We start from the raw sequence: 144,179 nt of genomic DNA on the forward strand, positions 1-144,179 counted from the left end.
TTCAGCTGGCATGGCGCCTTTTACTCGCCGGGCGAAAAATGTTCAATGTCATAGACGACAAGATCCCGAATCTTTGGAACAAATATAGCAAGGACTAATTACGGCAAATTTACAGCTCTATTTCATTGCATAATAATATACCATTCATTCCGTTGGCAATGCAGTAGTCACCTAAAGTTCAGTTACTTAGCGCGCATATCCGAGCAAAATCTTGCTAGGGAGTTGAGCACCTGTGATTGTTTGACAATTCATTTTGACAATTCATTACATGCTTTGTCAAGTTGATTATCCTTGTTAGTGTTTATTATTTATATGCTCATTCACTTATTCTGTACTTTGATTACTGCCTAACTTTAGCAATATTGTAAAAAAAAAACGAGTTTTTTGTTAGATGTAACGTACCTCTCGCGTTATTATTTGTAGATAGAGTAACTCATACTGCTATTCACGAGTCCGGACTCTTGTTACCGCTTGCTCTTTCCTTATAATGACCGTAGCTTTATAGCTAAAAGAGGACGATCCCCCTGTCAGTTTTTCCTAAACTCTGGGATCCCCTGCTGTAATTTTTTATATGGATACGTAAACCTGCCACGCCCTTTGAACTGAACTTAGTTTGAATAATTGTAAGAAACAGAGGAATACGAGGCAATTCGTACCTCTTATTTGAACCGGTCAATAGTGCACTTGGAACCGCAACACTGTAAACTCCTAGCACGCACGCACGCACGCACACGCACACACACGCGTGAAATTGTACTTTCAGGGAAACATGGAGCTTAGCTCTATCGCAATGAGAAAGTTCCAACATTAAGGACTTACGTTGTTTTCGACAGGTGCGCTTGAAACAAGGCTGACAACCACGACAGAAGCGAATGTGATAAGGAATGCCATCTTCTAACGGCAGGGAATACCTAGAAGAAAGCACGTAGCAGTTCAAGCGTGCACACTTATACCCGCCAGCTGCTTCACCTTAATTTTTCTTTAAAACAGAATACACGTGTTGAACACGTAGGCGTTCATGCCGCTGCGCGTTGCACAGAAGCTCCGTATGTCCCTCTTTTTGGAATAGACGCAGTGAAACACCGAAGACAGGCTGTGAATTGCGTATCAAGAGGCGCGTTCGAGCAATACAACGTGTGATAACGAAGCTTCTTTGTGTCGCAGACACAAGGCATGCTGTAGTCGCATGGAAACGGGTTCAACTCATAACTGCCAAGACGCCTCGCCTTATCAGTCGTTTCACAATGCATGGATGGACAGAGATATGGCACAACTTCGGATTTTATCGCCAAGACGGCTCGTTGTTGAATTACGCTATATTGAGACCATTTACGTTTTTATCGTTTCCTTTGTCAACCTATATATTATCACACGTGAGTCATCTTAGACTTGCAATGTCGTGTCAGTCTTTTTCTTTTTCACTGCATTCTTTGAAGACGTTACGTAACGATCGACAAAGTGATCGCATACGTTGGGTGAGTCTGTTACTTTTGGCGATGTACTGCCCCCCCCCCTCCCCCCCACCCCCGCTGCTGATGCGTGGTGATTCAATGTGGTGACCGACTCATTATTTACAGTGGCTGGAAGAACAGCTACCTTCAGTTGATCGGCCTGAGAGGATTCTTGCAGTTGCTGCTTTTAGGCAATGCAATGTAATCGCATGCATATAACCGGCTATAGTACACATTCCGACAACCTCTATTAAATTGTTGAAAAAAAAAAAAAGCTTCTTGATCGCTACCAGCTTTTGCCCACGCATTTTGCGTCACTTGACACAATAGACAGAGCGATGTTGACGATTATTCATGGTTAGGTTTTAGCTAAAATCATGATTTGACCGAAAGCTTAGAATGTCTTCTCAAAAGCTCTTCTCGGTGCTGTTTCTGTCGAAACATTTCCCGTGCACAGCGCGCTTGATGCAATCGCCGCCTGCGACACCCCGTCTCGACCACAGGACCAGCATCTCTGTGGGACCAACTTGATAACACGAGTATATGTATACCCTAGCAAAGTAGACGGTCCGCCGATTAATAGCACTGGCCCTTTTTTTTTTTTTTTTAGAACAGACACACCTTCATCGCGATGCTGGCGAAGATAACACGATCCGCCAGACGTATCGGTGTTGACTGTCTTCTTTCCCCTTGCATTGTCATTGTCGCGTGGTAAGCGAGTCGGTGCGCGGAATTTCAGCCGTCGCCTCAATCCACTGCAATGCCACGATCGCGCTTCTGCCACACAGAAAAAATGTGGTCGAGGAGAGCTGGTCTTGAACCTTCCGGTTTCGGTCGCCTCGCGCGTTTAGCAATATTTAGCCTACCGGTGTCGCGGTGTCAAAAATCAAGCAGTAAGAACACGAGCTATACGACGTCACCGATATTGATGTGACACTCACACCGACAAGGCAAGAGAGAGAGAAGGCAGGGAGGGCACCTTGCATGGGCGAAAGGGGATTGAAAGAAGGAAGGACAATGCAAAAGGGGGCGGGGAGAGATAGAGCTAGTTCACTCACACAGTAGCAGACACGAGGTTTCTCACAAAAGCCAAAGCTGCAAAACGCGGTAGCTGTCATGACATCCGAAAAACCTCAACGAATGTGACACGTAGACTGCACCTATACGGTATAAGTGCTGGATTTTCAGCGGTGGCTGGATTGATTCTGTTAAAGGCTGGCCTGAACGTAGCGAAAATGTTTAAATTGTCTGTCGGTGATGCTTATTTTGTATTCTTTTTGGGTTAACAAGGGCGCAGCTTTTAAAGAAATTGTGCTTTTAACTTGCACAGCTCACTCCGCCAGCTCTTGAGCTGCATGCCTGCCACCTTGGGTCTTTAAAGGGCGCCTAATGTGCATTGCACGAGAGTTCTTGCATGGCGCTAGCGGATTGTTCGTACAAATTTGAAAAGCGGCACACAAGCAGTGTCTATCTTGAATGCATACAGGTCCTCCTCAAGACAACTTGGCGCAGTGCACCAGTGAAACAAGCAAAATAAAATATCGGACATAAAAGGACTCAATAGGAGAAATGAAAAGAGAGATAAGAGTGGAAATTTAGCTACGGTGAAACCGGTAAGGATTATGATAATTTAAATATAATTGAAGGATACCCTAAATGAAATAGTGAGAGAGAGTGCATACATACATACGCGGGTCGCAGCGCGCGAACATTCGAACTCTTTCACAAGGTCCGCACGTTCTCAGGAAGCGAAGCAACGGGAAACTGCCAGTATTGGACAACTTCACCAAAAACGCGCCCTTTTTTTCGCCCTGTCGACACCTGACAAAGCTACACCCATGTTTGCCAGTTTAGCAGCGCGCTCGGCCAGCTTTACATCTAATCACATACGGTTTCCTATCTTTAGGCCTACGAAACTGCCGCCTCAAGCCATGCGTCTAAGATAACACAGACCGCGTCTTCTTAAGGCCGAGCCCACGGGTTGACAAAACGATAGAGAGTGAAATAACAACGTTTTACGCCAGAGAGGCGAGCGCCGAGAGGCCCGACTCACCTTCCACGCGTTCTCGACGAACGGCCCGGCTGATCGAGGATCCGTCAAGCAGCGCGTGTTTGTTGTGGAGGCGCTACCGTCTTGAAAGAACGCTTATTGGCGCCGGCCCAGCCGCCTCACTGCTCTTGAGCGGATGTATGCAACGCTTGCTGCTTCCTTTTACTCACGAGGAAGCGTACGCGGTCTCGCCCGGATGCCCGCTTCTACACAATAGACGTCGCGTCTCAATGCGCCGCTCGCTTGCAGATCGTTTATCGTTTACGGTTTCAGGTTGACGTCATTTCGGATCGCCTCCGTCTATCTCGTATGACAGCTCAAACGGCCAGACCATCGCTTAACGCCTCGTCAGCACGCGATGTTGTGTCTGCCTCAACCGGCTGGGTTTCTTGCGATGTTACATAAGCAAACCCAGGCTTTGGTCCGAGGCGGCTATCCCTGAGCTTGGATCTCGGTTCCTGCAGTAGCAACTCGGATGGTGCGAACGATTCAGCAGGATGCCGCAGCGAACTTCTCTACGCTGGTGAAAGGCTGGCGTGTTGTTCAAGATAAGGCTATAGTTGCCGGCGCCGGCCGCTCTCTGAGATGGCTTGTTGTTCCTCGGGGTCGATTAAGTTCAAGCGCTCTGTCTTCCAAGAGCGTACAGCGCAACTGTAGTACTTCAGTGTACACGCAACCTAAAGACATCGGTGCTAAAGTCTCAAGAGGAAATTACGAAGCAGAGGGCACAGTTTACTGCGAGCGCTTTCTGCGTGTCTGCACGGTGTTTCATCTAGTACATTTGCCACCTATTCTTTGTAGAAAGCGTCGAAGACCCGCCGCGGTGACTCTTCTTCTTTCTGGAGTTTTACTTGCCAAAACCAGTTCTGATTATGAGACACTCCATAGTGGAGGGCTCCGGATTGATTTGACCCCCTGGCGTTCTTCAACGTGGACTACAACGCAAGCACACGGGCGTTTTTTGCATTTTGCCTCCATCGAAATGCGGCCACCGCGGCCGGGATTCGATCCCGCGACCTCGTGCTTAGTAGCGCAATGCCTTAGCCACTGAGCCGCGGTGACTCGGTGCCTACGACATTGTGCTGCCGATCATGAGGTTGCGGGTTCGATATCCGGATGTAGGAGGAGCCGCATTCAAATAGGGGAGCGGAATGCAAAAACTCACGCGCGAGCTCGCAGATGCAAGCGCGCGCACACATTCCTGCCCGGCGTGCACAGACTACACAGAAGCACGGACACGGGATGCGAGTGCCTTCCTACAAAAATAGCTCGCCACCAGGCTGTTGACTTTGATAAAGCACAATAAACGGGCATGGTTCCTCGATTCCTTGATTTAAACCTTTGGCAAAATATAGATAAGAGAGGGAGAAAGAGAGATGCTCCTTCTTGGAAAGCCGATATTTTTAAGAAAGTCTTTGCCTCTGCTTGACCTCGCATAAGCACTTCTCCACCCCCCGCCGAAAAGAAGGTGGGGGGGGGGGGGGGGGGGGGGGGGACAGCATTTATGTATGACAAGTAAAATTTGTGAATAGAATTTTCAAAACAACAACAAAAAAGAAACTTTCGTTTTGTTTGTTATAAAACAGCGGAGGAGGTATATACATGTAGTTCAGTGCTCAGCGTGACGCATCGAGTGGTTCAGAGCTGGCGGCTTATAAGCTTGCTCGGCCGCAGCTTTTGAGCGTCGACTATAGGGTCGGGCGGGGCGAAGCGAGGTCGTAAATTTTGCCTTCCTTTAAGTGGGGAAGCCGGCTTAGGCCCTCGGTATCAACCTCAAGGCACAGATAACCTCGCGGCAGAAGCGCAGCCCTGCGGGATGTTAATAAATAGTCCGCTCAAACAGAAGCGGGAATAAGGTTTAGAAACTTCTTTTCGGGCTGGTTGAGAGGTTTTAAAGCGCTCAGCTTTTCCCATCGATCACAAATGAAAAAAAAAAAAAAATGAAAGTGAAGTGTTCGTTGAGCCTTACTGAAGATTTTCTGTGCGAGATGATTTTTTTTTCGAAATGAACTTAATGTGCTTCATTGCTCTTGATTAATTTTTAAACAAAAGGTTTGAGCAGTATTGCGTACTATACGCGTGTTCTCAATTCTGTTTGGGTTGTTCAAAAGGTGCACCAATGATGCGTTTTTATGGTTCCTTGTCCATAAAATTCGTTGATGTCTAAAGAAGATAGGTGATACACTAAACGAAATGTGTGCTGCGCTTCCCGGACGTCCTTCATGGAGAGTAAACAGCAGCAGTGAAGATTTTATTATGTCAGTTTTCTGTGTTATTCACCAGTGTAGATCAAGTATTACATATGAGAGGACTGGGCCGCGATTTTGTAGGCATGCCTTCTGCTCGAGTCTTTTCCCACTCCTATCACACACCGATAACAGCCCGCTGATACCATTCATAACTGAGCGTCGCTCCTATATCACTGACGGAGCGCGAGAAATGGATAGCATCGGAAAACACAATAGCAGCCCGTGCTTGGATTTGTTTCCCCACAGCCTGTAAGTAATGCATGCCACTTCGGCGGATTGAGCGCTCAACACATGCATTACCCAGTAATGGCAAACCAGTCGTTATCTCTTTGTGAGACAACAGTCGCCAAATCTTACGTATTATCACTTGACACGCTCGTACAAGGGCACGCACAACACACTCACTCACTCACTCACTCACTCACTCACTCACTCACTCACTCACTCACTCACTCACTCACTCACTCACTCACTCACTCACTCACTCACTCACTCACTCACTCACTCACTCACTCACTCACTCACTCACTCACTCACTCACTCACTCACTCACTCACTCACTCACTCACTCACTCACTCACTCACTCACTCACTTCAGGAACAGAGTTAATTCATAATGCACTCTGTGACACATTGTTAGCAACGATACATAATGTCCCTCAGCAAAGTACAGAGACCAGTCTTGATTAATTTTGTTTGCCCGATTTCCTCTCGCCAGCTAGTTTTCTGTCGACGCAGACACCGCAGGGGGGCCCCGCCCGTACGAGAACCGGGCTTACCAAAGGATCGCGAAGCAAACCGCCAACAACGTTTTCCGTAAAGCCGAGTTTCTTCGCAGAAGAAAAGTTTTGCAAGCGCCGCATTCATTTTCGTCTTAACCCCATCGTGTCGGTCGGAAAGAATGAAAGCCGGTGCCGAGTCCGTATCTTCCGAGTCGTTTCAGATGCGCGGAACCCGGTATGCAAATTAGGCGTATAGCTCACTTTCTCCGGTGCGAGAAAAAAACCCGGAGGTACCCATTGTGTGCGTCCCAGGTCTTAACCGGCTATGCGCCCACCGAATCCTGTCTCTGGAATCCCTCTAGCCGCTTTCTTACCTTTTTTTTTTTCCCCTTTCTCCCGGCTTTCCGTTAGACATCACTTTGGCGCCTTATTTTCGTTCGCCTTACAGTTCGGGCACACTCGACACCTTTTTTTTCTTTTCTTGCTTCTCGTTCTTTTTTTTTTTTGAACTATTAAATTCTCACCCAGCGTTTCTGACATTGCGTGCCCTGCTGGTGTTTCCTTTGTCACGTTCGCGACGCGGGGGCATAAAAAGGAGCGAAATCACGATTAGGATTCCTTTGGAAGAAGTCGCGGGGCCGGCTTATCGGGTGGCCCGTACAAATGGAAGCTCGCATGACCAGAGTGACGGCGAGGAATGTCAAAAACGATAAGCTTCGCGCAGCAGAGGAAAGAAAGGAGATCGGTGGGGGATACGTGGCGCGGGTGGAACAACTATCTATTATTCGCCCGGGCAGCCAAGGGAGAGTCCGATGTTCCTGGTCCCCCCACGACCAGATCTGCGATGCGATTCGCCCTTTCTTTCTTTCTTTCGCTCCCATCTTTCAGGATTTTCTCCTTTCTGAATCGCCTTCATTAAAGCGAGATTGCAAGGAACAAAAACGCAGTGCGCCGCTATCCCCCTTTATCTCTTGATGGGGACGCTGGCCGAAACACCATTCCTGCATATAGCTGCGCTTTCTTCTTGTCTTTCGTTATTTTTTTATTCTTTTGGCCACGCGACGATGAACGATGAAGAGATTGCCGTGCCGGTCGGGAAGGGGAGATGGAGAATTCTGCAGCCGTCGCTGAATATTGGATTTTTTTTTTCTTTTATCGCTTCCCTTTATCTGCTGCAGCAGTTGCCGAGCCCCGAGAGGGCGGTAACCCCACACAGTGTGGCCGCAGTCGCTGCTGCTGCTGCTGCTGCTTCCCTACGTCTAATATGACTGCTTGCTGATTCCTTTCCATTATTATGCCCGAATTTTCACTCCCGAAGTTCCGGCAGTTACACGACTGACTGAAAGATATTGAATGCGGTCCATTGCCGCAGCGAAGCGATAACGACGCCCGGCGACGGCGGCTGCAACCTCCGGCGGTTCGATGGCGTGCGGCTCAATCTCCGAAATTTATGCGGCGAACGCGCGCCTCGTCACAATTGAGAAGTGCAAATTCGCTTCGCTCGCATTTGCATCATTCGAGGCCAAGCGAGCCCAAGACGGCGCGATGTTTAGTGGGTCGAGTGCTTGACGCGATTGTATGGTAGCCGCCGCGTGACGAGCCTTCATTAAGGACACTCAGGCTGTTTTGTGAAACACTCGTATTCAATTTGCAAGCAGCTTCCGGAGATTAATTTGGAAGCATGCGAGCAAATATAGCTGCGAGAGTAGAAGTATAAGATACGCGTGCGGCCAAAAAGTATCGCACTGGATAGAGAGAGAGATGAACACTTTTTTAAAAATCAATAATGGATCTGGTGGAGGCCCTTAGTCGAAGGCCTAGCTCGCTGGGACAATCTTTCAACGCAGCGTTGACGAACTTCGCCAGCTACTCTTGTGCTGGTAAGGAGGTGGCTTGTGTCAACCACGCACACCCGATGGGGAAGAGGGCTGGAGGGACATGGAAGGAGAGGAGGGAGAAACAGGTGGGAGACAACGCCACGGAATGTGTTGGGATTTAGGGTAACCTCCACAAAAAGGGTAAATAGATGAAGGTTCATCTGCAAAAGCACGGAGAAGGTTTAGTCGGGTTGAAGAGAGCAAAGAGTTGGACTGCGCCTGTCGCAGTAGAATGCCATGAGCAAGCGGAAGTGCCGGGCGGGGATGGGGAAAAACGCGCCCGAGTAGATGACATGGTTCTTGGCTGTACGGTGTGTAGTGTGAAGTGTGCGGAGCCTGGCGTATAACTTCCCAGGCGAGCTGGTTAGCCCATTCATTCCCCAACAATATCGCATGGCCAAGAATCTACAAAACCCCCACCTGTGTGTGTAAAGAATGTGCTATGTTAGAGGTAAGTGGGGCGGGAAGCGTTGTTTGCAGACGTTTGGGACAAGCGTTCATCGAATCAGTATAAATTGATCAGAGGTTGTAAAGAATTCGGAGTTAGATGACGGAAAACTGCAGCCAGGGAATGCAGCTCTGCTATCGTAGGATCAGTATTAGGAGGCTTTGTGTAGCAGCAGGGAGTAGTGAAAGAGGTGTAGTAGAAACCATAGGGGCGGAATAGCCTAAGCGCTCAAGGATAGTGCGTCCTTGTTGGGTGAGGTCTAGGCGAAGTTCTTGATTGCGTTTATAATAGAGTGAATCTCGTGGGTCGGGTTGTGAACGCCCGTCTGCTGCAGAAGGGAGGTGCTGGTGCTGACAGGGATAGCTAAGGCTAGCTTCGTGGCCTTACGTAAGAGGGCATCTAATTTGCTTGTGTCGATGGAGCGCAAATTAGTATGAGGGAGCTGATAGCGAAGGCGAGAAAAATAAAAGGGCACCACGGAGACGAAGCATGTCAGGTTCTTTGAGGCCATCACGAGGCCTTTGAGGTCTGTGTACTCGGGGGTATCAGGTGGTGCGAGATAAGTTGAACGGAGTTCTGTATAGAGAGCGTCTAATGTCGGGTAGTTAATCAGTTTTCGTAGAGCATATGGACGCTAGTTCGAGTGAACTGAGGGTCGAGGAGAGCCCTTAGAAGTCGCCAAGCGACCACTAAGTGGAGACAGTTGTTGAGCTGATCACACACGGTGTGCCATGGGGGAAGCGTGCGACAAGACACACGTTCGTGCTCAAAGAAATGTGCCCTAATCAGATTCTTTATCGGTGTACAGAACTATCAATTCGGGTTTTTAAAAGGACCTGAAATTGGGCTAGTCGGTCACGGATTCGAACGAAATACATTTCGAGTGCAAACATGGACGAACACACACGTAAGACATACGCATGGCTGTTATGTGTTTCTCCCGCTGTTACTCGTCCAAACTTGCGCTCAACATGCTTTCCTCTCACGATACATTGGGGTTGTGTGCAATTCCAGTCAGGATTAGTCCCACGTAGCGTCGCCACGCAATACTCATCATCAGCAAAATAAGCTGAAGGCGTATCTATGTAGGTGTCTTGATAGCATTGACTTGAACCAGACAGGGTCGAGTCTCTACACCCTTCGATCCCTAATGCAACGGATTTTTTTTAAAGAGTAGAGATAGATTTCTTATGAGGGAAAAGCTGAGAGGTCGGTCTGTACTACTATGTTCTAGCCTGCTACTCAGCGTGGGGAAAGGGAAAAGGGGAATAAAAAGAAAATTAGAAAGTGAAGATGATCTTTATGATATGAAAAGAAAATGCATGAATAAAAATAGCAAATAACCAGAAACACTTATTACAATCTTATATCCAGTTCGGCGTCTCTCCATAACCCCCAATAGCTATCATGGCCTGACACAGAGTATTTTGGCCATGGGCCTAAAAGCAGGCCTTCGGGAAGTGGCCCGTTATCGATTCTTGCCAAATATTCCTCCCATGGATTGTATATCTCGCAAGTGCAGCGGACACACTCAAATCACATGTTCTATAGTCTCCGGCATGGCGCAGTTCTGACAGTCCAGCCTGTCCGCATGGCCATTAAGATGACGATAGTGTTGTGTAAAGACCACTCAGTATGTCAGTCTGTGTAGAAAGCTTGCGTGGATTCTTTGGATGTTACACGGTATCGAAGCTTGGAATCTAGTGGGTGAAGGCAGCGATGACGGTGTTCTGTCCGAGACCAGTAAGTTGTGTTCGTGATGCGCAGGATATCGGTTAACATAGCGTTGACGTCGGTCCTTGTAAATCCTCCTGAAATGTAATCTGAATTGCGAAGAGCCAACTAATTTTTAGAAAATTACAGAATCACTTATATCGTACGGGGACGTATTGCAGATTTTTAAAGTCTCTTATTCCAATAACGTATATTGATAATGCTCATTGCATACCAGCGTACAGAGTCGTCCACTCCTATAAGGTCAACACCTGACTAGTATTAAACGCCCTACCTAAATTAGAAGTAAACGCCTGCATCTCTCTGACAGATACCTATCTTTTTTTTTTTCACAAGCAGAAGAAACGTTGGAGTGACTGACTATATGCTAATGAAATACTTCCCCTTAGAATGTTTCCCGAGAAGGTAAGCAGTCACAAAACGTTCGAAGCCAGAAATAGAGGAAGATGTTTAGAAAAATGCCGTGCACTGTGCATTGCATTGACCGCCTTTCTGGTGTAGCAAAACACTATAGTGCCAGTTTCTTCTCAAATTATCTTAGCGTGACACGATGGGATCGTCGCATGGCCTCTGGGATCAGGAGTACCGTTTTTGCTGCAGCTGTGCGCACCATGAATGGTGCTGACACTCCCTATTCAGTATTGAAGTGTTACGTTGTCACACAACAAATGCGACGCGTTTTTTGAAGTAGCAGGAGCTCATCTGAACGCACGGTGCCTCTGGAAAGCTCGTAGTAGTTAGAACGTCGCTGTAGGAACTAATAGGTTCTGGGTTTCAATGCTGCCTGGAAATGACGGTGCTTGCAGGCGTTTGTCGCGCTGGCGTCCATCGCAAGGTTGTTGCTCCTTATACTTACGCTGTACTTACACAAGCAGCGCCGTGACGTTTGGGAAGCCGCACAAGTAATGTGTGTGTGTACGGCTTATACCCTTTGACAAATGCTCGCAATTAGTTATAGTGTAAACGTTGTCAGGTGCCTTCATCGCGCTTTTGTGGACAGATTCTTTTTTTTTTATTATGGGGTTTTACGTGCCAAAACCACTATCTGATGATGAGGTACGTCGTAGTATGAGGCACACTCTGGAATAATTTGGACCACCTGGGGCTCTTTAACGTGCGCCCAAATCTAAGTACACGGGTGTTTTCGTACTCGTATTTCGCTCCCATCGAAATGCGGCCGCCGTGGCCAGGATTTGAACCCGCGACCTCGTGCTTAGCAGCCCAACACCATATTATTAAGCGACCACGGTGGGTGGACAGATTTTTTTGAGTGTCTCCTTCTAATATCGTCTTTTCTATCCTTTCCCTTTACTCCGGGGCAGTGTAGCCAACACCGAATAGCCAGTCTGGTTGCCCCTCTGCCTTTCATTTATTTCTCTGTCTAGTTATATAGCGTTATCATCAATACGTGATTAAACTATATAGCGGTATGCACGACTTTTGGCAAAAGGAGGAATACCATACCGTAAGCCCGATAAACAAACAAGAAATTTTCGAATAAGTGAAGAAAAAGAAAGGTTTGTAGCCGAGACCCGCTGTCAGTAGACACAATATCCCGACGTTCGCGCCGGGTTATACCTCACTTGTATTGCGCGGCTGCTATATTGCGCTTTGCTTCTGTTTCGCTACTGCTTTCGAGGAACACTGTTTATAGCGAACGATGACTCTAACATCCCGCTGTTCACTTTAGCTACAAAAATGCACAAATGAATCCGTCTTCGATCGAACGCTGCTCTAGAAGCTATTTATTTTTCCTCCCGAAGTTAATTCTCGAAGTGAGAACAGCTTTACGGCGTCGTAAACTGCGCTTCACGACGCTGTCCGTGTTTTTGGAACAGGGAAGCAATGAACAAGAAACGAAACAGATGTCCCCTTCTCCCCATCTCTCCCTTCTCCTCCCATGCCCTCTATTGCGATTCCAGGAGCACTTGTCCAGTGAATCGATATCAGATTGCGTTTGTCCGTCTGGTGCAGCCGTTGAATCATCGTTGAATCACCGTTGAATCATCTAAAAAAAAACCTGTCGATTATAAAGCGCTTTTTGTCAGCTCATGTGTTGGCTTCAGATGAACCAGGTTGCGTTGGCATGGAAAATACCATCGCCTTTTTGCTAGGCTCCGTGCGAAAGAGCGACGGACAGGCTCCTTTCCGTAAAATCAAGAAATCATTTCTTCAAAGCGCTTTAGTCTTCTCTTTGCCTCATGGAAGATGCATGCAGTCCCGTGACTGCATATCTTCGGCGTATTATTTGCAGTAAGGCATGTTGTTGGGCTAGTCGGTTAATAGATTCAGCAAAATATTATTCGCATGGAAGCCGAAATTTAATACACACGAAATACAGTTGATTTTCGCGTGAGGAGTACGAAAAAAAAACGATTACGATTTCGCTCATAATACGAAGTCATAGTCGCTTGCGTTCACATTTACCAGCGCCACACTCGCGCTCGATAATACTCGCATCCACCCCCACTCATGGGCGCTCACTCACATACATACTCCCGTCCGCACACATTTGCCGATCGCAGTATGGACATTTATAGGAATACAGCGCAGGGTGTACTGGCGTGGTAAAGATTCAAATGTGGATATGTGTTTATTTGGAGTTTCCGCCATATACGTCAACTAAAGCTCCCCGGCCCTCACTCCCGTTCATACTCACGCCCACTCAGAGTCTTCGTCCCTGTTTTTAGTTCGTACTCATGTTAAAGGGTACTCACTCCTGTTCATATACCTGTTAACTAAAGGTCATCGTCACTCACTCCCGTTCATACTCACGCGCACTCAGTCATCTTCACTGACTTTCGTTCGTACTTGTGTTAAAGGGCACACACTCCTGTTCAAACACCCGTCATCTCAAGTTCACCTGGCACTCACTTCCGTTCATACTCACGCCCACTCAGAGCATGGTCATTGACTTTTGTTCGTACTCGCGTTAAAAGGGCACTCACCCCTGTTCAGACTCCCATCAACTCAAGTTCACCGGCACTCACTCCCGTTCACATATGAACGCTGTGGCATGTTTCTACAAAGTCAAGCGCGTGCTGTCTTATGATTTAACGCGTTTTAATGCTGAATCAAAGTACCGGTTACTCTGCAAGGGCCTCCATGGTTGCTGAGGGGCACGTTCGTCTATGAAATCTGCAGCGCGTCTCTTGTCGTAATGCAGAAGCTATCGCTTACAAAGACGTCAACCCAAGGTTGGTACTGCCGTTATTTTTTGGTTGTGTAGAAGGGAAAGTTCATGTACTAATACAGCTCGAACTGTTTTCTCTCTAATGAACCCGACTGGGGTTTGTTATAAATAGTTTTTTTTGCTCTCTCTCTCTCTTCCTTTGAGGAAGTAGAGATGGGGTTAATTTTTAAGTCAGCGCAACAAAACGAACATTAAGTTATATAGGATCCCGGTGGAACGAACCAGAAACGTTCATTTGCGCTCAACGCTAACTGCACAAACTGTGGCGCATGTAATTGTGTTGCCAGTTTATGCCATGCTATGAAGAATCCATAATATGCGCACGTCTAGGTGTTTACTTGAGCGACTCCTATACTCGCTTGAAATAACGCTATCTTCGTAATCTGGACTAACAATTCAGACGAACGATGGGGCTGAAATTCACCTTCTACCGTTCCGCATTAGATTTCCTGCACGAAAGAAATCTTTTTGTGCACTCGTGAACGTCTCTTTGTACTATGCCTTAAGACAGGCCTCCGATAGATGAAAGCCGCTCTTACGTCGCATCTATTCGTCGAGATAAAAACAGAACGTCCTGGCACCTGTAATGAACAAAACGTTAAAGTGGCTGTGGGTGATAAAGATTATTTGACTCTTACTTACCTAAAGTCTCTGGTATGGTAATAGCTGCACTGAAGCATATGTTTTCACGTTTTTTGTTTTTTTTCGAAGATAACGAGATAACATTTAACGATGGGCATATATTACAAGCAGTGGGCGCGCTTCCATGAATTTTCATCGGTGCAGAGATGCGCTGAATGCTTCCTTGTTTGACTTTTTCAGCATATTGGTCATATACAATGACGCATTGCGTTAAAAGAAAAAATAAAGAAAGGGAAGCAAAGACGAACAATGCATCTTCAGAAAAACAATATAGACGCCGTTTGGAACTAGAGCCAATTTATTAATGAAAAGTCAGTTCTTACTCACTCTCGGCTGCACTGTGGTTTTCTACTATTGTATGGAGTGTTACCTCCGCGAATTAAAAAAAGAAGAGAACAGTAGCGACTCCCCACACACCTATTCATCCAGTGTTAGGCTGAAAGGTGTCACCAACTGTTGTGGAGGCGTCTAGCAGTGAATAAGTTAACAACAACTTGGGCGAGGTATGTTCTGTTTTTAAAGTAAAACAAATATAGAAAAAAACAAAAACAAATGAGACTAAAAGAAAGGTAAAAAAATGGCCGTCACAAGGGTAAAAATGTTGGCTTTTCTCAATGAGATTACAGTGCAAAACCAGCACAGCTGCATGATGAAACAGTTGAACACCAAGGTTGAACGCTGCAGGTGGTTATGAACGCCTGAAGCACAGGTGAGTCTGTAGGCAAGTCTCTGTATTGCACTGAATTGAGGTTACCAGTGATGGGTACAGGGTAGGGTTTCGGCTCTTTTCGCTGCATTTCACGCAGTCCCACAAAAGTTTCGTGCGTAGTCTGGATAACGGTCGGGTACGGTGGGCGTTGAGCTAACGTTCACGGGGGTGGGACATCCGAGGTCTCTGAGCGCCGCTTCAAGTTCGGCGTTGAATGGCGTAGCACGTGTCACGAAAACGATAAATTCGAATCCTGATGGGCGCGACTCGAGGAACGCTAGCCAGAGAACGCTGTAAAGTATAAAGCAACCGCACTTGCTTCTTTTCAAACAGATCTTAACTATACCATTAACGTGGCCACATCTATTGCGTGGACGTAAATGGATATGTGTGTCAGTGACGGTTCGGCATGTGCACTCAGTAATTCGAATTAGGCTTCAAATGAAACCTAAATGTTGCATTTATAAAAAAAATATTAAAAAGAAATGCGTGCACATGTCCCAACAAAGTGTTACGTTTCTGATATTACAGGGTTCCAGTTGGACAATATGTGCATGTGTCACGCACGTTTGCATAATGTAGTAAATCTATATTCGGTGACAGCCTAGGAATCTGTCCAGCTTAGAGAAATTGTGTAGATGCGCCAGCCAATTACGTTCGCTCATTTCAATGACGTCACAGCGGGGAGGTGAACTTCATTCGGTATTAGGATCTCTCTCGAGAACTAGGCTTCGACATCATGACTCTGGTGCTCTTTGAAATTTGTGAATGTGGCCTTTGAGCCAATAAAATCCATCAATCAAGTTAACTATGGCTTCGAAGCGCGTGTGCACACGGGTCAGGTGCCCTGCGGTTCTGTGGGCAAAGCTTGAGCACCAAATTTTTTAGACTGTCACTGAGTATTGATACCACGCTTGTTCGGAGCTGACGTCGCACTGGTAGTCTGATTGACAGCTCGGAGGAAATAGTTCGTAAACACAGCGGTATAGCGTCGGAAGCCACGTGAGCAACTCATATTTTCGCCTCTGTCTCCGGGCGCGGTGACACGACATCGCGTTCTTGATACAATACGTCGATGATACACTGTAAACAGCACACTGATGTCAAAGGGGAGGCGTCGAGTCACTTCCCATGTACTCTGTGCACTTCACTCACTAAGTCTTCCAGTTATACACTTTGCCGCACAGCGCACACTATTCGTCGAGGGGCCGAGGAATCGAAAACGATACGACGGGAGCGTAAGCCTTCTGGTCGTCTTGCAGATGACCTCAGTGAAAAGCTTGGGCTTTGCATTCATCGCGTGCGTTCACTGGATCCCGTGGAACGATCCTTTCTTCAACTGGAGAGCACACCAAAAACAAAAACCTCTAAACATTGTATTGGAGCCACGTAGTGTCCTGAGTGAAGAACTGCTTCCTTTGACTAACGAAGGCCTTCGATGCGGCTCATCATCCCCGGTGATGGCTTCACGCTGTACCTGTAATCAAGCAATGCGCCAAGATTAATTATCCCAGCCTTCACTGTGTGTGTGTGTAACAAATTGTAAAGGAAAGAACGAGAGACAGGGGAGTAGACACCACACGCTTGTTTATATAGCGTAGCAATTGTAACAACGCACTGCCTAGGTTTTGTGTTCTCCCGGAATTGTTGTATGAGAAGAGGTACCTAGGATTGACTTATATGTCAGGATCCTTAATAACGTGCATTCATATATCTTCTTGCTTAAAGCGAAAAAAAAAAGCGAGAACCAAGACGCAGGACCAGAAGGAACGCGCAAGCACGCGCGCACGCACGCGCGCACGCACGCGCGCACGCACGCACGCACGCACGCACGCACACACGCACGCACACACGCACGCACACGTACGCGCACAGGCACACGCACACGCACAGTCACCGGACTTACAATTCACAAACTTACAAACTCGTCATATCTTCTTGCGTGCGCTTCGTTCGTTCTCAATTTTTTTACATTGCGGTCCCTTCGAGGTGAGCTGTAGGGAATAGGTTAAGTATGAAAGGGAGGCTAAAAGTGATGAAAGGCAGGAATATGTCGGGCAAGTTGGTTAAACTTCAATGAGAAAAAAAGAAAACTGTGCAAAAAAAAAGACAGTTTCTCACTAGTAGCGCGAAGACTGGGCAAACAGCGAAGCTGGCGGCCCCACCTAGCTTCGTCGGGAAACGCTTCTCGTAGGATCCGCACCGCAGTCTCTCGCTTTTCGCAGTCGCGCACAGAGCTAACCGTAAACAAGTTCGTGTGTCGAACCACAGTCTATCGCACACTCAGCAACTGTGTCCAAACTCACTGTTCAGAAACTCGCGGGCAAACCGTCTGACGACGCCTCCCGTGGTTCTCCGCACTTGCCGCTGGGAATTATCCAGGACTCGCAGGCCCGGGTCGTTTTGGCGACGCTTCTGGTTGCTCAAACGGGTTTGCTTCCCATTGCGGGCCCGAAACTCTGGATCTTCTGCCATTCGCTGTCGTTTAGTCGCCGCTTCGCCGGCGCGATACTCTGGATCGGTCCGAAGTCGTCTCATCCGCTCTCGAGTAGCGGCGCGCCCTCTTTCGCGCCGCGCTTCCTCTTCCTCGGGTGTGACGATCTTCTTCAGTGACCCCATTTCCCCCCGCAGCGATGTCGACGCGGCGGCGACGCGGAGCTATGTATACCCCGCGGGACCTTGACGTCACGGCAGCGACCAATCCGCACCGCGTGGTGATGTCATGACTAGGCAGAGCTAAGGCGAAGCGATGCGGCGTGCGCGATGACGTCATGGCTTGGCTCCCGCAGCTGGTGCGAGGCTCGGTGCAGCTGGTGCGAGGCGTTGCTAGGCGACGCATGTGGCGCAATCACTCGGCGAGGTTTTTCGGCATACGCCTAACGGCGCAACCACCGGCTTAAACAGCTTCGATGTTAAAAGACGAAAACAGAGAGCTAGCAAAGCACACAGTACAGGCGTTGAACTTTCTTTGGATACCTTGACATCATTATCAACCGCTGATCTTGTTCCATGTTCGTGTGGTACAAATGTTCGGTGCTGTGTGAGTGAATGTTCTGTTTGTTGCGCTGGCTAAAATAAGTTGCAGAAAATTGGTAAAATGCGAGTAAATTGCGCGGACACGCCGTATTGTACCCTACCTTAATTTAGTTCTTATGCGTATGGGTAAGCGGACTAAAGCTTTAGCGGCGCCCAACGACCCAACGCCAACATTTACGCTTCATTTTGGGAATTCCGTGAACAGGCAAGTTTACGCGTACTTCTGGAACAATCGTATTCCATCTCGCCTACTACATGCAGTGGAGCGAAGTCTAGAGCTCGTGAGCTATGGAAAATAGTTTAACGATAAAGGGATTACTGAGAAGCACTTTAATGGTAATAAAGAAAAGGACCCTGATGCAATGAATAATGCGTACTGCATCGTTAGAACTTCAGAGGTCTCAATGAAGAGTGTCATCGAATAAATTCTTACATTGGATCAGCGGATTACTGTTTAAAGCACGCGGGTAATACTTGAAATAAACGCGTGCCAGTAGTGAGATGCGCTGTTCTCAGGATCCCTTTAACGGAAGGCGAAGGACCCTAGTGCAGCGTCTTTAGTCTGTTGTCCACTGGTTCATTCACTCTTGCCCTGTTCTAGAAAGTGCTGTTATTGTTATTATTATTATTATTATTATTATTATTATTATTATTATTATTATTATTATTATTGTTGTTGTTGTTGTTGTTGTTGTTGTTGTTGTTGTTGTTGTTGTTGTTGTTGTTGTTGTTGTTGTTGTTGTTGTTGTTGTTGTTGTCGTTTGTTTGTTTGTTTGTTTTGAAAACCTATACACACTTGAGAGAAAGGGAGAGTGGAGGAGCAAGTTGGCAACGGCCAAAGGAAGGGGCACAACGCCTGCCTACTCTTCAGAAAGGAGACAGAAACTTAGAAATGGAAGAAGGGAAGGAAATGGGAACGTCGTTAGCACGAATAAAGAGCTTTTAGTAGGTACTAGTTGGCCCAAGTTAGCACTCTATCGGCAATGCGCAGGCACGCACGCGCCCATTCAAATAAACATAGCAACGCGAGCATAAATGCGCAAAAGGAGCCTTACCCCGTGAAATAAACTGGTTCGTTGTTCATGAGAACGTTCGCGGATCATGCACTTCCTACGTCTTCGTCGGGGTTTTCTTTGGAACAACAGGCATCTTATCCGCTCCAATACATCGCGCTGGCACTGTACCTAAAAAAATAAAAAAAGGAGTAATACAGAGTTGTCACCATCTAATTTTTGGTGCTCAAACATGTCGGAAGGTATGAGCTATTGGACAGCAAGAGATAACGATTTTCTAAATGTTTGAAATTTCCGTACAGTGTTACCAACGCGTTTCACGTTAAAGCTGCTGCTCGAGCTTATCTCGAACCGGGAGCGTGTCGTTTATCACTGCTTACCTTGCTCATGTTGCGCAGTGTACTTGATTTTCACGCATCATGCCACGGAAAAAAAATGAAAGGTGGTTGAAAGAAGTTGGATGCTTGCGTCTGAATGCACGGGTGCGGATTTCCAGCTTGAGTATATTTCCAGGGACATCGTAAACTTTCGTGGTCTTATTTTGTGGCTCGTTGTTTCAAAGGTGGCCACATAATTAGTGTTTCTTACGCCTTTTGGCCAAAAAAGATGTGCACAGTATATCTTGCATAAAAAAAAAAGAAAAAAAAAAGCATACACGGAATGCCCAACTAGGATGAAGAAACTACTTCTTCGTTTTATAAATTTTCTTGATAATGCCAGTGGTGTGCACCAGACAGACATAGTATATCAATGAAGGTCCACGACACTGACCTTCATATCTAACCTAATCTGCGATGAATACCTTAACGATAACTCGTTCATTACCTGTAGGATATAGGCCGTGCTGTACGTCGTTGGCACTATATACTGGCTTGCGAAATTTCACCTCGCGGAGAAGTAGCTAGTGTTGCCAGCTCGTAAAATGTTAATGACTTGGATTTCAAAGCAACATGAGATCTACACAGGGTGCGTTGAATATGAATTACGACGTGCGAAGCATTGGTCAGCGACGCTCACATTATATATACAACTTGGAGTCCTGAAGGTCGAGGTCCTTGTCTGTACTCCAGGCGCGCCGAAAGTGACCGGAAGGCATCTCCAGGTCTGCAGAAACAAGGACAGCATATGGAAACTCTCGCGATGCAAAAAAAAAAGAACAAAACGAAAAAAAAGAGCTGAGCATTGAAATTGAATGCCGAGCTCATATAGCGACAGCAACGCGCTTGTCAGCGAAGCGTAACTCGTGGCTGTAGCTGCCATTTAGCAAGAGAAACACAGAACACCAAATAACTGGAAGTCCTATAAGGATCGTCATTTCTTCTTAACCAACGCGAAGTGGGGATTTCGCGAGCATCTAATGGTTTGTAAAGAGAAGCTGATATCCTCTGGTAGGCTCTCCGTCGTGATTATCACAGCACTGCTTATTTGTATTCCCCCGGACGCATATAGAGACTTGTACAACTTCTCTACGGTATCAGAAAGTGAAATTCTTGATAAATAAGTGGTGATTAATTGAACTTTGCTGATGGCGCAACAAAACTAAGAGGAAAGAAGAAGGGACAGAAAGAGCGCCAGTACCACATTTCAAGCACCAACCAACTAGCCCAATATCGCATTCTGCTGGTGATTAATTGTTTATCTGTTCTCTAGTTATTACTCTCCCAATCACTCGACAAAAGCTTTGCGTGTCTTTCAAGCCCGGGTGCTCATTTTTGTTTGTTTGCGAATGTTGCGTGAGGCGCGTCCGCTATTTCACGGCTGCCAGTTTTCGCACTCTGTCACTGGTCTATCGCACAAAACACTATGGCGGCCACGCTGTCCAAAGCAATCGCGCACGTGCCCGAAATAGGCACCACGTTTTGTTCGCCGCCGTTGGCTCACTCGCGTGGCTGTGTCCTTGCGGAAGACGAAAAAATGCTACAGGAATTATGAGAATTGTCTACTAATTCGTACGCATTCTTTGGCTCGGTTGCTACTGCGCTTTTGCTTAGTTATTTAGCTAGATTATGCATGCCTACCCATCAAATCAAATCAAACAATCAAACAAACATTCATTTATTTATTTATTTTTCAAAGTACGATTACAACAAGAAGTATATGTTACCAATCATCTACTATTACACCATTATAACGATTACATCTGTTAACTTGACCAATTATGCATTTATTTTGCAGATGTAAGGCGTCACGGGACGGACATATTTTTCTGGGTACCCACCAAAGATTGCTAACGCATTAAAAAAACTATACACGGAAGTGTGCATTCTATAGGGTCGATGGCACAAGACTGCGTTGTGGACATTCTATGGGCATTGCAGAAGAACGTATATGAACGAGCTGCAAACTTTGGGGGTAAAAGGTACAAGTATGTTAATCTATGCTTCATACATCATATAAAAACGCCTATATAATAGTTATTTTTGTGACGGTAGACCCATGGAGTGCACGAACTGTAAATCTGCGCCGCGGTGTTCGCCGCCGCCGATGTGCTCGCATAGGTCGCCTCGATGGAAGACAGGAGGACCGGGAAAAAGAAATTTACTGACAGCCAGAGTGCCCAATTATATAGTGGATTTTCGTATAACCGGTATCGAAAAGCGTATGAAGACTTTATATAGACTTCATACATAGCCATAGGGCAAGTCTGTTATACAGCTGTTCTGTAGACTTCGACACAAGGAGCACGGAAACCTTAAACGTATTTGCATGCACGTCGCACTGCTTTGTGCATACACCTCCTCTCACCATTCTTCCCTGGACGAGCATCAAATGTCACCTTCGTCACTCAGGCATCGCCTGCGTTGACGTCTCTCGAGTCCATCCGCCTAAATTAGCGTTTGCGTTTCGGCCTAGATTGTGAACGTTGCAGTGCATAAGTTAAATAATGCGCGCAGTCTAAGGTTTACGGCTTGTGTGGTGCATAAACATTAACATTGCATGAAGATACGCCTTGCATAAGAAACAATCGCAATTGTACGCATTGCTTTTAATTATACAGCAGTTAAGCGTTTCGCTAAAGCTACGCTTCGCGTAGATTCCAGTATGTGCGTTAAATCTGCGTTTTTCTGTGTGTTTTTTTGTGTGTATGAATGCTTGCTCCTCAGTGCACGTACCGTAGATCTGTGCAGTGCAGTTTGCGGCTGCGAGCGTGCTCGCGTAGGCCGCCTCGGTGGAAGACGGGAAGGCCAGGGACGGCGTGGGCGAGTAGGTGTTCGCGGCGGGCCGGCCGAAGCAGCCGGCCTCGTACTGCTGCTGCTGCTGCTGCTGTTGTTGTTGCTGGCGGACGGCCTTCGCTGCGCGAGCATGCCGTGCTGTGCTCCCAGAGGCCACTCCTCCGTTTAGGCTCTGCGAGACGGTCGCGTACTTTGCGCTCTTTGCACTGGATGGGTCCTCGTAGTCGTCCTCCAGCCGGTACTCTGCGCGTGGATGAGAAAGAGAACGAGGAAAAGTCTAAACTCGGGAGGAGAGACAGAAAGCGATTGAAAGGCAGAGAGAGAGAGGGAGAAGGAGAGGAAAGACAGGGGGGTCAAGCAGACGAGCGTCCGGTTGCTACCCTACACGGGGGGTAAGGGAAAGGGGAAATAGAAAGAGGAAAAGAGGGAGACTGTGAGCACTGAGTGCACGCGGGTTGATGCACAAGGACACTATTAGCGCTCTCTTAAATCGGTGCACTTCAAGTAGTGCACTAGTGCACGATTTGCTTTTTGTGCCATTGACGGGTGTAGCCACGGTCCGAGTATCTTTGACTCGGAGAACGGTCTCGAGTCCAGTCGGTTTGAAGTTGTCCCGAGAGAGATGCGAAAGACAGAAATAAACGGAAACGCAGGGAGGTTAATCGGGAGGGGTAGCCGCTTTCCTGCTTTGTGTTGAGGAGGTGAAAAGGTGGACGATGAAAGGCAGAATTTGTTGGGGTAATGAAGGTAAGAAAATACAGAAGAAACGATGCCTGTACCTACGAAGTAAAAAAAAAAAATGTGATGTGATGGCCAAGTAGTGCGTTTGCTGCGCCAAGTCCGCCCCATCGTCAAAAACTAGCGTATGAGCCACAGTGCTTATATATGAATACTGTAGCCGCGGCACACAGAAGAAAAGTGGAATTCTACGCTGGAATGATGAGCGGTGACGCAGCCAGCTGTGGAAGAAGCCGACGACGACGAACGCGGGAGCAGTGGAACGAGCGCGTGCCAAGCACAAGCACGAGCGCAACCCGAGGGGCGCCAATTGACGAGCTAGCTGCGGAAAAAGACGACACACGAGCCAATTCTGATGTTGATAGTTTTCTGTACTCGGGAGATTTCGCCTAGACATATACGTCAATAAACTTTATATAAACTTTCTATTCTATTCTATTCTATATAAAGCTTCGCTTTAAAAACAAATTCGAAGGCCTTCCACTACTGTGAAGATGGAAGCCAGCGAAGCTGTGACCATGGTGGGTCTGCTGTGGTGAATATTGCTGTAGTGAATTTATATATTATCATTATTGATTATATTGAGCGCTTTCGGTATGTTCGTCAAAGAGCAAGGACACCGGCGTCTTGCTTTCGCCTGGTGTGATGGCCAAGTAGTGCGTTTGCTGTGCCAAGTCCTCCCCATCGTCAAAGACTAGCGCATGAGCCACAGTGTTCATAGCCGCGGCACACTGCACGGCAGCGTCAGGATACTGCGATATCTCTCCCACTCCTGCTCTCGGAGGCTCATACCCACATATCCAACGCGGGTATGAGCCACACGTGATTTCTTTCTTACCTTCCTTGTTTTCCTCTTTCTTTATTCCTTCCGCCACACGTGATTTTATTATGTTAATTGTTACGTAACTGACGAGCATGCGATGTTATTGATGTCATGACCTATAAGTCATGTTAGTCATCCGTTTTGACACCTGTGCTAAGGCACAACTGGCGGGAAACCGCCCAGCACATGGAGCCGAAGTGCTGATGATGATAGTTTTTTTCTACACGCGGACACGATTCTGGGGGAACTAGCTCTTAACAGCTTCGCTGTAAAAGAATGTGCAAACATGTAGCCTGCGTAATAGCTTTAATTGAAAAAATATATATATATTTACTTGTGTAAACTGCGAACAAAGACGAAAACTAAAGAGCAAGAGCTTTGTAAAGTAACACAAGGATGGAAAGCACAGACTTATCTTCACTTGGCCACATCGTAACTTTTGAATTGCAACTTGGAGTTATGCGATTGTTATTCAGGACGAACATGAAATATTGAGGAGATGGGAAGACGACCTAGACGAAATGAGAAGAAAAGTTTGTGCCGAGACCGGCACGCGGTTGTCTATAGCGAAAACCCGCGTGAAGCCTCTTAAAGGAGCTCCGCAACACTTTGTGAACAAACTAGATTTACCCGCCCAGGCGCTGTATGATTCCGTCATGTACCTTTGCGGCAAACCTTGCTCGTATGCTTATAGCCTACCGGAACGCTCTTCGTCCAACTGAAATCGCTATAATGCTGACAAAGCCGCCATTGCCTTAGCTCGAGTCTTACGCCAGAGTGCCGTTTTGCTTCAAGCACTTCTGAATTTGATGAGCGCTCTTTATTAGCATTCATTGCATTGCATTCATTAGCATATTTTGAGAGGTACGATGAAAAGAAACCGTGACAGTCCGAGACAAACTTCCGCTCGCTTTTATGAAATATATATATATATATATATATATATATATATATATATATATATATATATATTGTTAGTCATACTGCGTTAAGGCTAACCTAGACAAATGGTTCACAGGAAACGGAGACTTGAAGGGATGAACAATGACCGAACGAGGAAGGTCTCTACCATTTGCCAGTGCTTGATTGTCTTCTTCAGGGGAGTGACGAAGATAATTCCCATTATCGGAGCGTTGGATAATGGTTGAAGCTTCCATTCTTCACCGATTGTTAACCACTGTTAACCACCGTTAACGCGTTGTTGATCACTTCGTCACCATCTTACCGTGATCCCTTTGTCTAGCAGGTTACGTTTTACCATGTACCGTTCGCCACATGGAACAGTAGATCATGAACGCTGTCATGTTTCAATATAAAATCAGAAATCCATGTTCAGTAGTAGCAGAAATTCATGTGCAGTAGTAGACCGTGTGACCTACTATCACAGATCTGCAGGCCAGCGCCTGTCCAGCCAATCTTGGCTTTTCAGCCAGTTACGTTTCGTGGGAAGACAATTATACATGTTTACTAAAAAGACCTGAATGAAATTTTTATTTCGGTGAAATTTGCTGCTCGCTGAAGGCTAGACATACGAATGCTCCGTGACATCGGACGGCTTCAGGAGGCTATTATAACGCAATCGTGAAATTTACAGCGCGGAGCAACACACAGGCCAAGAAGAGACGATGTGACCGCAGCTTATGGCGTAAAATTTACTAACGCTAAGCATCAATGAGACCATTACCATAAATGACTTTTTACAGACCCAGAAACATTGGCCTGGTTTTATCAATGCTAAAAAAAACGGCCACTAGAGCGAGGCAGCCGTCCTTAATAACGAGAAAAAATAATGAAAAGTCAATCAAGCACCGTCAATGCACATAAGAGCAAAACTGTTCATTTATGCCATTGGTATACGCGGCATTAAAACTAAAGGGCATTTCTTGCTTCTAAACAAATACTAAACCTCACATCAACATTTCACAAGACATACAGGGTTAGGACTTTTCACTGTACGTCTGATATTTTTTGAAACACAAAACGCTAAAAAAAATTGTCGCTCACTCTCGTATACCTGAACGACTAACTAAACGCGATACCAAAGTTCCCCGTATAACATACACGCATTATTCGCTAACGTAAATGCGAGTCGCAGGTCAGCATTCAGCGTGCGTTACGGAGGCAAGCGGAACGAACACGTATTGCGAGTTTCCCCGTAACCTGATCCTACGCAACGGAAAGACTCCGCGAAGCTCGGGAACGTGGCCACGAACAGTTTCATCTCGGTTGCGAACACCGAGTAAGCTTTCGCTGGCTTGCATCGGTGGTACTGCGCGTAGGCCGTGAAGAAAACTTGACCGCGGGTCAAGCTCCAGGAGCCGTCTATGGGTTCGACCAAGCCGGGGCCTCGCGCTATCCGGACGCAGGTGTCGATGGCGAGCCAGAGACTGGTGCCGAACAGCGGCACCAGTCTGTTGCTGCCGTACTTGACGCAGGAACGATAGGCTTTAATGGAAACCTTGATGGCGTTGTCCCACTCGCCGTCCAGCACCATGTCCCAGACAGCTTGCGCCAAGGCGATGCCTACCGTCGACATGGTCACCAAGGGGTCCGCCGCGCTCTCCAGCGGCGCCATTGTGTAGACAGCCACCGGAACCGTCAGTGTCTTCTCGTCGAACGAGACGTTGTGTCTCTCGACGCGCTCGATGATCTCCGGACTGAGGTCGAACTTGTTGGCGAGGTGTCGGCGGAGACGGGACGCATACTCGCTTGCGCTGAGGTAGTCTTGCGCGAAGTCACCGTTGCCGAGCGCGGGTAGCCCGACATCATTAGGGACGACGTCGGAAGGCAACAGCAGGTGGACGCCACTTAGCGTTCGGTTAATTTTCTCGACGTCCGAGCTATCCATGTCGTTCTGTAGCCTCTGGATGACGGCGCCCACGATGCTGGCGTACGCGGCGCGTATGGCAGTGTCTTGCGGCTGCGTCGGATAGTACTCGATTTTGTCCAAAATCCACAGAGGTCGCATTGCCCTAGCCCGTGCTTCGCAAAACGCGGCCGATTTATGGCCGCTGCTTCCTACGGGACTGATCTTCTGGGCCAAGGACGTCGAAGCAGCGACGAGTATCAGTGCCATACTGCGTTGGCGGTTCTCCGGCTTCAGCAAGTCGGCAGTGAGTCTCTCCAGAAAGCTGAGCGGGGCGCTGACCACCCTCGATATCCGGTCATATATGGTATAGTTGCTCAGAAACTTTTTCCACTCAGAGGCATTGACTCTACCTTCCGTAATCTTTGTCAGGGAGTCGATGGTGGTGTTCTCGGTGCCCAGGTTTTGTCGGGACTCCTCTAAGCGACCGAAGTAGTCGCTCACCTCTCCGACCGAGATGTTGACTCTGAGCGTCTTCCTGATAACTTCGAGGGCGTCGCCTCTCAGCTTCGAGAACTGCCCCTCCGTGTCCGACCCGCTCAGTCTCTTGAACGACGGCACCGCGATGTTCAAGACGGTAAACGGGCTGGCGCCGTCATCCTGCAGCACGTTAAACTCGAGCACCGAGGAAAGATTGTACCGCAGGGAGAGCTCGAGCATCAAGCGGATGATATTGGTCGCTCCCGCTGAATCTGAGTCCAAGTTGAGCTGGTACACAATGGCCTGGGTAGAGTTCGTTCCGTGTAGCGTCGAGTGAGAAACCCATTGCAGGCAGCGCTTGTGGAAATGGGATACGGCTCTGCCGGCCTCCGTGATGGGATAGCCGTACATGGGGTGCGTGCCTACGTTGGCGACCCAGGCGTAGGTGTTGCCGTGGTCGCCCAGGTAGCTGTAGCAGGCGTACTCGAAGAAGCGTTCGCACGCGTCCATCGTCAAGTTGCCGAGGCTGGCGAGGCGACCGAGGAACTGCGGGCAGCAGAAGAGGCGCTTGCTCGACGAACGATGCACCCCGCTCACGAAGTAGAGAAGCACGGCCACGGCGGCCACACCGGCAACCACAACGCCGGCGACGCAACCCACGACGGACGACGACCGCGAATGCAAGGTTCGGAAGGTTGACCGGCTCCTTGCATCCGGTTCCTCGGCCATGAGATGACGCGGCCGATATTCTGTCGGTTGCTTTCTTGCTGCAGTTGCGATGCTTGCTTGCTTGCTCTGTGCTCTTCTTCTTCTGCTTCTTCGTAGCGCCGAATTCGCGTGCCCGCGCGGTAAGCGTGAGCGCGCATGTCTGAAAACATCTTCATTTTAAGCCTACTGCAGGACGAACACCTCCCCCAGCGACCTCTAGTATCTCTGTTTTCAATCAGTAGGCGTACAGATTTCATAATCTCATCATCCCATACATTACCTTGTCTGCCTCATCTGCGCTTGTTTTTCGCTGGTACCCATTCTTTTTCTCAAACAGACCACCAGTTATCATTTACCACACACTATACTCGATAGTTTTTGTGCTGAGCGTTACCAGGAACGTTACCAGGATATGTTCACTGTGGCGGGCGATCAGAATTCAGAGCTTCTTAACACAGAACAGGTAAATCACCCGCATAATGTGACTGAAATACAACTTACTTCGAGATCAGGAAGAAAGTAGTTATGGAGTTGTAGGCTAGTACGGTCATGATATATTTCACCCGCTAAGCTGAATATGCGCTCCGTTCTGCAAAACTTATCATTATTCTGAAAGGAACATTTGAAAGCTTGCTTCCAGACCGTTTCGCCTAAACCTTGACTTGCTCTATACGCTTGGCATCCATTTGGATGTCGCCCATAAAAGAACTGCAGTAAAGCTTAGTGCTGGCGTTCTTTTCTTTCTTTCTTTTTTTGAATACGAGAAAATTTGAGCCGCATCGTATGTGATAGATAGCGCCATTTTGTCATTTCAGACTGAATATTCGTTGGCCAGAAATTAATGGCGAGAGACAGTACTAATGCTGAATTTCATAATTTGTAAAGCTGCCCGAATCATTTCTTGAATTAGCGATTTACGGCACGTGTTCAAAAAGCGCAAGTGATGCCAGCCAGTGCTCAAGGCAGATTAATTTACCACGAATCCCACATCTACGAAGCCAAAAGCGAGTCAGTCAAGGAAGTCCGCGGTGATCACTTAAGAGACGCGCAGTTGACGAGTGTCGTCAACTGCGCGTCTCTGAATCAGACGCCGGGAGTGGCAGTTCTGGTGACCTATGTGACACTGCTATCTCCACATTGTCTGAGCTCAACTAAATAAGAAAAAAAAGAGAAAAAACGTGTATTAGAACAAGTAAGCAGCAACAAGAACCGAGGTTGATACTGAACATGAATGTCGACTTCGACTGTCTGCGATTCTACTTGACTTCAGCATCCCAGTTTCTGGCAAGCACTACCAATTTTATCACTCACCCTAAATTGCGGGCACCAAATAGAGCGTACCGGCCGTTAATGCAGCGTAATTTATTGGTTGTTTAGCCGTATAAATTAGGGTCGCTTATGTATGCCTAATTTTGCGCTGAAAACAAAATTACACTCAAGAATATACACCATAATGACCTGCAACGACCAACAACGACCTACAATGACCTGTTAAAACGTGTAAGTTTGTCGAAGGGGATCATCGACGGTTAGACGCCTGGGAACCACATGACTTCACGTATTTACCTTTGTCGGCGTCTTCGACGCTTCGCCTTCCCACATCCCGGCTTGATCTCTTCGTGTCGAAGATATACTCGTAGATGAGACCGGCCAACAGGCCTCCGGCCACGGGCCCGAACCAGTACACCTGCGAACAGGTACGAAACGCGAGCGGCATGTTAATGAATTTAATTTCTATGTCAAATCAATTTAGCGCTAGTCATTCATGCTGTGCACCACAGTGACGTAAGATATCGCCAGTGACTGCGACGAAAAACACTTCCGAAAGAAGTATTGGTCCATCGTGTGTCAAAAATGCATAAAGGCCAAAAGAGCACTGTTGCGGTTCTCGAACACAACCGACAGAAATGAGGGTCCGTGATTGAATGACGAGCAGTGGAGTGTGTGTCTTCACGCATTCACTACTTGTAATTTTTTTATTGATTTTCTTACACAAATTAAGCTTATATTTCATTTGCATTGTAGTTAGACGGACTTATTTGTGGCTGGCCAGTCCGCGTTTTTTTATTTTGTCATGATTGATTAATTCAGAGCCCGACGTTTCTACCAAGAAAACCTACTTTTATGCATGTAAAACCAGGAAAGAACAAAATAAGCCAATGAAATGAAACTTTGCTGTCTAGAAAAAGCAAAAAAAAAAAAAAAAATGCAACCTGATCGGCAATCGGGAACTGCCATCCCACCAGCAGAGTTGCATAATGTCAATGAAATCTACTTTCGTAGGAGCCAAAGTAAAACAAAACTCGAGAGCATCGAAATCAATATTACACCTGCACACAGGTCCACCAAAAGAAAGGGCATCGGAGAGGAAAGCATTTCAATTAATTCCGCCGAAGTGAATCTACGAAGGGAGCATGTACGAGGGCAATAAGAAAGTCATCGAAAATGAACGAGGAACGCAAAAGGTGTCTGATCTCATTTATCCTTCAGTCACTCGTGCGCGTCTCTGCGTGTTAGGCGGCGCGAACAGCGTGTAAGCCCGTGTGTGCGTGCGCGCGCTGTAGGCGGGGAGATCCTAGGGTTAGCTAGAACTATAACGGCAGCAGAGGCAGCATACCCACTCTGGTGGCACCGGGAATACATGACAGGAGGCTGCCACAGGACGAGAAAGCGAGAGAGCCTTCTCATGTTGCCCAGGCTTTGTCCAGGAAGAAAAGGAAGCTAAAAGGGGCTGCCTAGAAGAAAGGGGGAACTGGTAAGAGACGAAAGTAAATGAGGACCGGCGGCCCCAAGTTAGAAGACGATGGTATACGAGGACGAGATTAGGCTCACGGGCCGGGAGGAGTGTTGTTCCGGGCAGAACCAGCCGTGGTATCCGCGACTCCTGCGCGTAACCTCGTCCTTTTATTATTTTTTTTCGCCCTACTCTCTCTGTTTCTTTCTCGCGCGTGCTTTTCTTTCTCCTGATGACGTTCTTTGCCATCGGGGCCCCGCCGCATCGGCCGTAACGGCAGCCGTGGCACGTTGCTTCCTGTCTCGAAGCGACACCAGGCAGCTCCGCGGACGATGAAATATCGCACCCCGGAGGACCTTCTTCTCCCCAACGCGTGCGTGTGGTGCGGAGAAGAAACAGCGCGCGACAGCCGACGCCGCTGCTGCCGAGGAATCGATCTTGGTTCGCGCACCGGGTCGGCCTCTTTTGCCCGGCAGTTAATGCAGAGCAAAAGCGCCTTCCGCTGCTGCTGCTGTTGCTGCTTCTGCTGCTGCCAAGGACGCGGCGGTGTGTGTGTGTGTCGCTTGCCGCTGTGTACATTTGGTATGTGTCTCTTCCGTGCGCCTCTGCGTTTGAGCACGCCTTGTTTGTGTAAGATGAGAGAGTGCAGGAAAAAAAGAGATGCAGTGTGTGTGCGTGTGCGTTTGTGTACGTGTATGTCCATGTTTGTTTATGAGAGGAAGGGTGCGCGTTGTATATATGCTATAGACCATTTCTAGTGCGAGTGTGTGCTTGCGTGCATGAAAGTTAGTGCGTGTGCACACGCGTTTGCGTGTATGTGTGTGTGTGTGTGTGTGTCAAAAGGAGTACAGAGCCCTCAGGTGACAGAATCGGGCCGAGAGGAAAGAATTGGCTGCCACTAAGAGATGCCTGCGTCGCACATTTGCCGGGAAGCGCGACGTCCGGACCCAGGATCTCGGTATAGGTGCGCTCGACGGCGCACTCTCGCTAATGCAACTCCGTATGGTTCGACTGCTATGATCGTAAAAACCGTTTCTTCTTTTTTTTTTCTATCGCACGCAAGGTATCCACGGACGCTTTCTGACAGCAGCATTGATACTTGCACGTGGGTGAAAAAGACGGTCGTTGCGGCAATGTCGGTCTTCTTGAAAAGCTGTGATTGCCCTTGCTCCGTCAGGTGTAGTCTGTCTAGATGCTACAATGGTTGCATCGATCTTACCCGCTATATGGTTGTTATTTTCTTTTCTTTTTCTGTCAAAATTCTTGGCTATCACATAACATAGTTCTGAAACGTGTTTATCTATTTATCGTAAATCGGTGCTGTTGTATAATACATATTTTTTACTTAATATCAAATTATGCTTAGTGTTTGCGCTGGTTCATGCTTAACTTCTTGTCTGAAGTATCTTGTGTGTCACATGTGCCTCCAAGACCAACGCTTAGCTGGTGTTTTACTCGCGATAACAAGTTATCCTTATTGTTTGCGGTGGTTTGTATTATTTTGTCTTCTTTTTCTTGTGTGTCATATGTATGATTAAATAAAAACGAAATAGAAAGATGGAAAAAAAGATGCAAAGCTGTGCATTAAACTCTCGGAGTCAACAGCAGGGAAGAATATCTGTGCGTGTTTCCTTTCACTAAGATTTCACGAATGTGCCGAAGCTTATATTAAGGGTGCTTATCGCACTCGGCCCAATCGCCCGCGTGATAAATCAACACTACTCCCTAGTGTCACTGCTTTAGCTTAGAGTTTCACCTGTGCTGTACTTTCTTTACCAGTGTGCGCAGGTTGTGGTGTGGGGTTTGAAGTGAAGCGGTTTTGTGGCAAAGAGCATTTCTCGTGCCTGTCTAACTTCCACTTGAGGAAAACAAGCTAGGTATGTCGGTCGTGTACGTATAAAGTTACAGGTAATATTCCCGATGTATCTTTTAAGAACTTCTAGAGATAAATCCGACTTATCTTCAGACAAGTAATTGGAAAAAGGAGACTGTGGTTCACGTTATGCCAGGAAAATGGCCAAGTTTCCTTGTGGTATGGGTCATGTGGTTTCTGTTTCTCTGCAAGCCAGTTAGTTGTGAAGGAGCTGGTGACATGAGTTTTCAGCATTTACTAAATAAATAAATAAATAAATAAATAAATAAATAAATAAATAAATAAATAAATAAATAAATAAATAAATAAATAAATAAATAAATAAATAAATAAATAAATAAATAAATAAATAAATAAAAATTAATGAATGAAAATGAATGAATGAATCCATCGCAAGTGAAAGCGGCAATGCGACAACTGTATAAGCACCTGAATTTAAGGTTGCTTTCTCCGCATTTGAGATTATAAGGAGCTATTTTACGATAAGAAAATGTGTACGTCGTGGCCATCAAATGAACAGTCCTCGTGAAAAAAAAAAGTTGTCCAAATATACGACGGAAGTCTCCACTAATTTTTACAAATGAATACGTCAGACAGATCTCCTAAGTTTTGTTCGCTGTATGTCGTGCCTATCCGGCTGGTTTACCATATGATATGTGGGGCGCATGTATAGAAATTCTTCCGTAAAGACGAGCCTGCGAAATTGTGCACGCTTATGCGAGTGATATGCATCAGTCCGCTTAATGTTGTCCCAACGGCACTCAATAACAAGCGACGCAGTCATAGGTGGAATTCCGGCCACTGAGTTCTGCGCTAGCGAAAGTTACTATATAATTAACACACACACACACACGCACACGCACACCAGTAGACACAAGTCGTTCTACATTTAAAATAGTGTAGCAAAGAAACAATAGAGAATAACGCTGTTAAATTTGTATGCTGCGGAGCAAAATAAGTTGAGGCCAATCTAGATCATACTACTTCGGGGGCACAGTTCAAGGAAGGGCTGCATTTATTTTTGACGCTATGTTTTGTGTAACGAAGAACATCCTCAGTGATGAATTATTCGTAGTTGTTCGACCACACTAAGATGTTTCTTTCCGTTGGTTAGTTGACAAAGATATCCGATTCACTAATTCCAAATAATTGACGATTCAAGTTTGTCTTTTCTTTTTTAGTTACCTTTGTAACCAAGAGAAAAAAATTCGAGCAGAATTTAGATGCCGCTAATTGTCAAAGTATGCGATAGCATGCTCAAAGTTTTAGAGCCATATATCTTTATATAGGCACAGTGACGTCAGATCCAACACAGATGCTGGAATCTAAGTGAAGCGATGATTTCGTGATGCGGTTATTTAAAAGTTCTAAAACTGTTCATCTTCTGCACCACATTTTGCTTCATGGCAGTTACTGGGCCAAGCTTAGCGTGACAGTGGCCCCGTTTACTAGCTCCAGGATCGGCCCACTTCTTCTGACGTCTGGACAGCTGCGTGCGTCTTTGCCCAGGTACATTAGTCGAAGTGACGTTTCTATACCTCCTATGAACTTGCGATTTCTTGCACACTGCGACGCGCTCGCGTACGCTCAACACACTTAGTTACCTGTGTGTGTCACCTGCCAGTTTTTCGCAATCTTCCCTCGTGACAGCTAACGCTTCGAGACGCCGTGTTAGACGGCACTACCTTCGGGATCGGCTCACATTTTTCGCCAGACGGATACCTACAATGTCTGTGAGGTCGGCCTATAATGCTATCGCATTAAAAGGGCACGCTATTTCTGCAGGTACGTCTGCGAGTAACGTGTAGTAGAATTGTTGCGATACGCTTCATAGCCTTTCATAAAATGCTACAGTAGCTTTGTCTTTGAATACGGAAAGCAGGAATCGAAAACATTCGCTACGGTGCTTCTATAAGACGCTCGAGACAATCGGAACGAAAAGAAGGACGTAGAACGATCAGGCACGCCCTTTTTTTCACCTTTGTCAATCAAGCAGACATTAGCAACACAGGTTTCGTTCTTTAATAAGTATAATAAGCGTTAAAAAAAACACATACACCACCAAGATCGAAGAAGAAAAATAGAAGCAAGGGACCTTTTTTTTTTGCGCTTCCAAAGAAGTAAAAAAGAAAAAAAAAAAGAAAACGATGACTGCGTGACGAAACGCTGTCTATCTGGGTGTACGTATAAAGACGCGCTTTGTTAACGGCGCAAAGAGAAAAACGGAGCCAGAACAAGAAGCTGGATTTTCGTAATAATAGAATCGGTGGTCGGGCTGAAGGGCCCTGCAATTATGGGCCGAGTCTCCTTTGTACTCGTTGTCGAGGCTTGCTCATCAGTAATCGAATTGTTTCGCTCCATTGTCACGAAAAGGAGCCACTGGAACCCCTGGCTTTCAGTTATTTATATCAGACATCCTCGAAACGAGCAGCAGCTCCTTTGTTGGGTGCTCCTCTTTTCCCGTCTGCAAGGTCACGACACGTTCATAAATGTTCATAGGCATGGCACTGGTCAATGAAGCTTTATATAAACGTTCCCTGTAATCGTCTTTCTGAAAAAAAAACAAAAAACTTTAATACTTCCCTTAAAGTGCAAAAAAAAAAAAAAAGCCCGAGGACACAAGAAGGAAGACCAGACGGGACGAGCTATACTTCAAACCAAAGTTTATTCTCGGCAAAACACGCCTATTTATCAGTCAACACAGATCAAAAGAAAAGTACACCATTACGCAAGCGCACTCCGATGATGTACTTTGCTTTTAATATGTGTCGACTGATAAATAGGCGTGTTTTGCCAAGAATAAACTTTGGTTTGAAGTAGCGCTCGTCCTATCTGGTCTTCCTTCTTGTGTCCTCGCGCTTTATTATTATTTTTTTTTTGCACTTTAAGGGAAGCATGTACAATCTCGCCCAAAGTTCAGTTCTTGTAAACAAACTTTGTACTTAGGCAGTCGGGTTGAGGATGACTTTTTATTTTTGTTGTATTTGATGCTCTTTCCATCTCTGATGCTCATCTCCTTCTCGTATAGTTACTACTACGATCACGCATTAAAATAACGTGGCGTTCTAAGTTATGTGCGCATTTGTCCCGGCGGTGCAGTAGTAGTCCTTTCGCGTCACGTATACCATTTTGGAGGATTGGCGAAGAATGAAGTGGTACGAGGTAAATAGGAAATTAGAGCGCGCTCTATTGTGAAGGAATTGAAACAGATGTTACCTGCAGGTTGGTCTGAGTATCAGGTATGCCTGTCTCTATTCAGCGCTAAAGAAAACGATGAGCAGCCGCGTCCTCTTTACTTTGCTAGGCGATAACACGCGTACACTGTGCGGACTTTAAGGATGCGTACGGTCATTTAGGAGGCCGCTTGTGAAACATATTTTGTGCCAAGACGTTAACGCTTCGTCTTCTCGGGTTTTCTGCGATCGCCGGTGCGAGCGCGTCTGTTAGATTGGGCGTCTGTATGTATAGGTTGATTACGATGCTAAGGGGCATAAAATTCTAAATCGTTCGACGCCCCACAGTCTAACAAAAGAAATCAGGAATTATCGCTATTATTATTGTTATTATTATTATTGTTATTGTTATTATTATTTTAAGGCTAGTATACCTTATTCTAATAAGAGCGACCAGTTTCGTACGCGTTTCAACTCCTGTTCTCTGACTTGGATTGTGTTTTCATGTGAGAATTGTTTCTAGCAGCTGTACACTTGGCTGGCTTCGTTATTACTTCAACTTATTGGCAGACTTCAAGCAAACGTACTTTCGTTACTATTTTTACTCTCTGCTATGATAACGCTAAAGCAAATAAATACCCAAGCACACCTGGATACATTAACTGTGCTCTCAGGGGCTGGTCATTGTCGACTGTATGCTAGCAAGGAGCGCTCACCAGTCATTATCGAGAATCGAGACAACCTAGCGACGCACGCGAAAAAATAACACAACACGCTTTTTTTTCTTTTTTTTTTACTCTCTTCTCTCGTGCGACTCGAACGCGACAGCAATTGTTGTCGACAAGGGTTAACGACTTGCAGCGGTGACGCGGAATCGACGGTCATCAACGCAGGGTCAGTATGGGCAGGAAGAACACGACTCGATACTCTGTTGTTTTGCCGCCGCTGTGGTTATCGCGAACGCCTTCGATTCGGTTGCCACATTTGCGGATCCATGCAATTCTCCCTTCGTGAAGTAGACCGCAGTGATCGTCCTCCATTGTGGAGCACCGGGCACAATCTTAGCGTGCTGCTGTTTTTCCATGTTGTGATTTGTTCCAACTGCGCTGAGAACGAACGCCGAATAAGCGCAGCACAATCGCAGAAAACGGAGCAACATTAGTGTGTCAAGTTAAATGTCATTGTCGTTTCAGCGTACGCGTATACAGTAAAGGGCCGGCGACACAATGTCGTTTTCGGGTCAGTCATCACGCCTCCGACTGAGCTGTTATGAAATCGATAAGGCGCTTCGTGGAATGTATTGATTGAAATAACAATGTCATCGTATAAGGAAACGAGTCCATATTCCTGGGTAATTGTGCATACTTTGGCACTAAAATGCAACATCGTTCAAAAGTGCCTTATCTTTCTACGGCAAGCCCACCAAGATTGCGTGACCTCGCTGTTGAACGTATAACGTGCTCGAATGTATTGCTGCAATTTCTTGGACAATAATCGTGGCGACAATATCAATTGAGCAGTCGAGACGTGTTCAAATATGTTGTGCGAAAATGCCGCATGCAACTTTGTGTTTGTGTAGCTGCTCAAGTCTGGCCGTTTCGTTGTTAATGCGCACCCAAATTTAGGCATATTCAATCAACTAGCCCACTGTCCATTTTTGCTTAACTTCGAACGGCATTTGTTTTGTGGTTGTGAGTGTGTCGATCGTTTCATTCTGGGACAGTAAGAGCTGGTGTCTGCGTAAGTTAACCAATAAACGACGATAAAGCAAAAACGACACTATTCGAGTGCCACGTTTGCCTGGCACGGGCGACACATATAGGGCTGTCGGAAAAAAGGAGACATTAGCCAGAGACGATCCAGAACTAGCCAAAATGTGAGCTCGTGTTCCTGCGCGAACATCAGCTGATCCATCTGGCTGCCTTGCGTTCGCTTCCTGTCTCTATACAGATATATTTTGTCTGGTCTCGTTTGTTCAAGGCGCATAGTTCAGTCGTTCCTCGCCAAATGAAACGAGCGCACTGTTGCCTTACAGACTTGGAAAATTCCACGTTCACGAAGACTTGTATAAATGGTGATGTAACTTGTTTACCGAGCTTCGAATTTTCTTTTTGGCGGTCCTGCCTGTGGTCATTGCTGTTGTTATTGTCACGAGGAACGCACGTAACGTGCTAAATTTGTATATTTTTTCATCCATTAAGGCGAGACCGACTTGGGGACGCAGGAACTCAATTAAAATTCAATCATGGGGTTTAACGTGTTGAACGTCCACGGTGGGTCATAAGGCACGCCGTGGAGGGGGGGGGGGGGGGAGTAGGGGGGAACACAGATTAGTTTTGACCACCCGGGGTTCTTTTAGGTTCACCTAAATCTATGTATACGAGCGTTCTTGCGCTTCGTGCCCATTGAAATGCTGCCGCCATGGCGGGGTATCGAACCAGCCACCTCGCGCTGAGCAGCAGAACACCGTACCGTAGCCATTAAGACATCGTGGTGGGTTAGAGCGAAGTGGCAAAAACTATTTTATTGTATCGACTGTTACCCTTTATTTTTTATATTTTGCTTGCTTGTGATCGTAAACGTATGGTACAGAGATTGCTACACGTATGAAATATCGCACGAGTCGCAAGTCGTGATCGTATGATGCGAACCCCTATACTTATGTTTCGAAAAAACAAAAACAAAAAAAAAAACCAAAAAAAGAAACGATGTGCTCGAGAGGTTGGGAAGGCGGGAGAAAGAAGCGTTCGGTATTCACTGATAACAGTGCACACACTACGATGAATACTCGTAGCGCTAAAAAAGGAAATTTCAGAGATGCACGCTGAATCTGGCGTTTGAGCTCGTGTTCCTGCATGAACATGGTGTTTCTGTTGACAGCTGATCCATCTTTATGAAGCACTGGGAAAAAAGAAAGCCAAATACACAAGTAGGGTTTTGTTCTATCCTCAAAAAAAAAAAAAAAAGGGGGGGGGGGGGAGGGGCTGCACCAACCGTGTCTTCTTATTCTTTTTTTTATATTCGGGAAAGCTATCATTGATATAAAAAAAGAAAAGAAAGTAGCAACTTTTCTCTGGCTATATATACTCTGGTGGCTTAAAAGAACATAACATTGAGTGGGTTGGCGGTAAGGCGTGGGGCTAAATGACAGTACTTTTGAGCAAAAGTTTAGAGTGTGAACAATTCTCTACGCGTCGTTGTGCAAATTCTTTTTGTTCAGTGAATAAAGTAAATTAAGGAACAAAATGAAGACTAACAACAGTACAACTAGGCGTAAAAACGTGATAGACGCTCTTGCGGGCATTACCACCGGGACACTTTCAATCGGGCAGTCTATCTTTTGGAGGGCGTGCGTCAGGAAGAATCATGGAGCTGTCCATGGAGAAGCCGGCAACCCTAACGATGTCACATTTCAGGTGGGCAAAAAGTTTCACTCATGAAAGGCTCATAAAACCGCGTATCAACGGCTCGCTGTTTTACTTTGCGCTTCTTTTTGTCTGCGATTGACCGTCCGCACTGAAAGTAAAATGCTACCGCGGTTTTCTTTTTCTTTCACTTGTGATTCTGTTCTTGCGTTCACGCGATGAAAAGGCACCGCATCCCAAAACTTGTTTCAGTTTCTCGGGAGCATGCAGAATACATTTCTGTATATTTTTATGTTAGAGGCAAGAAAAGCGATCGGTGTGAACGAGCCTGGTTGGAGACAATTTGCTGTCGCGCGGAAATTTGTTGAGGTAGCTGCTGACGTCACACGCTTTAGTCATACTTTCGTAAAGCCCGGACACTCGAGCCGTTTCGCGGCCGAGCAAGTAAGGGTCTGACCACCCGCCAGATGGCGTAGCGATATCTGCTTCCCCTTCCCCTCAAAGATAGACAGCTTATCATACGTCCACTGGGTTACGTCCACGCGCCCCGTTTCCATAGAGACTTTGACGCTGCGCCAGTCATGCGCTGCTGGTTACGCCCACCACACCGCGCACTTCAACACGTCGCCTTGCTTTTGCGGTAAGGTGTTTCCTTGTGTATGCGGAAATAATTTTGCTGTTTCTTGCGTTAAGAACATTGTTAGCAAGGCGTTTGTTATGCTGGTTGGGCATATTTTGCACTGGTAGCATAGAATATGAGCCGTCGTTTCCGTTTACTGTGCAGCCACCCGTTTGTTTTTGCACCCGTCTTTTGCGAAAGAGCATGTGCATTACTTCCAATGCGCAATTTTCCAAAAGTCACTTGCAGCACATTCGGTGTAAAGCACAGAATTTGTTAAGTGTGGCTCACCCGTATCATCACACATCCGTTTTATATGGCGCGGCTCGAGCGTTTTATGAAGGCGGTTTACCTCACTGTATATGCATAATGCATGCGCCCGGCCGGTTCGCAAGAGCCAGTTTTACTTGACGCGTCGCCTGTAATGGCTAAAGCATTCTTGTTGTGGTTTGTGTTTTTGGGCTGTGTGTTTGTCTTTATCAAGTGTGTGATCCAGTATTTTTTCCGTGCAATTCCCAATGTAAACAAGAAAAAATAAACTTTTGTATGGGACCACTGCTTAATATTGTGTGCAACTGAGAAAAGCGGCTCAAGAATGGCAAAAAAATCCAATCAAAATAGCTCTGATCACATCATTTTTCCAATATGCACGAGCTAATTCAGCCTTGCTTCTTCGAGAAGCGTGGCGGTTTATCTCCGTCGAGGAAGTCAACCTTCCTTCGCCATGGCTACCGGTACAGGCTCTACCGGAACGCTCGCTGCTTCGTCGGCCGCTGCGTCTCTACAGGGCATGGCCCAGCTGCGTCCACCACCGGCGTTTGACTTTGACAACCCCAGCGTTTGTCCAGTTAAAAAAAAAATTGCGATCCGCGAGCTTATTACGTCTGTGTCTACGGTATGCTTAAAAATGAAATATTAAAGCTCTTGCGCTCCACTATAGACGACGTAGTTCATCATTTTATTAGCCAAAGGTAAACCATAATCGAAAGCATTGATATCAAACCCGAAACCAAAACAGAGCTAAAGCACGCGTCCAAAATCTCGGAAGACAAAATTAGCGGTGTGACCAGCCGCTCGGGGCGCTGGCGACAGTGCAGTATAGCTCGGCCGCAGGGCCCTACGGGAGTGTCCGCTCTTTACCTATATGTTTCTCTATGCTTTAGTAGTCCAGTCTCGTGAGCTGTCTCAAGCATGGTGTTATAGCAGTACCCTAGTATATGCAGTGTATGACATGACATTTTCAATTTCTCGCGTTTTGCTTTTTCAGCGCAGATCTTCGATCTCGAAACCCTAACCAAAAGTACTAGTTGGCAGGCCTAGGAGCGCCCTAAGTAAATTATACTAAAGTAGCTGCTATACTAAAGTAGCAACTTCGGTTTTGTTTCCCGGGAGGAGTATGTGTCACAACGTGTCACGTGGGAGCAGAGCGTGGCGGAATTTCGGCACTTGCTCCGGCTCCCATGGTCGTCTGCAATACTGCTTCTCGTTGCCCCGCCCTATGTAGCAGCATTGTGTAGCAGCAGCTATTTTATTATCTTACAATATTTTTACCGCTATTATTACGTGAAAAGCAGCGGCGTTCTATTTTTGAAAATTTTAACTATAACCGCAACAAATATAGAAGCATATTTGTTGTACACTTCTGGGATTTTGGCACATTTTATGTTATTTTAATTTATGTTATTTAATTTTATGTTATTTTAGTTATTTTAAGTGAACAGCTGACGATAAGCTGCCAAAGAACGCAGGAGACAAAGCGGCAAACCCTAAGTAAACATTTATCTGCTTCAAATGCAGCTTCGTTTTTGTTTTTGCCAGCTGTAAGCAGCTGAAGAAGTAAAAAAAAAAAAAATTAAGACGCGTAAACGCCTCCTTGAAGTTAGTTCGGGGACAAAGGCAAACCAAGAAATACTGACAGCATCGCAATGAGACAAACAAACAGAACGAGAAAAAGAAATGACAAAAAGTGCGCGAGGAAACTGTATTAAGAAACTGGTGGCGCCATCTGGTTTTTTTTGTGCTCGTTCAACTGCCCACGCAGTTACTTGTGTTCTTACGGGCGCGAAAAGAAAACACAGAAAAAAAAGAACATCACACCAATCGGAGGCAGAGTAAGAGCAAGCGTGAAGTTCTAATCTCGCTGCTACTCGTTACGGTCTTTTCCGGGAGTGTCTTCTGCTGTTGTCTCTAAAAACAAAGCAGTCCCTGTCCTTCTTATTGGTATCGATCGCCTCTCGCCGGCCGGACTTCGCGTAGCTTAGCCGGCTTGCGAAAGACCCGAGGAGGTGGCTCGCTTTCTGTGCCGCAGCAATGCTGAGTATACGACGTCGTGGGTTCGAGTCCATGTCGTGGTGGCAACAGTGCGATGCTGAAGGAAAGCTAAAACGCGGGCTTACTTGCATTGGGGGTTATGTTGAGGAACTTGAGGAGTAAAACTAAACTCGGAGCTCTCCACTACCGTATAGCTCAGTCGTTGTTGCCCCCCCACTTTTTTTTTTTAAACATGACTCTCGATTCATTGGTGACTTTTGAGGGAGTTAACTGATAACTTCAGAGTTAATTACTAACCTTAGTTCCCTGGCTGTGCTTCCGGCGTGCTCGTGTGATTTTGTTGTCGCACCTAGTTACATAATCTTTCTTTTAATGCGAATCATTCCCGTTGGGTGTACCGCTTTTTTCCTGTCGGGTATCTGACTGCTTTCGTGGGTCAATCCCGAAGGCAGTGCCGTCTAACACAGCGTCTCAAACAGTGGCCTAGAACTGCAATTGGAGCGCGCAGCTGTTATCGAACGCCCAGGCAGCGCTCGATTTGACCTTCAGACCCGGTAGAGCCCAAATGAAAGAATGGGCAATCACTAATCTCTTGACACACCCGCTCTCGGAGTCTAGGCATAGCGCACTTGGGTTGTCCAAGTGCGCATTGCCGTCAGCAATGATGCACATTGGGGTTTGCTCCGCCCTAACTGGTGAATCCACCAGTGAATCCACCAGTGAAATCACCAGTGAAATCACCAGTGAAATCACCAGTGAAATCACCAGTGATTTCACCAGTGAAGACACGGCCAAAACCACAATCAGTGAACCAATGGACGTTTGAGTGATTATGTCAAGTGATGTAAATATGTATATATGTATATATACATATGTAAATATGTATATATGTACATACACTAAAAAATGTGAAAGTTGTAAAATTGTACATTGTCATTATCTCTAACAATGTAATGCCACCTAAACAATTAATCTTCAGAACCGGCTGTGTACGTCTCGCTCCAGAAAATTACCATGATTCGTAAGTGTCCTTCTATACTACCGAACAACGATTTGCATTGCGTAGCGCCCAACTGGAATTGTGGATGCCAAATTTTTATTTACATGAATAAATTATATGTTAATTGGCGCCAAAAAATGGTGCCGGCTACTACTTTTCATACGAGAAACATGGAAATATATCACAAGTCGCACGACATGACAATGCAAGATAAATACGATATAAAATGTCATTACCAAAAGTCTTCAAAGCACGAAATATCACAACAGGGAAATACTGATTGAAATGTCACAAATGTTATAATGAAGACAATGGACATGCGGATTCAGTGTGGTTGTAACAAACAAAAACTGACTCCCCTCGGTTTTCCTTATTCTTGTTCACAAACATTATAATACACTTCAAATACCGAAAATGTCACAAGATAAATAAATGTACAGAATGTCATGCATATTTGCATTGCATACACATGAAATGTAATTTTCTCGGGCAGTAATGCACATTGACTTCTTATCCTAGTATTTATCGACAATAACAGTGATCTTTAAGAACTGTTTAAGCACAGCAAGTGGGCATGTCTGAAGAGTAGCTGTTGGCCTTTCGTCATTGGAGCTTTTCAGTTTTGTGGCTGATACACGGGCGTTAACTTAACATTAACTTAACTTAACTTTGACTTAACTTAAATTTAACAGTGGTACACAGGTAAAACGCATGCAGTCTGATGTGTTAGGTAGTTGTGTAAGGTAAGCAAAATCTACTCACCCAATGGTTTTTCCATTTGTTCATGACAAATGCAGGACCGAGAGAACGAGCAGGGTTCAGTGAAGCTCCTGAAGCCGGTAGCTAAAAGCAGCGAAGAAGAGGATCGCTCATTGATACACGTTATAAGGCATACCATACCATACCACGATACACGTTAATACAAAGACATCAATTCGTACATACTATGTTCTGAGTGCACCAACAGCAATGCAGCGGACGATTAGAGCTTAAGCCATCAGGAAGTAGCAGACTCGGGTATGGTATATACGTTAATATCGAAGAAATAAGGCGGTGGCGCTGACTACAGCAGCCGAGTTATCGATAACAAGGGACGTCTAACGTAGTAGGTGGGAATCTGAACGCGACAGAGATTCATATCGCATTGAATGTGTTTGTAGGAGATGTTGGAATCAGAGGTAATGCTAACTTCAAGTTGTAGCTTAGCCAAACAATGAATATCAGAGATAGGCTAACTCAAGCAAATAAACTCGAGAGCATAATAACATAAATTGAAACAAAGGCTAGAACGCACTTACGCATAGCTCACGGAAAGTTTAGAAGTAGCACACTGTGCAGCACAGCACATTCAGTAATTTGCATATTAAGTAATGGCAACTTGTAGAAAAAAAAAAGAAAGAGAAAAGAGAAGTGATGTACTAAAAAGAGAGCATAATCTGAAGGACGATAACAGCGCTTTCACATATGGTGTCAACGTACAGTCGGTCAGAAAAGTTTACGGGACTCGGAATGAGCCAAAAAGGTGAATTCTCGCGAAGTTTTTGCGCACGACTGAACTTGGAAAGATTCCAGACCATTTACTGCGCCACAAAAGCTAAATACGAAAAAAAAAATACTTTGAAATCCGTGATGTAAAACTGACGTGCCGGCGTTGGAATTTCGGCCCAACATTGAAAAAAAAAAAGTTTAGCTTTCACTTCTTTTGTAGTGAAGAACCTCTTTTTACCGCCAAATTAATAAATATAATGAATTATGAATTAATTAATTCGTCTAAACTTATTAGGTGTTTCCCCGTGGTGTTTCTTTAACATAACAGAAATTAACTTTGTCGTTGAACCCGTGTCCCGTAAACTTTTGTGCCGGACTGTGCTAACAGGCACTCGAGCAGCGAGTGAAAGACGTACCCCGGCCAGGGTGCAGGTGAGGTAGGCGAACCCGACGACCAGGGCGTCCGCGCCTCCCGTGGACAGGTGGCATCGGTGGGGGTCCCTTGTCGCGAACACCGTGGACGCGAGGAGGAAGCTGAGCACGAACTCGACGCCGAACGCCTGCCAGGCTCCCAGTGCCTCGTGGGGACGACTGCTTCCCAGAGAACTCCGGTGTCCCGGAAGTGTGACGCTGCGGCGGAAGAGGGGGCGGGCGCGGGAATATAAACCCAAATCTTCCGAGGAAAACGCCACGAAAACACTATGCAACCATCTCACAGTAAAGCATTTGAGGAATGAGCCAATGATCTACTGTAGTGAACGTCTCACTATAAGTGTAATGGCTTCAGAATCTTATGCTTCAGTGGAGAGAATAGCGTTATAACAGAACAAACGACCGAACGACTGTTTGAAAGAAGCTTCACATACGCCTCTACGCCATGTCCCTATGCACTGTGCAGATTTCTTTCTCCGCTATTACTTCTGTCTTTTGTTCCACTCTTGCCCTTTCCTCTGGGTAGAGTAGTAAACCAGAAGTTTCTATTCTGGCTAATCTCCAGGCCTTACCCATTTCAAATGCCACTCTCTCGCAATAAGCGGCTTCTTTAGCGCCTTGAAGGAGAAAAAAAAACAACAACAAAAAAACACGTATCGGGTATTTTTTTTTTGCATGGAAGGCGCAGGCATTGAAAGCGATAGCAATGCATAGCGTTGTACTGAAGCTTCTTAAACAGTGTTCGAAAAAAGTCGCAGTTTCGCCTGAAAGGCGAAGCATCGATTGCGATAGCAAATTAGTAGACAACTATACGAAATAAGGATAGTAGTTTTATCGGCCGTATCAAGTTGTAAATATTCGCTTACTAACTAAATAAACAAGCATGGTGTCACGCGCGCACAGATAAACATGAACACTTCTCGCTCGATGACCGCGGGAGCTATTCAAAACGCTGGAGTGATAAAGCGCGCCAGCGCCAGCCTGCAAATTGACCTTCGCGCTGGCTCTCGCTTCAACGCGAACCAAATGTCGAAAGCGCTGCGCACACGAAGTTGCCGGCACTCTGCAAATGCACTTTGGCCCATCGCAGATCGCTTTGAAGATGAGGCTCCCGCGGGCGCACACTTCGGCCGCGCCGAAGATCGCTTTCAAGATAGCTCCGTGAGCAGCAGCCTCGTAAGCAGAACGCACTCCACCCCCCCTCCCTCCCGTCTCTGTCGCCTCCTCCCCGTTCCTCGCGCGTGAACGAAGACCGTGCGCTTCCGGCCGCCTTCCTCTCTCGCGTGCGCGAGATTAAGCTGCGGTTGCCGGCTTACCCTCGCACGCTTTCACTCGCACACACAACGCACTTCGCGCGGCGGCGATTTTATCGCCGTTGGACTTTATACGGAACATCACTACGACGGCGACGCGGCGACGGCAAAATGTGCTTGGAGTGTCCATATAAAATGCACGGGCGCGACATGTGGGCGGTACAACGCACGCGATTCAATTCGTGCTGGCAACAGAAGCAGCGCCCGGAAGGTATTAGGCATCTCACAACGCTGGCGTGACGGGGAGAATCGTTTTTTGCGTTGCAGGCGTTGCACCTCAACCGTGCGCGAGATGAGACCGAAGAAAAAGAAAAAGCGGCTTCGTTTGTAGCTCCAAGTGTACATACCAACGGTGTGGCATCATCCCAGCTGCTCAGATGGAATGCTATAGTGTTTGTGCCCGCGCACATGTGCGTGGATACCCTGACAGCACGACAGCACCCATGGCACGAATGCACCTCGAGCGTCCGTAAAATTGCTAACAAATGATTACGAGCAAAATCCATTAACAGTTCAATGCATTCTGCGCTATTGGCCGCAAGATCGAGCGGAGTCGCCGCCTGGCGGACACTGGTTGAACCGCGATAGTGAGGATGGTGCGTCGCGTCGTCTGCTAGCCGCTACTTGTTTACACGTACGCGCAAGGCGCACATATCCTTTAAAGTCTGTTCCGGGGCTGTAGAGCAGACCTGAATGGCGGAATGCATTATTTTTGACAATGTAGAGGCTAATTTGGCTTTGCGCTGTAGTCTTTGCGCTGCAATAATATCAGTGAGCGCACGTGTCGAGTGCGCGATGTGCGATCGTTGCGCCCTCCGTTCATCACAATCATTAAAATTTTATGGTTGCATTGGGATTCAACTACTTAACAAAGAGCATTCGGCGTCGTTTCAAACAAATGAAGTGGTCTCTGCAGAATCTGAACGCAGCGCTTTAGCGATTCCTTGTGGCGATGTGTTGATCGTTCCCCAATATTTGTGATACCACGAAGTATCAACGAGGTGGCCTGAGATCACTCAGCAGTAGGAAAGAATATGTCAAGTGCTCGTATAATGTCGCAGGATACAATTAATCTGAGGCGTATAATTGCACGACTGTGATTGTGACTGTGGTTAGCGGTTATGCAACCATTCTTAGTTGTTTCTGAGGTGTCGTTTTATTATGTGGGTATGCCACTACGCAGAAATAATTTTGCCTCGCAAGTCAATTTTCGCGCTTTGGTACTTTTAGTATCTGCTGCAAAAGGCAAGCGGAAATAAAGCATTGCAAGAGGGTCATGTGTGACATTGCAGCCGCAAGACAGCACGTCGTGAAGGCGAGTTGCTGGCGGCTAATATAATGCGCTATTTAGCGCGGTGTTAGCAGCGGTACCAGAGGTAGCAGCCATTATCTTCACAAATGAAGAACACAACGCAATGTGGTTGGCTCCTAAAATAATTTAAAATTATTTGCACCATTCTCATACATGTAATCATGCAAATCACACTTGTGATAGAATTCTATGTTCTTGATGTTACCGCGAAAATGAAAAAAAAAAAAGACGTGTGTGAAGCCCCACGGCGATCCTGCCTCTGCGCTGTCACTCATAGTGCCGTACCTTGTTTAACTAAACTTAGTAGCTATCTTGTATTTGACAGACAATCGAAAGAAGAAGTAAAAGGTACTTATGTATGTGTTCAAGCGGTGAAGTAGAGTCACAAAAAATTACTACGGGTTCCTTATGCTACGAAGACGACTTCAAGGCAAAAGCCCGAGCGGCTCTAACACAATGACACGAGGACCACTTTTTTTTTTTTTGCTGAGTCATCATCACTCGGAAACAATATAGACATTTTTGCAAGTCATCATGTTTTTTTTTTGCAGGTCACCCTTCTTATGATTCAACAAAGTCAAACCCTGACTTAGCACTTTCTTGCTGAGTCACTCTCACTTGGACCCTCAAATCTCACATATAATTTTTGCAAGTCACTCCTCCACACCATAACTCCTTGATTCACTCTTAATTAACACTTGATTCACTCTTGATTCACCCTATCACTGCTTGATTCACCTTCATTCACTATATCATCTCGGTTTTACTTCCATCACACTTGCTTTGCTCTATTACTCCAAATTTCCAATTTTCATCACTCTTGATTCAACCTATCACCATTTGATTCACTCTCATTTACTCTTCATTATCGTAGCTCACTCTATCTCATCATTACCTTTCGTTTGACTCCTATCACCCAACTAACCACCTTTAGTTCGCCATCAATTCACTCCTCATTCCCCTCATTCACCTCTCTGAATACCCATTATCACTTCAGTTTGAAGTTTGCAGTTTATTTCATCACAGTGTTACATTGTGTACATTTTTTTACACTTATACATGAAACAAAGATACACTTGTTTAATCACTGTTCCACCCTTAATCGCAGTTTCTTGGTCATTATCGCCTCTTATCTTAAGAGGACCATTTCGTGTCGACGACGCGGTTTTGAAACGACCTTGAGACGGAGGCCTCACCATGAGACATATAAGGCTTTCGCCTTAATAATAACTAGCTGCTTTAACTTCACTGTCAGAGGAATAAACACATTTTTATAACCAGTGCAAGAAAAGAAGAAAGTTTAGTTCCACAACATCAGTGCCAACAGAATAGGCTGAACGCAAGCCAAACACCAACAAAAAGCACAATTGAATGTACCGGAACAATAACTGCGTTTTGCGCTCCATTCACGTATAGTAGGAATGTTCCGTACGTTTCGTGCAAAAATGTAGCATTGGGGGGCAGTATATCATCAGTTAATATATATCCTATCATCATATATCATATATCATCATATTGTCTTCGCCTGTGCTTGTGACATTATAACAATATTGACACGTATACATGTTTATGTTTCACCGGTGGCCGCTTGTCAAACATATGGCCATATGTTTCACATATGGGGCAGAAACTTGGAGGTTGACAAGGAAGCTCGAGAACAAGTTAAGGACCGCACAAAGAGCGGTGGAACGAAAATATTAGGCCTAATGTTAAGAGATAGGAAGATAGCGGTGTGGATCAGAGAGCAAACGGGGATAGCCGATATTCTAGTTGACATTAAAAGGGGAAAAAATGGAGCTGGGAAGGCCGTGTAATGCGTAGGATGGATAACCGGTGGACCATTAGAGTTATAGAATGGATACCAGAGAAGGGAAGCGCAGTCGAGGACGGCAGAAAACTAGGTGGGATGATGAAGTCAGGAAATTTGCAGGCGCAAGTTGGAATCAGCTAGCCCAAGACAGGGGTAATTGGAGATCGCAGAGAGAGGCCTTCGTCCTGCAGTGGACATAAATATGGCCTGATGATGATAATGCCAAAGTAGACACCATCCCATGGTGTCTATACCTTGTACACCATCCCGGCCGGCGCCGCCGCGGTAGCGTTTCACAGTTTGTGCGTATGGCACGTGCTGTGCTTGCTTTCCTATGCGAAAAAAATGCAGGTGCTGGGCTTTGGAGGTCGCGTGCTGGGCTGTGATAGTGTAAACATCACAGTCGTCCATAGCCTGAAGAGAGCGCTTGGAGCTGGCGTTCTCAACAGCGTGCTGGCCACGTATGCAGAAACAGCACGTAAACAAGCGCCAGCAAAAAAGCTTCAAAGCGTGCACTCTGTCGAGGACACCCAGCCCCGAAAGAAGCGTCGCGTGGTACAGGAGCGTCTTCGCTGCGCAGGAAAACGTGGTGCAGACCACGAATGTAGGCTGGCTCGAAGACGTGAGGCAGGGCAACGCGACGCGTGGCAGCCATGGGAGATGACGAGCGTGGTGAGCACCACGACCAGAAGCGACAAGCAGAACAAAAACTATCGTCAATCAAAGCAAACAACATAGAAAGCTTCGCTTACATCGATTGCCACAGTGAGTGGGATCCGCATATTTTGTAGGCGTGGCGTAGGCCGCATATTCATGCGGCCTACGCCACGCAGCCATTCGGACACGTGACAATCTGCCCGAAATATACACGGGTTCACTGGGCCCCCTGTTCCTAATAAGGGACGACCCTGATAATTTAACTTCATTGCAAAGACGGGTCGAGTACGTTAAAGCTCTCAAACACAAATTAATACTTTTACCTCTGTGAAGGATTGAGAACACACTTCCTGCGTAACGAAGGGTTTCCTTTAGACACATATTTCAGTAAATGAAAAAAAAAAAAATCAGGGCAGGGCGTATGGCATTTTGGAGTAGACTAACAATGCTATTTGTGTTCTGACATGAAGTTAAAAAAATATTGCTATACTGGCGGACAACTGTCTGTGGCAATCAAAGGAAAGCTATGGAGGCAAAGCACGCACAAGCATCATCGCTCCTGAAAATAACCCTGCTTGGTTCCAGTTCCGTTCGAGTTAGTTTAAGCATGAGAAGAGATAGCATAAACACCTTATTTATTACAGCAGAATAAGACGAAGTACACTACTGATCGTTGAATTTGACTTATTTTTTTGCTTTTCCCTTCTTCGTCTGGACAAATACGAAACCGTACGTAGCCAGTGTAAGCTACGCTGAGTCAGTATGTGCTTTTCTTGCAATTGCCGATTCACATTGTGACTCTTCTGCTGATTTGCCGTTGCATTGTATTCGGTGTGCCTCTTAGTTTTTATTTTTTGGTTCGATTCTCAAGCGAACCCACAGGCTGAGTACTGTAGGAAACTGTAACCATGTCTTTGTTCCTATTCTTATCTTCTGCAACCCCCCCTTGCGCCTTCTGTAATACGTCGACAGGGGTCCTTAACAGCAAATATAAACGATGATGATGAAGATGATGATGATGAAAACTGAAAGGCCTTTCAAACACTGCCAGACTACTTGGCCCAGTAAAACGCGTGCAGAAGTTCCGCTCCTGTAGCTTTCCTTTAATTGCCATAGAAAACTGTCCGCTGGTATAGAAACATATATGCGTTTTTATTTTATTTAATACTCTTTATTAATACCGACAGCATACCAACTTTTCTCGCTCCAGTATTGCAGAACTTATGATCGATAGGTTTTTGAAGTGCGTGCGTTTTTGTGGTTCATAATCGCGTATTCTATGAGAGACAAGCGCCTGCATATCTGTAGGGTAACGTCGCTGGTGATTATTAGGCTCGAGCGAAAGTAAAGGCCAATGGTGCACCTTGAATGAATCAGAAAGAAAAAAAATAAATAAGCGCAGGACATTGCTGTCCAGCTATATATGAGAGAGAAATGTGAATAATGGATGAGCTATGAAAGTAGTGGTGTGCGTGCTTATTCGGTGTAGTTTTAGCCTGAAGCTAATCTTTAGTCAGCGTTGTCCTATACACTTAGAGGTAATAGAATTATGCTTTTAGCGCGAACAAAGCGACGCTTCATCACACGAAGTCCGCTTTAGTATGAAAAGAAAGCCTAAATTATGCTGGAAGCCAACGTTGTGCATAAATTAGCCGGAGCGAGTCGGCACGTAGCTTTTGTTCGTAGTTAACCATTTTTCTTGTCGTGATTATATAGTTGTTACGTACACGTTCATTTCATTTACCCTGGTGCGCTTATATTTACACCTCCTGTTCGTTTAATCAAAGTGAAAGACCCTAATTTGGTACTGCAGAATCCTTAATCAACGTTACGAGAAAGTCCTTGTTCAATGCAACGTACAGTAGTACGTCAGCCCTCCAGTGAACTCCCTATGGCACATCACGATGGGTTAAATATAATAATGTGGGCTGAGTAGATGAAGCAGACGGTGTTTCAAGTTATTCTATCACGTGGTTGGATTTTGCTACTTTTGCGAACAAGTAGGCATGTGATTAAGGCTTTAATTGTGGACTGCTAAAATATAGCAAATATAGCTTTTTTCTTTCTTTTTTTTTTCTGGCAATGTTTCGATAACTTTACTACGCGTCTCGGACTTCTGCACTTGCCAGCTGATTTAATAAGTCATTCCAGTTTCCAATTTAGAACTAGACGTTCACTCTGAAGTTTCGTGCTCCGACAATGCCGTTGTAGCATTCGTAGTCACGTAATTTTCAATTGCTTTCAAGGCGGCGCTGCCGAGTTGCAGTACTCGTAGGAACGAAGCTTCGAACTTAGACTATGATAATTAGAATAGCAGACTATCTTGCTTTTATGTTAAAGCGCGTATGGTACGCTCTTCCTGAAGGTGAACTTTTTTTGTTGTTGTTGTTTGTAATGGTGCAATAAGTTTTGCGTATAATGAACAGAACGAAAAAATATGGTTTTAGTTTTTTTTAATAAACTCTTTTTTAGATTTTATTTTTCTTGTAGAAACGCTTTCAGAAAGGAGGCGATATAATTATAGCCAGGGAAGCGGTGCCTACACTGGCTATGCCCATCTGGACTGAACTGACACCACGTGGGCTTGATTGCGACTGTGTTAGTAGCGATTACTACTTTTTTAGAGGTGGTAGGCGGAGCTTCATTTGTGACGGTTTGTACATTGTCTGGTTAGTAACTGCAGCTAGTGTTAACGTAGTCAGTAACTGTAGCTAATGCGACCTTACAATAATGGTTACCATCAAGCTACTAAATTTGCTAAAAGCAGCTACTAAAGTTTTGCCTATCAAATACTCCGAGCTTTTCTCTAAGAGCGTACATCGATGGAAAACGAAATCTAACTTCCCGCCTCTGACGATGCGCTCATATGTTGCTGTTCCTTGCCATATAAAAACAAAGATTTATTATAGTGATCATTTTTCTTTATCATAAGACTGATGACGATGATCATCTTTATATTTATGGAAGAAAAGTGGGAAGGTGGCCCTCTTTAGGACAAGACATCTCAATATCTCAATTACCCAACTCAGGCAAGAAGAAAAACTAGGAAAGTAAGCAGAAAGTACCCACAAGCGCGCAAGTAGAGTATCACTCGGACGCTTTCACCGAAATCGCGGTCCATTACTCAGGACAGCTACTCACCAGGCAGGAGGGGGGCAATCAATCAATCAATCAATCAATCAATCAATCAATCAATCAATCAATCAATCAATCAATCAATCAATCAATCAATCAATCAATCTTTATTTTCCTTTTTCTCCTTCATCACAATCATCATCCTCTTCACCAGAACCACGGTCATTATCATGTTCAGCATCAACAGCAACACCAACGACGCTGACGGCAACAAGAAAAGCGTGAAAAGCGCGAGAAGCAAATTAAGGGCAATATTTAAAATGAATGACATAAACATCAACAAATTAACGCGGGTCTGCGGAGGAAAAAAAAAAAAACAGCATGCCGTGTTGAAAAGGACGAAAACGTGAACGATCAATTTCCACTTAATTCGTGTGGTCGCCACTGAGCGAGCTTGTAATTTCACCCCGTCTGAGTGATGCGACGTGCCGGGAATAACGCCGAAGCACCGGTGCTGCACGTTTATTCACATTACTGCAAGTGGGTGCACTATATATTTCCGACATCGATCGCCGATCGAAAAAAACAAACGAATACTTGACTGGGACCGCTCAGCACGAGCGTTTGAAACTTTCCCTCGCTGAAGAGTGCGTATACCTTTTGCGTTAACTCGCTTCAGCCTGCAAGTCGATACTGCATAGCGAGTCCTCGCGAATCAGGCGCGCCAGCCCAACAGAAGCCTGAGCTCGCGCCCTCCCCGCTGAAACGGAAACTTTCCTGAAAGCCTCGCGTTCCTTTAGAGCGGCATTGTTTTGAAGTCGGTTAAAACCTATCGAGCAAGAAGCGGTAACTGCCCCGGTGCCTGGAACGCCGTAATTAAATTAAATGAAGCGCCGGTCGACGTTCGGCAGCTTGTGGACGGTCGTTCGGCAGTTTAATCTCTCTCTCTCTATCGCGTTCTCCTTGCCGGAAAATTAACAAAGAATGCCCAACGCGGCGGGAAAGGAATGGGGCTGGAATTTCCGTAATTAGAGGCCGCTTTTCACCACCGACACACACGTCCCGGCATCTCTGAGGCTGCACGCGACTATATAGAGGCTGGAAAGAGATGAACATTCTTCGCGAGACCAAGCCGAATTTGGCTTCGATTAAGGGCTGGAACCGATATTATAGGCTCGCAGAAATATCCGGGATTCGCGATACCGCACCTGTATGTTGCCGTAGTGGAGCTGCGAGCTGCTCCTTAGCTTGTTTTCTTTCTTGAAAAAAAAAAAATAAAAAAATAAAAAACGGAACGTTGATGAGTTACGCTATAGCGCTGCGGGAATTTCACCCAGGCGTAACGTCTGGTAACGTGCAAGGCGTGCTGGGATAGTGCAGAAAATATAGGTATTTCGCCAGAAAATATGAGGCGCTGAAATTGCGGAGCTTTTCAGCACGCCTACGAGCGAGGTAGTGTTGGGTTCTTGAAAGTATATAAGAATGGCTGTACTGCATGGTGAAAAATAGTGCGTCTTCAAGGGCTATAACTTCTTACTGAACTTGAGGTTGTGCTAGAGAATCTCTGAGCAGTAGAAAAATAAAAGCTGAGTGACATCGTGCACAAAAAAAAGAAGAAAAAAGCTGCCATAAGTTGTTATTGGGCATAGACATTCAAAGAATTTTTTTTAAATGCTACTAAGTATAATTCCTAAATGACCTATTTTGGTAGATGACTGCAGCCAATTAAGCACTGCAGACTTCTTCAGCCTGATTGAATATCAATCAATAAATCAGCGTTTATTTTCCCTTTTATACAAAGGAAAGGAGCAGCCACATAAATGCTGGTGCATTGAGCAGCTTGACGGGGTAGCTGTGCCCCCTGATGTGGCAGCAACGGCAGGAAAACAACATTCGGCGCAAATTGTTTTGAGTGGTTATTTAAACAATAATACGCATGAAACCTACAAAATTACATAAAAAGGCAAAAAAACACTGTTAGTATGGAAAGAGAACACTAAACAATTAACACTAAACTGGAAACACAGAAGCTGGAAACGCAGTAGAAAAAAAATGAATAAGCATATAGCATACATATATGACTAAATATAAGCGGAGCACCACGACAATGCCGACGGCGATAATTCCCTTGGAGTGTCCATATAATTTCTACTGCAATAATGCGTTCAATGCAGAATCAAGACAGCCAGTAGAAACACACGCAGAAGGCTGGTAAACATTTGTCCTGATGGTTTTCTAGGAAACAGTCACAAGCGTCCTCATTGATAAACCTGTTCATCCTGTCAATTTTTCTGCAAAGCGTCATTTAAAACCGACTTTTACTTTTGAACCAAGCATGCCATTAACACGATCGCCGTCGCCCAAAAACTTGCTCAATTCCATGTATTCTCCGAGTTACTTAGTATAGGTTTGCCCACAAGCTTCATAGGGTTCTTTGACTGTCGTGTTTTCCTCCGGTACTTGACATCAGCAATATTTATAACAGGAGAGAAGAAATATTGTGTCCGTGTTTTTGGTGTTGATCGGCACAACAGCGGCTGTGGTCATTGTGAGCGGCAAAATGAGAAATGGTAAACTATAAGCTCTATTCGTAGGCACTATAGGCTTTTTCTAATTGCAAATAGGTTGGCCTAGTAATAAAGCTTCGTATGCCAGAAATTAAGAAAAAAATTAAACCGATACCGCCTTGAAGTTCTTGCACTTAAGGACGTCACAGGTTTTGGCAAAAACTGCAGTGACTAGTCGCGATTGTTTATCAAGAAAGAAAGAATTGCTTCTCGTTCAAAAGCTGTCGAAGGCTGATACCGGGCAAATGTTGTGAACTTTTCCTGCACAAAAGGTACTCAAACAGCTGAAAATACACTGTAAGATACGTGACGACATCATGACGTCATGGATGCCATCGTTATGGAGCAAAATCCGCAAATGAAATTTCGACCTTCAGTTTCTCTACTAACAGTTGAACTTTTTTTTTCGCCGAAGATATGCGGGTAGAGCTTTGAAAGAGTAATCCACAAACGGCAGAGTGATTGGTGAGCGTTCCATTGGCCGCACAGGAGCGCTCAGAACTCCTCCAAAAGGCCTCTCACATACACTGACGCCATATACTTGGTTCTGCGGTGAAGCTGGTGCGAGTGAGAACGAGAATATATTTAGTGTATTTTGGGAGGCTCGTATTTACCTACTGGAAAGCGCCATTAATGTTTTATTTTAGTTTATTAATGTGTTGAACTGGAAGAGTTGGAATTGCAATAAATATTAGCTAACCAGCACAGACATTCACATTCACACGATGGCAAACCGCACGCACAGTCAAATCACAAGAAGCCAGCAAACAAGGACAGCACATGGAAAATTATCTGTAGTTCTTAATTCAATAGCTCAGTGGGTAAGAGCATCGCACGCGTAATTCGAAGACGTTGGTTCGTATCCCACCTGCGGCCAGTTTATTTTAATCCATTTTTATTTCCATTTATTCATCGTTTATTTCATTCAATTAAGAACTGCAGATAATTTCCTCTATGCTGTCCTTGGTGACATTGTTTCTTGGCTGCTTGTGATATGAGTAATAACAATCGGGCCCCTCAGTTTCCTTTGTTCTTTTTCACACACACGCACACGCACACACGCACACACATACTCACATATACATATGCACACACATATGCACACACATATGCACACACATATGCAAACACATATACACACACATATATACACACATACATACATACATACATACATACATACATACATACATACATACATACATACATACATACATACATACATACATACATACATACATACATACATACATACATACATACATACACACATACATGAGTTCCAAGAAAGTGCTCTGTCTGTGTTTTTGGTCCTCATGCGAATGTGAATTTCTCGGCCGGTTAGGTAACATGGAACCATTGTAGTGTTTCGCTAAACGGGTCCGTCAATGTTTGTCGCGCCAGATAAGTTTCTATGTTCCCTAACTTTCTCGCTACTCCAAAAAGCCTCTGGTCGGCTTTGAGCCGTAGTTCCTAGATATCAATAGCCTATGCTCTGTGACTGCGACGTCATCTATGGAGGCGGACACGCTCACTGAATACCAGGCTTTAGAAAAAGGCTGCGTCCGCCGTTCGAACATATCGGCTGTCGGCCTCTCCGCATCACGTAACAACTCTAAGTGCGCAAGCCATATGTTATCTAGGAAGCGTTGGTTCGATACAGCGTATAATATATGCTCAATGCTGAAAAAGAATTCGCGAGTATTTTGGGATCCTCACAATGGGTTCCTCACCTTACTATTCCTCAAGATGGATTCTTGAACACACTGTGGCCTGTCTGTTACCAAAAAAAAAGCAAAAAATCTCGGTGCTCGAATGACCCATTGAGCAAAATGCAGCTCCACTAACGTGAAGTCTGGGGATGTGTGAAGCATGCAGTGATGCACCGCTAATGGGCTCATACTGCCTTAAACAATGGCTCATAACCCCGTAAACGCGGCCGCCCCATTACGACGACAGAATAGAAGTCAAATTATACACCGGAATGATGAGCGGCAACGCAGCCAGCTGTGGAAGACGGCGACGAACGCGGGAGCAGTGGCACGAACGCGTGCCGAGCGCGAGCATGAGCTGCTTGCTTACCGCGACTACGACGACGATTACGACAGGAGACGCCGACAGACCGGGCGCATAAGGTGCTTCGCACCTGAAAAAAAAAGCCCAGTAGCCCCTTCCCTGTCAAGGAGATGGAGTAAGCGAAGCTTGTCGTGTGTTTCTGCGGTGTTCCTCCGAACGAATTGCACTGACGAGTACCATGTTGTGCTCGAATCACAAACGGTCACACGCACTGAAGCTGGCTTCGATGTTCCGGTTGCGAAACTCGCGTTAAAACATGGCCGTCGAACCGGGGAAGTTGGCGCTAGCGTTGCCGAGGCGTGCACCACCGTTGTCGGGTTCCTGGAGGGCTAGACGACGCTGGCGTTTGGCCTCAACATCGCACTCCCGCAACTCGGGGTCCGCGGCTCTTCGCTGACGTTTCGCCTGGGCTTCGGAAGCCCTCACGCTAGAATCGGCACGTCGACGACGAGCCCTTTTCCGAGCGCGTTCATTCTGGATGGATTTGCATAAAATTTCTTCAAAATGAAATCTGTCCATTACGTAAGACAATGGATGGCTCATACCCCCGTAAAGGCGGCCTTCCCATTAGGACGACAGCTGAGAGAAGTGAAATTCTACGCTGGAATGATTAGCGACAACGCAGCCAGCTGTGGAAGAAGACGACGACGACGAACGCGGGAGCAGTGGCACGAGCTCGTGTCGAGCACCTGTGCAGCTCTGAGAGCAGCGGATTTTTTTAGCATTACATACAAGCTTCGCTTGAAAAATGCTTTTATATGCATGTTCTGCGAATATCGCGCGCGTAACGATTATATGCGTGTCAGCAGCTGAATTCCAGCCAGGCTTTAACATCCCTGTCGCACCCATATTGTTCGAAAGCTCTCGAGACGGGGGGCGGAACTTCACCTTCGACTACTTTATGGTGTCCCACACGACGCGGCCAGTACTCAGCACCGCTCATGCGCTTAGCGACTTCGTTTCGTTTGACGAATGCGGTACATTACTAGCTTCTTGGTACAAACACATGCGCACGCGAGAATGGTCTTAAACTTGCCACAACTGCGCCGAGAGTCGTGGACTTCTTTATGTCGGAGGGACGTAATAAGCAAAGCATATTACAAACAAAGAAGAACCGGAGGAGCAAGTAAGAACGTCTTTTGAAGTACGAAATATCTTTATGTGGCACTGGTTATACCCGAACTGCCCACAGCAGCGGAGGTTCGAGATGAGAAATGACCATGCGCGGCAATATCGAAGACGCCATGGGCAAGGAAGGAGGAATCCAATTTCGACGCGAAGAGGCTTTTGCTGCCGAACTCGACTGATTTCCTTGCTCTCTTGCAGTACATTGCTTTCTCCTCCTTTAGAAGGCGCACAAAAGTAATCTTCCGCGAATTGATGTTCTTTAATCTTCTTGTGAGTGAGATTACGGCAGCAGCCGTGGGGACGAACCATCTTGAGAATCGTATAGTGGGTAGAGAAAGTGCAAGCACAAAAAAAAAAGAAAACAAATTTAATGAAAAATGATGTGATTCATATTCCGAAAGGTGGAAAGCGGTGTAAAACAAAGTTTCTATCGACTCAACATAGCTAATGCCACAGATTTAGTGCGTCGACGAAATCTGAAATAAAGTTTAGTATAGGCGCAATGATTTTATTAAATACGTAAGGAAATGTTATTTTGCCGTTGAATGCACTAAAAGCAATCGGGTGACTAATTTGAAGGCTAAATAAGACATATTATTGCGGCATAACAAATGTGCGATGAGAGCTTGCTTCAAAGGGGATAGTAAAAGATCTACAAGTATAAAGATTGAGTGAATATCTCTCTTTATTTTGACATTGGCATGACCTTTTGACATTAGCCACAAAGGGAAACTCACAGGTCTCAACCATCTCACACATTTTGTGACGCAGGGAATTAACCAGAGTACTGGCTGCGCAAACAGACACCCGTGGCATATTTCCATTCTGTAGTAGGAATTCTGCTTTTAGTTCATTTAGTTTGACACATGAGTGCGCTCTAAAGCAGGGATGCTCCCACCGTTCAGATGAAGGGGCAAATTGTGCAAGTTGGCACGCATATAGTCTCGCACACAAGCGGCGCTTTGTGCAAATCGTGGTTTTTCATATTGAATCAAATGCGAATCGAATAGTGCCAGAATCGAATGGAATCAAATACCGAATAGTCCTCGAATACTTTTCGAATAATGAATAGCCGTTTTCAAAATTAATATAAAAAGATTCTCACGTACTAGTATATTTAACGTGAGCACGTTTCTATCATGACACAACACGTTATGAAGCGTTGTTGATTAAAAGCACTAAATGAAGCATTAGAGATACAAGCAGTTCCATCGAATGCACAGAACTCTCCAGGTTGTGTGAATGATAGTTGAGTAGCCGGTAATGTACATATTGCTCCCTAAGCGGCTTAGCCTGCTCCACTACGTAAGATCTCATGTTTTTTATGTTTGGAACTATGTATTATGTCCGCGGGGATTAAATTCGCCGTACGTTTTCACCAATGTTATGCTTGATTGGGCACAGCTAACGTTTTAAATATCGAAGACTTTTTAAAATATTAGTATTTACGAATAGTGACAGTTTAGTTCGAAGACAGAATAGAATAGGATGCTATTAGATTCGTTATTTGAAAGTTTCGAATATTCGCACACACCTAAAGAAGGTCCGGCAGAACCAATCTCCCGATGACTTTCGATGCTAATGCGATCAGCATTGAAGTAATGCAGAGACAAACCGTATATTGCTGAAGACACCTTTATTTACAATCTACAATGGGGCCGGTATGGTAGCCTGATAATGTTAATCGCATCAATACACGCATGTGACGCAGCTCTACCACAGAACACACCATGTGCACCTTCGGCCGCCACACAGAAAACATCACTGAACACGCCTCCCAACCACAGCCAGTTTTCTCCCACTAGCACTGTAGGATTAGGGCTCAGCATATGTGACTTCGAATGAACTATGGCGTGACTGCATATGCACCTATTTCAGGCGTAAAAACTTGTATTCATTGTCAGCTAGAAGAGTGGGCGTTCTCACCTTTATCCGTCAGATATGTATAATTGTGGTGTGCGCTCGAAAGCAAGTCGATGGCGGTTAGAAAGAAAGCTTCCAAGGATTTCTCTATCTTCACGAGCAGCGCGCTAAAGCGAAGAGTTGCTGTGCTCAGAAACCTATGTGACGCGGATTCGACTTGGCCCAGCACCGTATAAACTTAAAAAGAATTTGTTTAGTTGAACGTCAGCAAAAGTTGTTAGACTCGGACACACGGACCGGAAAGTTGGCGAAGTATCCTAAGAATTCTAATCGCACCCGCCGCGGTGGCTTGGCGGCTATGGTGTTGCGCTGCAAGGTCGCGGGATCAAATCCCGGCCATGGTGGCCGCAGTTCGATGAGGGCGAAATGCAAAAGCACCCGTGTCCCGTGCAGTGGGGGGCACGTTAAAGATCCCCCCCCCCCCCCCCCCCCCCCGGTGGTAAAAATTAATCCGGAATCCCCCACTACAGGTGTGCCTCATAATCAAATCGTGGTTTTAGGCCCGCAAACCCCAGAATTCAACACTGTTTAAGCGTTCTAATGCATTATACTTCATGTTGAAAGTTGCGCACGAGAAGGGCACCAGGACGAATGACACAGTGCTCATGTCACGTGGTCTCATTTTCATGCTCGCCTGAAGTTTCAGGCAAGCATTTTTTAATACTGTAGTTTCAGGATGAGCGCCACCGTTTGTCGTAAGCACATACTTCAGCGCAAAACAAGCACTTCATAGCGGCGTGCTTCAGGAATACGCCCCCTGCTTGTCGTGACGTAATCGTTCACGGGATCAAGGCCCCACACGAAAGCACAGGCACTCTCAAGTTGTCTCGATCGCAAGCTCACCTGCATGGATGTGATTTCACGTGCGCCTGAAGCGCAAGCGGGACGGAATTTAACGGAAGCACACTTTGCATTCCTTTATTCTAGTGTGCTGGGGAACCACAAGATCGGTCAAGCCTCGAGAGCGCAGACATCGATACATCGAACAGAAATTGTCGCTCGTCGCTACTGGCTGTGAAATGGGCGAGAAAATGAACGTCTCCCGTAGCACTGCGCACAAGGTTACAGGGAGAGGCAGACAGCATTTTGGCTGCAAGGTAAGATATAAATGCTTACTTCAATGACTCGTTACCAACCATCTTCTATCAAGTTTGAATTTGGTAGCAGAAAATGACCCGCAATGCTTGTAAGATGTTAGACCCGACCTGCTGGCTGATTTTCTATGACACGGACGCACGTGTGGTTTAATTAATTTTTTTTCGTCTGCGTGCCGTCTGCGCGTCGTCTGCGCGTCGTCCGCACTGTAGAAAGCTAATCAAAAGGCTTCAGATGCGCCCTCTTAAACCAGCGCAGCGAAATTATTGTACTTGCATCTTTGCATCATCGGGAGGCGAATTGGTATTTCGCAAGAGCGGCACGGGGGAGGGGGCAGCGGGCAGCGTGTGCGGTCGCGCGCGACGCGAATGCGTTAAACGTGCAGAGCACAGTATAGGAAATCGCCAAGCACCACGAACGAAAGCAAAAAAAAAAAAGAAAAAAAAGACAAAGGGACGACAGCCAGCAGCAGTGTGGCTCGTTCTATGCGGCGTGCAACACGAAAGCCCAAGAGCCGCAACAGCGCACCAACAAACCGGAATGTCGCGCTCTCGACATCGATGCTTCCTTTCTTGCTGCCTTTGACTTGGCTTTCTTTTTTGTCGTCTGTAACCGTCGCGAGAGTTGCGCACGACGCCACGCGAGTGAACAAACGATGCAAGGCGCGGAAACCACTGAGGCGCCTCTGATGAACGAGCCGCTCTTTCGACGTTATGTGCCGCCGGGTGAGAGAGACCCCTTTTGAGGATCGTTGAAGCAGAAATTTTCTGCAGAAACGCCTTTGATAAACAGCTCACTTAAGGGCGTGTGGGTCGCCGCACGCCTCTTCGTTTCTTTTTTCTTTTTTCGTGTCTTTCTTTCTTTCTCTGTTTAATATCTTTTTCTTTATCCGTGTCTCCAGTGGCCCATATTTATGGCGAAAGATAGAAGAATGCGTTTTGTGATCTGTCGCTGTAACGCAGTAAGAAGAATAAAATAAGGCACGCGTAAATAGTATCCACGGGGAATGACATATACTCCGTCAAAATCTAGGTCATGCTCGAGTACCGAAATATTTTTTTGCGTGGCGTCAGAATTTCCCCACTATCTCTTGCTTTGGTCACCGACATTGCGTTCCGCGCGAGCTATCGTTTGTCATTATTGGCGCTGGAGTTGGGCTTCTTAACACTGAAAGACGACTTCGCTAACGACCTGTGGTGGTAAAAAATTGCGGGCTTTTCGAGCAAAAAATGAACAGAGTGCAAACTTCGCGCGTTGCAGCCCACAATGAAGAAGAAGAAAAAAAAAATTCTTGCAGGGCTATATGCTGCATAGGCGTTGAGAAATTTCAGAATTTTGTGTCAGCTCTTCATTCTTGATTCAGAGTTAGATAGATGAAACTTTTTCGCGGCGAACGTCAACGTGAGAAACTCATGGTTGTATGCCGGAAGTATGTCTTGGCGATGTTCGGTAAAATTGGAAGCCGGAATGAACATGGCGTCAAAAGAAAGTGCATTAGAATTTACTGAATACCACAAATACCTATTTCTGACTAGCTCCACGCTGCTGCAGACAGCGTACGAGTGCAAAAAGTGCATGGATGCCATTCTTGTTGGAAGCGCCCTGTAGAACTGTCGCCATTGATACCACGCATTTGCACGGCTATAAGATGCGTAGTCTAGTAACTGCTAGTTGAAATGCGAGACTGAAAAAAAAACACGTTTATGTGTGCAGAAGCCTATTTCAGTCAAATTATTTGGCCCTCGTGAAGAACTTCAGCGTACAGGCTAAACTTGTTATCCAGACACTTCCTGCGACGTCATAGCTGCGGATTTCGTTCAAGTGTTCCGTTAGCTACGAAAAGATAGCGTAAGGTTACCAAATGATATCTGTTCAGTGCTAGAAAGAAAATGAAAGGCGTCGAAAAAATAATAATTGAAAACGAAAGAAGTCAATACAAATTTCCATGGTGTCTACCTTGGCATATGGAGACACTGTCCCCCGTTTGCACTAGAAGTCACGTGCATAAATGGTCTTCTTTATGAGAGGCTGTGAGTTGCTCGGCCACTCAAATACGGCATCATACAACAGCAGTCTGTGACACCGCTTTCTCAGATGGCGGACCTTTAAACTGAGTAATAGAATTATGCGAACGATCGTGCTAAAGTGACCCCCTGTCAGAGTGTCGAGTACATGATTTCACTGTCTGTGACACTTTTACATTGTGCGGTTATTTTTATAGGTTCCCTGTGAGTTCTTCTTGTGGAGTTGAGCAAAAAAAAAAAAAAAAAAGCACATATTTCAAACCGAGTGAGCACACTGGATCAACTGCATGAACGTATCCGAGGTGTCCTCGAGAACAATTCATTGCAGTTCTCTCTGCAGTTCGTGAAAGCTCTACGTAAACGCGGGCGAGTAACTTGTCGACAACGGTAATGCCTGTGTAATCATAGGGCCGACACAAGAATTTCCCGCCTTTGTTGATCAACATAAAGTTGAATCTACCGAAATTATAAGACATTTAAAATTAACAAGAACTTGCGGGACGCCCTTCGGTCTACTGTATTACAATACATTATAGTAAGAAAGGTCGCTTCACTTTTGCAAACCGGCTCTGGAATAGCAGCCTCCCTGTGGCTTTGATTCGCTGGCATCTGTCCATCGTCTTTTGTGACTTGATTTCATTAAATTTCATTTATTGCACATTAAGGAACCGAGGGCATTACATAAAGGGTGTATACATCGAAATTAAGCCAAAGTATGAAAAAGAGAGTGGGAGCGAAGACAACTAGCACGATAGTCGAACACACAATAAATTACAATCAGCAGTATGAAGACAACGTTACGGCTACAATTTGAGGTTACAGAAGCTCAACAATGTCAGAAAAAATACACAAATAGGAGCACGTGCTTTTTCGACGCCACCTAGATAGCACACTGCTTTATGACGTCACGCTACTATGTCCGAAACTTCTATTTCCAAACCAGGCGTGATGAAAGTAGTGCCGTCAAAATCACCGCTGGTTACTCGGGAGCATCCCCATTAGATTACATGGCAGTCGGGCCTGGTAGCATGACGTCATGGATCGGAGTGCACGCCCTGTACTGTCTAGGTGGCGTTGGCTTTGTTCGGTGTCTACGCGTATTTTGAGAAAGCAGATGGCTGGTTAACTTTTCGCGAAACTTTAATCCGAGAATGAAGCTAAATTACCTGGAAGTGCGTTCCACAGAGTTCCACTTCTACTCACTGCTCAGACTACAGTGCCATGCACTCTGTTGCGGACAGTACGATTTTTTGTTTGCGTTGTGTGGCAGCCATTTAAATTGAAGCCCTCTCATAGCTACAAACATCGCCACTGCAATAATTGCTGTACAACATATTTTTTGTTGCGCGATAAGATGCATGCCGCGGCTTTGCGCATGCAACATTTTTTTTTCATTATTTCAGTACGCTATCTAGTTTGTTTTTTCTTCGAAAGCTCGCAGATATTTCATATTGCTGCTCACGACGGCCTTCGTGAGATGTTCCACATACCATTCTTGCAACGAGCGTTCGACTAAAGGTTCGGTTTTTTTGTTCCAGAAGGTGAATCAGAAATGACACCCGTGTACCCGTGATGTGAATGGCGGTCCCTGTCGCTTAATGAACGACATTTTAAAATCTTTTGTTGATAACTATAATCAGAAGAAACCTACTCGTCGAGCAAGTTTCGCTATTGTTCTTACAAAAAAGTATAAAAAAAAAAGGCAGCGCTAAAGTTTTGAAGCCCCGTTGATCGTTCAGGTGATCAAAATTGTTCCAGTAGCCTTGACTGCGGCGTCCCACATTGCCTAAACGTAGCATTGAATCACAGAGAATTCATTCGCTCAATCAGATCTGGCGAAATTGTTCTATCGCTATCCTAACCTCAAAGATATTTGCTATTCTTCATTAACTTCAACCTCGACGGAGTGGCTGGGCAACCCTAGCCTCAACGACGCTATAAAGGCTAATGTTAACGTATATTCAATATTGTGTGTAATTTCGTACCAATACATCAACTCATAAGAGAATGTTATCGAAGAGCCGGTGGTACCAACACTGTCTGTAATAAGGCCGCAGAGCCATGCAGGGATGAACTTCATCAAGTAAGTTAGGAAGAGAGCACAAGACAGTAACAGAAATCAAACTTAGCAAAAAAAAAAAAAGTACAGAAACCAGCAACGACCATTCTCAGTGTAAGCGATTGGCCAAACACTTTTAGAAAGCTATTCGGTTTATTGAGAGAATGAAGCACTGCAAAGCGTGTACTTGTAGCGAGTATGTTTAGGTAGCCTTTAACTAGTATAATGGTATAACGTCCCCCCCAAGTCGGTAGCACGAACGCACGCGGCCTTTGCACAAGCGGTGAAAGTCTGACTGCAAGTGACCACCGACCACCGAATAACAACCACCGACCGCCCGAAAATTGGACGAAAGAACCAAAGAAAGCTATTCGCTTTAATAACACCGCGCAAGTCAACGAGCTGTGCAGGATAAGCAGACCTACTTAGAGAGATTCAATTAGCTGCCATGCTAAAATTGATAAACAGACAATGATACTATATGCGTTGGCTTATGGACGATAAGTTCTCTAACCCACTATTTCAATTCTTACATGAGCAGTACCTCCGTCGTTTCATTTGTGTGACCATATATGCCCCAGGGCGAGCTACCTGAATTAAAATGAAAGCATTTGCGCAATAGAGCACGCCATTACGCAGAATGACTGCGACTCGAGAAACATAACATGAGCTTGAAAGTGCAATTGCACACCAGTGTACACTAAATGTTTTCAACGCTAAAAGTTTAAGAGAACGCAAATGAAAAGAGCGTTAAAAAAAAGGCATTGTGCACAGATTTTCGAGAGTAGCAGATATGAACATTTTCAGAGGCATTGTTTCTGCTTCAGATGACATTGTTGGGCCCTCAAGTAATGCCCCGCCAAGCAAGAAATAACAAAAGTGGTTGTAATACATCGATCGATCAAAGAATTGTCGACGTAGGAGAGGTGTCTATCAGCCGATTCGCGGAAAGGGTTGTGCGCTGATTGCCACGGGATTTGGGTCAATGGAGGCGGTTGGAAGAGGGCTTTGCCCTACATTAAACCTAATGAGGCTTTGATGAAGCTCTGTGATATTTCCACGTGGTTGTGTCATTAGTAACAGTAGGGTGGATACCAGCAGAACTACGTGGAAGCCGAATCATTTCAGGGATATAGCGCGTCCAACCCATGATGACAGGGCGGCTTCCATCGGTACCGCAGGTGGGTGCTCATACTGCACCATTTGATCTCATGTTTTGTCCCTTGATATCTACACTTTTGCTCCTGGTGGTGCGCGTGTGTCTTGCACAAGAGTACAGACAAAATGCGGCTGCGCAATGAATACAACTCTAACGTGACTGGTGAATGTCTGCGGTGTTGTTTTCTGCGCGCAACTAACACACACACAAAAAAGAACACCCTGCATTAAATAATAATAATAAAAAGTGCTAGTTGTGTGTCCGCGAGCAGTTCCTCTACACCGCTTGCCGTACACGGATGAAAACCAAAAAGAAAAAATGAAAGGATAAGGAAAGATGACTCTCAATAAATAAAATCACCAGCATTTCATTACTACCCTACAACGGGTTACTCGAACAAGAAAACTACCCCCTAAAAACTACATAGAAGATTTGAAGTCCGTGTTGTTCGCTAATATTGTCCAGATCTATACAGCCGATTAATTGGATAAGATAGCCAATTAAAAAGGAGTGGCTGTCGCAAACATATACGACTACAAAGAACTGCCCTACTTGTTTTCATCATCTCAATAAAAAAATTGTGACTAAAACAGTAAGTACAGTCGAACCCGGATATATCGAATCCACATGTAACGAATTATTGTGTATAACTAACAGCAGTAAAATCCCGTTTAAAATGTTTGTATTAAATTTTTATTTTATATATAGAATTACCAATATATCGAATTTTGTTTGTGATCCCCCTTAGATTCAGTATATACGGGTTCGACTGTAATAGGAAATTTAATTACGAGTACTTGTACAGCCGAATATATAGCCACACTAACACACATGCGCCTCCTAATCTCACCCATAGAGGAGCGCCGCTCCCGCGATGCCTCCGCCGCACTGGGCCGTCACGTAGAGCAGGGCGCGCAGCGGGCTCACTTTGCGCGTCGCGAACGCCGCGAGCGTCACGGCCGGGTTCATGTGGGCGCCGGAGACGCGCGCGTAGCACTGCACCACCGCCGCCGCCGCGGCTCCAGTCGCGAGCGAGATGGCCAGCACCGAGGGCTCGGCGTATCCGGGCCACGACACGTGCGCGCCGCACACGAGGAACACGTAGAAGAACGTGGCCAGGCACTCGCCCACCACGGCGCGCCACAGGTCAAGCGTCCGGATCTCGGCGCGAAGCGAGCAGCGCCCGCCGCCGCGTTGGCGTCCTCGGTGGCGACCGCCGGCTGGGGACGGCGAGTCCAGCCGGTCCAGCATCTGCAGAAGCAGGGACTCCAGGCTGGCGGCGGTCAGCATGGCTGGGTCCACCTCCTCTCTCTCTCCTCCCTCTGCCCGTGTTCGTCGCGGCCTTTGTGCTGACTGACCAGTCTCTGCGGGCAGGAAAAAAGAATGAACGACTTGGTATGAGAGGAAGTCTTCCCGCGTTATTGTCAGTCCACTGGTAGCTGGCGCGTGGTTAGGAACACATGTGGGTCGAAAGCTGAGTGGTGGGCTATAGTTTGGAACAGCCTAAAACGACGTGCTGATGGGATAGTTTGTTCATACTTGCAGGTATACAAACTCACACCTTAGACGGGACAAAAGAAGGCGGACATGGACGCTTTTCCTGCGTCCGCCTTTTCCTGTCCTGTCGAAGGTTTGCGCTTGTTATACATGCAAGCACGAATAGCGTAGACGACAAGTGATACGAATGGGAGAGATTTGCTGTATTCTTTTATTGCGATAGCAATTATATGGACACTCCAAGCGGATTTCTGCCGTCGGCGTCGTCGTCACTGTCGCCGTGAGGTTCCGTATAGAGTTCAACGGCGATGAAATTGTCGCCGCGCGCCGTATGCGGTACTTGCGAGGGAAAGCGCGCGAGGGACGCGCGATTTTATGGGGAGCGAACGCATGGCGGAGAGCAAACGCGACATCTTCCGTCGCGCGAAAGGTTGTGGGGGGAAAGGAGCGAGGGAGAGGAGGCGAAGTTTAGCTGCGGCACCAAATGCTATTTATATAAAAACGTTGCGAGGCGAGAAGGTGGTAAAGACTTCCGACGCTGCTCGACGAGTGTCCCGTTCTGATCTCGTAGAAAACCTCCGAGCCGCCCCCAGAGGCTCCGGCAACAGTCACCAACGCCGCGCGCGTTTGGTACGAACGCGGGCAAAACGCCGACGGCGTCGACAACAGTTCTGCGCGTTGCTGGTGCTGCTGCAGGCCCAAGTTTATAACAGCTGATAAAACTACTATCCTTACTCCGCATAGCTGTCTACTAATATGCTATAGCAATTGATGCTTCGCCTTTCGGGTAAAACTGCGACATTTTTTCTGTGTCCTGCTCGTTTTCCCTGTCCTCTATAGTATTCCTGCAGTCGTCTGCCCCATTTTGGATACTCGGTCTTTATCGTCACCTATAGACATCACCCTGTTTCCGTCTATCTGACCGGCTGCTCTGTCCTCATTGCCCTAAAAAGGTTTTCTGCGGAAGGGCACGCGTAGCCTTAGTCTACTAAGTAGTTCGTTATGAGAAACGAAGGTTGGCGCTATCTTCTGCAGCCCTTGAGGGAGCACGGCTCAGCGCCTCGTAGTCTTATAGTCACCGCTCGACTCGATTGTCCTCTCCCTTTCCCCCATCTTTTCCGAGGTGGAGGAATACTGCTCCCTACTATCCAAAGACCATATCTCATATTGGTAGTTTACTGTTCCTGCGTATGCAGCGAATGCGAGTCATCTGCATTTGTACGTGCTGTAGAAGTGAAAACGGGGCTAGTTGCTATATGTTGTACATGTTACAAGAACACTGCAAACTACACGACACAGGGAAAGAACTACAGGACGAGCGCTGGCTCATAACTGAAGGTTTACTTTAAAAAAAATGAATCGAATCTTTCTTTTCTTTTTCATTGTTGTTGTTTCTTCTTATTCTTTTGCATTGTAACGAGATGACGCTTTGCTTGTTTCCACCTTTCTTGACATTCTTTTTTGTGTTTCACATGTTATTAGGTTTTTAAACCTTTTATGTACATCCCACTCCTGCCTAGGGCCTGTAAAACAGGCTTGCAGTACAAAATAAATAAAATAAAGAATCTCCCGGCGTTGGTGACTGTTGCCGGAGCCTCTGATATAAATAGGCACTTGGTGCCGCAGCTAAACGTCCCCTCCCTTCCCTCCCCCCCCCCCCCCCCCCCCCCACGGCCTTTCGTGCGTCAGAAGAAGGCGCGTTTGCTCTACATATATGGTGATTGTAAAGGAGGAAAGAGACGCCTACTTCTGCAGCCCTTAAGGGAGCACGGCACAGAACGCGCGTTTGTTCTCCGCCGTGCGTTCATTCCCCGTGAAAGCGCGCGTCCCTCGCGCCCTTTCACTCGCACATACAGCGTTCGGCGGCGAGCGGCGATTTGGCGCTGAGCCGTGCTCCCTCAAGGGCTGCAGAAGATAGCGCCAACCTTTCCCTTTCCCTCAAGAACCACTTATCATCATCGAGCGGCAATGATTTCATCTCCATTGACGTCATACGGAACCTCACGGCGACGGCGACGGCAACGGCGACGCCGACGGCAGAAATCTGCTTTGGAGTGTCCATATAATTGCTATCGCAATAAAAATCTCCCGGACAAGAAAGATCTCTGAAAAGGCACTCAGGGCTGTTAGGTTAAGAAATGACCAACCTGACGCCTGTTAGGAAAGGCTGATAGAAAACACATTTCACAAGTCGCTCCCCGCAATATGCCGTAAAGTGGGTCGGCACGCTTTTATTTAATTTCACTTCATGATTGTGCCGTCTGGTACACAACCTGCGAAGTAAAGAAAAAAAAAAAGAGATCAAGGAAGTGATACAGATGGCACATCGCCGCGTAGGCAGTAATTACACAGTTACGTTCTGGCAGGGAACGTTGGTGTTTGTATAGCCCCAGATGGTCTTTGTCCATACTATGCCTCCCCTTGTATGATTATGCTTATCAGTAAAAAAATAAAAAAACAAACATGAAAAGCAGGAAATTTTGAAGAACGTGAAGAGGCATATTCCGAGAAAAAGAAACAAAAATTAGTAAACTGCGGATTTTGAATGAGTTAGTCTTGATGCATTCGGAGTAAATACGTAGAAGCAAGCAAATTCTAGTAAACAAATCGACGCAGGCAGTAAACAACCTACATTTCACGCTGACAGAAGATGGCCAACATTCTGTGCAGCTTTGCTGCTGTTCGAGAGAGCTGTCAAGACACAAGCGTAGAAAAGCGAACCGCAGCTGTGAATAAACAAGATAAGTGAGTTAGGACGCGGGACGAGAAACAGGGCAAAAGGATTTCAAAACACTCAGAAGGACGTGATAACCATCGAGGATGTCCGGTTTCAAGTCAGCGGCACGTACTAAGGCAAACACGACAGCGAAGCTGTTGAGACTCTGGAGTGCAGTGGAGCTCTGAACACAGCTAGGTGGTGGTGGTTGTATCTTCAGGCGGGTTTAGCTTTGCGATTTAGGCCTGAAATTGCTCCGCCTGAGCGTCTTGTTTATTATTATGAAAGTGCGTAGACAAACATCTAGTTCCTTCCCTGTACAGTACCGGATTGGCACACAAATCGCAACTTATTTGTATAGCAACGCCTCCAGCATTTACCCTTTCATTCGGCAAAATTAGAACTAGGAGCAGAACAGCGGGAAAAAAAGCCTTAGATGAACCGAAGGTTTCTGTAGCGAGGTGTGACAAGCAGGATTTCGTAACGGAATGTGTGGCTTGGTTGGTTTGTCTGACAAATTGTGTGACACCGGCTAATATTTGTGTTATTATGTATCGAAAAGATATGTATATACTTTATCTACGAAGCCTTGAGTAGTCACTCGCATATTTCACAGAAAGCTGACTCAGCACGGAAGTACTAAAATCTACACGGTTTTATAGTGCCGCTAGCACTTAAAAGGGACATACATTCCATAAAATAAGTGGACTTAGACGCAGCAACAATAATCCCACTACTGTACATAACCACACGTAAACTGATTTGTGAAAGACACGGTTTTCATAATATTAGCAACGATTTTATTTTCTTGTGTTCCATATCTTCTCCGGTAACTTACTACCCACAGTATTCCGCTACTGCTTCACTCGGGGTTGTGTTTTTAATACCTGACATTGGCCGGCCGCGTTCCTGTTGGGGCCGAAAAAGAGAACAGCTGTGCGTGTGATTTTTGACGTACATTGCCGAAACCCCAGGTGGTAAAAATTGATCGATATCTGTTAAGGCATATCCGAGAGCGCATTGTGGAGCTTTGGCGTGCAAATTTCACGGAACAAATAATCTCATGTTGCGTCTTCAAAGCTCCAGCATTTCAGATGCCACTGAATGAGGCATTGATTAGCCAGATTACTTCTGCGGCGAGACTCAAGGTGGAGGAAATTTTGGGTCAGAAAAAGTTGGTGCAGATAGAGATGATACGGACTCCTTAGAAAACAAGTGCCTTTGCATACTGCATGCTGCTTTTAGGTGGACGCTAACTTTCTATTCTGGCGAATAGAAAAAAAAAAAGATATCAACCGCGTGCGCTTACCTCTGACTCGCTACATCCTCGATCCGACGCGTTTCCTGTTGCGAACTTTCACACCGATCGCATCGGAGCAGCTCCCCTCCGCCCGGCCGTTCAAGTCAGCTACGGGCGTTGGCGGCGGCGGCGACGGTGGTGGTGCCGGGGTGCTGCTGCTCACGCCTTCGACCGGGCGGAGCGCGCGTGTCTGGCGTCGGGGCGGTCGACATTCGGCGCTGCGGGAGCGCGGTACGGCACCGACGGTGCCGGAGTCGACGAGTACGCGGCGCGCCTGGTGCGTTCTGTGCTCTCGCTGCCGATCGCTGGCACGCGAGGGAGAAGGGGAAGTCGGGAGAGGAGGAAGAAAGGAGCATCACGTGTTCTGACGTCACTTCGGGAGTTTGGAGAGGGGCTGTGGGGAGTTTCCCCGGCCCGTTCCCTTTTAGAAGGTGGTTCCCTTTTGTGTTTTGAAACCTCCTTTCCTTCTTGGCGCTACTTCGACAAAGAAACGAGTGGAAGGTCGTGCGTCTCGCGAGTCTCTCCGAGTCGTCCCTTAACAGTGAGAGCAAGGTTGTAGGATTTGTGGATTCGGTTTGTTTGGATTGCGGCCGCGTTTCAACGAGTAACAAGGTAACAACGCGTGAGCTGTGATTATTAGAGCTTGGCTCGAAGCCTTAAAAACACGTGTTTATGGTTATTTTCAACCACTGTTGCAATGCAGGTTTTTGGTATGGCATCTTGGAGTATTATTGTAGCGCATACTGACGGCGACTACGCAAGAAGGCACATGAAAGACACAGAAACGGCGCTGTTTGTTGTTATCTTCCGTACGCGCTGCAGTATTTTCACGGTTTAGCTACAAATCGTTGTGCTTTTCTGTAGTTTGTATTCCTAATGGGGTGCGATCAGGTGGGGTACACCCAACGGTGGTATCTTCCGGAAATATTGGAAACAACTTGCCACCGGCTACGTAATTTTGGGTGAAGTTAATAACAGACATCCAGCATGTTTATGTTGCATGTTAGCAACATAAATCTGATAAATTTCGAAGCTAATGCCTCTGAAATCTCGCACCTGAAATAAAAGTCATTTCACTCACTCACTGCTCACGCAGTAGCAATCGCGCTCTCCTTCCGACTTAAATTTGGCTTCTCCACATAAAGGGTGTCTGAGAGGCGAAGACAGCTTTACATGTACCCATAAAATGAAATATACGCAAAAGGGAGAACGACAAAAACGAGAAGAAAAAAATAATAATAAACTAATGCTTTGCAGAGATGATGACCGATATTGCGCACAATATTTTTACCAAGAAACGCAGTGGTGGCAAGAAATGGAACGCACGTTCCACTTAATGTGTTAGGAATAAATCGTCTTTACCTAAGACATTAAAATTTATAGCAAGGGGCCATGAAAAAAAAAAAAAAAATAAAACCAAGAAAGCGCCGGAAATTTGTGAGAAAATGTAATGTTCTCACTGCCAACACTGTGATTTCCCATGGCATGCACGTGTCGACGCCCTTTCCTGAATACTGTTGAGACACATAAGCACACAATACCACACTGACAGGCGCAAGCCCGTGCTCCCTTTCTACACATTACTTGAAACAAAATTGCCGAGCAAAGAGTAAAATACGAATCGCACTTGACTACTAAGAGCCACACACAAGCACCGTAGCCAGCGTGTCTCATAAAGGTTTCATAAAGGCTCACTTAGCTGAAAGCCCGAGCAAAAGCAAGAGAACAGAAAGAGTTCCCCATAGAATAGCGAGACACGCCTCGAATTTCGGGTTGGGTGTGAGTAATGCACTTTGTCCTTTTCTTGTCGCTGCGAAGCAGGCAAGTTATACCGGTAAGGAAAGGACTCCGCGCAAAATTGTTAGAAAACTAAAAAAAAATAATGGAGGGATACGAGGAATTTATTACGAGACAAAAGCGAACAAAACGCCCGCGATTTTGTACTCGTCCCACATCCTAGAGGGAGCGGCAGTCGCTTAGCAGCGTAGTTGTTTCTGTGAATATCCTTTCTCTTTCCTTTTTTGGTTCCCTTAAGAAGCGTACACCGCGGTCTTGTTTTTTACTTCCGAGCCCGAGCACGTAGGACGTGTATTTTCTCACAGACGGACGGTGTAATACGTGACCGGAAGTTTCAATGGTGCTATCGGAGAATCAGAAGAAGCAAAAGGCCAACCCGTTTCTGGCTTGATAGTAGCGTGGTATTAAGTTTTCTTTTTTTCTTTGCTCGACTGATGGAGTGACTGGATGCATCCGGGGCCTCTAGGGAAATCCTTCCTCCCCATTTCCCCCCCATTTTAGGTAGATATACTCTAGAAGAAAGAAAAAAAATTCGTTGGAGTCTTTCGCACCCACACAAAGTACCGAGAATGGAATGCTTGGAATGGAGAGGAAATTAAGAATACAGGAACGCGAGCAGAACAACAGAGCAAGAAAGAAGAAATATAACTAACGCTAAGCAGCAGGGTTCCACTGGAAAGTTATTAACACGAAAGTGTTTTATGCCGGGGTCCACCAAGACTTCACTGACGTATTTCCGTCACGGAAATACGTCACACGAACATACACGAACATAATACAAAGAAAGAAACCAGAAGAAAAAGTTCCACAAACATGCAAAATTTGGAAATCGAACCCACGACCTCTCGGTCCGCGACGATAGATCGCCGAGCGTTTAACCCATTGCGCCACAAACGCATTTGCAGAGAGCTACACAGACGCGCCTTATATATCTAACACTCCTCCGTGTACCCGCGCTCTTGCTCGGGGCGGTGCCGCCGCCTACGAGCAGAAAAGAGAAGTACTGCATTATGACACTAACGCGCACCGACAGTGAACGCTTCGGTGGTCTCAGCACTACGACGCCTCGATGCCAGCATTCGAAGGGACGCTGGCATCAAGAAGCACTACCAACGCCACCTAGGTGGCGTTCACCGTACTCAGCACAGCGGAGCGTGGCCTCCGCAATTAGCTCTGAAAATGTTTCTGAAGTTGATCGCGGAGGCTGCAATTACGACGCGCTGTACGCGCTGATTTGACTCGGTGACGATTCAGTTACGTGCTTTGTCTTGCGCGTTGTATTAGTGTGTCAGTTACGTGCTTCGTCTTTCGCGTTGTGCTAGCGTGTGCAGCGTAGTGCAGCTTCCATATGCATGACGGTTGCTCATGGTCATCGACGTTGGTAGTCGTGATGGAGGAGACGTGCCACCAGGCGTCAGCGTGGGTGCATCAACACCTAAGGGCGCTTTAGCCACAAAACACCAATAGACATTATATATCAATGTGCAATAAACATTACACTACTTCTGTGAAGACACGTTTCACTTTCGTGTTCTATACCGATTCCTATATAAGAGGGATCAACCAAAATTTTTTTTCTTTCTGGTTATTCCCCGAAGGAGTCTTCTTGGCCGAGTAAGGTTAAGGTTGTAAGCGCATTGCAGTGTTAATTTTGTCCTTCAATGCAAAAAGCGACGTTTTGTTAAGAACCTAACTGGAACGCCAATGCATTTCTCCGCAAAGTTCGGGAATGAGTATCTCGAAACTGGTGTCATCCCGAGAATTCGTTCTAAGTGGATCTGCCTTGCGAACACCACGGCTACAATTTGTAAATTGCAATATGGGCCATCAGGTAATTAGTTAAAAACTTAATTAGTGAATTACTGTTAATTATTCCATTACGCATTTGAATTTTTTGTGCAAATAATGTCCGCATCTTCGAGTAGACCAGCTCATGAACTAGAATGGTGCTATCTGCCACAGGCAACCTTTAGGAATTTTTGAAAGTGTTCGCTGAAATACCCTGTGTATATATATATATATATATATATATATATATATATATATATATATATATATATATATATATATATATATATATATAGGAAAATCAGAAGCACAACTTCGCGGTTATTTTAGGTTTATTATTTTCCCAACAGTTTCGGTCGGTGGACCGACCTTTTTCAAGGGTCGGTCCCTTGAAGGTTCCCTTGAAAAAGGTCGGTCCACCGACCGAAACTGTTGGGAAAATAATAAACGTAAAATAACCGCGAAGTTGTGCTTCTGATTTTCCTAAATACGCTTGGCCCATTGAAAAATCCAGTTACTACTACTACTACTATATATAGACAAGAGTAAAAAAAACGCTTTCCTTTCTGCTCGTTTAATGACTCGTTAATTTATTATTTCTTAAACTCTATTTTAAATATTTTAGTTCAAGTCATTGTAAAGATAATTCGGACTTGCCTAAATCTATTTTGTTTCTGAACTACCTATAACTTTGTAATATGTTGCTCCGAACCTTCTTTTTGTTTTGCTGGAGTAAATAAGACCGAGAGCATAAAATTCATATACACTTTTGCGAAAACATTTGCGGTAATCAGAAACGCGCTAAAGACTGCACCTAATAGAAAAAGTATGGCGCGTAAGTGCGTGAGAACATGATATAATATTAGGCTACGAAAATTTTAATTTAGCACCGACAAATAGCTTAGAGAGCAAAAATCCCGAGCGCCGTATTGCGCTGATTTCTCATTTTACTGGAAGAGACTCCAATACAGGCTAAAAAAGAAAGTCGAGGAGGGAGGGGTGCAGACATATTGATCGGGCTTTCATTTGCTGCTTGCCACTATAAAAGAAAATCAAGAGGGAACGACTGCGACTATTCATTGGTAAACAACTTATTAAAAAAATTGTTCTCTGCGAAATTGTTCTGATCGCAGAAAGTATTCGATACTGCGACGTTGTTGTAGTGTACAGAGAATGCACGCTCGAATTCGCCGCCTCTAACTGTCCACCGTCTCGATCGACAAGAGGAAACGCAGGTGGCTCAACACTCTGCTTTCGTGTGTTGCACTTCGTCTATAATGAGGGCGCTGTTGGTCAAGTATACTTCCTTTTATTTTTTTATTCTTCCGGGTTTTTCGGTTTTGTTTATACACGAAAATCCACATCGAATTTAACAAGACCAATGATATAGACAAAATGAGAACAGATCAAGATTTTCCAAGAAGGCTGCGCTGCGCGAGCTGGCTATAAAAGGCAAGAAAGAAAATTAAATAGAAAAGAGAGGCTGAAGAGCAAGACAGCCAACATATGGGCTGACCTTCTTTCCATGTCCTCTGTGACGCCATTGAAGCTTCTGGACACGCAAGATACCGCCCGTCTGTGAGAAAATACATATCTCATGTTGCCAGAACAGAAAAAAAGGGGGGAAGGAATGCAACCGTCTAGTCAGACAGAAAGCGTGGAAGTAAGTGTGAATCCAAGTAACCGGGAAACCCACCGTGGGGTGAGCGTGGTGGTTTGTTCCTTTTTTCTTTATCAATGATGGATTCCTCTTCCGACCTCTTCCTACCTCTATTTTACAGAGAATAGCTATTTTGTACCCCGTTTTTAGTTTGTTTTCGCTTGAATGTAGGAGCATAGCTGCGCGCAGAATGTAAACCAACTCGCTGGAAATTCTCTGAAAAAAAAAAAAAAACAAATCTCAGCGCTAATGGAATAGTAAACTCGGTGGTAATGCTACTCCACTCAACGTGAAAACTGTGGAAGTGGGGAGCAATGATTCGCCGGTTTTCCCCTTGTGTTTTTCTTGTATTTATCTCGTTTTATTCTGTGCTTATCTTGTGTTTAGCAATCCATCATCTGTTTTGACACCTGTGCTAAGGCACAGCTGGTGGGAAACCGCCATGCACATGGAGCCAAACCACGACGCACAAGGAGCCGAAGCCTTTGCTGATGATAGAAGTGACTTTAACAGATTTCTGGTAATTATTTCAATTAATTCATGCGTGTTCCTGCATTTTATATTATTCTGAATCTATAGTTACTTTAATTTTACCCGGTTTCGCGCTGGTATTGACAAGTTTTGGCCCTGTTTTGCGCTTCTGTTTTCTCAGCGTAACGACATGACACATGACACATTAGACGCCGATAGCCCGGGCCCCTAAAGTGCTCCGCACTTAAAAATTGACTGAGGTTTAACTCTTGTAAACCTCGTTATCACGAGCGAAAGGTCTGTTTGGCTTGGTTTTGCAACTACTATGCACACAGTGTTTCGTTAATGCACGCTTCCGTGCTTGGTAAGCTTCTCAATAACGTACTAATCTGGCCTCCCAACTGCTCCGGTGTTTGCGTGAGATTTCAGCCAACTTTGCCTTTGCTCGAGATTTCGCAGCCTGCCGTCTAGCTATATCCACTGGTTGATTGGATTCAGCATGTCGCTTGCGCTGAAGCGCACGCAGAGACGGCCCAGCCGGCGCGCCATCCATGGCGAGACTGAGTACTACTAAGTGGTTCGTTTGGAAAAGGAAAGGTTGGCACTATCTTCTGCAGCCCTTGAGGGAGCATGGCTCAGCGCCAATGAGTGACCAAGCGCTGGCGAAGCAGCCGTAAAACCCTCGCCTATTCACGTGGTACCGAACGGCGAGGCTCCGAGCGTTCCGAGCGAGCGTAGCTGCGACGCGTCTCCGCAGCGGATCACGTGGCGTGACGTCACACCTGCCACAATGTGGGCTCGGGCGGCTCAAGGTCGTTGCGACCCGATGAATGACCTTGCAAGACATGACGTAGTAGAGATTTCGCTCTAATAAATCACTCCTGTCAGCACTCAAAGCTCGGTCTGCAACGTATGCGATGTAAAGATCCGCACAAACTAGTGTAGCTGGCTGAAGCATCGCCTCCAAAACCAGCGGCCCAGCGCGTTGCTTCCCCGCGGATATCTCAAAGGCTCCTTGCACGTGCTAATGAGTCGTGCCATGTTAGATGTTAACGGGAAGCTACATGTCGGGTGGGCGAGCAGAAAAAAAGCTCAAGGCACAGTTCGCCGTCGTCGCTGCGAGTTTACTGATACCGTTAAAAAAATAAACGATCGGGAAAAAGTCAAGGCACAATGGCAGAGAGGCGAAAAAGACAGGCTTTTCGTTGTCTAAGATGTGCAGTTTGCTAAACGTTTTCGTGAAGCTATAGAAAATCATTTCTTTAAACTTCTCGCAAACTTCTTCCCGTCCTTTAGAAACGTCTCGCTTTCTTGTTTGTTGGTTTAATGAAGCATGATGCACTCAAAAACAGTTTACACTCTTTAGGAGCGTATCTTTGTCCAACAACAATGATCGTCATCTGTCTTGCTCACGTTTCCTTCCTTGAAAACTGCGCTCCTTACTTGTCTCTCAAGAGTTTTATGTCACGCTGATTACGACCATGCCGTTAGGGACCTAGAAGTTCCGCACACGCAGTGTTAAAGAAAGGAAAGGCATGCAAGATAGATGACGATTATCGTCGTGGGACAAAATGAGCCCCGAAGGGTGTGAACTGTTTTTATAGAGTATATATACAAACAACTCATGCCCCAGGGTATGATAAGCTTGTATTACTGCTGTGTGGGATTCTTTCCTTGCCTACGTGTTTCTTGGGCTTTCAACTTGGCGAACTTATACATACGAACGCTTAAGATTAAGCCGCTTAAACGGCGCCTCCTTCGTATCATGCCAGCTTGACTAACTAAACTCCGGAAAATGCACGGTTGGTCTTGCGAGGGACGATGTAGTGTAAGGCTCCGGATTAAGTTTGGCCTGTTCGGATTCTTTAACCTGCACCTAAGTCAAACGTACGAGAGTTCTTGCATTTGCGTATGTGATGGAAATTCTGAAGCCTTGAACTAATAGTGCTGAGCAACTGCTGAAATATATGTCATGTTATATTTGTAGGGCTAGGGATGAGTAACAGTGTTGGGGATGCTTATGCCACGTGTGACCCTGCGGCACATTTACCCCACACAAGTTAAATCAAGATTCCAGGGCGGGTCGATTTACGGCATGGTTTTGGAAGGCTAGATCCGCCTTTACGTAGTACACCGTTCTCTCGCTTCTCCTCGTGGTTAAATCAGATGGAAGAGCAAACGTACGCGAAAGGCGTTTGTCCCACGTTCGATTTCCAGAGTAGGACGTATAAGAGACGCGTAACATTATCGAAAATGCGCCGATACAGGTACTCGTTTCACCTAGGTGGAAAGGGAGCCCCCTTTGCTACGACTGTGACGCGAGAAGGCTCGGTTATGTCAAGGCCCCGCGGCCTCTGTCCCCATATGCTATACGTATATACCGGCAAGCGGCAGACACAGAGACGCTAACGCAATTAAGTCTCGATGCCATCGTGGCTGAGCGCGCACCGTTTACCGAGGAGGACGTAATTTTATTTGCTCCTCCAAGTCGTATAGCGTGGCGGTGTCCCATCCTGCGGTTGCCAGCTGTTTCCAGGCAAGAAGCAACGGTGGCGGCTTCTGTTTGCCGTTCTGATTTTACGGTCCTTCTCCGAGGCGCTGAGATGGTCTGTCGCGTAATTCTCTTTGCGCGCTCGCGTGAGCTTGCTCGGGCTCATACTCCTTTCCACGAGTGCTAGCTTAACGCGCGAGGAGCTCTTGGTTGCGGGTAAGTTCTTGAAACAATTTGCTATCGTACCACTTTTGCAACTAAATATATCGGTTGTACTCCTTCTTGCTATGCGAAGTGAGATATTTTATATGAGTAGAATGTTACTCTTCGTCACCAAGAACACGTTATTACCGTAAACTGAAAAAAAAAGAAAAAAAAAAGATTTCGCGCACATTTCACTCGCCTTGTAGCATATTACGCTATATACTCACTTCCTTCTTTCTTGTTTTAATATTCACCTTTCTCCTTCCCTAGAGCAGAGTGCACAACCAGACGCATTTCTGGTTAACATTCCTTCCTTCTCCCTTTTTTTCCTCCTCTTCCTGCTTTATGTATTCCCAGCTTTGATTACACTTGGAGGCACGAGAAACTTGCTTCCTCGTTTCAAATGGCAGCAATCAGTTCTTCTATTGTCTCCGTAGTAAATTAAAGTGATAAAGTTATTTCGTTATTGACTTTTTTCCGTTTATTTTTCTGTCCTTTCTTTTTTTTCAGCATCGTCATATACTGAGTCTTTGTTGTACCCAATGCCTTAGCTCGTCAGAGTGCAGTATTCTGGGTGTTATAAAAGCATAGGCAAATATCTTTTTTGTCCTCTAATATAGGTGACTCTTGTTCTATATACCTGATCTGTTGTGTACTCAAACCAAGTTTAGAATGAAATTCGCAGAAATGTGCTTACTGCTAATCACCAGAATCACGTAGTGGACGAAATAGCCAAACATGGATCCTGGATCTTTTATCATATTTATATTTAAACCAACGCTAGCTCTCAGGCACAAGGCTGATTTACTCGGTTTTATTGCTATATTAGCACATTCCGAAATGTCGTTTTCTGAAGTTCTTTAGAATGTTCATTTGTGGTGGTTTCAAGTTCCAGAGACCCACCAGTTCAGTTTCTATGGCGTCGTATGCTGAGGTTGAGGTCGCGGATTCAATCCCGGCCGCAGCGACCGCTTTTTAATGTGGGTGGAATGCGAAAAAATCGCCCGTATACTTAATTGAGGGTGCAGCGGTTCAAAGCCACAGGTGATCGAAAAGAATCCGGAGTCTCCCAATATGGCGGGCTTCATAATCAGATTGCAATTTTGGCATGTAATACCTCAGATTTTTTTTTATTTCAAAGCTAGACAGGTGATTATGAGGGACGCCGTAGTCGCGAACCATCGTGTGGTCGCGAAATCCATCGTGTGGGTACTTTAGGATACACGAAAATGTGAGTGAATCATAATTTTCTCTGTTTTTTTTATTTCAACCCATCTAATATGGCTCTCGCGATCTGGAATCTAACCAGTGATTTTGCGGCAGAACACTATAGCCCACAGGGCCTCCACAGCGCGTCGTTTCGAATGTGTGCAGCGCCAATCGTTCGCCTCTACACCGTTCATACATTGTCTCACGTCCTCACTTCTCATTTCTCTGCTTACAAAGCAACGCGCTCCGAGGAAACTGGAACACGAAAGCGAAAGCAAACTTTTAAAACCCGCACCATAATCGTCCCAGCGCAGCCATGATATCGCGCGTTAGCATATCTTACACCGTACACTTTCGAAAAACAGACCGCTAGAGACCGCCACCTACTCCATAGACACATCTCTCTATGCATTCTCTCTCTATTGCCACCTCTTGTGTGCGTGCAACCCTTTTCATCCTCTCCGTAAGCAGGGCTCAATGCGAGCCTCATAGTCTGCAGCACAGACCGTCCTTTGCGAAGCCGCAAGTTCACGGTGCCTGTTGCCCATGACGCGGCGGCACAACGCGAAGCCACAATCGAGCGCCGGCTTCACTTTTCCGTGTTTGCATGCTTCGCGTCGAAAAGACGGATCGTGCGTTCAGCTCCAGCTGCTCCAATACCAGCCTTGTTTCCTAAAAGGCGTCGGCGCTTGGCCGGTGTTTGCAAGCGCGCTCCCGCGCTTTCTGTGAGCGGGAACGCATTGTCATGCACGCGCGGTTATTGCAGGAAATTGCCGGAACTGTGCGCTTCGAGGGATGGGAGGGGGTTACGCTCGGAACGCGGCCGCAGTCCTGTAGTTATTGCCTCCGTAGCCAAATTCCGTTGCGAATATTCGTTGTCATTGTGCTATACGGCAACCGCGCGCCTAGCTGCCGCGATATGAAAGAAGACAGTGCGGTTGGAACGTTATCGGGTAACATCCGTGATGTGTGTGTGTGTGTGTGTGTGTTTTTAAATATACGGGAGTATTTGGCGGAAGTTGCACGCTGGTCACAACAGGCAGCTTCGCTGATCTGTTGCACTCGTCTCCCTAATATTCACAAATAGCTGCTTATCCTGAACAGAGCGAAACCTAGTTATCTTTATTTGGCTGCGCCTTCAGAGGGAAGTTGTAATACCCACGAAAGCAACAGTAAGATAAAGCGTATGCAGAAGACTGTTCTTCGAAATTAATGCTCGAATATTGCCTACTTAAAGACGTTGTTTTCCCATAGCTTCGATGTCGTTTGAGCTCGATTGCGCCAAACTGCCAACAAAAATACAATAAATGTAAGAAGACACCAACATAGTAAAATATTTGAACTTTGTTTTTCCTTTACTTTACATGCGGAGCTTTATTTAACACACTTCTACTATTCCTTTTGCGAGCCAGCAGTTTGGCTGATGGAGCCAACCAGATAATCATTCTACCTAATGGCACGTTTCTTTGTTGGCGACAAACCTCACGATTATTTGTCATAGATAACGCTACAATGAGGTGTAAATCACCAATATACGCAATGCTTTCTAGCAACGTTTCTTTTGATGACGTGACCCTGTACACGCGTTTAATGTAACAATAGCGCCAGCGACATGTCGCTGCGACAGCTTTGTCACCATGGTAAATAAGATATTGAGCGCTTAAACAAGCACTGCGCTTGATTAGCTTACGTGAGTAAAATGAGCAAAACCAGATCAACAAGCCAAATCAACTAATGGGTCTATAGTTGGTTCAGGTTGGTTCAGGTCAAGTGAAAGCACAGGCTGAATAGAAAACGCAAGGCGTGCAAGAACTGTACTTTTTTTCAGGCGTCCTTAAGCCTGAATTCATTTGAAACGATGCGCAAAAAAAAAAAAAAAAGGCTGGACATCGAGCAAGAAAAACAAGGACGCAGTGGATTTCCTTAGTTCGTGTCCTCTTTCTTTTTAGGATCGTTTAAAATGACTCCGTTTCGACTTACCCAGCGTGTAATTACTCTTAAGCCTAGGCATGTCTAAAATAACTACTAGCGTGTCTGAGGCACACAAAATTAAATAAAAAAGCTAAGCAAAAAGAAAGAGATGCAGTTCCTTAAACCTTGTCGGGCCTGAAAGCAGTGAAGCGTTTGAGTTGACAGAAGAGAAAGAGAGAGAGAGAAAAACGGGAGTTGCCGTTGTTTCAGTCAGAGCTCCTACGCACATTTCTTCTTTCATACACTTAACTATACCGGTTGTAATTAAATACAAGCTTTGCCAGACCTCATCCGCTAATTATGAACGTTGAGTCGCAGCATGCCTCTACATAATGCAAGACTATTAGAGACCACCCTTTTTCGCTAAGTATAGCTAATGTCGTTAGAAAGAACCGAAAATGGGGGGCTATGCAATTCTTCAGTTCCACATTAACTTCATATTTGCCTGCGGCATTGACATATGGCGTACCTGCAGATGAGTCGTGGAACCGTAGGACTGCTCCGAGCCCGGCAAATACGAAAGTGGTTCTAGAGCTTGTGGGAAACTGTGACAGCCTCGTTAAAGCGCTGCCTAATTCCTGTCACCGCCACCGTATATATTCACTAACGATCGCAAATTGCCCTCGTCTCTCATGATTAGTGACAACCATGTTGCGCGGAGTTTTAATTATGCATACTGCGACTACGTATTCTATATAGCTCACTCTACGTGTTAATCACCGGGTAATGCTAGATTTGTTTTATAACATGACTTATTCCTTACTACGCATGTATCAACGACAAGCTTGTTTTTAAACGAAGTAGTAAAGTTTAAAGTAGTAAAGAAGGAAAGTCCAAGCTTTATTCCGTTTAAAGGTGGACTCCGATCGAAGAATTTTTGTGCAATTAGTCTACAGTGTATCATTCTTCAGCGAGCTGCTTGCTGACGCATGAACTTGTCATAACATGTTTTGCTATGAAATAAGATTTGCAATGGATAGCAAGTAATATTTGCTGATCTCGATGATTAACTATGTTCGCTATTGACTTGTACTTAGAAATAACTTATGCCACGGAATTCGTAATTCACTGTTCCTTCCTCGCCTTGCTATCGCTTCTTTCATCGATGTTCTATTCTCTCATCTTTCCGCAAGCTTCCTGCACGCGCTATAATTTTGCTATTTCTCGCACTAAAGTCTGGGAAACTTTAGATTTGTTACATTTTTTTGTGCTAGTGAACATGAAGCAACTTTACCTTACTGTCCTTGAAAAAGATAAAAGAAAAAAAAGTGTAATTTGCCACTCCATGTTCCTAACTCGCTTGCTATATGAGCGCTGGAAAAATACGAGTTGGACAGTCAATAAGGGGCATAAAAGGGAAGTTCTGTGTAAGTGAATGTTTCGATGCACATTGTCCGAGCTGCTAGGAGCAAAGTAACGCCGAGCCTTCTTTGGCTAATAAATTCTCACACATGATATAAAGATACCGCCTGGAACACTTTTTCTGGCGAAGTTATGGACGTTGTCAGACACCAACTTATGGACAGACCAGATTTGACGTCTTCAAGCACCATATTGACTTTGAAGGACACCGTAATTGAGGGCTCGGATTAGTTTTGACATCTGGGGTTCTTTAACGTGCACCCACTTCCAAACATACCAGCGTTTTCATGTTCCGTCGATAGCGGAGTGGTGGTGCCGCGGACAGCTATAGAACCTGCCTCGCTATTTGCACAAAAAAAAAAAAAGAAAGCCATAGCTTGACACACCACCACGACAAGTGCCACATTGTAACTAAGATAGACTGTGTGCATAGCATGATAGGAATATTAAAGGCTGATTATATATCTTACCGTTCGACAGGTTGAACGCTGTATTTTACGACCTTTGTAGCTTCGACGCGGCGTTCTGAAACGACTGTTCCAAGATATCGTTAGTGTTCTACAATGATCTAGCAGCATCGCCCTTTATTATATAAAAGAAAATCAGGTCCTTCACGTGACAGCAATAAACCTAGAAGAGAACGATAGGACAGCTGAGAGAAGAGAAACATAAATGTTTTTTTTTTACCCGATACAGCGGTGAGATCACAGTAAGTGGGATATAAGGACACTTCCAATAAAAAAATAATTTTTTATTGCGATAGCAATTATATGGACACTCAAAAGCAGATTTCTGCCGTCTGCGTCGCCGTCGCCGTCGCCGTCGCCGTGAGGTTCCGTATGACGTCATTTGGAGATGAAATCGTCGCCGCGCGCCGAACGCTGTATGTGCGAGTGAAAGGGCGCGAGGGGCGCGTCTTTCACGGGGAGTGAACGCGCGGCGGAGAACAAACGCGCGTTCTGCGCCGTGCTCGCTTAAGGGCTGCAGAAGTAGGCGTCTCTTTTCTCCTTTACAATCACCATATATGTAGAGCAAACGCGCCTTCTTCTGACGCACGAGAGGCCGTGGGGGAGGGGGAGGGAAGGGAGGCGACGTTTAGCTGCGGTACCAAGTGCCTATTTATATCAGAGGTTCCAGCAACAGTCACCAACGCCGCACGCATTTTGAGCTAACGCGGGCAAAACGCCGATGGCGTCGACAACAGTTCTGCGTGTTGTTGCTACCAAAGCCGCTCACCTTACTTCGTATGACATTGCTGTGTTGCTATCGCATTCATTGCTTTGCCCTTAGGGCGAAACTGTGACATTTTTTTATCTAAGTGCGTATAAACATTAGAAGACGAAATAATATGTTCGGTATTCTGAGATAGTACTGGTTTCACAATTTTCAATTTTCGCCCACGTGAATTGCTTTTTGAATGCGATGTAACGCCGGGCGAAATAATTTCTAGCAAGAACCTGCCACGGCGCCCTGGAAATGCGAGAGACGGCGTTGGCTCGTCTATAATTCTCACGCACAGAGGTAACAAGCGCGAAAGTTTAAAAACGCAAATATTGGCAGCGTGTTACGGTTCCCGCGCACGCTATGCAAAGTGTTTGTCGCTTTAGAACGTCAAAATATTCACCGCACGTCATAGTTGAAACGGCGAGACTTTTTTCCCCTTCCATCTTACCCGCAGGTGCTCTTTTGTGAGCTCCAAAGAAACGCTGAGACGTCGTATTCAATTCTCCCTTTCTGGCCAATGGCGCCAGCTGTCAGAACTTCGAAGTGTCTCCGAGACCCGACACACGAGGGATTTTGCGGGAGCTCAGAAGGCACGCGACGAATCGGAAAGCTGCCGGGGAAATACAGAACGGACGTATAAGCAGTTTGGAATGCAAAGCGCGAATTAGGGAAAAAAAATACAGAACAAAAAATACTGTCACTTCAAGAAAGCAGACTCAAAAAAAAAAAAAAAACATAATGAGCGACAGCACAAAATTGGAGACAAAGTTGCAGGGGATGATGAAATTTCAGATCTTTCTTTCTCCACGGAGGCATGGAGCCGCCAGCATTACAAAAAAAAAAAAAAAAGAAGAAACGCGTTCTTTGTTCAGATTGAACGGTCGGCGCCCATGCGAGAAGCCGAATATGCCAACCACTCGCGCTGTGCTGTCACATCAATTGCAATGGAGATTGCCTAAAACAACACCGTTACAAAAGTCGTTATGCAAAACTTGTCTTTCTGTTGGCTTTTTTGGTGCTTTCAGTATACATTTTGTTGAGATGCAACAGAATATAATGCATTACCTTTGCAACGACTGATAGTAAGTAACGCAAACTTCCCCAGGCAGGCTGCTTTCGACTTGTGTATTTTTGTAAGTGAATAGTTTGCCACGAATATGTTAACGCCCCTGAACATCACTTGCTTTCGTTCTGTAGGCAGCTTTAGCTGTTACGGACTCAGGGATCAATTTTCCGGGTGTCGGACACCCGCGGTGTCCTCCGCAATCAATCAATACCAACCAATCAATACCAACCAATCAATACCAATCAATCAATCAATCAATCAATCAATCAATCAATTGAAGTGGGAATGAAACTGGGTGAGAAGGGCTGAGGGAGGTGTAAAAGGTTAGGGTATTTGACTTCAAACGTGAGGGGTTGCTTATGTGCTGTGAATGACCCAGATTAAAAAGGAAAAAAGGAATGCAGAGAGAATTGAAAAAATAAAATACTGACTGGGGGCCCTCTCCTTCCTGTGCCATCTGACGACAAGATAATTTAGTGACCGAGCGGCACGGCCCCTGTTTCTCTGCCGCCTCTTCTGCCACTAATGAGCCGTGTAACAATAGGCCCCCTCGTGTGCGCTTCATCGCAAGTTAAACGACCAGTATTGTGGGCGGCACGAAGAAGTGCTTTGGAGCTGAACTATAATAGGTGACGTAGGCGAACTCCTACTGCCACAATAGAGAGTTTTAGAATAGGGGCCCCAAACGTTTTGGGGCCCCAAAGAAATAGCATCGAAGCCACTGCGCTAGCGCGAGGCGCAAACTGCGTTTGGGTTTTGCGTCGGGCACGCTATCTCACTGATTTAGCGGGAGCCCCAAAAGCTTTGCGTCAACAAACATGGCGGCGCCCATCGAAGCGACGGCTCGAACCGAGCACCAAACTGGACTCGATTCATGGTAACGCGTGAAGTTCGTAATATTTTCTCTCAACTAACGTGTGTAATGAAGATTAATTCATTAGACGCCGCTGATTCCGAATTCGATTGTCGATTTCATGGCTCGTAGGCCTAACATGAATTAGCTTGGTTGGTGAAGGCACGTAAAGTTGGTTACTCAATATTAAGCGCACCAAATCGCTTGCTGCTAATAGGATAACCTCTAAATTGTAATTAAACGCAAAAACACGAAAGTCAAAATTGTTCTTCTTATCATAAAATGGTATAGTTTATTTTAATATTTCTAATAGTTTTCCTTTGACACCGAATAGCGTTTGCGAATAGCGTCTTGCGCTTGCAGCGCAAGGCGCTATTCGCAACCGCAAATTCCTATTCTAAGTATCTTCACCGCTGCATGCCCCAACGCTAACCCCCGCAAAGGTCTTTGGGGCGCCAAACTTTTGGGGCCCCTATTCTAAAACTCCTAATGTCTCCTAGGATGCAGGCGACCTTAGATCGAAGTTTGACGCTGAGGTACAGCATGGCAGCGATCGCTGCTGTCAATATGCCCTGTGCTTCGATATCAATTCATTTTTTTTCTGTGTCTTTTCAAAATCTGAGAGCAAATCTCACGGCATTGAAGCTCTCACGTACACGAAACTATCATAGGAAACTTGTGATGGCCGTGTGTGCTGCTGGCTTTTTGCAGCTCGCATTCTGATACAAGAACATAGTTATGCAGTAAGGTTTACTCGAGGAAAGTCTTGAGGAAATTTTTCTACCCTAAACCATAGCTACATGTACCCGATCAGGTGCCGAGTAGGGGAACATATTATGCGTTATAGTGGCGTTGTTTTACAATTAGAAAATTTTCAGTTCACATTCGAAAAAAAAAATCGATTAATCACATCATCCTTCATGTCGGCAGCTTCGAAGACACATTCCGGGTCCTTACGTTTGTGCCCTAGCATGTAATACGCTGTATAATGCCAGATGCATGCAGTCACAGATTAATCAGGTCGGTTTCGACTACGCTTATGTTTGTCCTATTTGCGACATCATGTCATGGCCTCTTCTACTTTATTTTTTTTTCATTTTACCTTGCTGTGTGAATGAGCCCAGAGCGCTGCACGTTTTGGATCTAGGTGCACGAAGTGTTTAATTTAGTTATATAAAGATGATGTCGATCAAGTATGAGCTCATAGCAGGAAACGGTTTTACAGCAAAGTACATGCAAGGATCAATTCACAGTGAACTATCCACAGCGTAGCATAAAATACCGGTGCAAACAATGGCATACAATTGCAGTAAGGACAGCAGAAAATAAAGTCGCAGTTTCGCCCAAAAGGCGAAGCATCAATTGCGATAGCAAATTTACTAGTAGTACTAGTAGTACTAGTAGGAGCAAGGATAGCAGTTTTATCGGCTGCATAAACTTGGACCCATTCGCTAACTTAATTAACAAGCATGGTGTCAGCGCGCACAAGCAAACATGAATAGATCACACTCGATGACCGCACACAAGCGCTGTCAAAACGCTGGCGTGATCAAGCGCGCCAGCAGCAGCGAGCGAAGGTTCGTGGGGTCTATCGTTTAAACGGAAACTGAGCGACGAAAGCACAGCGCATACAAAGGTAGGAGCCGTGTTGCAGATCGCTTTCAAGATGCGGTGCGCGCGACTGCCCGCCGCCGCGCAAAGTACAAGTACGCAGTTTCTTGCAGAGCAGAAGCCGTATCCCCTCCCTCCCGCGCTGCCTTCCCGCTTTCCTCCTTTTGCGTGGCTGATTGAGTCGCCAGTTCCCCTTGCGCCCGGTCGCAAGATACGCATTTGGTGCCGCAGCTAAACGTCGCCTCCCCTCCCTACCTCCCATTCCCCCCACGGCCTTTCACACGTCGGAAGAAGTCGCGTTTGCTCTCCGCCCTGCGTTCGCTTTCCGTGAAAGCGCGCGTCCCTCACGCGCTTTCACTCGCACATACAGCTTACGGCGCGTGGCAACGATGTTATCGCCGTTAGACTTTATACAAACCCTTACGGCGACGACGACGGCGACGGCAGAAATGAGCTTGGAATGTCCATATAATTGCTATCGCAATAATATTGTGCTGCAAGACACGAGCAACCGGTGCATTAGTCAAAAGGGCTGCAAGATTTCGCTGTCGGACGCAGCAAATAGTTGCGTTAAATGTACTGGTATCATAAAGGACCGGACGCGGGCATAATTCACCGTTTTAACAGTGCTCAAGTTATTTTTATCCGTGGTTCAAGTACATGATGTAGAGAAACGTCTGCACTGAGGCATTAGGGCGATTCTTTAGAGTGCAGAGAGATTGCCATTGCAAGTTAAGGGCGCTATGTCCTCTCGTACATTGTACACAGGGCACAGTGCCGATCTTATCCGCTTAATTTTACACAATGTGTTTTGTACAGGCCACGTTCAGACGAATATGGTGTTGACATGCACGACCAAGCTTGTCATGTCCACATAGCATGCTAAAATCACACATTGAGTTTTAAGTGCAAAAGGATGTATTCAGCTGCTCCGGGTCGGTCCAGATAGCACGCTGTGAGAGCCATGCAATATAATACTCTGTAGCTTAACTGTCTCTCCTCAGAAGCCAAATGTCTGCAGACAACTAAGTGCTTATGTAAGCTTTGTCGCCACTTAAGCTCTACCGTAGCATGCATTGCCAGAACTTCGTTGTTTAAAGTTAGCGTATAGTTTCCTGTTGTTTCACTGAAGAAACAAACTAGTGCAGTTGAGAAAAAAAAACAAAAAACAAGAGAGGTGGCAAAAAGAACTATCGCGAGATCAACACCTTTTCAGTGATTGTCTTGCGTGCCTGGGGGTCACGTTATCGCTTGAGTCTTTCTAGCTCGTTGTTTTGTCTATCCGAAGGACCGGCTTTTTAGATGCATGAGTGGTGGGGCGTGATGTTTCCGGGACAATATTCGCGGGCGGGTTTGAAGACCTGAACGAGTGCTTTTTTGAAGTGATGCAAACGCGCGGGAAGCTATAGGAGTTGCGCTCGACGTTGCCTGGGCACGCTGTTCCGTGTCGAGAATGTGAATGCCGTCGCTTTTACGATCGTCCACGCTGCGCCATCAAGTCCTTCCCATATAGGCGTGTTCTAGAGGGCTAGGGTATTGTTTGCATATGCTTGGTCTGCAACGCCGACTTTGTCGTTATGGATAGGGCTCCCATTTCATAAAGCCGGGATCGCATATTCAGTCGCGGCGTGCCGTCGGAAACGGCACGGTGTCTTTTCCTTGGGCTCAGTCGTCACGTGGGTGGCGCTTCGCTCAGGGCGCTGATACGCAAATGCATTTTTCTTCCACGCTTACAAGGACCCAGTTTCTTTGCTTTCACATGTTTAGGTAAAACAATCGTGGAAAGCTTAGATCGATTCCAAACATGCAGCACGCAATTCCTCTATGTACGTTGTAAATGCTGCCTTGTGGGTCTTCTACGAAAAGCAGCCAGACTTAGATGCTTGTAGTCGGCTCAATGTTTGCAGTGCCACACGTGATTTTTGATGCTGAACCTATATTACCGGCCGGCGCGCCGCCGTCTTACGCTATATAGTAACTACATTTGTAGGAACAGCTTTACTCGTTGGGTAACATCAGTGCCTTCGTCACTGTATGCTTGCGTGAAAGCTGTATTCTTCTGTAGATCCAGGGCAATCAGTCATGCGAGTTGTTCTCTCGATGTGCGCATGCTCCGTAAGTTCCGGCGTTTGTGTGGTTCCTAGTGCTCTGCTGCACTAATAGGACGTTTTTCCAGACATTGTTTTCGCCAGCTGTCGTCGCTTGTTTTGTACGCATCGCGCGTAGCTGGTCGACAATAAATTTATCTTCTATAATTATCTGATCGTTACACGCACGTACACGTACACACACAGAACGCTCGAGCTATGGGAGAAGGCATAGCGGACGATCTCGGATGAATTTCGAGCACTCGAGACTCTTGCACTAAATGCTTGGGAGATGAGCGTGTTTGCCTTTAGAAGAAGCCAACAATGAGCGTTGTTTGCATTTAGAAGGGAGGCAACAAAGTTCAGATGATCACTTCTATCATACATCCAATAAAAAGTCTACCATGAGCCTTCCTCACAGAGACAAATTGAACGTAATAGATTGAGCAATCTTCCCCGCTTCTTAAAGCGCACGGTCAGCGAAGTAATACATTCGCTATAGTCTTGGCGACATCCGGACAAATTGGAAATCCGCAAGACGTTGACGGAATGGTCTCGCGGGCATGCAGGTATTGGACGCAGAACAGCTCCCGGACACACAGGCAGCCGCGTGGCTCCCGCCTTACTTCTTTTCTGGTCTTCCTGGCTCATCCTATACTGTTCCAAGTGCTGCTAGCCAGAATTAGCGGGTCCACCGCGTTTTGCGGCGGGAGACTAGGCTCAGAACTTGCACTGGCTGTCCGCTCCCACCGGCTAGGCCTCGGCAGTGTCAACAGGGCGATAATGCAATTACCGCACGGCGACCATCATGGCCGCTCCGTCTGCAGAAGCAGACCTGATTTAATTAGCTCCCCTAGTCCACTTGCACGTAGTTTCTTGGCCTGTTCGTTGGTCTCAGCGGCAAAATATAAGTATATGACTCTTTCTTTTTTTTTCTACAAAGGGGAGTGGATGGAGATTCTATTACATTTCTCTCTGTGGCTCGTTCATCAAAGAAATCGAAGACTTACGAATAATTATGTCCTATTTTCTATATTACGATATTGTGTCAGCAGCTATATTAGGCGAGAGGAAATGACTCTTTCTTGATCAATTTCCCCACTACATTCACATCTCCTTGTTTTGCTATTTCTTTAGGTAGGCGATCTGATAGTGACAGTGGGTCAGCACTTACGTGTGAGACATCGCAAATGGTACGACATCAATTTTTTTTTTACTTTGTGTAGTGTATTTACGATGCGCTTTAAGACGTTTATTTTGGAGGTATTCGTCGTGCGTACCAAGTACAATAACGCATATTTGATTATAACTTGCAGATATTACCATATATCAGTCTCGTAATACAGTTATAGGTGGTAGGATGTGCGTGATAGGTTGCAGACTAAATATTCTGAATTTCGCTGCCGCATTTTGCAAATCAAGTGGTACAGTTTGCCTGGTCCGTCCCTCCCCCATGAATTTCTAATGCGCTCTACCTTTTCAGTTTTGTCGAGCAAGATACTGAACCCGACTCAAAAGTAATGGACTCAAGATATACGCGATTGATCCTGCGTACTTGTAAATGTGTTTGCTGATCATTGCTCAAATTTTAAGTATACTTGTTCCGGCCGAGTCATGTTTATGCGAATTCGCGTGAAAAAAGCAAGCTATCTCTTGATGGCCCTAGTGGCTACGGGGTTTTAAATCTGAAGCACAGGCGATAAGACGTTTTGCTACATTGTGCGGACGTGCGTGAAAGTTTTTATGAAGACCTTTTCGGGTATGTGCGACGACTGCAAGGTGTTCGCGTATCCAACAGAGGCGCCTCTGTGTAGGCAAGTCGGCTCACTATGCAAGAAGTGTTTACCAAGATCGGCCAGGCGTTCAAGAAAATGGGCCAGAGTCCGTAAAAAAAAAATGTCGTGGAGAGCCAGTGAGCCGTCCTTCATGAATAATTCACACGGGAACAACTCATGCCCGAGATGCATATTTTTTTTTTAAATGTTGGATAATGTGAGAAAGGGAATGTAGAGTTCTGCACCTATACGGTCAATAATTCAAAAAAGCTTCACAAGGAGGACGCTGCATTCGCGGATTAAAACTGAGCGCGAAAGTGCCAGCCGATAAAGTCAGCATTGAGATTTCGGTGAAGCGCGGTGGAGAGTCGCCGTTAGATGACTGCACTGTAAGTGCACGTAGGTGTCAGTCTGTGGGATTCAGTTGGATTACTTACTTCTCCCTGTTGCTTTGCGTAGCGTTTAAGAGATGGCGCTGCTCGCGCAACATCCGTTGCCATTTATGAAACGTTGTCGTGTCTCCAGACTCACGTTTAGAACCAGCTTCTTCTCAAAATCATTGTTTTGGGTGGCGCTCTAAACAGCATGCTTATAATCAACAATAAACATCCCTTGTAACGTAAATTTCTTTCTCCAAATTTTGTGCCACAAGAGTTATGCATGCCAAGGAGGAAAGCCTGTCAGCCTTCTTTGTGACTTCATTATAGTGTGTTTCATTTATCTCATCGAATGAGATAAATTTTAAGGTACTTGTTCTTTAGCAACCCGCCGGGGTAACCCAGTGGCCATGACGTTGCGCTACTGAGCTCGAGGTCGTGATTTCGATAGCAGCCGCAGCGGCCGCGTTTTGACGGGGACGAAATGCAAAAAAAAAAAAAAAAGAAAAAAAGCGCTCGCGTACTTAGGTTTAAGTGAACGTTAAAGAACCCCAGATGGTCAAAACTGATGCGGAGTTCCTCGCTATTGCATGCTTCATAATGAGATGATGTTTTTGGAGCAGGAGGTCCCATGGTATGGTATGCAGAACTTTATTGGGTCCTGAAGGTAAACCCTGGGTTTACGCGGGCCGCTCCCACGTTGGGACTGTCAGGCCAAGCCCTTCAGCCCCATCGCGGGCATTCTGGACAGCCCTATAATTTTATTCTATTCTAATTTCTATTTTATCTTTTGGGACACTTTGGGGACTATTCATTTTTTAAATAACTTCTCTATCGTGATTTCTGCCGCATGTTTTTCAATCTTGACATAGTTGCATTTATAAATATTTAAACCGCTTGTTGCAAACTTTTTTTCTCTCTCCATTCTGTGTTGTATTTGGAGTCTGCCAGTTCCCTTCTGTTCATGACGCTGCAATGGCCTGATGGCTCAATAAAAAAAATTAAATGCAATGTTCGGCCCCATTGTGCTACATTGTTTACAACAGTTTTAACAGTGAACAAAAGAAGCATTTAACACTAACGCTGCGGCAGATGCTATCATAGGCCTAGCGTGAGAACTTGACATCTTCTAAAATGTTATTTCGCGGGAATTTCTTGCTTGTCTGTTTCTACCTTCTGGGAACGCAGTTAAAGTGCTCGTATACGCACTAATTTGTTAGTTTGAACGTGTCTAGTGGATGAAATCACACTTCCCGACCAAGTACATGAGATTACATTTCTGGTATCGTCAAACGAAGCGAGAACTGTCGGTTGTAATAAAATCGATTTTACGTAACGAACTTCCATCAACTGAAACGCAATAAAAGACGTTTTCCTGAAAAACGTGATTGCTGACATTGTAGATATTGCCATATTCTGGCGACGTGAACAACATCGCTGGTGACGTTGGGAGACACTGAAGGCTGACCGACTGGGGCGATCTCGTATGTCACGTCGGACAGTTGTCGTAAGATCTGGTATGGACCAGAATAACGGGAAAGGAGTTTTTCCGACAAGCCGACTCGACGTGAAGGCGTCCAGAGAAGGACAAGGGAACCAGGTGAAAAATGGTGGTCTCGGTGCCGAAGGTCGTAGCGTCGTTTTTGAGAAGCTTGCGAGACTGTGAGGCGATGACGGGCGACCTCTCGGGCCTGGGCGGCTAAGGCAATAGCATCGCGAGCGTAACCAGTGCTGGGTGATTGTACTGCGGAAGGTAGCAACGTGTCGAAGGGCAAGGTGGGTTCGCGGCCATACAAAAGGTAAAATGGGGAGAATCCGGCAGTATCGTGACGGGACGAGTTGTATGCGAAAGTGATGTACGGTAAAGCGACGTCCCAGTCGCGGTGATCGTCGGAAACGTACAGGGCCAGCATTTCGGTTAGTGTGCGGTTGAGTCGTTCGGTGAGGCCGTTCGTTTGAGGGTGGTATGCGGTAGCGAGATGGTGTTCTGTAGAACAGGAGCGGAGCAGATCATCCACGACCTTCGAGAGAAAGTAGCGGCCGCGATCCGTGAGTAACTGGCGAGGGGCGCCGTGGTGCAGGATGACGTCGTATAGTAGGAAGTCGGCGACATCTGTAGCGCAGCTGGTTGGCATCGCTCGTGTAATGGCATATCTCGTGGCATAATCTGCTGCTACAGCAATCCATTTGTTTCCTTTCATAGAAATAGAAAAGGGGCCAAGGAGGTCGAGGCCCACACGGAAGAAGGGCTCTGTAGGGATAGCAATTGGTTGAAGCAAACCAGCAGGAGGCATGGCAGGCGTCTTGCGGCGCTGACACAGGTCGCAAGAAGTGACATAACGGCGCACAGAGCGATAAATGCCGGGCCAGAAGAAGCGGCGCCGCAGGCGGTCGTAAGTACGAGTGATGCCCAGATGTCCAGCAATAGGAGCGTCGTGAAGTTGCTGGAGCACGGCCAGTCGAAGGTGCTTTGGAACGACTAGGAGCAGCTCCGGGCCATCAGGACGAACACTACGACGGTATAAAGTTCCATCGCGCAAGGTGAACATCCGCAGAGATGGGTCATTAGGCGAGGAGCTTAGGCGTTCCATGAGTGTTCGAAGAACAGGATCTTGGCGTTGCTCGTCGCCAATATGGAGAAAGCCGGAGAGAGACAGAATACTGATGTCCGAGTCTGCATCGGTATCGTCCGGTTGATCCACGGGATTGCGGGACAGGCAGTCAGCGTCTTTATGCAGGCGCCCTGACTTATACATAATTAAAAATGTATATTCTTGTAGACGCAATGCCCAACGTGCAAGTCGTACAGTTGGGTCCTTCAAAGAGGAGAGCCAGCAGAGGGCGTGATGATCGGTTACGACGCAGAAGCTCCGACCAAAAAGGTACGGCCGAAATTTCGCGACCGCCCATATTCATAGCGCGCAATAAAGAACCGTACGACATGAAAATAAGATGTCTTTTTAGAGTGCCAAAGTGAACGTATGTAGTTAAGCGTTAGTCAAATCCTAACCGAGCGGCCAAAGTGTCGAGACATCAGTCGACGTGGCTGTCACTAACGGAAGCCGTGAAACGAGCCCCTCTAATCTCTGTCTGCGTCAGAATTTTTCTTCTGTTCGTGGGCAAACAATATTCTTGTTCTTATTTTGGCTGACAATTCTGATGCTCCTCACTTTTCGTGATTTTACACTGCCGGAATTGATGTATTTCTCTTTGTCCTAAAGTATCATAAATAGCATTTTCCGCTGTTAACAGCGGCCGAATGGCAGGTCTTTCACTACCAGTGATTTTCGTATTCTTATGTTGCTCTAACGAAATTTATAGGCTAGATTACGACGAACAAACTACTTCGTAAAAAAAAAGAAAAAAAAAGAGGGTGGTTAACTTGAAGCTAGAAGGCACGTCATTTAAGTGCGCTCACCCACCTCCGACAATCGTCATCGTTTGCTGATTTAAGTCCACTGCAAGACGAAGACATTTTCCAAGATTAACAGTTACCCCAGCCATATATAGTACTGCCTATAACAACGTTGGTTATGTCTTTCAAGTGGTGCTAAAATTTATAGTGTTGGTGGTTAGAGGCTGTCTCCGAACAATACTTTTGTACTGTACCTGAACATTTGGAGCCAGCTCGGCTTCTTATACAGCAGTGACGTGGTAAAAGAGATGTAGTTTTTTTTTAAAATCTGTGATATCAGTTTATCACTGGAACTGAGGCCGTTTTTTTTTGTGTATGGCAAGTTCTTTTGCGTTATTTCTTCATAGTTTGTATCCAAATTCATGCCCGAGCAATGGCTCTTTCTGAGCAACAGAAGTGGATCTCAAAGCCTTTTTTTAGGGATTGCAGCAGTCGGAAGTGATTGGAGGAGCCGGAAACGCGTCATGGGCCGCCATGTTTTAGCCCTCGCTTTCTGTAATAGCAGCGTTTCAAGTAATTCTTTGCATTCGTTGCAGACAGTACTGGTGTTACGTCAAGCGCTGTGGACAGTTACACATCGCGCATTAACATGCAGATATAGTAAGCTGAATGCAATACTAGTTTCACCGCATTTATTTTTTTTTCACTTCAAGAGACGCCGAAATATTGAAGAGCTGAAGCTGACCACGCGCTTCCTTGGATTAGTTACTTCCTCACTGTTTGAACTGTAGAAGAGTAGAAATTTGGGCCAGTTGGTGATGTATATTTGACTACGGTGAAGCCCGATAGACGGGAAAAAGGAAGGCGAGACAGACGGGACAAGTGCTACTTACAACTGTGAATGTTTATTGGAAATTTTCGGCGCAGCAGGACAATGCGCGCATGCGCCCAAGACACTCTGAAACGAGCAACAAAAAGAGCAAGGCGCAAAAAACCAGGCGAGATGACAAAAATCGCACGCAACGCGTGCTGAATCTCATCGTGAAACGCGATAATTGGGAAGCACATGTACGCTGTCAACCGCGCACAACTGGCGCAAGACGCATAAAAACAAAACAAAATATATGTGCATCAACCGGCTTAGCTCTGGCTACCCACGAATCGCGCTTCTTTGTTTAAAAGTGCCACCGAAGCCACCGTCCCGTCTGTCGCGCTTCACCGTAGTCAGATAGTAAACTGTTTGAATTTACGAAGGCTCTAATTTCCTCCTTCCTTCCTTTCCATTAGACAACAGTCTCACCCTCGCCGCCATGATTCAGGAACTCTTTTTCTCGTGGCCTCAGCACCCCATATCAGCAATTAAGTGAAGCCGCTCGGATTGTACGTGTCGGGCGTACGCGAACGCCTTGCATGAATGAACGACTGCCGTGGCGCACATCCCCGGTCACTTTCTGCATGGCGGATCGTCGCGCAAAGCGGACGCCCTCGGCAGCTGTCGCGGAGTCAGGTCGCGTGCCGCCCGTGCCACGAATCTCACCGGTGAAACGCATTGTTTTCGTGGGACAAAAGGCCTGCGCGGGTCGGTGAGAATGCGCGGCAGGCTTCGTCTATACGGCAGAGCTCCGAGACTGTTTTTCGTTGGTGTATTTCAGGCTGAAGGCACTCGACTCGGTGCCACCGGGCGTGTTGTTATCTGGTCCGGTAGAGACGCGGTGTGTTTCGGTGACTGAAACACGGAGATGTTTAGTCGTACTGGTCATTATGATTGGTTTCTTTTCGCTTGCGTCTTTTGAGCAAGAAAGAGGAGTAGTACGGGGCGACTGCGAACGATGGCAAGCGAAGTAGACAATGAATTCGATATCGGTGATATGCACGTTTGCCCCCATGCCCATGCCATCACAATGAAAAAAAAAAATAAAAATAAAAAACAAGTTTTTGCTTTCGAGCTTCACGTAACTCTGCGCTAGGCTCATGTCGTTTCATCATTCACCAACAGTCCAGTGTGTGAATTCGCGTTACAATGGTAAATACTTTGCTTTATCAGTTCTGTAAGCGACGGTACGTGATAGTATTGTTAGGGCTGGCATTGTGATTGGCCAGCTTGGACTGCTTGTGTACAGTCAGAGAGAGAAGAGAGAGAGAGAGACAAAGAAGCGATAAGGGAAATTAGACTGAGCGTTCACTATGAGGGCGTGAGAACGAGAACTAGTGGTTCGTAGACTTAAATATGGAAAATGCGGTTATGCACTACAGCACAAACTATAGTTGTTAGCGCTGTCTTTTTCTTTGACAACGCTCCGCTTAGTTTAACAATGACGTCACCGATCGGTCTACCCTGTTACGCGTTACAGCGTATCGGCGATCAACTTTCCCCAGCTCACTCAGCATTCCTGTCGGTGTACTTCATGGGTATCGTGTCTTTTAATCAGGCATCTCGTACAGTAATCGTGATCACGTGACATTAATATTGGCAGTGACAATGTTTCTTGAACAACTATTTCGCCAAGGCGTCTTTTTGTTATAATAGCCCTTTTCTATTTCACATTAGGTCGTCATGCATGGTACAATTAAATTAAATTGTAGATGATTAGTTCTAATTACACAAAATTTACTGTTAATTATAAAGTGCCACTCTTGGTCTGCAGAATATCCGAAAACAACTTTGTCGCCATGTGACAAAGCTGTCGAAGAAAGATAAAAAAAAAAGAAAGAAGCTGGCTTTTTATCCGACGTCGAAAGGCAAGCACAACTCAACTTTCGCAATTGCACTTTGAGCGAGCGCAGCTCTAGCGCGAACATGAAAAAAAAATAAAAAAAATAAAAAGAGTACTTCGCAGAACTGATGGAGTTTGTTTCGTTGTCTAGAATCCACTCGCGTATTTTGCTTCATTGAGCGGAGTTTCTGTCCACGTGGAATTAAACGTCCGCGAGCCAAGAATCAGGGTCCATTCGGCGGGGACACTTTAAGCCGCTTAGAGGCATTAGAGGAATGATCTGTTTCGCTTCAATGAGCTCTTTAATTGGCTTTTCTAGCAGCAATTGCTTTCCTTCTTGTTCGTGAAATGAACGTAATGCTTAAAAAGGGCAGGTATAAAGAGAATGCTTTGAGTGTGTTTCTTTGCAGCTGCTTTTATGACTTGACGGCTGCTGTGTTATTTAATCGCCGTTTCACCCTGCGTCTTTTTTTAAAGCTTATTTCTTCCCAAACCGCCATTGGTATAATCGTTTTTCATTACCTTAAGAAAACCAAACAAATTAAAACATGCTCAGGGAAGTTGCTTGCGAACCGTAATAGCAACGTTAAACTACCGTTGATTACGTCGTCATCGTGAAATTGCTAAAGTGCGTTTGTTAGTTTCCACTATATGCATTTTGCAAAAGGAAGTAACGTAGATTTACATTTAAATAACTGGTCTGATGAGGAAGGTTTTAAATGATATGTAGCTTCAAACTATTTAGAAAAGCGTTCTATTTTTTTAATACCTGGAGTAATTTTTCATTTTAAAGCAAAAAACAAACATATGCGATCACGAACTTTCCCGCAGGTATACTTTCGCATTCTCTTGTGTCATTTGTATTTTATATCTCTTGGCCAGTAAATGATTAGCCTGTCGTGTTCCCTGTCATGTTCCCTAATGCACATACGATTTGAATGTGCGGGCATAAGCTTGTATGCTGGACCCGATTAGTAGAGTTCACATGACGTGACCCGCTGAACATAAAAGATCTTGGATAGCGCAAAGTAAAAAAAAAAAAAGAAGAAACATTTTAGGAAAAATTCGCATTATCCATTCCTGCAGCACGAAATTTCTGCTCATTAGCGCAATAACTTCAGCAAGGCTATTAAAAATGTACCTCTCCGGTTTCTGTTCTCAAGACACAAAGACGAAAGAACGTACTGCGAATCAGTAATAATACATTAACAGTGCAAGCAGAACCGTTTCATCTCCGCAGTTTCAGTTATTGTATAGTTTTAATGATCTGAAATCACTGAAAGCGTAAAAAAAAACAATCTCTTCTGGTAATCGAACTAATGAATTGAAACGCGAGTTTTCTGACCCGTATCCCACATTTTCTTCTTCTTTTTGCTCGGGGCGGTGCCGCCGCCTACGAGCAGAAAAGAGAAGTACTGCATTATGACACTAACGCGCACCGACAGTGAACGCTTCGGTGGTCTCAGCACTACGACGCCTCGATGCCAGCATTCGAAGGGACGCTGGCATCAAGGAGCACTACCAACGCCACCTAGGTGGCGTTGGTAGTGGCGTTCACCGTACTGGAGCGTGGCCTCCGCAATTAGCTCTGAAAATGTTTCTGAAGTTGATCGCGGAGGCTGCAATTACGACGCGCTGTACGCGCTGATTTGACTCGGTGACGATTCAGTTACGTGCTTTGTCTTGCGCGTTGTATTAGTGTGTCAGTTACGTGCTTCGTCTTTCGCGTTGTGCTAGCGTGTGCAGCGTAGTGCAGCTTCCATATGCACGACGGTTGCTCATGGTCATCGACGTTGGTAGTCGTGATGGAGGAGACGTGCCACCAGGCGTCAGCGTGGGTGCATCAACGCCTAAGGGCGCTTTAGCCACAAAATTTTTTTGTTCTTCGCTGACCACAAAGCGAGCCCATATCGCCCGCAGTGACTCTTAGTCTAATAAACACTTATTAATTATTGTTATTTGCAGTGTAGGAAGGAGCTTCTCTTGGTTTAACTTCTTAAAACAGTGATGAAAAGTAATGCATAGGAATTCATTTCAAAGAGCGTTATACTGCTCAAGCTCACTTAAAAAAGCCTTGAAAAAAAAAATGAGAAGACAGAACTTCACCTCTAATAGACCCTGTACTCAAATTACCAGTACACCATTATCGCATTTTCAGCCAATGCAGCGACCTCTGCGCCCCCCCCCCCCCCCCCCCCCCGCCCCCCAAAAAAAAAAAAGAAACGTTTGAATGCGTGACGATTTCTTGAATTGACTAAACTACCGCCAAGAAAGCAGAGCAAGATGTTCTTAGAGAGGACTGATGTAAATGCTTCTCTCGCGTTAGTGTTAGTAAAGATATATTTCTGAAGGTAACTGAAAGAGTAAACAAAATAACTCACATCTAGCTCTTTTTTTTTCAGTAATTTTTGTAGATGGTGCGGAATACGCGGTGCCAAGAGCTATCGCCTTGTCGCTTGGCAGCTTGCCGTGGCATAGACCGCACTAAACGTTGTAAAAATGAACAAAAATGTTGCCGGTACGTTAAAAAATATAATTAGCAGGCTCTATGACGCGTCCCAACATATATTTCATCACAGGAGAGAACTTAAGCTTTTCAAACATCGTGCATAGTAGGACAGGCGGCGAGATAGTTAACACTGTAACGCGGGTAGAGATAGTTAAATATGTATTAATTGGCATGTGTTGCGAATCCCACCATTTATGAAACAATGCTACATTATACACTGACGCTACTTTTCTCAGATGATCCACCGAAAGCCGTGCAAGCGAAAATTGCAAGAGCATAATGGGGCACTGGCATCACCCCCCCCCCCCCCCATTTTATATTGTACAATTACATTGTTTCTTGTTTGCATGTATTTTGCATGTTTTTAGCGTGTATTTACCATGCTTCTCACATATACATGGTTTTGATAACGAATAACATTTGCCACGTGCACTCGGTGGCGGCTCAGTCCCTGGGGTAACCTACGCCCGTATTTACAATACACATTGTGTTGCTTGCGGCTGTGTGTGGCCTTCAAGGAGCTTTCATTTCTCCATTGCGATGAGTAACACATTTTCCTGCTACCGCTGCGGGTGTGAGCAGTCTATATTGAAGATCATCTCTGCATCTGTCTCCGCAATGACAACCAGCGCCTTTTTACTACGCGCCACATTTGGTCACCTCGGTTCAAGATCATTAAGAATGTCTAAAGCACTTGCACCGTGGCCACGTGCATCACAAGGCCAAAAAGTGATGCGTGCATTATTGCAGATCCTGCAGTTGACAGACCTCGGGGATCGACTGTAGTTTTAATGTGCACCTCCGGACAAAGCGAAGCCTCAGTGTTTCCTCTGCTGTATTTCTTTTCATCCTGCAACGCCACGTTTTCTTGCCTAGGGTAACAAACCGGACGTGCGTCTTGTTGCCCTCCTTGCTTTCCTTCACTCATATATATATATATATATTATATATATATATATATATATATATATAGAGTGAAGGTATATATATATATATATATATATATATATATATATATATATATATATAATGTGTGTGTGTGTGTGTCCTTTTATACTATAGAATAGTTCAAAGAGAACATTTCAGCCAATCCTGACGTCGACATGTAATTATAGTGAAGCCGGCCAGGCAATGGCAACGAACACTTACGAGGTAAAAGCGAGCGCAAGATCGGGGACAAGATCGGTGGCTCAATTCCTAGCCGAATACTTGAAAAACTCGAACATTAGATACCTCTAGATGGTCAAAACAAATCGGCAGACCTTCCCCTACGGCATCGCTCGCAGCTTCTATATTGCTTTGGGACGTCAAACCTCATCGTCCATCAGCCCGTCAAGCTTCCAGTAGCTGCCTCGCCCTCTCGCTGAGAATCTTACAAGAGGCCCGTGTTCTTCCACACTGATTTCTATCGACATTCCGCGGCAGTGCAACCGTGTTTCTCCGCTTCGTGTCCGCATTACTGGCTCCACTGCTCGTCTTCCTGCAACCTCTACCCTTCCCCCCCCCTCCTTGCCCTTCCTGCGTGTAGGGTAGCAAACTGGGTAAAGTCTATGTGAACCTCACTGCCTTTCCTTTCTTCTCTATTAGCGGAGCCTGTGCTACGCTGCTATGGCTTATTGGGCGGCGCGCTTCTTTAGTTCCTCTTTTGAGGAGTGTAGGGACACGCATTTTTCCTTGGCAGAGGTGTCGTGTTCCTCTTATCTCTCTTCATCTTCCTGCTTCCGCCTCATTTCCGCCTAACACAACGCCCCCCCCCCTCCCCTCCCTCTACCAAATTAGTTCCCACCCTTCTAGTTTCCCTTACCCTTTACCCCTTCTTCACCTTCTCTATACAGGTTCTACACGAAGAAGTGTCCCCGTTGTGCCCTGGTGTTTATCTGCCTACATCAAGTTCGCGGGAGCGCTGGCTTCGTGTTGGCCTGGATGCACGCAAAAGCGAGAGCCCTCAAAGATCAATGATGTGGTCGCGAGCGTCTTGATTGCAGGGCACGGGCAGAGTTTGAAAAGCACCGCGGGGAAGCTTACTTTCGCTGTGGTCTGGTTTGCAGTAATTCATGTTCAGTGGCAAACTGCCGGTCTCCTTTATTTGCCTGATACAGGGTATCTTTTTCATGCGCATCCGCGCACGTATTTACGAATCAGTTCATACTCTAGAAGAGCTCGTAAGAACAGACGCCGATCAATTGCAACATCGAACAATCGCCACATCGAACAATCGCCACATCGAACAATCGCCACATCGAACAATCGTGACAGCGAACAATCATGACAGCGAATGCAGCCACCCATTCTCAAGTAATTATAATGAATGCGAATCTTTCCAAATACGGTTCAGGTTTTTAGTCCGTATTCTGTTTAAGCGTACCACGCTTTCAATATTTGTTAGTGAAATTAGCCAGAACCAATGCTTTCTGAACAGTCCTTATACAATACCCACCACACAATTACTGTAAGAGAGAGCTACAAGCGCATTGGAACTACAGTGACCATATTTCTGAGGTGCTTTGAAGCAATGTAACCGAAGTTTCAGCGCCTCGCTGCCATACAGGGTAGGCGATATGTTCAAATCACGTTCTCATCGTTCAGATTAAGCGGTGGGACCCCAACGAATACGTATGCAACATAAATTTATTAAAGCGCATAATATCTCCCTACGTAGTGAGAAAAGGGTACAAAATCTCGCTTGCATGTGCTCGCCGTGGCGCGTGATCTTCCCGCCGCGCCAATGATTTTGGAGTTCACTGGCTGGATAACTTGCCCTGTGAGCTCGCTTCATGCACTGGCAAACATTGCATTACCATCGAAAGTTGCATATATCGCGCTGGAGCGAGTAAATTCTACTTGATAAATACGCTAGCTTCAATGGACTTAAAAAGCAAGTACGTTGCGAGCTTTACCCTCCGGTATTGGAAATCGTTGGAATATCGCCGCCTTACGGCACTAACATATATCGATGGTGCGTCTCTCTTGCATATTCAGTGTCTAGTAATTTTTTAATGTTTCCCTTCCTTTCTTGGTCTTCTGTGAAAATTTATCGAATAGCTAATCGTGCGCTAAAAAAAAAAAAAAAAAAAAAGCAGGTCTATGCACTTCATGTACACACATAAATTTGCTTTTGAAGTGGTGAATTTCGCTTTGTGATATATCACTGTGCCTTCTGCTTTGATCTATAAATCAATAATGTATTGTTGTCTCTGTCCTATCTGAGTTCTCTGTGTTGCATTGTCGGGCCGCCACAAGTTTTGGAAGTGCGGGAAATAGACTTTGCTTAAGTGTATTTTCGCACGCACATACCTTTACTTCTTGCCAGTGGCAGTTTTTTTCATAAACATTATCACTGTCATCAAGTTATCGCTCCACGCAATACATGCCTATACTGGCTCCAAAATTACTTGAATGTTGTCGAGACAATTCTTTAGCGAAAGAGACCTGCCAAGCCGGATTGTCTAGTGACTCGACTAGTGTTGCACATTCTTGAATGTACGCGAGAACCAGCGCGTACTCTGGTATGCACTGTGATACATGTATAAATAACAGATGTACTTTAACCGTGAGTTCATATTCAACACCTGACGATCGTGCTCACTGCTATCTTTGAAATTTAAGTGTTACTTTTTCTATTGAAATGAAAATGAGAGATTTAGTCACCTACAATGGTGACAACTCCTTTTCACGTAATAGTATTATTAAGAATTTAAAAAAAATATTGTAAAATCATAAGTGTCATCACAGGTCTGGCAAATCTAGAGCAGAATTATTTAACACAGTGAATGAGGTCCACATATGGTCAATAGACACACTGGAACATGGAGACAAAAGACGAGAGGACAGGCTGCATGAAACACTAAACGGCGTTCAGACACACGCGTGCATAATGAGTTCTGAAAACATACACAAGCCGCAATGCGGTACAAGTTGAACATGCGGACAGATGAAGAAAATGCACAGAAGACGTAATACACGCAGAGGGAGATAACAGTTCTGAACCGGTTGCATCACAGAAGGCGCCCAAAGTTGAGCATGATTCTAGCCAAAAGTTCGCTCATTAAAGAGCTAGATTCTGAACTCGTACCTTTGGCAATGTTTGGTTCCTCACAGTCACTACAATGTCACGTTATATAATTGTAACGTATCGCATCTTCGCGATATGACCTGCGTGAGCGCGACTCAAGCGTATCAACAATTCTAGTTATTCATCTTTGACTGCGCATAGCGCCGTCCGAACGCATGCAAGCATTTTCCGCATCTATCCTTTCCCCCCCTCTCTCTCCTTGCTACTTCCTTATTTCAATACCCCACCGTATAGGGTAGCCAACCAGGCGCTTTTCTGGTTAACATATTTGTCCTCTCTCTTTCTTTTCTCTCCCTCCTCCTGGCTTTTCTGCCTTTCACTGTGTGAAAAAGGACTGACGATCTTGTAAACTTATTTCGCAATATCCGATCACCGAAGTAAACCATTCACTTTGGAGGGTTGGTTCAGATTCGGTGAGACCGCAGTTGCACTAGAACGAAGACAGGAGAACAAACGTAGCGCTAATTTTGAGTGTATTTGTGTCTCCCTATCTTCGTCTAAGTCGCGCCGGATTCGAACCAAGTCGACCTATAAGCTGAGACTATCCTAGCACCAAAGTCTTAAACAGGTGGTCCAATCAATCTTGGATGGGATTAAATATTTATTGCGTATAGATTACAGGCAACCTGCCTTTTCGTTTGTTGTTTCCAGCGGAATAATTGTGAAATAAACATGTGTGCATTGAGTTCTCCTCTGCTGGTGTGATATAGTGTGTCACGTGAAAAGGGTCACGTGAAGAGGGTACATCCGTGATGTATACTCGTAGGGCTTTCGTACAGGCGCTAAAATCAGTACGCCATGTATATTGAATATTCTTTATTTAAACAAAACTCGCAGCGCCATTGGCATTATTGCTAGAGGCATCATACAGAGTAAAACAAATCAACAGAGTTCTGGCTCACAACTTCAGCTGGTAACAAATTCCCCTCCGATATGGTCCGCGGAAAGAAAGAAAAATTAAAAAGGTCAGTACAGGGGACATACACCCGAACTTTAAACACATACTGGTCTCTTCGGGTGGATAAGTAATACGGAGGACGCAGATATGACCGAGGCCTTCATTCCAGTTTGATTATCATATGCTGTGTAAAGCTCGAGACGAAGGTTCTTGCGGCAGTTCGCTTAGAGGAGTTCATCCTAGATTTATTTTTAATTTCGTGGCACTATTGAACCGATTGTACCACCCATAGGGCATACTTTGCAGCCCTGGACTGTATGCGTTCCAACGCTTTAATTCGTACAGAATAGGACGGATCCCACACAGGGCAGGCGTACTCAAGTAATGACCTTATGTAGGCTTTGTATGCCGCCTCATTGACGCTACTTTCCACGTACTTGAGATTACTCTGAAGGAAACCAAGCGAAGCTCCGGCATTGCGCACAATGTGGTCAATATGCTCGGACCATGATCCATCTTCAGATAAAGTCACTCCGAGACCTGAACAGAGAGAAGGGAGGAAGAAAGACCTGGATTTTAACCAGACTTTGTCCAGTATGCTACCCTACACTTGGGGAGGGGGATGGGGGAACGAAAACGAGAGAGAGAGAGAGAGATAAGACACGAGTCATGATGGCACTTTCACATGCACCAAGCTAGATGCAGTATGTCTACAGTCTGGCACACAAGTCTATCGCCTTCAGGTATACTGAAGAATAGCTCGAATGCCTTTCTAGGCTGATGACCTGTGAGGACAGGCTCCCAAGACCTTTGCTTCTGTAAATGGCCTATCGTTTAGTCTGTTCAAGGCACACTGAAGAGCTTGGCGTTGTTTCTCGAAGTGAGAACAGTGGCACAGAAGATGTTCGATGGTCTCTTCACACTTGTACATGGCGCACACGGGTGAGTCCGCCATTCCAATACCATGGTTGTAGGAATTAGTGAAGGCTACTCCTACCCACAGCCGGCCCAGCAGTGTTGCGTCACGTCGTGAAAGGTTTTTTTTGGTAACTTCAATTTCAGTGATTGGTCGAGGGTGTATAATCGACGGTTAGAGTTCTGTGGAGTATGCCAGAGGTACTTGTACGATGATCCTGTACGAACAAGTTGATTATATAGATAGTAGCGATACCACAGTTTATGAACTTTTCTGGTGAAGCTGACATGCACGCATTTATTAATGTTCAAATTTATTCTGTTTTAACTGCACCACACTTCAATACGATGGAGATCTTCCTGCAGCAGTACGCAATCCGCCCCATAACTTTTTTCTCATGAACGCCTCATGTATTAACTCCCCCCCTTCACACTCCTCCCTGATGTTGTGCGCATATTTATTTCCATCCGTAATTTTGTGCGACAAACTGAGACCCTTGCCGCCTCTTATACTTGATGCCCCGAACGTTGCTGATGCGTCCTTTGCCTCAAAAGGAGAGCATGGAGTGTGAACAGCTTTCAGTGACGCTGGTTGATGGACGACAAAGCAAGCGCCTCAAAGGCGCCTAGTTTTCACTTATTCTTCTGCATTCTCGCGGTGAAAACTTTTGAGCTGAAATTTCTGTTTCCCACACATTGTACGAAGTCCGCAACAATGAAGAAAGTTTCCACTCAGCTTTATGAGTCGGCAAGAGCCTGCTTTCGAAGATGCCTCAATCCTGGAAACAGGAAGTGGCCAAATCAGATACACAACGGATAACTTAGACTTCTTTATTTAATGGTGATTTTAAATAGAAAACAGAATAAAGCTTAGGGAAGGTGTCGAAAGGCTGCTGTATAATCGAAAGATGGCAATTTGTCATCGCCCTTCCGGCGTTGATGCTATGGCTGGAAATAGTATACTATAGAAATGCTGCGTTTTCTTTATGGCCATTCTAGCTCTTTCCAAGCTGATATTTGTGTACGTGTAAACTATTTTTTTGGCCATTCTACCAAGAATGCATCTATACTAACAACGCTGTCTGAGGCCGAGAAACAATATATTGCGTCTACATGTGTTATTTCCCGCGCATAGTTCACGAAGATGTGCTTCAGTTTAAGCATTCGACGATATGTTTAGGAAGGGTACATTGGCTCCGGTAAGAAGAAGAATAACGGCTGTTACTAGGATGAGCATTCCTAACACTGAGCTGGTCGCTGAAATGTCGAAAGTGCATAGTAACACTAATTATCTTGTAGGCAACCAATCATTTCCTGATACTTTCCTTATGACACTTCTCCTTTGGCGATAAAAACTGTCACTAAGATAGAGCCTTCAGATTACAGACTGCGGCTTTCAGCAAGGGCTCCTTTAAGCAAAAAACGTATACACATCGACACTTATTTCCTATCTTTCTTCGATCTCCTAAAAGTAAAAGCCAATGACAGACTTCTCGATGGCAATTGGAAATGATCATCCTCATTCAAAGGCTTTCGCTTTCACCAGCCATCGTTTGTTCATACGTATGCGTTGTCATTGTTTATAATGAATATTTCATGTTTTATACTTTTTGAGGTTCGGTGACGCCTGCGACGCCTCACGGTTAAGCTTTGATACTTTAGCGGCAGATAGAATCACGGAGACACCCCGGTAGCAGAAGTGGCGCCAACGCGACACATTTATGTGCTGGAAAGAAAACCGAAGGGCGCGTACAACGTCCCGATGAACGTGATACGGACTTGATTTTCTCTGGCTCTTTTCTTTCCGGCCTTGCCTTTTATCACCACTGAGCACTTCCGTTCCCCGCTTGGAACAAAATCTCCCGCTCCCTCGCTCATCTTTGTCTTAGGCCCTTCCTGCCTTTTGCACCTCACGTGCGTTCCCAAAATCCTACTGTCCTTATCCTGTCAGCGCCTAACGGTCTTCTTCCTGCCGGGGTTCTCCCCACCCATAACAACCCCTCGATTCCATCACCCTTCTTCCCGAGCGTCCCTCTTTCTTATATACACCTCCCTCCGTACATTACTCGTTTTCTTGTTTGCAAACTTGCAGCGGCCGTTTCGCACCCTCCCGACGCTTCTTTGTTCTAAGGTGCCAAGTTTCCTGAACGAACTGCAACCAGCGCGCGCGCACTCCTGATTCCCCGGTCTCAGTGCGCTTGGATATCGCCTGCCGCGGGAGCCGCGGTCGTCCCCTGGGGCGTGCTGTGGGGAAAAGTAGGAGAGAATGGGGGAAGAAGGCGGCATTTCCGATATCCACAAAGACGCGCTTGGTGGCGCTGCTGGCTGTTACCGCTGGTGGTGGGGCAGAGACGGACAAACTGTAAGCTTGGATGGGCGGGAGTGACTTGAGGCCTTCTCCCTTTTTGCTCGAGCGGGAGTCGATGGCCTATGCGCGATCCCCTCTCGCTTTACCGACCCAGCTCCATAGTGGAACTCGCGCTTCCAGTGTCGTTTAACCGTGGTCAGACGCGATGCCGAGTCCTCCTTGCTTAATCTTTGCAGAGACAGGGCGAGGATGACCGGGTAACTCGAATTAGGATCTACCGTTTTGATTGCGGATGCCGCTATGATGCGACGTCGATTGCCATTGCAGAATATGATAACGTACAAATACAGAAAGAAAAGAAAAGAAACCGAGGGAGATTACAGGAAAGAAGGGGGGGGGGGGGGTTATCGGCGTAACCTGTTAATAATGTGTCCCATTTGACAGCCACAAGAATTTTCGTCTTTGTTCACTCCTTAGTGGAATTTATGACGGGGCTGGAGCTCAAGGCGCCATTTGATACCTAGAGCTCCGCCATCACCAGAATCTGAAACCAACTTAAGCACAGAAAAACCAGTGTGCTGAGCAGCTGAAACGCTGGTTCTCATTCAAAGTGTGTAGCATAGCTCAAGGAGCTCTAAGAGCAGTATAAGGCAAGACAAGTTTATCGACCCGATGTATTGCTATAGCAATGAACTTGATTTAAAGCGGCCCAACTGGCAAACTTTGAGGTTGGTATAGGACTAATTAGGGCCAATCTGGGGATGCATGTAGTAGCGTGGCTTTGGCTATTCCATTCAACTAGTGATAAAATACTAATCTGGGTAAATAACAGCAATAAAAAAAGAACGTATCTATAGCGCGCAAACGCTAACACATACTTGCAAATGAAAAAAAAAAATAGTCAGAAAGCGCTCTAGTTAATGTACACAAAGCGCCCCTAATACTTTGAGCACATACCCGTTCGAACAAAGTCTTTCATGGCGATTGAAGGTTATTGGCTATGGTCTCAGCATTGCTTAAAGTGACAATCTGGTTACTCTGCACTATAAGATTGCTGGGCATAAAAGGTCCAGTGCAACGCGAGGGATCCCATGCTCGATACTCGGCTTCGGTGGCCGCATTTCAAAGGGGGCGAAATGTAAAAATGCTCGTGTGCTTAGCTTCCCGTTAAGGGAAACCCAGATGGTCAAAATCGCTCAAATGTTCCTGTTGTTGCCTTTAACACATGGCGTGTACCCAAGTAGACGAGTAGCCCGTTTTGTTTGTTTGATTGCCCTCGGTTATAGGCTCATACCCACTATGTACTAGGACGTTCTGGCGGGCTAGTTAGTTCATAGCTTTTAGACCTTTTTAAAACTGCGCGATTAAACGAGGACACACGAAAGAAACACACACCACACCACGGCACCTCTTGGCCACTATGTAGGCCAAGAGGCGGATGGAACTGGAAGGCAATTAGCAATTTCCAGAAAACAACTGAGATTTATGGAAAAGAACCGAAAGAATCGAAAAGAACAAATAATTATAAATTTAACTAATAATTGTTTTAAACGACTATAAACTCTTTAACGGTTGGGCAAACATCCATGTGATTTTGCCCATGCAAAATGAGTGGCTCGAGAGGAAGAAATTCAGGAATTGCAAAATTTGCTGAATTTTTTCTCAATATTGTCTCTAAAGTGCTTTCACTCGCATGTGTAAATCGTCTACAGAATAAAAAAGCAAAAAAAAAAAAACGGTCAATAGTCTCGACTTCACCACTGAACGAAAACAGCGGGGAGGTAGTCAAACCAGCGCTGTCTTGATTTTGATGATGATGACCTCATACTATGGCTCGTACTCACACTGGGGATTGGCCAAGAATTGTGTGCCTGAACTTTTACTTCATGTTTTGAAGTATTACCTATTCGATAAGAAAAAACAAAACAAAAAAAAAACATTGTTTTTTTTTTCGTGGCCTACACTTCATCCTCTTCCTCAAACCGTGCTGCCGATGCGCATTGAAGCACATGCGTATACGTCTTAGCCGGTCTACGTGGAATGCGAACACGTCAGCATACTGGAATTGTTTCGATTCACAGGCGTAGTTCTCTTACTTCTTATGTCAATGGCAATTTTTTTAAATCTGAAAGTGTTGCCTTCATGGTCAGCATTTTCTATCATTCACGCGCTCGTTTGCCATCTTGTTCAATAATGCTATGCCATCACAGCACGAGCGGTTTCGAAAGCAAGCGATTATTTCTCCTCTGTTCTTTTCACTGCACCTGTATCGCTGCCTACCAAATCGAATGCTGATTTATTCATCTGGAAGGTAGACCTGTTCCTTGGTTCACACGTATTTCGAAGTTGCAACTCGCGCGAGCAACAGTTCGGCACCGTAAAACAGTCTTCGCTCGTCAATTTATGCTTGCTGCATCAACTTATATTAATGCATGCGGGGCCATTACGTCCCATTTGCCTTCTCGAACACCCGGAAACCTTGTATCGACCTGTGTTTGGGTTAACACTGGCGCGCGAACCCTACTTTCCTGTTTGATCACCTTTGCATACAACAACGCATGCGAGTGGAAGCCTGCAAACATTTCCTATTTCGTAAAATACATGCTCTGTGTTTTCGCGTACCAGCAGTGACCCGGGGTTGAAGAATTAGTACAATTTCACTGTATTTTTTTCCCTTCCTTAAAGACTTCTCGTTGGGAGTATTACATAAGGGGTTGCCTTTACATTTGCATACGCGCCATGGTTGCTTAGCGGCTTGGACGTTGCGCTGCTTAAGGACGAGGTCGCGAGATCAAATCCCGGCCGCGGCAGCCGCATTTCTATGGGGGCGAAATGCAAACGCCCGTGTACCAAGCATTGAGTGCACGTTAAAAGAACTAAAAGGTTAAAAGGCAGTTAAAGTCAACTCGTACTACCTCACTACTGCCGTGCCTCATAATCAGGTCGTGATTTTGACAGGTAAAACCCCAAAATAATTTTTTTAACATTTGCACTGGTATGCAACGTGGCTACATCTATAGTCACTGTGCGTGGTGCGCTTCATTGAGACGTTCGACAAAATTCGATGAAAAATCAATTTCTGCGATTTGAACTGAGCTGGAAGTAGATAGATTGAATCTATGCTGATACGGGATGGGTCCCAATAGACGCTTGATCTCGTTCCTCATAAATTCTATTTAGTAATTCGAGCATATTTGCAAAATCTTTCCGCTAAGTGGAACCTACGTGGAACAAATACCCTTAAGTGTCGGGTCTTTCTTCGGTCGAGCTTCTTGCCACTGTACGCCGTATGTCGTACCACATGAATGTCGTACAACTTATGTTTCACTAAATAGGTGGACAATCTTAAGAGGGTGATGAAGAGTCCAGAATTGGTATGACAATCGAATACGATTTGGAGCTCGAAATGCAGCTTCTGTCATAGCCCACAGCGCAACCGTTCAGCGATTACACCTCTTTCAAAAACGGCTCTTTTTCTGGGAACAGAGCGCCGCTGGATACCTTTGTGCGGGTATCCAGCGACACTTTCTTATCTTCAAATGCTCTTCTTAGCCATTTATTAGCTCAGAAAGGTATCTGTCAAACGTTTCACTGCAGAATGGTAGCTTGCTGGGCTAGATGGTTCATTGCAACTTGTGTAACAGCGCTCTTTTCACTCTGTCTCTATCGTCGTCCTTCCTTGTTATTTTTCGCGCTGTTACACAAGTTTCTCTGCACCTTCGCTTTTGAAACGTATACTAATTGCCCTTCGATTTTTATAGCAGTGCTCTAGACTCCCTTAAAAATCGATACTCCTGGGATCACCATCCTGTTGACTCATTCATTGTAGCACGTGTCAACAGTACGCTCTTTCAGTACAAAATTTTCAGGAGTGTCCGTCCTTATACCATTACTTATCCCCGCAGGTGTCCCTGTCTCATCTCTAAAGAGGTACTAAATCAAGAAATAACGCTGCCAATAAGGAAGTCAGACTGAACGATCTCCGGAAATAAGTTAGCCCATGTGCGCATATGCAAATTATTCTCATGACAAGAAAACCAGTGTTTTTTATATGATATTTAGGAGATATCTCCTTTAATTGGCACCGGCTACTCCTTTTCTCATAGAGATATCGAAAAAAAAACGACTTAGCCTACACGTATTAAAACTAAGTCGACTCCAAATCCCAATAACACAAAGTCTAGTCACATAAATACACTAATGTCAAACTGAAACTAAAGGTCAACTCAGAAACACAGCTACACAAAGTTCAGTCACATAGATGCACTAAAGTAAACACAAAGTCTGGTCACGTAACTGCACTAAAATCAGGGCACATAAGAAAGCACGGATTAGATGAACCCAGGCGTTGAGTTGTCCTTCAATGGTTTGCTTACACATGAGGCTCCTAATAAACATAGCCGTCAGCTTCTGTGATCTACCGGATCACCCCGAACTTATTTTTGCCCGAAAGCGTGGTTTCCAGCCCTGGTTGAGTGCGATATGAGGCGAGGATACATCGTTGGATGAGTGGGATAGACATGGTGTTCCATCGTGCTCAGAAGACTGCACTTGTCTATTCTATATGTTCGTGTCGTACTTAGCGCTAGAAAGAGAGCGGCATTTTGAACATTGCGTATCGTTCTTGACAATACTCAGCATCATTGATGTCCTCTCACAAAATTGCTTTCTCCTGAAAAAAATAAAATAAAACAAATTAACGAATGCGTAGAAAGTGCACCAATTACAGGTTCGTTGGTGTTGCCACGATTGCGCGCTGCCTTCTTTTCTGAAGCACACAGTGAGTCTCAGAACTCAATTTGACAGTGAAGGGGGGACCCATTGGATGGTGTATAATTATACCACTTATGCAAATAGAGCAGTCGCGCGACCCACCTATTCCGGGGAGCGCGCCCGCACGGCAATCATCTTCTCGTCGGACTAAATGCACGCTCCTCTGAGATTCGAGCCATTTAAATGCAAATCATTGCGGAGACGGACGGAGTTGAGACCAATATATACAGCCACTGTCTGGAAAGGATGTAGAGACTTGGTAGTTTAGTTGTAAGTTTCCCTGTGATAAGCGTGTTCCGCTCTTTGCTTGCCGCACGTGCACGTTGCACATTACACCACCACAATATAGTCCTATATGGCACTGTATACCTTCGCGACTTGAGTAAGAAGTACAGTGTGTTGAGATGGGGTTTACGTAACGGTAGCTTCTTTTTCAACGTAACGCGCCTCCTCAGTTCCCACATCTTATCCTCTGCGTTGTTTGCTGTGCAGCTTGCTTTAACAAAATCAGGAAAGCTATAGGGAAGTGAGCGGAGCAATTTCATATTATATAATAGATACGCTACATGAGGCGTGCAACATAGTAAGCTTAGCTACTAACGTCGACATTTATCTTGTTATGAGAAACTGTTTTATTATTCTGTGGGTTATGTGTGTTCAACTTAGTATTAGTAAAGTGTAGACAATCCACGGTATTATCTGATTGACTGCTTGTTCGATACAAAAAAATGTCGCAGTTTCGCCCGAAAGGCGAAGCATCGATTGCGATAGCAAATTAGTAGAGAGCTATTCGGAGTAGGGACAGTAGTTTTATCGGCTGCATAAACTTGGACACATTGGCTTACTAATTGAATTAACAATCGTGGTGTCAGCGCGCACAAGCAAACATGAAAAGATCACACTGAATGACCGCAGCCAACGACTGTCAAAACGCTGGCAGCAAGCGCAGGTTCGCGTGGTCTATCGCTTCAACGGAAACTGAGCGGCGAATGCACAGCGCATACAAAGGTCAGAGCCGTGGGGAGATAAGAGACGATGCGGGCGACGGGCACCACCGGGCAAACTGCGAAGGAGAAGTTGTTGGCAGAGAAGAAGCTGCCCCCCCCCCCCCCCCCCCCCTCTTCCCGCTTTGTTGCTTTCGCGTGGGAGATTGAGTGGCAAGATACGCCTTTGGTGCCGGAGCACAGCGCCGCTCCGCCTCCCTGCCTCCCATACCCCCACGCGACGGTCGCGTTTGCTTTCCGCCGAGCGTTCGCTTTCTGTGATAGCGCGCGTCCTCCGCGCGCTTTCGCACGCGCATACGGCGCGCGGCGACGATTTTACCACCCTTGGAATCTATACGGAACCTCACGGCGACGGCGACGACGACAGCGACGGCAGAAATCCGGTTGAAGTGTCCCTATAGTTGCTATCGCAATAAAACGGACTGCAACGTGGTAAGGCGAGCATCAACTCTCGCCGTGACAATTTGACAGTCAATCTTTCTTGTTAATTTTCATTAGTCAACCTATGGCGCTGAAAATATTGTTTCTTTTGTATGTCGCGGGAACTTAGCGCTTATGTACGAGTTCCACTATGCAACCATTAATATACGTACGACTTCTTGGCCAGACGTGGAGGGAATTCTACGCAGAACTCTCTGGTTAACTTTAGTTGAGAAGGACAGTAATAATAATAATAATAATAATAATAATAATAATAATAATAATAATAATAATAATATAATACATAATAATAATAATAATAATAATAATAATAATAATAATAATAATAATAATAATAATAATAATAATAATAATAATAATAATAATAATAATAATAATAAAAACAGGAGCTTCTAAGCAATCTGACAGACAGTCCTCATGCCATCCTCGTCGACTTTGGTCACTCAGCCTCGTACGAAAATTAGCATTCCCTCTGAAATCTGTGCTCTTCTAACCCTGCCTGCAATGCTTGCACGCCTATCCGAGGAAGGTGCGAGACCGTACGACCGAAGGAGTGAGCGACGAGAGAGGGAAAGGTGCGTGGCGAACTTACTTTGCCGAGTTCCCTAAACGACTTCGTCTGGAGCATTTGGCCTTGCAGCCGTCACCGCCAACGCCGCCGCAAGAAAACGCGCGGACCTCATTTGACCTGCTGCATTGCGATGGTCCTAGGCCCTTAGTCCGGAAGCCGGGACTTTCTTCTCAGAGAATGGGACGCGCAATTAGGGTGGACGCTTGTCCGTCGCCTGCGTTCCATACGAGTCATTTATATTTATAGTGTAGTTTTACTGACGTAGTGTTGGCTTTCCGCAAAGTCAGCCTTTTCGATTCCGCCAGGTTTCCCGGTGTGTGGAATCTCTTACATATTTCGAAGGCTGATTTACACTACCGAATGGCTAACGGACAACAGTTTTGAAGGCCGACATTGCGTGGACAGGTCAAGCCTCGCCCCACTGTATTTGGCGGATTTGAGAAAGATAACACAAGACAGGAGATAAAAATAATCACATCCCGGCGTTAGAGTCAATAATCAGAGCCCGAAATAGTTGGCGATTCAAAGGCTGTAAAACTGAGTAATAGCCGAAGTTTTCAGATCTTGCCCGCTGAATGAGTCGGCGTTTTATGCAGGCTACAATCTTGTTTCTCTGGCTGAGCGTTCGAATATTGCTGGCAAGACTAAAAGTTCGGCACAATTTGCTAACGGGGCTCGAATACTGGTTTTTGAGACCGAATCGAATACGAATCTAATAGGGCCAGAAGAGAAAAAGGAATATCGAATACATTTAGAAAGGTTTTCGAATAATGAACAGCCATTATCACAATTAATATAAAACGATGTTCACATCCCAGTATTCTTAAAGTCAGCAAGTGTCTGTCATTACGTAGTACGTTATGAAGCGTTGTTAAGGAAAAGCACGAATGGAGCATTAAAAGCAAACAAGTAGTTTCTTCACATGCACAGGACTCTTCAAAGAGGGCCAATGATCGCTGAACAGCCTGTAAAGTATGGCTATCTAAGGGACGTAGCCCCCTCTACTACGCAAGTTCTCATGTTTTATGTCTGCACTATGTCCGCGGGGCGATAATTTACCATACTTTTGCTCGAATTTTATGCTTATTTGGGTGCAGTGGACGTCCTGAAATATTCGGAAAGTATTCGAAAAAATATCTGCATTTACCAATAGTGACTATTCGATTCGGTCATTGAAAGTTTCCAATATTCACACATACCTACTTAAATTTGCAGCATCTGTGGCAAAAACACAGGCTACTCCGGAGCTTGTGGGTTCATACACACGAAAGTTCTTTCCGTTGAATCCACTCTGTTCAACATTAGCCGAAAGAGGTGAACGCCACTTGAGTGTACGACCCTGAATGTGTTTCACAACTGGGTGTCTGTGCAAGTTGTGAACACGAAAAACGCAGGTTTGTTTTATTTTCTGTGCATAAAAAGAGAAAATGAAACTGTCACAAAGAATATGGATTTATTTGTTGCATTAGTAGTTGTTTACAATGTTTTACCATAGTAAATTTGTTTACCCTGAATAATTTGTCACACATGCCTTGGCCTGATAGGCATCCAGTGTTTTGACAAATAACTCGACAAATGTCTTATAAAACTCTACGCAAACGCTTCCCTCTTTCACTCTTTTCGAAAGCCCAGAAAGCTTCCGACAAGCCCTGTCAGGAAATCACATTCTTGACCCGTTTTCCACGTGGGCAATATCCCACCGACCGGGTAAATCTTTTACGTTCGCTACGGCATTAACGACTAGTAGATGCAGCTTCTGATATGCGGCCTTCATGTAGCTCGCTTTCGAAAGTTAGATCTGAGAGCATCAGATGTTTTATTTTTTAGGGCGTTCACTTCTGTGGTAAGTCACGGCTGCTGTTAAACTTTAATCTCTACTAGAGACTGTGAAGTCTATCTCTCAGCGTAGCTTCTCGATAAAGCACCATTAAATATGTACGGATGAAAACACAATCCACGTCTCCCTTGTTAATAAAGCTGAAAGACTCATTTTCCCGACATAATTTCATTATGCATAGAAAAAAATGGTTTCGGGGTTTTCGTCAATATGGGAGTGCACCCTGAATTCAAAGCCCATAGCTCCTGTTCTTTATATGAATACAGCCCTGAATCGGCTAATGAATGATTAACCCTGTATGCAACGTGCTTGCTCAAACAAAAGCATTGTTATGTTCCACTAGTACTTGTTAGGTGTTTTTTGTGCAGTCACGTACTATCAGTGGCCCTCGAAAGCACTAAAATTGCGGGCTGTCTTGTAAACACGCGCGGCCCAAACAGAAGCACACATTTTCGCATCATTGGCAACAGTGGTCTTGTTCGCATCACTAATGGTTAGGCGAGAAGATGTGACCTTTATTTTAGTGAAGTAACAGAAATAGTGAACAATGACACTCAGATTGATGTTGCCGAGTATGACACAAAATACATGCTCTATCTCAAGGTATACGCACACATGTACGTACGTACACGCACTCACACACACGTGGGAGGTGGTGCTGGCCATTGCTTTACATTGTTTTTCAGAAAAGTTACATGCTTTGAAATGTGCACCTGAAAGCACGGTACTGGTTCGCACGTAGCAGATAGAGCACAGGGAGTTATCATGCAGTCTACTCGAATTTCTGCGAGGTGAAATTATGGGGACAGATTTGACGCGAAAATTTACACTCAGGCAGAGCGATTGTTAGCCAAGTCTGCCGGGCTAGCGTCACCTGTACCGATATCACAATCCCCATGCTACGAGCTCATAGACGCCAACTTACTCTAAATGCTGCTTCAAAAAACATTTCAGAACATATTTTGAAGGATGCTGCAACGCGCTGTTTGAGGAGTAGCGCTGACAAGCAATATCAAAAGCATGATGTGGTTTGGATTAAAATACGAAGGCAGAGGAGTATAGCTTTCTGCAATGGATTCGCGGTTATTCTAACAGTCACACCAGCCTTGTATAGCTGCGCTTCCGGGAGAACGTACCGCATTGTCTGCTTCCCACCAAGGAAACCAATTTGCTCGCTCTGCGGGCTGCTCCTGGAGAGCTGCCAATACACGACGGCGACACGGGTTTACGTCGTCAGCACATTGGTGCACCGAGCGCCATTAGGGAATCGCTGCAGAGGCGTAGTTGACCCCGCACCGCTCGCCTCCTCTACGCCCCCTGCCTCAGGAGTCAATCGATGCTCTGCAAGCTAGAAAGGCTCCGCTTTCAGTATGAAAGGCTCCGCAGAATAGCAACGCCGGCAGCCCTTGCTTCACGAACGCTGATGTCTTTCCTTAGTTATTGGGGAACACTGACCCATCATTGTTGGCGCTTGGCAAAAGCGATCGCTGTCGGAGTGTGGCGTGAATGAGAATGTCGGGGGTAAGCCGCCGTCTTAGCTTATGCGTGACGTACTGGCTATTATCTGCGTGCTTTATCGCTACCCTGCGATCACGTGATGAATGTTTGGGGTCTGAGCATGTATTTGTGGCTATTGAACACGGATTGTTTCAATAGACGTCAGTTGATAGAAGCGCTCCCGTTTGTTTACCTGTGTGCTTTACTCTGTCCTTGTCTTGAAAACGCATCCCACCACAGTACTTAATCCTTGCGTTGTCAGTAAGCTTTATTCTAAGCTGCGAAAAATACAAAACACTTTGAAGGCTTTCTGTGACGTCCTTTGTATTTACCTCGAGTCATTAGTACTAATCTTGTTATCCAACTTGCCTTCCCCTGTATGACACGATGAAAACTCGTGTTGTACAAGAAGTCGCCAGCACGAAAAATAAGGTTTTTGTCGAAACGATAGCATGCTTAGTTATCTTGTCTGTACGTTTAATTATGACCTCATGACTACTCGAGTAATGCTGAATAAGAGATCTCGTGGCGTTTTGAAAAAATAATTTTTCTGGTTTTTATGGTCATATACACCGGTTCGGTGCATTTAACACGCCGGAAACTACCCATATGCTCAAAATGCCGCAACTTATTCAGCATATGTCATAAACAGAACAGCTTTAATTTTGTATTGCAAACCGTAGGTGTCTCTTATTTAATTTTTATTAAATGCTACCAAGGGCATTTGAGGCATCATATAACTGCTTTGTGGCCCATATACAGAAAACTTAACATGTTTAATTGAATTTGCACTGTTGATCCAGCGACGGCTTATTATTCTACGAGAAATATGAAGACCGTGTGCTCGGTTTCAGGTAGAATGCCAGCCATCGCAAGACGAGCGATACGTGTTCATGCAGCGTATTTTATACCTATACACGGCTACAGTCATATCACGTTTACCATGTGTTTTACACGCAATTATTAGTCGTATGCAGAAGTGATGCAGAATTTCGATATTACGGAGCAATTTGTACCAGCAAGGCATTGCTTCGTTGGGCCGCGGCGTATACTTTGTGAATTTGCTCCTGTAGAATGGGCTTCTATCCAGTTTTACTAGTATTGCAACAAAGCCAGCTTCGACACACTGGTTCTCATAGCTCGCGCGCATAGAGTTAAGGGTTCACAGACTCGCAGTCGCCTGGCCAGACATCACGCACTGCTGAGTCATGCAACTATGAACGCGTGAATAGTGTGCATCTGCGGCGCAACCTTCAAAAATCGCTGCGCCACTGGGCTGCGGCACGCACTTAAGGATTCGTATTCTTGAACAGCACCAGCCATAGAAAGCTGATGCCCTGGCATGCAATCGCGTGTTATCTTCCATATTCCTGGCGAGTGTTAGTGTCTATCCTTTAAGTGGTAATGAGCTTTTCAGAAAGTAGCTATCGAATTGTATTTCAGTGTTTCTACCCGCCGTGGTTGCTTAGTGGCTATGGTGTTGGTCTGTTAAGCACGAGGTCGCGGGATCAAATCCCGGCCATGGCGGCCGCATTTCGATGAGGGCGAAATGCGAAAATACCCGTGTACTTACATTTAGGTGTGCGTTAGAGAACCCCAGGTCATCCAAATTATTCTGGAGTCCCCCACTACGGCGTGCCTCATAATCAGATCGTGCTTTTGGTACGTAACACCCCATAATTTCATTTTTTCAGTATTTATTTCTCAGATTATATCGGGTGTTTCGCACATTGGAAGGGGAGATCTAGCATTCGCGGCCCATCTATGTGCGAGTAAATACGGCAATCAACTCTAATGGTTCGCAGAGGACTCGGCATTGCATCAGAACGCACTGAGCATCTCGTTTCCCGTCCCATAGATTAGGTCAGTCGCTCGGCGTTGCGCGCTGACCGTTGTTCACGCACTACCCAGCAGTCAGAGCTTACCATGAAACACGAACAGAGGATGTCGCGAGTCATGCGAACACCGTGCCGCGTTCAGTTGACACCGAGGCGAAAGTGCGTCCGGAAAATTTGCTTAACGGATAAAGAACAACTCGTTACGCGTGCCTTGTCTCCTGTGACATGTGTACCGCGTCGTGAGCAATTACCTAATGCAATTTCCTGGAATTGCCATAATAGCCACCGTTGGCGTGCTCTGCGATGGTCCGAAGAGCGGAATAATTGTTCGTAACTCGCACGATAAGAATGAACAACCATAGTGGTGACCACGAATCAGTGTTAACTATGACGCAGTTTAGCGCGGGAAGAATAAGAAAATAGAATACTAGTATAGTATTTGTTCGGTCCTCCCGTACGAAAGGGGACTTGCGTTAGCAAAGTTGTCACGACACTTTGCAGATTGCGTGGCAACGTGTGACAAGTGTCGCGAATGTAGTCTATTTCAGGAGGTACGTTTACGACTTGCACGAGCATATACCACACCGCCCTTCTCCTTACAAAAGTACACAAAACTGTCGGATTAGATTGGAGGTGACGTAAAGCTAACCTCTTACCAAGGGAATGTAGACGGGGTAACCTTGTTTCGACATTGCTTGATATCGCTTGGCAGGTCATCCAACGTTAAGGCTTATGGGCCTGGAGAAAACAGAACCCGTTCACCATCAGCGATTGGCGTCACGCCTTGAATAACCAATGAAGGGCTGCGCTGCTGCAATGGCTCCAGGTGTCATTAGGCCCTCTCAGCATTTGCGGTGCTAGGGAACACGCGGCTGGGGGACGTGCTTTAACCGACCATTGTTTGCTCTCTTTCGGAGGGAATCACTAAAGGAAAGGTTGTTTTTCGTGTTCCCGACGAGGGCAGCAACACGACTTCTGCGAGAGAGAAATTGAGTCATGAGTAATGTTTCATCTGTCTAAAAGCAATGACAGGCCTTGCTCCGGTGGCTGTATTGTGTCGTACTTTTTTTAGTCTGTCGTAAAAAAAAAGACAAAAAAAAAAAAACGTGGCTAACTGCGGAGCAAAATAATAGGGAAGTTTATTGGGCGTATATTCGGCTTGCAGGCGAAAAGAAAAGCAAGACCATGATATGCAGGGGGTGGTTCTTTGTTTTCAAGAACCTGCCGTGGTGGCTTAGCGGCTGAGGTGTTGCGCTGCTAAGCACGAAGTCGCGGGATCAAATCCCGGTCGCGGCTGTCAGCATTTCGATGGGGCGAAATGCAAACACGCCCGTGTCCCGTGCTGGGGGCGCGATTAAGGATCCTCTGGTTGGCAAAATTAATCCGAAGTCCCCTACTACAGCGTGCCTCATAACCAAATCTGGGGTTCTGGCACGTAAAACCCCAGAATTCGTTCAGCTTTCTAGAGCCTGGATTGAAATGGACATGCGCATTTTTTTTTTGACGGCACAAATAGAAAACGTTCTTACCGTGGTAGCTTCATCGTGTTATATTGTGAATTACAGTCGAGGGAGAATGGTGAGCCTTAGGATGAAAGCGTCAACCAGAAAAAAAAGGTTAATTATATTTTAACAGCGAAGCTGTTCTAGCTAACCGTAAGAAGTGGCCCCTGCTGTGGCAAAACCTCGCCGAGCTATGACGTCACTGCGTTGCCTAGCAACCACCTCGCGGAGCGGCGTGTGCCTCGCCTCCTCTCCGTGCCGTGCACATGTTGCCTTGACATGGGACGTTAAGGAGAGGGAAGGAGAGCATGCACGTGGCGCGCGGAATGATTGGGAGAAGGAAAGAGAAAATGAGAGGGAGATAGAGAAAGAAAGAAATTGTAGCAGCATCAACGAGGCAACGCGTAGAGCTGCTGCCGACGCCGCCTGTGTTGCCTAGCTGCGCATGCGTCGAAGCAGTAGCGAGGACGTCACCTTGCATTGCCTAGTAACCGCCGGCGCAGGTGCGCGCTCGCTTCGCCCGACACAGACACGGCTCCTGCCTGCTTGTCTGCGTTTGTGGCATGCCAGAAATGCTGTCGCTCGTAGGCACCGACGCGTCCAGCGCTAGCACACGCGAAATATCGCGAAAGGGAAAGTACCTCAGAAAATGATCGCTCGAGAATACCTTCCCTACATGCGTAGTTAAGTTAAACTCGGTTAAGACCTAGCAGCAACCAAGTTAATACCTAGCAGTAGCAGCCAGCAAGACTTGAGGATTGACACTTTTGCTGTGCCTAAGCTTTGCACGATCGAGTGCAAACTTGCCCGCTTTCTTTATAGTTACTTTCCCGACGCAGAAATCTCCATAATTGAATGAAGTGCGCATAAAGAAACGAGCACAGACCACGAACGCTCAAGAAGGAATTGCTGATGCGCTTTAAGTTGGAAGCAACGTTTAGCATTGATACGCCTGCTGTGGGCTCTCACAGAAGTATATGAGCTGTAATCAATCTGTTGAATACGTGCGCGAATGTCTGTAACATTTGTACGGGCTGATCACCATGGAGAGACTGGCTGTCTTTATTCAGTTTGCTCCTGCCTGGATGACATGAGTCTATTGTTGTAATCTGAGCTCGAGTACAATTAAAGGCGTTATCTTTAAAGCACGACGTATCTTTTTGGATGCTAGCCTTTGCACGTGAGCCTTTCATTAGCGTTTACCCTTGAACACAGTCACGTTGGAAGCCCAGCGTTTTAGAATGGCGCCATAGTCCACTAGGAAAGGGTAGAAACACTTTACCTGAATCTGTCCACAGCGACCGATTTATACCATGCACACCGGAACAAAACAGCAAAGTGGAAGTAATGCATATTGTGGCTGTTATGCTGTCTATATTAGCCCCTGAAAAGCGTTCGTTATAAAAACGTCATTAATTACTCTTCCATCTCTTTCGAACCTGTTCATTGTATGAACACTGCCATCTGCATCAGCCTTGCATGCTCAAAATGTGGCATCAGAATGGCGACTGAGAAATTATGATTTTTTGCGTTGGTGCGCATCTCCGAATAACTCTAAGAATATGCGGACGTCGATGAAGCCTCTCTTGAAGGACGTGCGCGTTAGCCAGAGAGAAACAGCTTCAAAAATGCAGATCCAAATCACATTTTATAGTCTGTGTGAATCGAAGATTTGGTGAAGTGGTTGAATATATGCTATACAACTAACGGCGAAGCTTACGATTGTGTTTACTTTCATGCTCCGCAACGTGTAACCTCAGAGTGGCTACATTTACCTACCGCAAAGGTCACAACTTCTATATATCACTTGGTTAACATTGGCACATATTGTATATGAAAACACGTATACAGGGGACAGAGAAGGAAATAGGGAGGGTGCAGGCTGGCAACTGTCCCCGAGAGGGTCACTACGCTTGCCAATCTTGAGGAAGGAGGAAATAACGAAGGAAGCTGAAGATGGGGAGATTTACATAGATATACAAGTAAATACTTTATAGGCTTTTATACGTCTTGCGTCACAGCAGCCTATGCCCATTCTGAAATATTAAACAAGAATGGGCACACATCCAGGGGCACATACCTAATGGCGAAATCGTAAAAAAAAATCAAGTAAATCAAAGAACCGCTGAATATAATGCGCTTTTCTTTAAGAAGCTCGACGTGCTTTATATATGCTTATGAACGGCCATTATGTGTTCAGGTTTTATATTTTATATTTTGCAGTAAAGGTGGAATGCTGGCTGGCGGTCAGCATGCATGGTGTATGTAAGCCCGTTTGCCGGTACTTGCACTCGGAGCACATGTAAGATTTGTCATTCCACAATAATGTCCGGTGAGGAAACAACGGACGCCAAACAACGGGGAAGAGGCAACGAAACAAAATAAAATAAAAAAAAGAAAGAAAAAGAAAGCTCCACTTTAAAACGAATTTTCGTGGATCAATTTGTTGCCCATATCAATGCAGAATTTTTTTTAAGAGTGATAGGAGCGTCGCATCGATCTCCGAGTTAGTCGAATAGTTAGAAGCGACCAAAAGTGGTCGACCAACAAAGGGCGAATCTGGAGCCAGCGTTTCGACAAGAAAACTTGTATTCGTCTGGGCAACGACTGCCGAAGACAAGTACCCTTGTCGAAACGATGAGTCCTGTACAAACTCCTGTTGATCACTCCGTGCCTGCATCTTCCCGCGCAGTACGTCTGTATTGTTTACACGATTAGACGCGGACGCTGTGTAATCGAGGTGAATGACCTAAAAAGAATATGGAAAAACCGATCTAGGGTAAACAAATTACTTTTACGTGCACTGTATGCCTAAAAAGAAAGCAAGCACATCTTCTCGAAGTGATCTTTGCTCCAAAAGCAAACAGAGAAAGAAGTGCAGTTAAAAAACGACAAAAATGGGCGCATGAGCACTTACACAAGTAGCGGAGAGGACGCCTTCATTAGCAAAGATAGTGGAGGCCCGTGTTTAACCGCCGCGCAAGAACATTTCCGGGGTGCCTGCATGTATATGCAAGCGAGCGAAGAAGTAGAAGTCTAAATGCATAGATATGCTACCCGAGACGGTCGCTGTTAGCTCGGCGCACCCGCATTTAGCGGTAGCGTCCCGAGCAAGCGAGCGCTAGGGAGCCTACACGCAATGCTAGCGAGCGTGGTGCCCCATTTCAATAATTGCGTTACGGCGCTCGGCAGATGGATCCCTTGTCTCCGGCGGCGCATAAGGAAACACTCGAGCAGCCGTTAACGAAAGAACAAAGAACTGGAATGATATCTACGCCGTGCCTTTCTAATTGAAGACTGGAAGCTCTGATTTTCAATCTCGAGGAGGAAGCAGGGGTGGCGCAGTTTTGGGATTCGGGCTTGTATCGCTGGACGTTTGAACGATGGCCGACGACGCTTCGATCTCACCATCAATCCACTCTTAATCTCGTTACACTTAGGTTCTATTTATAAGCGGTATATGTTTACAAATATCTTCTATTCGTCTGAATGGAACTGAGTTCCATGTATATTTGAACATCTTTCTTTCTAAATAAACATAAGAATAAATATGCGGAACTATGTTCCAGTACACAGCCGCTGTTATCTGGAATAATGTTCCACGTACTTGTACCTATTATTTGGAACATTGTTCTACACACCTGTACTTGAAACCATGCATGAGTGTGCGTTACATGCTCCAGATAACAGTGGCTGTTTCACATGGTTATATTTATGTGTATTTAAAAAGTAATATAGTCAGACATGCAAAACACCGTTATATACATTGTATCATTTTATGTAGAACACCGTTTCATCTGGGCAAGTGGAAACTATTTGCAAACATTTTCTTCTTTTAACTGGAACCTAAGTTGAGCGAGATTGAGAATGTATAGTTGCGAGGAGCTGTCACGTTCTCTTCACCTCACTGGGGTTTTTTGACTTGAGAATAGTGGGTACCACCACATCGGTCTGGCCGCTGTCTTAGATAATCATGTCACCTCGCGCTAAGCAGCGATGGTGACAATTTCCAGGGCTCTTGTGTTTCGGACGAGATGTGTACGTAATGAGTGCATCGTTCTCGGCCTCGTGAAAGAGGCAACCAAACGAAAGCTGACATATTTGAGGATACGCAAAAACAGAGTGTCATTTTTTTGAAACGATGTAGATCACAAACATGTTCACGATCTCAGAAACACGACAAGCTGCTGGAGAGTCCTACAGGTGACTCGGGGCCGAAATGAGCGTAATACCCATATATGGGCATTGCTTTGTCAGTTGCGTTCCTTATAAGCAGTATACTGATCATAAGACGCGGTACTGTCCAACATTGTTGGAAAGCACAGACTTAAAATGCACGCAAGTTCGCACCAACCAGACTGTGAAACACATACCAAAGCCCAACAAGACATATCTTCATTTTGTGCAACTGAGGTTGCATACATCATAATGGGTTGTCCCTATCACTGCAGCTGTAAACCCTAAACTTTACAATAGTTAAAAGAATTTAGTGATGATACGTATACGCCAGCCTAAATATTTCTAGTATTAAGCTCTCGGAAAGCTGCACGCACTTCTTCTGCACTAATAATAGCGGCACTAAAATTCCGCGGCATCAGAACCGGTATCAAAGTGTGCGGGCAACCAAGGGGGGGATCGTTAAAACGCGACCGCGATGTAGCGTCAGCGCCGTCATGAATATTCGTTAACGATTGCAAATTGCACCAGGCTTTTGTTGATTAGCGGCAGCCACGCCTTGATGCGCTTTAATTATGCATGCTCCCGACCCGCACCGACCATCAGCGTTCACGGTGTTTTATATGCCGATTATATAGTAGCAAGCCAAGTACGTCAGAAATTTTTGTTGTGGACTTCTTTGTATTCTATCTGCTTACTGCGTGACGGTAGTTTCTGAAAGAAGCGGCTGCAAGAAAGGAGCTGTTTTCTTCGCAACGTTTTCCTTTTTGCAGCGCGCTATGTCCGCGAAAATAAAAGTTGAAAAAAAAGAAAGAAAAAGCCTTTGCAGGATTAGGTTATCCTCCATACTGAAATGTTTGTCATCTGCCGAAAGAGGAAAGGCAGAGAGGTTAACCATATGCACGTGAGATTTGCTACCCTTCATTGGGGAAAATGAATAAATGGACGAACAGAGGGAAATAAATAAATAAAAATAAAGAGAAGACTGTATGCACGCACACGTGAACATGCGCACCGAATCAATGTATACGGTAGCAGAGACCTGTCGACTTAACGTACTTTATTAGCGCTCTCGTTACTTTTTTTCCGCGCATTGTAACAAAAGTCCGAGATCTCCAGACTGGCGCTGAGGATGAATTCCCATGTGTTACTGCTGGAAACACTGAAGCGATAAACAGGGCGTAATAATGTAAAAACGAAGTAAGTGTTTAATTTTATACCAGCAAAAGAGAAAAGGATGGTAACCAGAAGACGTGATCAACAAACGTACACTATGTGGTTTAAAATATAAGTATTGCTTTAAACCTAACGATAACAAGTCTAGTTCACGCAGGCGTACACATGCACTCGCTCACGCGTATTCATTTATGCTTATTCACTTTTTTTTTGTAAGTGCAGCAGATAAGTTGGACGAAGAGCCATTTGTCGTCTGTCGGAAAATCACTTTTTTTTTCTTTCAGAAGAGAGGATTGCAAGATAGAGCGAAAAGAATAGATGAGAGGCGGGAAGTTTAACCAGAACTGAGCCCTGTTGGCCATCCTGCACTGAGAGGAGGAGAAGGGACGAAAAGATTAGAAAAGGAGCGAAAGTCAAGAGTTGATTGCACTAGAGTCGCCGACGTAATGCAAATTCTCAACCCTGTGCCCTATATGGTCGCTCAATTCGGTTACCTCCAGGAATCGCAGCAGCGATTTTGTTGCCCTTTGCAGCTGTGATGTGCGAGACCACGGTTCCAAGATCTTGGCCAACGCGTAAGATCTTCCGTATATCTTGTTTAGAGCGGTGCGGAGGGCAATTCTTTCGACTCTGAAGGACGGGCAGTATAGCATAGGTGTTCTACAGTTTCTTCGCAACCACGGGCGTTGCAATGAACGCTGTTCGGTCATTTATATCAATATTTTAGTATACATTGGTGAACACTGCGCCCGTACGTAAGTGTCAAAGCAGTGTTGCTTCACTTCGGGGAAGACCAGATAACATGCGCTGTTGCACAAAGGGGTCGAGCGAATGCAAACGATGGTGAAGAGAGTCAGGCGTGTACCACTTTTGGGGTGAAAATCGTCTGCTAGCTTGCTTCGGCGCATGGCTGTGTCAGTTCTTGAATACGGTGTACAACGTGATATACAAGCAAAATTTCTTCATTCGTGTGCCTTGCGAGCAGCAGCGTCTGCAAGGTTGTTGCCAGACCAATGACACGGTAGCCAAGAGGGAATTGCAAGAGGGAGAGGGAAATAGAGAAAGGAGATGCAGGGAGTTCAACCAGGTTGCACTCGGTTTGCTGCGCTACACTTCGGGAGGAGGAAGCAGGCTGTAAATGAAAAGCGAAAGGATAAAAAAAGTTACAAGGGCCCTGAAGAGCAAGTTTTTCACTGCGCGCTAGTAATTAGCATGGCTAGTGCGTGCTCTCGAAAATGCGCTTCATTGTTAAACAATTTCGGGATGGGGAGAATTTATTAGGTTCTCTGCTTCATCTGTACGATACCGCATAAGTGCACAAATAAAAAAAGAATAAAAATGCACAATTCGTACAAATCAGAAAGAGCATAGCGATGGGGCCACGTTATGGTGGAAGCAAGGAGAGCACGCCACCAGAAATCTAAACTCCTGTACATATTTTGCGGACAGCCATTCAATAAGTCGGAACAGTGCTATAGACTGTGCCACACTCCAGTGCATTTCGACAGGACGTTACATCCCGCGAGAGAGGTGCTTGTCAAGATCGATAAGACGTGAAAAGAATCAGTCAATGAGAGGAAAAAAAAAGAATTGTGAAGTGTTTGGACATCGCTTCATGAATAATTCAGGCAGAAACGACTGACTGGCTGTTCGGTGTGTGCATGTTTCGTTCTTTCCTGTGTGATTCGTACTTGAGGCGGCGGGACTGGCCCTGATGGGAACGGGAAGCTGCTTTCTAATCATTTATCTGTTTTGTATTTGCAATGGCTTCCAATGGGTCGCGGTATTCACGAATTAAAGCTAAGCCTACAGAACATGCCTGGACGAGCGCTGTATTAATGCATTTCATTTGAATAAATTTAATTACATATGTTTAAAAGCAATGCATATCAATGAATACAGCAGGAAGTCCCGTGGTAACTCAGTGGCAATGGCGTTGCGCTGCTTCGCTCGAGGTCGCGGGTCTTGTACCGACCGCGGCGGCCGCATTCCGATAGGTGGAAAATGCAAGTAACGGTCGTGTACAGTGTATTGGGTGCACGTTAAAGAGTCTCAGGTGGTCCAAATTATTCCGGAGTCGTGGTTTTGGCACGTAAAACCCGAGGGTTTAGTTTAATTTTTAAAAGCCATCAAATGCGCAGTAAGCATACATGCTCGTCAATAACAAATTGTGCGTTCGAGCAGAAATTCTCAGAGGCAAGAGAAACATGATTAAAGTTGCTCTCTTTCACGCAACGCTATAGGCCTTGTCGTTCGCGAAGAGAAACGAGCTGCCCATGTAAGCTTCGTTCACGATCATGCGACGCGAAATGCAAAAACCCATCGCAACGGCGCGGTGGTTATGGCGAAGGAGGTTTTATTATTAAACCTCCTTGGTTAAGGCGTGCTGTTTCCGAGCTCGCTGGTTTGTATCTATGGCTGCCCCGACCGTATTCCGATTTCGCCGGAATGCGCTAGTGATTATGCGACGATTGGTTCATTATAAAAAGAGCACTGTATGGACGAAATAATGTGGACCTCTATTGCGGAATCTCTCATAAAGACAGCGGGTTGGGACGTAAATCTCTATAATTTTCTGTTTCCTTATTGCAGGCGGAGCTATTTGCACGCAGTTTTCAATAAGGCTGCGTCTTACATGCGTCAAACCAACCCAAATATGTCGAAAAAAAAAATCCGCGTGCGTATTGAAGCTGAGCTTGCGCGAACCTGTTGCGAATGAACAGCTTTGAAATAGATTCGTTTCTTATGCATTGTGTCGCGGTGGCCGTAAGTAAAAAAAAAAATATTCATCTAGAAAAACAAAAAGCGAATTGAACTTAGAGCATCCGAACAGCGGCAACGTTCTTCTATTGTTCTTGTGAAACGATGTCCGCGCGTGTAAGTCATCGCATAGGCAACGTTTGACTTCCGAGGAAACTACACGTTCTCGGCTTAGCGTAACTAGTGTGACTACAGAATGCGGAACACACAGCCGTTGTACGGCTTGCGCAAGCTGCTGCCGACAGCCTAGCGCTACCTATATCTACGAAACGATATGTTGCGGCGCAATTCTTTCCACATACGCGCTTCGAGTTTCTCGCTTTCCAGCGCGTTGTAGTTCTCAGTGAAATTCGCTGTTGCAGGTGCGTTACGCCATCATATTTCGCCGCCGCGCTATTGTAAACTCTTCGCGTTATGAGCGATTTTCAACACTGCGTTTCGCCTGCAGCTGCGATGGCTTTCGCGGTGACTATTGTTTCAAAGCCATACCTATGTCCATCCCAACGTGAAAGGACGCTCAGGATTTTTACCACCTGACTCGTACTACTCTGTGTTGGAGTTAGTTTTACTTCCATTCCAGATGGCTAAAAAGCTATAACGTTTACTCCCAGATTTTTTTTATTATATGGTATTTAGGAGATGTTGACGCCTTTAATTGGCGCCGGCTACTCCTTTTCACATAGACATATGAAAGAAAAAAAATTAGCCTACACGCATTAAAATTGAATGTCGACTCCAAATCCCACATTGTTGAAACGTGGCCTGCTTTCGCGTATTTTTCTGGCGAACCTACAACGCTGCAGTCTCGCTGTATTGACTGTGGACACTACACTGACAAGTGTGAATATGCACAAAAAGACGGGGGCTGTTCTCACGAATATCTAGCGTTAAAAGTGTTAAACTCATGACTATCATTACGGACGCTCTTCTATTGTCATTATACTTGAAGTTGCTTGACTAATTTTGGTCCTCTTCCTTATTTTATAAAATGCTAGCGGGCATGAACTACTGACGTATTATGCTACTATTATCCTTCTCAGAAGAATCCGCCACTTTCACTCCCCCGCCGTATATTTTATGTGAGCATTGTGAATCGAGAGCTTGAGCTTGAATCAAATCGTATCATTTTTGCAGTCGTTGTATGGCATGATCATCGACAAATAGTCTACAATATATCTCTAAGATGCACAAGATGACTGCGCTTTTCCAGTCATGGTAATCTAACCGTCACAGGATTTGCAATTTAGAGCACTTTGTGTCCTCAGTTTAAATTGAAAATCCGTTTACTGTATAGTACATATCCTTCCCGTAAAGTACAGTTTAAGTATTGTAATTCGTTCATCGATTTTTTAACGTTATATCGTATTGATAATTTCTAGTCTTACGGCGAGATTGCGGCCAATGTTTCACTTCCTTGCAGCAGAATACGCGCAAATAAATATCAATCAAATTTGCACTCTGTCGCGCAAAGCTTAGGCGCAGCGAAGCTTACTGGCTGCTACTGCTAGGTATTAAGTTTGTTGCTGCTAGGTCTTGGTTTAACTAAGCTAGGCATGTAGGAAGGTATTCTTGAGTAATAGTTTTCGGAGGTACCTTCCCTTTCGCGACATTTCGCGTGACTAGCGCTGGACGCGTCGGCGCCTACGAGCGACAGCATTCCTGGCATGCCACAAACGCAGGCAGGCTAACCAAGGTTGGCACATGTTCCACACCCACCTAAACAGACCACAGGCAATCACCCTGCGAATGTTGCAGACGGAGACATATCTGTCTCCATTTATTTATTCAAAATTCATAGAAGGCATCGACCCGGGCTGTACGCGCTGTGGACATCCCAGGTGCACTCTTACACACATGCTCTGGCAGTGCCTAGATTTGCGCGGGGGCTCAGGGTCTCCCTCTTCGGAGGAGCACTGGCTCCGGCTCGTCACCAGCTCCGCCAAGGAAGAGCAGCTCAGGGCTGTCCAGAGAGCCCACGACGTCGCCGAGAGTCTCAACCTTCCGGCTCCATCTTGGGTGCGGCCCGCGGATGATGCCCTCTAACGGAGACACTCATCGTCTTCTCAGGACCAAAATAAAAGTTATTTGTCTGTCGGTCTGCCAAGAACGCTGCTGCTTGCCGACGCCGAATGCGTTGGAGGCTAGCCGCTCGATATCAATCGGCCAGCTTCGCTGTGTCTTGAGCTTTGTGGGGCCTAGTGCAAGCTTTCGCCTTTTTTTTTTCTCCTGGTTCAGCACGCCGCGGAGAGAAGAGAGGCGGGGGTCGGGAAGGCAGGAGGCTGGATAGGAAGAGACCACGTGCGCATGCGCGTGGTCTCCTCCTCCTCCTTCTTTGGGTTTCCATGGCTACGGCGCGGCAGTTTCTTTGCACGCACCACAAATTACGGCTGGCTTAAACAACTTCGCTGTTAAAATACAGTTGTCCGATATAACAAACCACCAGTATAAAGCATATCGGCTGCGTTATAAACGTGGAATACTCTGAAAGAACACCCCCGAACATGAGCTGATGGCCTACTCTTTTATACAGGGCCTGTAATTAAAGCTTGCTGTCCCGCAGAAATTGGAAGTAAAGCGTGAAGATAAATGTACACTTTCGGCGGAAGGCAGCTCCTGCGGAGAAGAGAGAACGTAGCAAATAAAATATTACCGACATGCACGAAAAGTCCGCGATAGTAATCTATAATGTACACTAGTAAAAGAAGAAAAAAAGAAAAGCCGAAGCATGTTACTCTTGAACGAAAATCTTACTTTATGAGGGAAAAAAATAAAAGGCGGCAGATACAACGCACTCGTTGCAATTTATGCCAAGCGGAGCTGTTGTGAAACGATTTAAGTATATTTAAAGCAAGGAAGACGTACACGTGAAGCTGCATATATATAGAGAGAATACGACTGGTTCTGATGCCCCCCCTCCCCCCCCCCGCTTTCCCAACTCGCCCTCCGATAGTGATGAGGGGAAGTTTCGCCCAAAAGAAAATAAAAAAGGACACCTCCTATTAGTAAAAAAAGTATCAAAGGATGCTGCTATTACTAAAAGTATCAAAAGATGCTGCTATCCCTTTTGCGTGTTGAAAACATATTTGAAGTTTCACTTCCACGTGATTTCTCATCACATTTCACATTCTTTTACAGCGTATAGTTACCTATGGTATCTTCTACAACTGTCGTGATGGCGTTTGCTGCTATCAGGATGATATTCATCAGGCGTATGCGAGAAGACGTAGAAGAGGACACATGCAGTACAGTAGCACTGGGACGAATACGTAGATATTCAGAGCACACAGGAAAACACTATCTGTCCTTACATACACTTTCGTTTGCATAAATCCGAATTTTCTTTTACACGCGTGTACCTGTCGATGATTCGCTGCCTGCGAACGCCGTTGAAGAAGAAATGTTTTTATCCTCAACTTTTAGCAGTATACGATCAGGCTATTCGGCCGTGCCATCATGCTGAGGACGCCGGTTTTCGTCAGATCACCGAAGTTGGACAGCATTGTACTCGGTCTCTGGGAAAGAGACTGCTAGGAAAACGCCGAATACTAATGCAACTTGTTCTGCCGTGTATTAGCAAACGTTTCCGCTTGGAGCGAGATGGTTACGGTGATGGTGTATACGGCAAACCATAGGTCAATTCTCTCCCTAATCCCTCCGTCCTTCCCATTTCGCATACGCACACACCCTACACGCACACGCGCGCGTTCACTACGCAAACTTTTCTCCAATACGTCGTAAAGTACCCATACTGGTATGCGGATGATATTATCACGAACACATTTCTATTCATAGAAACAAGCGTGATCAGCTACACCTACACGCATACCGGCAGCAGCATCATGTGCTCATGCATACATGCATACCGGTAGCAAAATCTTGTGCCCCTGTACCGATGAGGCAGTGGTGGGAATAATTGCCAGCACAGAAGCATAATGATTGCGTATGCTAGAGTAGCAAACCAGAAGCTTTTCGGTTAACCTCCCTACCTTTCCCACCCTGTTTCTTTCTCTCCCTCTCTCTCTCTCTCTATACCGCTTCACGTGTACGGGCAGCAGCAAATACACCGACACGCACAAAACCAGCATCAACAGGTATAGCTGTAGCACAAGAAATTACGACAGAAATCAGCCTTGCTGATTGTCTAAGTCAATGTGAAGCATTTATTCTCTGCACGTGGCACAAAGCCCGAACGAATTCATGTCATCCCGGGGAAACGCTCGTTCAAGGACCGCCACATGCGCGAGCCGTGACACTCTGAGACAAAATGCAATGCAGATGCTACCCGCCGCACCAAATTTGTCTTCGACAAAGTGCTTTTGAAAGTACGCGTCTGCGTCCCGCAAGTGGCGGTCCTCCAATCGGCGCCGCTTGGTCTTGGCGGCCTGTCTAGTGGCTGTTCGCTTGGCGTGTCGCTGTTTTCGGCCGCGCATCGCTTCTCTTCTTGCTCGCGCTCCACGGCCGCGCGTATCTCGTCGCTTCGGTGCGCCTCGCATACCTCTGTAGTCTCTGCATAGTTCTTGCGCTCTTATGCTCCTCTTCCGCTTGATACTTTCGAGAGCCCATTGTTGTATCTGCATATAGAAGCCTACGCGCAACCTAGCGCAGATAGCGCAACCGAGTCGCATCTATTAGACAGTTTTAGTTTAGCGTTTGCAACTAAATATAAACCCATGACGTACGTAAAGAAATAGCGTCGTCCTCACTGCGCATGCTCCGAACTTTATTGGGTTGCTCTGGTTTACGTGCGCTATGATAACGTGCGTGATTTGGCCAGTTTAACGTTCGTAATGTATCGCTAAGTTCGTAATGTAACGCTAAGAAATAGCGTTGTCGAACATGGCCGCGCCAACGGTTCCCGCTTACGCGTAAATTCGCGTGATGGCTACGCGCTCACTTATGTTCAGGGCCAGAAACTATAGAAACGGGCTTTCGCTTTCTCTAAACTCACATGCAACGTTAGTTATGAGCGCATAGCGCGTCCAATTTCCGAGACCACTCGGTGATTCCGGCGCCCGTAGGCCTAACGAGACGCGTCTCCATAGCAACAGGATGGCTGCTAATGGATTGTCTCGGCTTGGATACGTTTGGCACGAGGTATACCAGGCGGCGCCCCGTTTTATAACGTCTTCCTTACGTTTGCGTTCCCGTACTGTAAACTAAAAGTCTTCAAAGAACGCACACCGTAACGTCCTGCTAACGTGCTTACTTTAACGTACGTAAGCCGACAAACACTATTCTAAAACTGTCTATTAACAGCGGAGCTGTTTAAGCCGGCCGTAATTTGTGCCACGAGCCGCAAAACCTCGCCGAGCTATGACGTCACTGCGTTGCCTAGCAACCCCATATCGCAGCGCGTCTGCTCCGCTTGCCATAAACGTTCCGTGCAGCAGGTGTGAAGGCGGGGTTGCTAGTGTGCGGGCGGTAGTAGCAGCCATGGGGAGACCGAGGAAGAACTGCACTCCCGAGGAAGAGGCCGCTTTCCGGGAATCACGCCACTTGGCCAAACAGGAATACAATCGCCGGCGTCGAGCTGGTCCTGCACAGAGAGCCGAGGAATCCTTAGCCAAGTGACGGCGCAGAGTCGAAGCTGCGCCTCGCTTCTCCTAGCTCCACAACGCTCCTGCCGCCGCTGCGCCAGCGATGGCGTCACTGCGCGTTGCATAGAGCAGCTTGCAACACTGACCCCGCTTTCCAATGCTGACACCGCGTGGCACCGCGTTCAACCGCGTTCCACCACGTTGGAATGCCGACACCGCGTTCCAGCAGACCCACTCAGTCAATGCGGTCGCCTAGCAATCCCTTACCCAGCTTCGCCCAGTCATGTCATTGCTTCGCGCCGCAATTCTGGCATGTTTTGCTTATAGTCATGTACAGCACTTTGTGAAGCTTGGCCATGACGTCACGACGATGACGCACCCAACTCTCGTAGACTTCGCACTGAGGAAATGTAACATGGGACGGCCGCAGAAGTACAAGACTCTCGAAGAGGAAGCCGCTCAGCTGGAAGCTCGTCGTGCCGCCAGCCGCGTACGAATGCGGCAATTGCGTGCTAATCCGGAGTATCGCGCCGAAGCCGCTGCTGCTAAACGCACCAATGATAGTAAAACATGGAAGAAGCTAGGTCGATCACCAGCTACGCTGTTACTCCAGCCTACCCGCCGCGGTCGGCTTAGTCAGCTAAGGCGTTTGCGCTGCTGAGCACGAGATCGCGGGATCGAATCCCGGCCGCGGCGGCCGCATTTCGATGGAGGAGAAATGCAAAAACGCCCGTGTGCTTGCGTTGTAGTGCATGTTAAAGAACCCAGGGTGGTCAAAATTAATCCTGAGCCCTCCACTACGGCGTGTCTCATAATCAGAACTGGTTTTGGCACGTAAAACCCCAGAAAGAAGAAGAAGATGTTTGCTCCAGCCTTGCACCACTAGTGCAAGCTGCCCACTTTTTTTATAGCACGCACACTCGTACCGGCGAGTGAAGCAAGGAGACGTCAAACCATTAGTGACGTGTGAACGGGTAGCCTGCGCGGGGACCAAGGATAGGCCGAGCCGTTAGCAGCTAGCGAACGCGCTCATGAGAGTACGCCAACGGTGATCCCGCTTGTCACGGAGATCCCGCCAATGGTGATTAAACCTTAGGAACTACTTCTGCATATGCACAACTAGGTACCATTTCTAATATATGTAATAAACTTGAAATGAATTGAATGAGGGTGCGCGCGCACATCGGCGACAAACTCTGTGACCTTGGACGACCTCGCGTTAAACCTTGGCTCCGACTAGGCAAAGAAATGCTTCGCAATTAAAACAGCATCCTGAACGTACACTTTTCTCCCCGCATGCATATAGAGCTTCTTTGGATACACCAACGCGCATACGGTGAAATAGCAATTTCATTTTCGAAGTCTTTCATATTGATCCACGATAGTCTCTCGCCGGCTTCAGGCGCCGCCTACACAGTTCCGGTCAACATGGTATTGGTGCGGTCTTACCTCTTCGCTCAATTCTTCGTTCAATGTTTAAAGAGGCGAACACGCATCGCCTCCGCATTTCGACTATAGGCGCAATATTTTCTCTCGCCTTTGCGCCTAAAAGCGTGGTAAGGAGCGATATGCCCGCGGAGAATTTCGTCCAGCGATAGAGAGCCAGTGTCGCGTATACAATTTAAACAAGACTTCTCTGAGAACATCGGGATGGCTTCGGGCAACTTTGCTTGCTTTTTCGGTTATGTCCATTTGCGTTCTTACCGCTTCTGCGAACGACACGCATTTCAATGCTCCATACCATCGATGCTGCATTTGGCGTTACAGAATAGCTTCTGGACCTGAAACGAGATCATAAGAAATACAACAGGTTTTGGCAGCTTTCCACGACAGACAACAAGAATGGCGCCTCGAGATCCATTCTTTGCACTTTGCTGTTTTAGTTATGGCATGTGCCTCGCTTGTGGTTTCCCGTCGTTCAGTGCGCAAATCCTATTTTCGATTTCTTTGTCCACCAGCTGCGCTGGTCAGGCTTTTCAGAGCTACGAGCGCCAGCGTGCAACGCTAAGGGCCCGGAAGCTTCGAAACCGGAAGTGCCAAATGCGAAACGCCAGAGGAAAAACTACTGTTCTTTACAAGACTTCTATTTGGTGTGTTGAAGGCTTCTTCTGTATATTTTTCCTTTCTGATTTTTTGCTGTAAATCGCCTATGTAATTACATATTGAGCTGCTGGATTTTCGACGTTTATCAAGCTTACTAGTGCAGCAGACCTCTCGCCTCTGCCTGATTCGATGTCATAGCGGCCACTGAAATCCACCAAAAGCGCTACTGTTGAGAGCCTTTGCAAGTTTATAGAAGATGTCACAGTTGAATATCGTGCGCCACCGTGCATGGGTAGCCACGCAAAATTGAGTTGAATTTCGATGTCTCTAGCAGCATCTCCTACTGCCGGTGAAGCATTCTGGGAAACCGGACTGAGGCTTCTATCAGCGCTGCCACTACTACCACGGCAATGCTGAACGTTCTGTCATTTAACGTAGTCACTCGCATTTCCATCTTTTAATGCTGTCAGATAGACAGCATTTAGCCTCCAGTTAGCCCGTAGTTTGTAGAGACACGTACGCGCGCTCGCGATTGCAAGCTGGAAAGTTGGACTATTTGGTTCAAGTTCCACAAACCGCACGCCGGATATGACAAAGCTGGATGGACGATAAAGGCCAAGGCGAAGTCAGCGTGCGAACTACTCGGACAAAAGTAAAGACACGAAAAGAGACAAGACACAGCGTCTCTTTTTGTGCCTTTACTTTCGTCCGAGTAGTTCGTGCTCCCGATTTCGTCATACTTCCATACCAACTCGCCCATTTTTCGCTTCTGATAAAGGCCACTGGATGACACAGACTCATCAATACCCAAATTCTTACTTTCGTCGTACACGATCATTGGCTCAATTTCTTGCATTGTGTTAAAACAAATTTGTGATATCCTTTCTCCAAACGTCCAGTTTTATTTACTGTACCAAGGAGCTCCTGTTTCCAGCTGTTCTCAGTCCTGCCACCACCGAACGGTTCTTCCGCTGTCCAGCCTATTCCCAGAGCGGCACCCACGCCCTCTGCCGCGCGCTTTCTTCAGTTGGGCAGTATCGCTTCTTTTCTCTGTATTTCCGCCTTCATTGTTAGGGTTTCTCACGTATTTCGACCCGCCTGCACATCTCAGCCAAGAAAAAAAAATTATGGAAGAGGGATTGTACGGTGTTCGCTTTTTATTTCATGCTCTTTCACAAAGAAGAACGCGATATCCCACCCCTGTCTCCGCGTCCATATCACAACCTGCAGGAACGCTACCGGCGTCTGCCAGGGGGCTTCCAATATCCGCGCTGGCGTGGCGTCCTCCTCGATGCGCCCCCCCCCCCCCCCCCTCCCCTTCTTATAAGTGTCTCCCCTCCTGATAGGACCAGAGCGAAGCACTCGGGCTTGCTGAAAAAGCAGCAGTAAAGCGGATTAAGGTTGGGGGTATTACGAGACATGCCGGACTTCCTATTTTTGCTTTAGGCAAAGGAAAACGTCGATGAGTGTTGTGCAGTCTTGCCTTGTGCCCGCAACACCGTGATTTCGAAACCACGACTTTGTCATTCCGTTTACCCGTGGCTAGCATTTCAGCGGTTCCTATTGGTTGATCTTGCCGTGACGGTTAACCTCTGATTTTCGAATTTCTGATGAGACGGGTGACTTGTCACCGCGACTGTGATTTGTCGTGGTTGCTTAGTGGCTATGGGGTTGGACTGCTTAAGCACGAGGTCGCGGGATTAAATCCCGGCCCCGGCGGCCGCATTTCGATGGGGGCAAAATGCGAAAACACCTGTGTACTTAATTTAGATGCACTTTAAAGAACCCCAGTTGGTCCAACTTATTCCGGAGTCCCCCACTACGGCATGCATCATAATCAAATCGTGGCTTTGGTACGTAAAACTCCATAATTTAATCGCGACTCTGTAATTCCTACCGCATGGTCGACGTCATTCTAGTTCCCATTCGGCAGCCTGCTTCTTCGAAATCTTCGATGTCTATTCGGCTTTGTTTCAGGTTATTGTGTTCAAGCAGGAGAAGTTTTAGGTGTGCTTGTGCCTTGTCTTCAAAGCAGAGAAGTAAATCCTTTGTGACAGGCACATATTTGATGGTGATGATGTTGTAAGGTGGGTTTAGCCGCCAAGGCCCTCCAGTGTGTTCTCTTGACAAGCCTTTGATACTTAGCTCCTGAAATTGAAAACTGGTTTCCTTGCCGAATAGAAGACATTTAGGGCTGAGCTTACAAAGCTTTTTATTCGTAAGTGCTGTTTCCTATTGGCAGCTGACCTCCGCTGTAACATGCACATCACGTTCAGCTGGCATTTTCTTTCACAATCAGTTTTAGCGCAATAAATTTTTCATGACTATAAGCCCTGATCCTCTAAAGCTTTATGAGCAGAGTCGCAATACGCATCATGAAAATTAAAACAAGAAATTGACATTCCTCGAACCATAGTGGATGGTAGTAGGAATACACGTGAGGCGTAAGTTACAAGCTGAAACGTTGGGCACTTTTGTCATGAAATGCGCCGATTGCATTAAAAACAAAGCTGTACTCAGCAAGCGAAATGAAAGCATAGGGGAGCGTCTCCGCGTTACCAGTGAGACCCCCGGTATGGCGTAGAGTGAAGAAAGATAAATGTGTTTAATATCTTAATGTGGCTCAGCATTCACCTAGAAAAAGAAACGTTAGAAAAATCTGAAATATTTGGAATACGGGAGAGCGTAAACAAAGTACAGCAATATAAATCTTCCTTGCGGAAGGCAAAATAAGAGACAGTGGCATCTCCTATGGCGGATCTTTCGTTTTCCCTGCTCCAAATACAATGATACCAGCGAGAGGAATATGCGCGCTGAAGCAAGACCTGCTCGATACCGTCAGCGAAGCTTTCGTTCCCTTTCTTTCTTTTTTCGTCTTCTCGCATGCAGTCGATGTGCGTGAGCTTTTCTCGTGATGGAAAGTGGTCTCGAGGCGCTGGAAAACGGCTGTAAAGCGAAGGCCTCACCAATAACATCGAAGCAAGAAAAACAAACTGCATCGGTGTAAAACGGATGGCTCAGAGGAAGCGGTTGTGGAAATGAACTCGGGCTGTTCAAAACGCCCCCGATGCTGCGCAATGGCTTCTTGCGGCGGCGAGAGAACAGAACCTCTATTTGCATTCTAGAGCGCGCGCCCTGGTATGACTCCGGAGTTTCGGCCTCACGATTCCACACTACTATGGAGGCCTGTTGCCCCCCGCCTATGCCATTCGCATCAATGGGGTTGGGTTGATCTGCTTGTTCTTTTTTTTCTTTCTTTCCTTTTTTTTTCTGGGGGAAGAGGGGGGGGGGGGGGGGTCTTTCAGTCCGGCAAGGAGGCTTTTCTGTAATTCATGCGAGCGAAGAAGGAAGCGATATGGTTGTTCCCATTACCGATTGAGGGTGCAACATCTACAACAATGGCTTCAGTGTACAGCGTGCGAGTGTTTAGACTGCGCACGGATGAGCGGTATAGTGACGGGAAACAGACGAAAACGAAAGCACATGATATAGGCATGGGTACTTATATATATATATATATATATATATATATATATATATAAAGAAAAATCAGGCAAACGAATCGGGCGCAGGAAACGGAAGTGAAATTCTTGCTTTTCCTCTGCAATACAGAGAAAGCCATTCAAAGTTCAGCGAGAGTTACTAGTAAATATCGTTCCCAAAGTCAAAGAACGTAGCGAAGTGCCTGTTCAAGGATGGCGAGTTTAGAAAGCAATGATGCGGATGCTGTTGACTAAATGCAGCTTTAAATCAGCGCAGGGTTATTAAACTTCAATGCGATTTCACGTT

At 45.8% G+C, this 144,179-nt stretch overlaps 2 protein-coding genes across 4 annotated transcripts in view; both read right to left on the bottom strand.

Moving 5' to 3' along the window:
* The window catches only part of LOC119460739 (zinc metalloproteinase nas-27), a 23,502-nt gene extending 19,754 nt beyond the window's left edge, over positions 1-3,748 (bottom strand). The window contains exons 1-2 of one of the 3 annotated variants that reach the window (XM_037721813.2): positions 3,505-3,748; positions 820-911 (exon numbers count right to left, since the gene is read on the bottom strand). Coding sequence is in view for 1 of the 3 variants with exons in the window: in XM_049655172.1 (XP_049511129.1) it covers positions 820-911; positions 2,073-2,078 (98 nt within the window). In the remaining 2 variants the exon portion in view is untranslated. Of the gene's footprint in view, positions 1-819; positions 912-969; positions 1,099-2,072; positions 2,094-3,504 lie in introns of those variants that run through there. The other 2 variants (XM_049655172.1, XM_049655173.1) reach the window with 2 other exon arrangements.
* Positions 3,749-14,466: 10,718 nt separating this feature from the next.
* On the bottom strand, positions 14,467-72,916 carry LOC119460742 (lens fiber major intrinsic protein-like). Its single transcript, XM_037721815.2, has 9 exons — positions 72,528-72,916; positions 67,856-68,369; positions 44,792-45,005; positions 43,650-43,730; positions 29,419-29,539; positions 22,238-22,540; positions 20,142-20,228; positions 19,167-19,295; positions 14,467-16,552 (listed from the first exon to the last, which is right to left on the bottom strand). The coding sequence occupies exons 2-7, from the start codon at positions 68,293-68,295 to the stop codon at positions 20,143-20,145; spliced, it is 1,245 nt and encodes a 414-aa protein (XP_037577743.1). The 5' UTR covers positions 68,296-68,369; positions 72,528-72,916; the 3' UTR covers positions 14,467-16,552; positions 19,167-19,295; position 20,142.
* Between the last annotated feature and the right edge of the window lie 71,263 nt (positions 72,917-144,179).

Source organism: Dermacentor silvarum, chromosome 8 (assembly GCF_013339745.2).
Source record: "Dermacentor silvarum isolate Dsil-2018 chromosome 8, BIME_Dsil_1.4, whole genome shotgun sequence".
In the NCBI taxonomy this organism is placed as follows: domain Eukaryota; kingdom Metazoa; phylum Arthropoda; class Arachnida; order Ixodida; family Ixodidae; genus Dermacentor; species Dermacentor silvarum.

Coding starts and splice junctions, on each gene's coding strand:
- LOC119460742 (XM_037721815.2), bottom strand. CDS start 68,295: ATGCTGACCGCCGCCAGCCTGGAGTCCCTGCTTCTGCAGATGCTGGAC. Junction 45,006..67,855: donor GGAGCGGCGCTCCTCTATGG/GTGAGATTAGGA, acceptor CTTCCGCCGCAG/CGTCACACTTCCGGGACACC. Junction 43,731..44,791: donor TCACCTGCACCCTGGCCGGG/GTACGTCTTTCA, acceptor CGCTGCTTTTAG/CTACCGGCTTCAGGAGCTTC.